The 144,179-nt window shown below is 38.0% G+C and overlaps 6 protein-coding genes across 17 annotated transcripts in view; 3 read left to right on the forward strand and 3 right to left on the reverse strand.

Annotated features, from left to right (window-relative positions):
- Nucleotides 1–518: 518 nt before the first annotated feature.
- LOC139984077 (regulating synaptic membrane exocytosis protein 2-like) lies at nt 519–86,111 on the reverse strand. 5 transcript variants are annotated; one of them, XM_071997760.1, is made up of 19 exons: nt 85,434–86,111; nt 76,678–76,882; nt 61,190–62,786; nt 56,971–57,194; nt 41,461–41,680; nt 38,179–38,302; nt 33,208–33,296; nt 29,852–30,009; nt 29,296–29,426; nt 28,220–28,385; nt 25,915–26,128; nt 22,951–23,097; nt 18,656–19,225; nt 17,983–18,274; nt 15,684–15,913; nt 14,157–14,301; nt 13,538–13,752; nt 11,606–11,745; nt 519–11,326 (listed from the first exon to the last, which is right to left on the reverse strand). In XM_071997760.1, the coding sequence occupies exons 1-19, from the start codon at nt 85,616–85,618 to the stop codon at nt 11,123–11,125; spliced, it is 5,256 nt and encodes a 1,751-aa protein (XP_071853861.1). In that variant the 5' UTR covers nt 85,619–86,111; the 3' UTR covers nt 519–11,122. The 5 variants fall into 5 exon arrangements, with proteins under 5 accessions (XP_071853861.1, XP_071853863.1, XP_071853862.1 ...); XM_071997762.1 differs by lacking the exon at nt 22,951–23,097 and adding an exon at nt 23,574–23,588; XM_071997761.1 differs by having other exon boundaries at nt 15,684–15,910; nt 85,434–86,102.
- A 7,689-nt stretch (nt 86,112–93,800) lies between these two features.
- Nucleotides 93,801–107,577, reverse strand: LOC139954764 (uncharacterized). 3 transcript variants are annotated; one of them, XM_071954686.1, is made up of 4 exons: nt 107,429–107,577; nt 100,378–100,515; nt 97,421–97,534; nt 93,801–96,596 (listed from the first exon to the last, which is right to left on the reverse strand). In XM_071954686.1, the coding sequence occupies exons 1-4, from the start codon at nt 107,538–107,540 to the stop codon at nt 95,578–95,580; spliced, it is 1,383 nt and encodes a 460-aa protein (XP_071810787.1). In that variant the 5' UTR covers nt 107,541–107,577; the 3' UTR covers nt 93,801–95,577. The 3 variants fall into 3 exon arrangements, with proteins under 3 accessions (XP_071810787.1, XP_071810788.1, XP_071810789.1); XM_071954687.1 differs by lacking the exon at nt 107,429–107,577 and adding an exon at nt 104,804–104,959; XM_071954688.1 differs by lacking the exon at nt 107,429–107,577 and adding an exon at nt 104,816–104,965 and having other exon boundaries at nt 93,803–96,596.
- Nucleotides 107,578–107,972: 395 nt separating this feature from the next.
- Nucleotides 107,973–111,833, forward strand: LOC139984104 (uncharacterized). 2 transcript variants are annotated; one of them, XM_071997813.1, is made up of 3 exons: nt 107,973–108,088; nt 108,367–108,531; nt 108,785–111,833. In XM_071997813.1, the coding sequence occupies exons 1-3, from the start codon at nt 108,064–108,066 to the stop codon at nt 109,594–109,596; spliced, it is 1,002 nt and encodes a 333-aa protein (XP_071853914.1). In that variant the 5' UTR covers nt 107,973–108,063; the 3' UTR covers nt 109,597–111,833. The 2 variants fall into 2 exon arrangements, with proteins under 2 accessions (XP_071853914.1, XP_071853913.1); XM_071997812.1 differs by lacking the exon at nt 107,973–108,088 and having other exon boundaries at nt 108,099–108,531.
- A 164-nt stretch (nt 111,834–111,997) lies between these two features.
- LOC139984102 (serine/threonine-protein kinase RIO3-like) lies at nt 111,998–125,427 on the forward strand. Of its 3 annotated transcripts, none has more exons than XM_071997809.1 (12): nt 111,998–112,152; nt 113,792–113,993; nt 114,453–114,613; nt 115,396–115,485; nt 116,571–116,701; nt 117,034–117,177; nt 118,838–118,965; nt 120,746–120,928; nt 121,664–121,823; nt 122,506–122,676; nt 123,587–123,694; nt 124,083–125,427. In XM_071997809.1, exons 2-12 carry the CDS (start codon nt 113,815–113,817, stop codon nt 124,254–124,256), a joined length of 1,629 nt encoding a protein of 542 aa, XP_071853910.1. In that variant the 5' UTR covers nt 111,998–112,152; nt 113,792–113,814; the 3' UTR covers nt 124,257–125,427. The 3 variants fall into 3 exon arrangements, with proteins under 3 accessions (XP_071853910.1, XP_071853911.1, XP_071853912.1); XM_071997810.1 differs by having other exon boundaries at nt 116,574–116,701; XM_071997811.1 differs by lacking the exon at nt 115,396–115,485 and having other exon boundaries at nt 116,574–116,701.
- LOC139984105 (U5 small nuclear ribonucleoprotein 40 kDa protein-like) lies at nt 125,428–138,192 on the reverse strand. The gene is made up of 9 exons (XM_071997814.1): nt 137,978–138,192; nt 136,458–136,587; nt 135,671–135,764; nt 134,603–134,768; nt 133,129–133,251; nt 132,161–132,281; nt 131,262–131,344; nt 129,233–129,398; nt 125,428–127,216 (listed from the first exon to the last, which is right to left on the reverse strand). Exons 1-9 carry the CDS (start codon nt 138,086–138,088, stop codon nt 127,167–127,169), a joined length of 1,044 nt encoding a protein of 347 aa, XP_071853915.1. The 5' UTR covers nt 138,089–138,192; the 3' UTR covers nt 125,428–127,166.
- A 5,011-nt stretch (nt 138,193–143,203) lies between these two features.
- LOC139984101 (uncharacterized) overlaps nt 143,204–144,179 on the forward strand; it is a 10,572-nt gene continuing 9,596 nt past the window's right edge. The window contains exon 1 of one of the 3 annotated variants that reach the window (XM_071997808.1): nt 143,204–143,348. The gene's annotated coding sequence lies outside the window, so the exon portion shown is untranslated. Of the gene's footprint in view, nt 143,535–144,179 lie in introns of all 3 variants that reach the window. The other 2 variants (XM_071997806.1, XM_071997807.1) reach the window with 2 other exon arrangements.

Here is a 144,179-nt window from a genome sequence, read left to right on the forward strand (position 1 = left end):
TAATCCATTTGGGAGATATCATGACAGTAACTTTAAAAGAACTCTCTCCATCGCTGTTATCTCAACGACTGATTAAGGTTTTAGAAGGTGACGAGCAAATATATCACCATAGGGACCCTAGGGTGGGGGGAGGGGGTAATTGGGATGGGGAGGTTGATGAATATCAGTACAATCAGGTGTATTAATACGGCTAACCGATGTCAAGTAATATTTGAATGATGCAGCCTATAGGCCAACTTGATTACTCAAGTTAACATGGTGGCCTATAGGCTGCATCCTATTAGTATACTTACATAACATATGATCAATGCGCATGTGACACATTAATGAACATCATTATGTTACATTTCTATTTCACTGGGTTATAGGTACATACTTGAATGTTGTGGCCCAGGGATTGGGTCCCACTATGAATTGACCCACAAGATCAAATTCGGGCCCATCCCTACCACAGAGTGTATGGCCCACAAAATTTTAACTCAATATTAAAACAACAAAAGATGTAAACTCAAAGAATATAACATACTTGCTTCATTTTTTGTTTCTGAATAACTTGGTCTTGTATACATAACATAGTGGATTAAACTTTAAATATACATGCAAAAAAAAAACATGTCACAACAGGTTAAATAATGGCAAGCCTTATCCAGTTTTACAAGAGGAGACATTGTTTTTCTACATTGAAATAAGGAGAAATAAACTTTGACCTTAATTATACAAAGGTCAAAAGTTCCGATGCAAATAAAGGAAGAAAGAAATGGATACATTTTAAGAACACAACTAGTTAAAACCTTCATGATCATGAATAATGCACATTATTGGGTAAGCTTACACAGTGAAGGTATCATAAACAGATACACCATGTTAAACTGAAATACCTTATTCACTCACATTATTGGGTAAGCTTACACAGTGAAGGTATCATAAACAGATACACCATGTTAAACTGAAATACCTTATTCACTCACATTATTGGGTAAGCTTACACAGTGAAGGTATCATAAACAGATACACCATGTTAAACTGAAATACCTTATTCACTCACATTATTGGGTAAGCTTACACAGTGAAGGTATCATAAACAGATACACCATGTTATACTGAAATACCTTATTCATTGCTTTCACTTTTATCTTTAAGCTTGAATGACAGAATCTGACTTATATCCAAATATGCTATCAGTCTTGCCAAGAAATGGTCACCCTCTGCCCCATCTCCTTCTATCTCCCACATGAAGTGTGTTATTGATTTATCACAAGTTTCAAAACACCATTTTCTATGTTACCAAAGGGAGTGAGAGAAGAGAGTCAATTAAGGGGGAGTGGGGGGAGGGGGTGGGAGAGGAGGGGGATTTAAATCTAAGCCTGCTATGCCATTTAATGCTCCTTACACCGAAAGAAGAATATGATATTAAATAAGACAATTGCATGGTTGTTTTTCAACACTTTAAAGGGATAAAACTGTTGCTTAAATACACACACACATATATATAGGCCTATATATATATTAAATTAACAAGACCTGGAAATTATAAACATTTGGGAAATGAAAGAATTGGTAAAACACTTTTTCTTTTCCATAAAAGACAGCAAATGCATAATGCAAGGATCTGCCCCAAATAATCACTATATGAAAGTATTAAAGTTCTGAACTGTAGCCAGGGGTGCAACCACTGTTTTCTATCTTGGGGATAGGTGGAGGGAGAGGGCTGAGATGCAAATTGATGCTATAAATATATCCATCTTTTGAAACAATGTTGAAGAATTGTCACTACTTCAGGTGGTACAGCACAAACATGTTGTATATTTTTTTTTATTGTATTCAACTAGGAATTGGTTTGGTAATATTCTGTTTGCTTACAGGGGGTAGGGGTGAGTTGATTTTATTCAAGGGATGGAACCCCCATGAAATATATGTGGTAATGCCCTTGACTATGACAAAAACTTCATTCAAACAGAGTAACAATGTTGGATGGCCAGTTAAATGCCTAATGTTGCAAGGCTGCCAGTTTAATGCCTGCTGATGTTTGAGCATTAGTGAACATTATTAATGTTGCAAGGCTGCCAGTTTAATGCCTGCTGATGTTTCAGCATTAGTGAACATTATTAATGTTGCAAGGCTGCCAGTATAATGCCTGCTGATGTTTGAGCATTAGTGAACATTATTAATGTTGCAAGGCTGCCAGTTTAATGCCTGCTGATGTTTCAGCATTAGTGAACATTATTAATGTTGCAAGGCTGCCAGTATAATGCCTGCTGATGTTTCAGCATTAGTGAATATTATTTATGTTGCAAGGCTGCCAGTATAATGCCTGCTGATGTTTCAGCATTAGTGAACATTATTGATGTTGCAAGGCTGCCAGTATAATGCCTGCTGATGTTTCAGCATTAGTGAACATTATTAATGTTGCAAGGCTGCCAGTTTAATGCCTGCTGATGTTTGAGCATTAGTGAACATTATTAATGTTGCAAGGCTGCCAGTATAATGCCTGCTGATGTTTCAGCATTAGTGAACATTATTAATGTTGCAAGGCTGCCAGTATAATGCCTGCTGATGTTTCAGCATTAGTGAACATTATTAATGTTGCAAGGCTGCCAGTTTAATGCCTGCTGATGTTTCAGCATTAGTGAACATTATTAATGTTGCAAGGCTGCCAGTATAATGCCTGCTGATGTTTCAGCATTAGTGAACATTATTAATGTTGCAAGGCTGCCAGTATAATGCCTGCTGATGTTTGAGCATTAGTGAACATTATTAATGTTGCAAGGCTGCCAGTTTAATGCCTGCTGATGTTTGAGCATTAGTGAACATTATTAATGCGGCAAGGCTGCCAGTTTAATGCCTGCTGATGTTTCAGCATTAGTGAACATTATTGATGTTGCAAGGCTGCCAGTATAATGCCTGCTGATGTTTCAGCATTAGTGAACATTATTAATGTTGCAAGGCTGCCAGTATAATGCCTGCTGATGTTTCAGCATTAGTGAACATTATTAATGTTGCAAGGCTGCCAGTATACTGCCTGCTGATGTTTCAGCATTAGTGAACATTATTCATGTTGCAAGGCTGCCAGTATAATGCCTGCTGATGTTTCAGCATTAGTGAACATTATTAATGTTGCAAGGCTGCCAGTATAATGCCTGCTGATGTTTCAGCATTAGTGAACATTATTTGAGTTTCTGGCATATTCTATTGACCTTTAAAGGAGTTGATGATGAAACAACAATTTTAAAAAGTACTGCTTAACCAGAGCAGTTTAGTTCTTGGGTGAATAACTTGCAAATTTACTTTTTTTCCTAGGGGTAGGGAGGGGTGTGGGAAGTAGGGACAGGGGCAACACATAACTTTTGATACAAGAGTTTCATCTGTTAATGGTATAAGATACATTGAGAAACCTGGTTTCATTATAACAGCCATGTCTACAAACAGTTAACACTGGAAAATTATTCAAGACATTTAAAACTTTCTGAATGTTGTTCAAAAGTAAAGTAAACAGACTGAAAAGAGAAAAAAATAACATGCAACAAAGACATTGCTTCACACAAACAACTATCTTTCAGCAGTCACCATATTGATTGAGATGGCTTAATACCATACAAAGGGGATAAATACCTACGACACTACTGTATCTACAACAACTTCTATGCCATTAAGAGATAAAATAATGAATGTAAATATAAGCCAATTAATATTCATAACCAATTCTCTGTTTATAATTATAATAATAATAATAATGTTCATAATAAACTGCTGATTAAATATACAAATAACTTTTTATATCAAATTCTGAATTCTGACCACTGATTAACTAGATAAATCTTACAATTAAAAGACATGATAATCACTTTTTCACAAGGTAGGCCTCTGATTGGCTATAATTATAATGATAATATGAATATTAATGAACTTTTTTTGTTCTGTACATACAACAACATCCAGACATAGATAAACCACCTGCTTGCATAGGATCACTATATAATAATATTGTTGTACTTGGTAAGAAACATCGGTATGAAAATACACGGAAAGTCACTCAGAGACTTACACAAAAGACAGACAAAGAACAAAAGAATTGAATGAAAGGATTATGCCAGGACAAGTAAAAAACAAGAACAAGTCCAAGTTTAGAATCCAACCACCGGTGCAAGTACAAACTGGCACCGAACTGAAGACATTCCTTTTTGGATTTAGAAAGAAAAAAGTTACAAATTTTGAAAAAGAATGGCAGTTTCATCTATCATAATCAACACCACTAGACTAAATAGTATTACTTTTATCATTACTGAGACAGATGTTATTAGTTTCCATCCTTTTGTGTTAGTTTCCTTCCTTTTGCATAAAGTTCTTTGAAATGGTGTAAAATAAATGTGATACACACCCCAATGGTTTATCATGATTTGTGTATAATGTACAATAGCTCAGACAGGATCCATACTAAAAACTATGATAAACCTGATCCCTTATGTAAGGAAACACAATAGCTCAGGATCCACACTAAAAACCATGAAAAAATCTGATCCCTTATTATAGGGAACACAATAGTTCAGGATCCTGAATACACAAACCATGATGAACCTGATCCCTTAAGTAAAGGAACACAATAGCTCAGGATCCACACTAAAAACCAGGAAAAAATCTGATCCCTTATTATAGGGAACACAATAGTTCAGGATCCTGACTACACAAACCATGATGAACCTGATCCCTTAAGTAAAGGAACACAATAGCTCAGGATCCACATAACACAAACCATAATAAACCTGATCCCTTATGTAAGGAAACACAATAGCTCAGGATCCACACTACAAACAAGGAAAATATCTTATCCTTTATTAAAGGGAACACAATAGCTCAGGATCCACACCAAACAAACCATGATATGCCTGATCCCTTATGTAAGGAAACACAATAGTTCAGGATCCACGCTACACAAACCAGGATAAACCTGATCTCTACCATAGCATGGCATGGGATCATCTGATTGACCTAATGTTATAATTCCTTCTGTTATGTCAGGCAGTTTTCAGTAGGTTACAAGGTTCAGTGATCCTGCATATACAAGCTACATATATATATTCCCTACAACAGCATGGTATGTATTACCCTAATATAACAATGTCCTCTGCTATGTGGGCAACAGCATGGTATGTGGTCATCTGACTACCCTAATGTAACAATGTTCTCTGCTATGTGGATAACAGCATGGTATGTATTACCCTAATATAACAATGTCCTCTGCTATGTGGGCAACAGCATGGTATGTATTACCCTAATATAACAATGTTCTCTGCTATGTGGACAACAGCATGGTATGTGGTCATCTGATTACCCTAATGTCACAATGTTCTCTGCTATGTGGACAACAGCATGGTATGTATTACCCTAATATAACAATGTCCTCTGCTATGTGGACAACAGCATGGTATGTGGTCATCTGATTACCCTAATGTAACAATGTTCTCTGCTATGTGGACAACAGCATGGTATGTATTACCCTAATATAACAATGTCCTCTGCTATGTGGACAACAGCATGGTATGTATTACCCTAATATAACAATGTCCTCTGCTATGTGGGCAACAGCATGGTATGTATTACCCTAATATAACAATGTCCTCTGCTATGTGGGCAACAGCATGGTATGTATTACCCTAATATAACAATGTCCTCTGCTATGTGGGCAACAGCATGGTATGTATTACCCTAATATAACAATGTCCTCTGCTATGTGGGCAACAGCATGGTATGTATTACCCTAATATAACAATGTCCTCTGCTATGTGGACAACAGCATGGTATGTATTACCCTAATATAACAATGTTCTCTGCTATGTGGACAACAGCATGGTATGTATTACCCTAATATAACAATGTCCTCTGCTATGTGGGCAACAGCATGGTATGTATTACCCTAATATAACAATGTCCTCTGCTATGTGGGCAACAGCATGGTATGTATTACCCTAATATAACAATGTCCTCTGCTATGTGGGCAACAGCATGGTATGTATTACCCTAATATAACAATGTCCTCTGCTATGTGGGCAACAGCATGGTATGTATTACCCTAATATAACAATGTCCTCTGCTATGTGGGCAACAGCATGGTATGTATTACCCTAATATAACAATGTTCTCTGCTATGTGGACAACAGCATGGTATGTGGTCATCTGATTACCCTAATATAACAATGTTCTCTGCTATGTGGACAACAGCATGGTATGTGGTCATCTGATTACCCTAATGTAACAATGTTCTCTGCTATGTGGATAACAGCATGGTATGTATTACCCTAATATAACAATGTCCTCTGCTATGTGGGCAACAGCATGGTATGTATTACCCTAATATAACAATGTCCTCTGCTATGTGGACAACAGCATGGTATGTATTACCCTAATATAACAATGTTCTCTGCTATGTGGACAACAGCATGGTATGTGGTCATCTGATTACCCTAATGTAACAATGTTCTCTGCTATGTGGATAACAGCATGGTATGTATTACCCTAATATAACAATGTCCTCTGCTATGTGGACAACAGCATGGTATGTGGTCATCTGATTACCCTAATGTAACAATGTTCTCTGCTATGTGGATAACAGCATGGTATGTATTACCCTAATATAACAATGTCCTCTGCTATGTGGGCAACAGCATGGTATGTATTACCCTAATATAACAATGTCCTCTGCTATGTGGACAACAGCATGGTATGTATTACCCTAATATAACAATGTTCTCTGCTATGTGGACAACAGCATGGTATGTGGTCATCTGATTACCCTAATGTAACAATGTTCTCTGCTATGTGGATAACAGCATGGTATGTGGTCATCTGATTACCCTAATGTAACAATGTTCTCTGCTATGTGGACAACAGCATGGTATGTGGTCATCTGATTACCCTAATGTAACAATGTTCTCTGCTATGTGGACAGCAGCATGGTATGTGGTCATCTGATTACCCTAATGTAACAATGTTCTCTGCTATGTGGATAACAGCATGGTATGTGGTCATCTGATTACCCTAATGTAACAATGTTCTTTGCTATGTGGACAACAGCATGGTATGTATTACCCTAATATAACAATGTTCTCTGCTATGTGGACAACAGCATGGTATGTGGTCATCTGATTACCCTAATGTAACAATGTTCTCTGCTATGTGGATAACAGCATGGTATGTGGTCATCTGATTACCCTAATGTAACAATGTTCTCTGCTATGTGGACAACAGCATGGTATGTGGTCATCTGATTACCCTAATGTAACAATGTTCTTTGCTATGTGGACAACAGCATGGTATGTATTACCCTAATATAACAATGTTCTCTGCTATGTGGACAACAGCATGGTATGTGGTCATCTGATTACCCTAATGTAACAATGTTCTCTGCTATGTGGACAACAGCATGGTATGTGGTCATCTGATTACCCTAATGTAACAATGTTCTCTGCTATGTGGATAACAGCATGGTATGTGGTCATCTGATTACCCTAATGTAACAATGTTCTCTGCTATGTGGACAACAGCATGGTATGTATTACCCTAATATAACAATGTCCTCTGCTATGTGGACAACAGCATGGTATGTATTACCCTAATATAACAATGTCCTCTGCTATGTGGGCAACAGCATGGTATGTGGTCATCTGATTACCCTAATGTAACAATGTTCTCTGCTATGTGGATAACAGCATGGTATGTGGTCATCTGATTACCCTAATGTAACAATGTTCTCTGCTATGTGGACAACAGCATGGTATGTGGTCATCTGACTATCCTAATGTAACAATGTTCTCTGCTATGTGGAACAGTTTTCAACCAGTCAAACACTTCACTGATGAACTCAACATGTATGTGTTCAAACCACAAGTAGCTTCCATACTAGTGCTAATGTTATAATGTTCTCTGCAATGTGATGTATTCCTAACATGGTAGGACAAAATGGTGTAAACCCAGACTTCCATTATCTTAGCACTCATGTAAAAAGATTTACTGACTTAAAACAGTTCTTATGTTTACAGTTTTCTGTTATACAAATGAAACAAATATACATAGGAGATGTTCTTAATAAAAACAGTTACTAATAAAAAACAGTTACAACAGTTACTATATCATAATCTGATCTACATACATCACTAAAACCAAATACACATTACTACAACATCAAGTTAACCATAAAACACACCACCAGTGTATGAACACACGGTGCCCTAAAATGACATAATTATGAATTTGGTCCCAGTCATCGCATTATTACTTGTGTTCTCATCGTTCAAAATGTAGCTATAATAAACGACACATCCAACCATGGTCACTTTCTACCAACATTTTCTACGATTGGCCTAAACAAACGACAGCATTTTGTGTTCTAATCATTCGCCTTTACACAGCTTAGGTTTAAACTTACGGCCGACTAACAACACGCTTTCGGTGTATGAAAACCTCCTTAAAATGTTGACTATAAAAATCATTCACATAAATTCTCCTAGAGGAATGGAGCAAATCAACTGTTTCTATGGGAACAGGAAAATCATCAACATTTTTGTACTTTATTTACCAAGGCAGTCCTTCTTTATCACAATTACATCAAAGTTTCTAATAGCTTGGATTTTATCAAATGTCAAAGACTAATACTTCACTGGTTAAAATTTATTGTTTGTTCTTCATGAATATTCATTTCAATGGAAATGAAAATTGTACTAAGTAACAGAAACCTAAATAGCAGATATCACTGTACTATACTAGCAATGGATTCATTAGGTCATGTGTGAAATATCTCTTTATTAGTAATATCTATGTTAACATCACCTGGTAATTTACTATACCAGCAATGAATTCATCAGCTTATGTGTGACATTCCTCAAATATAATCAAAATAATGTTTAGAATTATGATCTAGGAGAAACCTGTAACCATTATTAATGTACAACCAGGAATGCATTCCAATGAGATGGTTTCAACATCTAATATTGAAAGATTAACCTGTATTTGACATACTGCGACCCCAACCCACCACCCCTCCCCCCAAACAAATAATATTAATAAAATCCTTCCCTAGCATACTACTTCTCTGTTTCAAAATAACAAACTTTACAATTGCTAATATCCTATGCCATAAAGCAAATTTATTTCTAGAGCGGACCCAGGCACTTATTAATGTACAGTGTGACATCACACGTCACAAAATGAATAAAAACATGCTCTCCCATAATCGAAACACTTTAGATGTTGAATTACTTCTTATTAAGTATGATTATAGTGAATGGAAGTAATTTCTTTTAATTAGTCATAAATTATTTGATAAGGTAATTAATTAACAGATCTGAATAACAAACATTTAGCAAAGAAACAAGTTCGATGCCTTGGAAAGATACATCTTGATTGCACAATAGTGAATTCATTGCAAACTCGCAAGGGTAGGAAAAATCACCACGAGAGTGAAAATAACGAGCATGGCAGAATGAAGAACGTGTTAAAACAATGAGAAAGCACATGAATGCACATCAATCAAGAAACTAATTAAAATGAAGGAATGCTTGGATACTGAATCAAATTGCTTACAAATGCCTTAAACCAAGCTTAAAGTCATTAAACTGTTTGGTCAAAGTCAATTTTCCATATGACAGTGGCCTTGCACACTAGGGATAGGGAACACAACTGCATAGCAAAACACAGTACAAAACCAACAAACACTCAAAGTAAATTGCACAATCAATGAATTATCTAAAGGAATGTTTCAGGAACAAAACAAAACTTCCAATATTTAAAGGCTTAAAAAGTAAATTTTATAAAAGCCATTATTTTTTTAATATACCAATGGTCTACACCATTTCTCTTAGCACAAACCCCTACCATAGTTTCTAGTGGTGGGGGATTCAACTGAGTGATCAACGTGTTCTAGTGTGTTATCCAAAATTATGAAGTTTGAACATTAGAAAGAAAAGAAAAAACGTAAACAATTGAAGATATTTACTTGAACTGGTATTTTTCTGTTCTTTTTATGTTTCAGCTAAGAAAAGAGGAATCTCTGAGCTTTCCCACATTATTGCCAGAGTATTAAACAGCAATTACAGGTCACAAATTGAAGTATGGTAGATCAATATATAACATGTATATGTGCTAATTCATGTCATTTTATATGACAGAGAATTCTATCCAACGGTCTTGCTTTTCTTACAATTTGTTCTCACCTTATCAGAGCACACTCATAATGCTGTGTAACCTGAAGATTTATGCTACAGTATTGGTTATATGGGTTGGTTTATATCTAGGTTCTTGGGATAATACTGCAGGCATTGATATCTCATCTGTGCAGCTATGTCACAGGGTAACCTTTCAGACTGCTTTACAACCAAAAACCGTGAAGTTACTGGGATGAAGCAAGAACAAACCTTCTATCTTGCTTTCTTTGAAAGATCTATCTTATAATAGTTGATGGCCTACAGAACCTCCTCCCCCTCCCCCCTCCCCCTCCACTACTCAACAGGCCAGATATGACTTATCAGTCAACCACAAGATTGCTCTTGGACTCACTTTCTTTAAACAATATCTGGATCCTTGGAAAGCATTCAAATCTCTTTGCCAAACACTGTGGTTCACATATGATAGGCTGTGTTAGTAAAAACATATTGAGTACCATAAGATTATTTTGCAGGAGGCTCTTGTTCTATAGAAATATAGCTCATTAACATATCTCTGCCCACCTCTGCAACCATTCAGCTTATAAACAATCTCTCCTCACCGCTGTAACCATTCAGCTCATAAACAATATCTCCCCACTTCTGCAACCATCCACTTCATTAAATATTATCTATTTATAAATCTTTATATAGATCTATATATATATAAACTTTACTTAGACACTACAAGGACTAAAATCAAATCATTCAACACAGACATCAGGGGTACGGATAAAGAAATGCAACCTTTACCGGAAATGACTTTCTGCCTATGAGCATTAATGCTTGGGCTATTGTATCCAATATGAAGAATACAATGAAGAATACAGGCAAGGGCTCTGATTGGTTGACTTCGATCCTACTCACATCTGGAATACCAACTTTGGAATGGAAACGATTAAATGTTGAATGAAAAAGATGATGGTAATGTTTTGTTATTTGGAATTAGAAAGAGATGTCATAGATCCTTCTAGAGATGAGGTGGAGGTCCTGTGATGCATATCAACCAATGAGGAAGCATTGAAGAGTTTGTACCAGCCAATCACAGGGTGTGATAGATCAAGTTCACCCAAAAGAATCTGAGCAACGCCCATAAACACTTTTCTGTCCATCCTTCCATAATCGCCCCAAACTGTGACCTGCCATAGAGCATTAAAAATAAGTCATAATTTAGCAAGGCAAGTGATGAAATAACATGCACATATGACTGATTTCTTCAAAGGTCAAAAAGAGGTTAAATATCCATTGTTATTGTTTCATAACCAACATACATTTGGCAGACCCTCAACTGGTTACATGTATCTTCTTCAGTGCAACTCTTCTATACCTTCATTGCATGTGGGCCATTAAACCACACCTACAGTGCATGTGGGACACCTCTCTCAACCCACTCCAGGAACCAGTAAGTTTAAAAGTACCTGTAAAATTTTGCCTCGATGGTCCTCTTCAAAGACCAGCACCTGTTGGTAAAGGGGATCCAACGTCCGCCTGGCCACCTTTGTCTTCTTCTTGCCGATGCAATTCTTCCCTTCCATTAGGTATACTTTTACATAAGGCGCTACAAAAAATAATAATTGAACAAATAAATGAAGAAAAAGAAATAACATAAATGAATCAATTAAATAAAATGGCATGTGAGGGAGAGAAACCAGAATGCATTGTGGTTTCCATGATGTAACATGAGCAGTTTTCTTCATGAATCTGACGAAATGTATAGTGAGGGTGTACAACATGCGAATAAATTCAAAATGACACAGGCTGTCCTGAAATGACAATTGACCTCAACAACAGGCTTCTTGCATTAAATGAGATACATCAACACACTAAATATGACATAGCCCTTGTTGAAATATTGTGTTAAACATGGTTTTCACAATTTGACATCTGGTGAACTCAAACGACCATTAACCTCCGCCCACATTAGGCTTCTTGTACTCAATGTGGTGCAAGTACATACCAAATATCAATATGCGATATGTCCAAGCTTCCCTTGAGATATTATGTTTAGGAATGGTGCGTGCGTAAGTGTAGAGAGACAGGTAAGAGGGGAGTGAAGTTATTGTTTGGTGTTTGTTGACTACAAATGACCTTTGACCTCCAACAAATGCAATAATAGGCTCCTTAAATTTGATATGGCACATCTACAAACCAAATATGAGATCTGCCCAAGCTTCCCTTTTTGAGATATCGTGTTTACAAAGATTTCACAATTTGACCCCTGGTGACTCCAAATGACCTTTGACCTCACCAAAACTATAGGCTTCTTGTACTCAATCTGGTTTATATACATATTTAATATGAGATCTGCCCAAGCTTACCTTCTTGAGATATTGTGTTTACAAGGTTTTCACCATTTGACACATGGTGACTTCAAATGACCTTTGCCCTCCACAAAAAACATTAGGCTTCTTGTACTCATTGTGGCTGGTCTACACACCAAATGTGAATTTGGTCCAACCTTCCCTTCTCCAGATATCCTGTTTACAAGCTGGGCGTTACAAACGCACACATACGCGTATGCCATTAATGCAAAGGTTATGATTATCATCGAAACCAAAAGATGGTAAAAGTCCAAAACAAAACTACTGAAGACGTTATAGCTTCAAGCTATTCCATCACTATCTGACCTTCTAAGAAATCTATAAAGATGTTCGTTAGGAAGATGCTTGCAGTATTTCACATTAATGAGGTAAGACCATCAACTGGACATTAAAGCTATCCTTGTTCCATTGACTGTCAAGAGTTTGCAATGTGTATTATTTTTCCAGCCAAATGTCACCCAGCTGGGGTAGCTATACTGTACTGTGATATCCCACTTCCAAGCACTTGTAGTGTGTCAGTACGAGCAGTATGAATATCATGTTTCAATCAGATCAAGGTTAGGAACTGTTTGCACTGTCAATACCAGTGCTTTGAAGCATCATATGATAGAGGACAGTATAGAGTGGTACTAGCATTAGAATCAGATCAAGCTTAGGAACTGTTTGTACTGTCAATACCAGTGCTTTGAAGCATGATAAGGGAAGACATTTTAGAGAGGGAGGTATAAGCATTAGGAAATTGTCCAAACTAGCTGAAAATGTCTCATGTTAATGACAAATTCAAAATTCCTTTGTACCCTCTCAGCCACAAGTACCTTCGTGACATCTTGGCGGTTATGTTTACATCCTAATTAATATTTATTTTTTCATTAATATTCAAGATTAAAAATTTGATGTTTCATTTACCTTTTTCCTGACTTTTTCCCAATTTCCTTGAAGTATTGGAACGGAAGTAACCGGAACTACGATTATAAATACATCTTCAACGCTCAATCTTATGAAAAAAGTATTTTAAGATGAGATGCTCACCTGGTAAAAGCTTAGACCCACTTTTGGCTAACAGCCCACGGGCTCTGATTATCTCCACTTCTAGCCGGCCTTGTTTCTCTTCCAAACCGATTTGCATGTCTCCTAAGATGGGGGATCCTAGCACCTGCCGACCCACAAGCTGTGATGGGCCCAGACCCTCTAAGAATTCACCAAACTGACCGTCGGGTCCCATAAAGGCAGAAGAGAACATAACCCTGTGGAATCAAGAAATGTACTACTGTTACTCCAAGCCTGTTGTGTTAATTAATAAGTAAACCAAAATAACCGATACAAAGATGTCACAGAAATACACAATGTGTGCGCCTTTCTTTACTTTCAATGTTTGATTTTTATGTGACAAAAATGCAGAAATAAACATCAATTTTTTATTTTTTGCATTAATATGTGGAGAGGTGTTCCAGCATGATACTGAAGATGCACCAAACCAAGATGCCTCCTTTTACATTTCTTTATGAAAATACTACAATGAAGCAGAACATTCTTACTGACCTCTTTACCAACAAACTCTTAAAGAACCATATAGGTTATTGAACATGGTGGGTGGTTAACAACAGGGACATGGGGGAGGGTGCATTTACTTCCAATGCATGTTTCTTACCCACTCGATCCATCGCTGTTAAAGCTACACACACTGCCATCATTGCTGTCTCTGCTGGCTTGTTTCTGGAGCCGGTCCCTCGCATCTCTCGCCATCTCAATCCCTACCTCCTCGGTCCTCTGGAAACCCCGTCGTAGATTCTTACCTGGTGAGCGAATAAAAAAGGAACTTCAAATTACCTGGAAAACTTTTAACAATTAGTTCACAATTTGTTTCTTTTGGGTTATAAATGTCCAGTTTTGGAGCAGCAGACAACACCAGTATCGAAAACAACCAACAACCGCTGACCAAGGTAACAATAACTTGACAATTGTTATTGTAATGTTGCCACTCTCTGGGGAATCATTATTGCTCCATACTGTCATAAAACCACTCTTAGCAGCAACTTGACCTCTGTTAATCTAATTTGTAACTATTTATAAGAGATATTCCTGCGCACTGCTATATATGCATTCTTGTCGCTATTTATAAAGGTTATCTCCCGAAACCTGCTGAATAAATTCTTACCTGATCATCACCCTTATTAATTGTCTACTTTCTGTTGTAACAAGAGGCATCTACCAAACCATTTTGCATAACAGGCATCTCTGAATATAGTTATCCACTGCCCGGATCACAATGCCAACACTCCTATTTATAACAGGCATCTCTGAATAAAGTTATCCACTGCCCGGACCACAACGCCAACAGGACTATTTATAAATGGCATCTCTCTATATAGTTATCCACTGCCCGGATCACAATGCCAACAGGACTATTTATAAAGGGCATCTCTGAATAAAGTTATCCACTGCCCGGACCACAACGCCAACAGGACTATTTATAAATGGCATCTCTCTATATAGTTATCCACTGCCCGGATCACAATGCCAACAGGACTATTTATAAAGGGCATCTCTGAATATCCCATGCCCGGCCACAATGCCAACACTCTTATTTATAACGGTCATCTCTCTATATAGTTATCCACTGCCCGGCCACAATGCCAACACTCCTATTTATAACAGGCATCTCTGAATAAAGTTATCCACTGCCCGGACCACAACGCCAACAGGACTATTTATAAATGGCATCTCTCTATATAGTTATCCACTGCCCGGATCACAATGCCAACAGGACTATTTATAAAGGGCATCTCTGAATATCCCATGCCCGGCCACAATGCCAACACTCTTATTTATAACGGTCATCTCTCTATATAGTTATCCACTGCCCGGCCACAATGCCAACACTCCTATTTATAACGGGCATCTCTCTATAAAGTTATCTCTGAAACCTGACGGTTTTACTTCGTTTGTCCCCACGCTTATACAATACAGTGTTTATACTTAAAACTTTAATCTGAGCCAGGTATCTCTCCTGAGGGACATCTTTTCTATAAATCTAGTCTCACATCCATCTGCTGGAAGTTTAATCAGCCTGTCTCCATCTGTATAATTATTGTCTGTTGTATATAAATCTTATCCTGCATTACTTCAGTTGATTTATGGTGGTATATTACCCTCAACAGTTTGATTTTTGTCTTACCTCCAGAGAGATTTGAAGTGCTGTTACTTTTCTTGGACAATCCTACTAATGAAGCCACTTTGGCTATACTCCCTCTGCGTTTTTTCCCGTCGAATCCTTGATCGGCTGCAGAGTCTGAAATGCTGCCCTCGTTCTTCTCGTACAGGTACATGTCGTTACTGCTTGTACTCCTGTTCAGCTGCCGTCTTTGATTTGGAGCATTTTCCTGCATCTTGGCTGTGAAGGCACTGCTTGGAATTGCAGAAAACAGCAGGGTGGAGGTAATACAAATGCAAATAGATCGGCAAAGAACCCAAGAAATAAACAGCACGAGAGCAAAGGTGAAAGAGACTTTGTTGGAACATTTGAATGCAAAGAAAAACAACATGGTTTAATTTCAAAATTTCACAGGGTATAGGTAAATTAGTTTGGAAAGAGAGACAGCTTTGGTGATAAAAGTTACCATCACAATTTGTAAGCAAAACTATGCATATATAATTGCATAAGTTTCCAACTGGGATACTCTGGTTTGAAGACTAAACGTGTAGGTTTATTTACAAATAATTCAAGGTGGGGGGGGGGGGGAAATCTAACAAGGGATAATGTGGACACGAGGATGCCCAAATGGGAGAAATGTTACCGGACAACCAAGGACTATAACTAGTATGTTGTTACCTGCTGTATAATGGACTGCATGCTATGTAATATAATCAGTGGGCACTATGGAATAATTCATTAGTAATGGAAGATATTACACAGGCTTAGTAAGGGGGGGGGGGCTTAGAGAAATAGAAAGGGGGCAGATTGGAACATGAAGTAGAAGGTAGACCAGGTAAGACACCATGTCATATCAACATCCACTTGGTTGAAAAAAAGGGTGTAGTTTGTACATTTGCAATCGTCCTTTGAGAAATACTTGGTAAAATAGCTGCTGACAATCTGAATAACTCTTTTGAATAAGAAACAGGATCAAAGGAGTGTGAAGGAGCCAAAAGGGAAGAAGTGGGTGCAAGAAGAAACAAGAATGGCAAAACAGATCCCTCTCCAGCGGCAATATAAATTCACTTCCATCACCCGTAAGAAATGGTAGGGATGGGGGGCCTGGGGGGTTTGAGGGCATCATTACCAGAGCAAGGCTCTAGTTAAAATGCTTTTAATTTGCAGTATGCTTAGTAACAGGTTAAATAGTAAGGATTTATCTCAAGGCTAAAAGTTATTAACATTTCTTTGACAGGCAATATCTCCTGCACCAAACGATTGGGTTTACTAACAGAAACTTTCATTTGTAATTTGACAAGGCAGAGAGTATAGTTGAATTTTACTTGATTTTACTTGCTACCATAAGGACTAAGCATAAGCATTAAAGACAACACAGCACTGTGTGGAATATAACCCTCATGTCCTCAATACCAGTTTTAGTACTTGAAATCCTATCAATGTTCTAATGTTAGCAATGTCCACCCCATATTGACCTTTATGTACTGTATGTACTTAATATTATTGATTCTGTACAGCGCCACTGAATGCACTTTATCTTTGTAGATATTGTGCGCTTTATAAGTTAATAAACATAATCATAATATCATTGAGACAATATCAATGAAGTCTAATTGACGTCCACAATGGGATCAAGACATATTTGGTTGTGGTTTATTAATTATCGAAAAAATTATCAAAAGAAATATAAAACACTAGTTACTGCTGTCAGCTGGGAGCAAAAAGAGGAATTTATTTTGAAAGACAAAATGTATGGAGGGGCTGCAGCTGCTTACTGAACGGGTCAGGGATTAAAAAGGGTCAAATATGGTTGGAAAAAGAAGAAAAAACAAAACAGTTTATCAATGGGCAACGAATAGACACTGAACAGAAACACAGCAGTAACAAGAGATGAACCAGAGATATGAACAATGGATGTAATATGCATAACAACTATGTGCAGCTTCTAACACAATCCCATTAGATAGTAACACAGATAAATGTCTGCAACAATCAGAGCAATGTCATTGACAAGCATATCAAGCTACTAAACATGTCACCATCAGGCAACTACTGCATAAGAACTTAATCATTCACTTATCAACTACAAGTCTAATGTTATGCATAATTGTATCCCTAGTGAACATCCTTTAGGAAAAATGAAGCCCCCCTCCCCCCCTCCCTTCTTTAAAAGAGATTATATGGAATAGAAGTTTAAGACACTTGTCTCTATGCACAAATGAGATTCCATTATGCAAAATCTTTTGTTTTATAAAAGTACTGTAGTAACCCTCAGTTACTCACATACACACATTTTTTTTGTTTTCTGTGCATTACAACTCACCTTAATTTTCGGGTATGTCTCGGTCTTTCTGATTGGGTGGAAAAAGCACTGGACATGCTGGCCTGAGTGACCGCCGAAATGTCGCTGGTGCTGGAGACATTGCTGTCCGAGGACTTGAGAGATATATTGTCAGGGCTCTGTTTACGAGAATGCGATCTGATAGGGGAGGTGTCAGATGGAATGGGACGCTCCACTCCACCGTGGGGGGACAGGGTGTTTGCGACCTGTTTGTATTGATTCACTTTCATCTTGAGTTTTATCTGCCTTGTTCTCTCTTCAAGATCGGCGGTAACTACCGACACAAAAGACAATCAAAATGTACATGATGAAAGATACAAATGTACATCAAAAATTTAAACACATTTTTATAGAATGTTAAACTTTCTTTTATTAAATTGACAACGTAGAAACAAACCATGTAGATTTTTGTTTCTTTGCCGTAATACGCTGTGGACCTCATTAGGAGGGTATTGAAGACTAAAGGGGTGGTGCATGGTGACACCGGACTGGTGCAAATTGACACCTGGTGGTGCATGGTGACACCTGGGTGGTGCATGGTTACACAGGGGTGGTGCATGGTGACACCGAACTGGTGCAAATTGACACCGGACTGGTGCATGGTGACACCTGGGTGGTGCATGGCGACACTAGGTGGTGCATTGTGACCACTTACCTTTGTCACCTCTGGATAATGATGATGGTACCACAGGTAACTGACGATGTTTCCTTGGGGTAGAAGGCGTAGATGAGGGACTGTCTCTTTCTCCCCGGTATGGAGTGTTTGGTAGACTACCGGTGTTGTTTGGTCCACGCAAGCCTGCACCAACTCTATCAGCTTTGGATCGATACTGCCTGTCATATGCCATCTCTCCCCTGACCTCTGACCTGCTTCTACGATGTGATTCCGAGAGCTGAGGATCTGACCGCCTGCTTGGAGATCGTGACCGACGTGAGTCTTTGTAGTGAGGGGGTGAGAAGGTCCGTCCCCCGTGATCTCTGATGGGGGGCGATTCAGCTCGGTTGATCCTGGATCCGTCTGGTGGAGAGTAAGGTGGCTCATAAGAGTCCCTTCTTTCTTTTCTAAAGCCTTCCACATTGGGTTCGGAGTTACGGTGACGATCTCTCCGTAGGGGTGAAGGTGAACGGGGCCTCCTGGAAACCCTATCTGGGACAGCTAATGTACTTTGGGAATTACGCCTCTGACGATCATTATTCCCAAGTTCCTCTGGTGGGGGTGGTGTTACTGATGACAGAAGAGATAAAATATTGAGTTTTTATCAAATAGAAGAAATTGCTCCCAATAAATGACTACATATACTGTAAAAATAGGAACTTACAGTCTCACTGAAACATTTTGTTATTTTTAAACACAAATATATGCACTTATTGAGAGCAGTCTAAAGTCAATGTAAACAACACTGTCAACATTTGACCTTGAGAGCATGAAAATGGAAACAAAGAGAAATTAGAAGGTTTTAAATCTTAGTGGCATTATGTCATCACTATGACATCACAGATTTATTAAATCAAAGCCCAAGACACGACTTTTAAATTAAAGTACCTCCAAAATGGAGCAACATTTTCTTAGCTGTTTATTCATGGCAAAGATTTCTATTATCAAAGTGATCATCATTTGGTTTGTGTCCTTTGAATAACTTTAAGATGGAATGAAGTTATTCAAAGGACAAATTTAATAAAACTCTTGTTACTAATAACTCATCCTTCATGGACATCTGATACCTTTGACATTAGCAACTCAAAACATGGATTCAAATGTCAACAGCTGATGTCATCATTGTACCATGTTCCCAGTTGCGAATAAAACATTTATGAAAATCAAACATGCAAAACAAGGAAATGAGATTTAAAGGTTGCTACAAGAAATAAAATAAAAGAGAAAAACAGAATGAAAAAATTAAATAAAACAAGTGTTGTCTGATTGGCTGGCTGGTGCATACAGATAATATATATGATTCATAGACAGAGAAAAAGTAACAAAACCATGACATTTGTGAGCAATAGTGGGAAGCTCTTCCAAGTCAGGCCATGTACAGTACAGGTTTATCCACTGTCAGCAGTAATGCAATGTACATATAACCGACATGAGATGTATCCATATAACCGGCATGAGATGTATCCATATAGACCATTGCAGACCATGACATTTGTGAACAATAGTGGGAAGCTCTTCCAAGTCAGGCCATGTACAGTACAGATTTACCCACTGTCAGCAGTAATGCAATGTACATATAACCGACATGAGATGTATCCATATAACCGGCATGAGATGTATCCATATAGACCACTGCAGACCATGACATTTGTGAGCAATAGTGGGAAGCTCTTCCAAGTCAGGCCATGTACAGTACAGGTTTATCCACTGTCAGCAGTAGTGCAATGTACATATAACCGGCATGAGATGTATCCATATAACCGGCATGAGATGTATCCATATAGACCATTGCAGACCATGACATTTGTGAGCAATAGTGGGAAGCTCTTCCAAGTCAGGCCATGTACAGTACAGGTTTATCCACTGTCAGCAGTAATGCAATGTACATATAACCGGCATGAGATGTATCCATATAACCGGCATGAGATGTATCCATATAGACCATTGCAGACCATGACATTTGTGAGCAATAGTGGGAAGCTCTTCCAAGTCAGGCCATGTACAGTACAGGTTTATCCACTGTCAGCAGTAATGCAATGTACATATAACCGGCATGAGATGTATCCATATAACCGGCATGAGATGTATCCATATAGACCATTGCAGACCATGACATTTGTGAGCAATAGTGGGAAGCTCTTCCAAGTCAGGCCATGTACAGTACAGATTTATCCACTGTCAGCAGTAATGCAATGTACATATAACCGACATGAGATGTATCCATATAACCGGCATGAGATGTATCCATATAGACCATTGCAGACCATGACATTTGTGAGCAATAGTGGGAAGCTCTTCCAAGTCAGGCCATGTACAGTACAGGTTTATCCACTGTCAGCAGTAATGCAATGTACATATAACCGGCATGAGATGTATCCATATAACCGGCATGAGATGTATCCATATAGACCATTGCAGACCATGACATTTGTGAGCAATAGTGGGAAGCTCTTCCAAGTCAGGCCATGTACAGTACAGGTTTATCCACTGTCAGCAGTAATGCAATGTGCATATAACCGGCATGAGATGTATCCATATAACCGGCATGAGATGTATCCATATAGACCATTGCAGACCATGACATTTGTGAACAATAGTGGGAAGCTCTTCCAAGTCAGGCCATGAAATGTATCAATATAACCAGCATGAAATGTATCAATAGAACCAGCATGAAATGTATCAATAGAACCGCCATGTGATGTATCAATATAACCGGCATGAGATGTATCAATAACCGGCATGAGATGTATCAATATAACCGGCATGAGATGTATCAGTAAAACTGGCATGAGATGTATCAATATAACCGGCATGAGATGTATCAGTATAACCAGCATGAGATGTATCAATATAACCAGCATGAGATGTATCAGTATAACCAGCATGAGATGTATCAATATAACCGGCATGAGATGTATCAATATAACTGGCATGAGATGTATCAATATAACCAGCATGAGGTGTATCTTAACCAGCATGAGATGTATCAATATAACCAGCATGAGATGTATCAATAAAACCAGCATGAAATGTATCAATATAACCAGCATGAAATGTATCAATGTAACCAGCATGAGATGTATCCATATAAGCGGCATGAGATGTATCAATATAACCAGCATGAAATGTATCCATATAACCAGAATGAGATGTATCAATATAACCAGCAATAGATGTATGATCAATATAACCAGCATAAATTAGCATATACCCTAAATGGTCCCACCTTTGCACTTCACTGTAGTATTAATTAATTAAATGATAAGCATAAAAACCATGCAAAAATCCAAGTCTGTGTCTGGACTGACTGGACAAATCAAGCAGAAGACAACCATGCATATCTGTGGAGAGGTGTAGCAGGTGTGCTTAACATGCAGTGCTAAGAGTATCATGACTGCATGCTACTAACATAGATGGAATGAAGAAGACACAATCAACTATGAATACCTCTAAGAATGATTTAAGTAGGTTGTGGGGAATGGGGACAGGGGGGGGGGGCATTGGCTAGCATAATTACTGGTATACACTATCAGCCCTATAATTAACAGCTGTAATACATTCCTTTAAGAGTTACATCCCGTTCATAGTCTGGATACCAAACATGCTGTTGGTGAAAACATCTTTACAAATCATAAACATCAACTCTGACAGCAAAGTAGAAAATGGTTGTAAATGGTTACAACACCTTTGGTGACTAACAATACAAATTTATGAAATCCTTCAAGTAGCAAATACTTGTTCTCACTGACTAGTTTTAAGATTGTTTTCTTTACAAGACTGCCTTCTATCATTGGTTCATGAATATGTCATTTTGTGAATATTCTAATTATTCCTAAATGCTCCCCCATGATTTAAGACATGCGACCACTCCGCCAAGGAAAACATCATGCTCCTTGGTTTCAGACTATATCAAGAGCAGAATTGAAGAGGGGGAGGAGGGAGGGGGTGGGGAGGGGGGCAGTGGAGATTATATGTAGATTAAGAAGCACTGATTCATATCCTGATTGTGGGCTGGATGGGTTTTCCGTTCTACTTCATCATGACAATATTTGTTGGTATAATTTTGCCAAGTAATTCTTTTACCCTAGAACCAGATCGATTCTTCCATATAACTATCTATAAATACGGCATACTGTATCTAATATAAGAAATAAGACCAATAAGCAGATGAAAAATGCATTGTGTTAATCAATTCATGATGCAGAACAAACGTGGGGAAGTCGAGCATGCTCAGAATGACGTGCAAGTACAAAGGCAAGCTTTTGAATCCGGATAGATGGACGTTCCCCACTCACCGATTCCCGTTTTGCGTTGCGGCATGCTAATAAACTCCGGATCAGGGATGGGTGGATCATCTTCACTTGCTGGGGGAGGGCTACAACTGCTACCGAAAGAAGACAGGCTAGCCCCATCACCAGCACCACCTAGATTATTAACTGAGCCTGAAAAAGTAAGGGGTACATTCCAGGATGCTGCTGCTACCACCACAATATGTATGGGGTTTTCAATAGGCAGTCAGCAGGACAAAATATGGCTACCAATCAAACTTAAATTTTGCTCACAATTGGCATTAATCAGGTCATGAGGGTCCCTTTAAGGCCTACCCGGTACATTGTTCCGCAGAGGTATAGTGAAAATGGATCTCTCTGGATCCTTCCTCTCACCACTGATCTTTGTACTTGAATTGAGAACCCCTGACATACATAATACCCCAAGCATAGACGAGAGAGAGACACGATTAATAATAGTTATCATGGACACTGCTGATACCACAGACATATTGTACAAGGCCGCACCTTGTGCGTGCTTTCAATGCAAGGTTATATTTAGGATGTTAACAGCATCGTGCTATCATTAATTTGTGCATCAGTTTAGTTTTAATATATATGGAAGATAACCGGCAGGTGGATTTTCTTACCACTTATTCCAGGTACTGAAATAATAAACACAACGTTGAATTATTTTTTATGTCTATACGTCTACAAGTATGAATGAAAAAACTAAACATTACTGCTTTATCTGCAGCAATATCCTGATGTTGTAACTTTGCATTGCAAATTGATACCAAAACTTTTTGTTCACTTTTTTTCACATATGACTGAACAATTGCAGCTTTCCATGCTATGGGGTTTGTAACACTTTTTTGGATATATATTTACATATCACTGTTTTATTTTGGCAGAGCAAAAATGACAGAACATCTTCTGTCATGGAAACTCTTCCAATTAGTCCTACAGGTAAATCAATATTCAAAGCTCAAACGCTGAGGGAAAGATCACAAAAGCTTAGACTAATCATTAGCTTTTCTTTGAGAAACATTTGTATTTGGAAGTTTTAAAATTGTAATTATGCATGATACTATATACATGCATGAACTATGTCATCTTGTTTAGTACCGGTGGGTAGCCTATAATGAAATTATTATTGCAAGATTAATCCTTCCCTCAAATCAAAATATGAGCCACTTTACATATTTAATGGGGTAACAAAGTCTGAGAATTAATAAGGAATAGCAACCCAAAAAACAACTTAATAGAGCTCTTGTTTTACTGTTGAGATCAAATATTACAGTTGCAATCATTTTATTTGGATGAGGGCATTGCATAATAATCTATGTTGTCATTAATGTCCTGTACCAACGTCTAGTTTTGTTTCTCTTTCAAATGGTTGTACATAACCTTGGAAACTAATTCAATTGTGTGAGGCGATGTAATGATCAAGTGAACATCATCATAACTAAACAATGATTTCAATTTTTTAGGGATTATCCTTGCAGTAGTGAAAAATAATGATTTCAATTATTTAGGGATCATCCTTGCATTAGTGAAAAATAATGATTTCAATTATTTAGGGATTATCCTTGCAGTAGTGAAAAATAATGAGTTCAATTATTTAGGGATCAACCTTGCAGAAGTGAAAAATAATGATTTCAATTATTTAGGGATCATCCTTGCAGTAGTGAAAAATAATGATTTCAATTTTTTAGGGATCATCCTTGCATTAGTGAAAAATAATGATTTCAATTATTTAGGGATTATCCTTGCAGTAGTGAAAAATAATGATTTCAATTATTTAGGGATCATCCTTGCAGTAGTGAAAAATAATGATTTCAATTATTTAGGGATTACCCTTGCAGTAGTGAAAAATAATGATTTCAATTATTTAGGGATCAACCTTGCAGAAGTGAAAAATAATGATTTCATTTAGGGATCATCCTTGCATTAGTGAAAAATAATGATTTCAATTATTTAGGGATCAACCTTGCAGTAGTGAAAAATAATGATTTCATTTAGGGATCATCCTTGTTTTAGTATAAAATAATGATTTCATTTAGGGATCATCCTTGCAGTAGTGAAAAATAATGATTTCAATTATTTAGGGATCAACCTTGCAGTAGTGAAAAATAATGATTTCATTTAGGGATCATCCTTGTTTTAGTATAAAATAATGATTTCATTTAGGGATCATCCTTGCAGTAGTGAAAAATAATGATTTCAATTATTTGGTGAAAGCTAATGAAAGAGGAAGACAGTTTGATTTGTTCTATGTGTGTGACATCACAAATTATAATGCAAAATACTTATCTGAGCAATATGAATAAACTTAAGTTCTCAGTAACAGAACAAGCCATAGAGATAGTAGTTTGGACCAATGTTTTTCTTTTAACTTGTTCTGTGTTATAATTTTGTGATTAAAGTATCTGACAGTGTATGGCAAGTAATAAAGGTGTTATACTGAACCTTTTAAGAGCAAAAGTGACAATGGTTAAAACACACACTCAGTGCCTGTCCTCTAGAAAAGTCTAAGATAATATCACCAAAACAGTAAAAACTCTCTTTTCATGCTGTTTATGCAAACAATTATAACTAATTTTGCCAGTGAGGAAGACCTGCTCTTCAACAGACTCATCATTAGTATTATTATTTTCTAGATTATTTGACTCAGTGCACTAAAGACAACCATCAAATTTAATATCATGATCTAGAACTCTCAGTCCACAGTAAAAAAACAGACCAACCATGGAGGGTCATGTGACATGCTCCACATGCTACTAACATGTTATTTAAACCTTTGTCAGTTCGAAGAGATAAGCGTTCCGTAGACAACAGACAACATATTAGAGTTGAGTGCTACAAGGGAGCAGGTCACATGACCCTCCATGGTTGGTATGGGTGTTTATCTCCTAATTGACATAGTGGGTCCAGGTTTATAATATATGTCGATGGTGACAATGCCAGGGAAAGGACAAACAGTGTTACCTGTTATGCCATTGATTCCTTCATCAAAGTCAGAGATGTCACTATCCGTGATTCTCCCGCCAGATCCAGGAGACAACTCTTCTCTTGGAGTTTCCTTGGCAACGACGGCTGCCGGCTGCCGGCGGATGCTGTCCTGTTTAAAGGGAGGATGTCTGTACATGATGTACCAGTGAGGTTCGTCATCAAATGGTGCAGCATCCAATGGTATCAGAACCTGGTGAAAGTCAAAGTTAAAGACAAATTGAGAACCAGAGGCAGCGGATGAGGGTTTAAACTAAGGCAGGAATTGAGAACCAGACGCAGCGGATGAGGGTTCAAACTAAGGCGGGAATTGAGAACCAGAGGCAGCGGATGAGGGTTCAAACTAGGGCGGGGATTGAGCACCAGAGGCAGCAGATGAGGGTTCAAACTAAGGCGAGGATTGAGAACCAGAGGCAGCGGATGAGGGTTCAAACTAAGGCGGGGATTGAGAACCAGACGCAGAGGATTAGGTTCAAACTAAGCTGAGGATTGAGAACCAGAGGCAGCGGATGAGGGTTTAAACTAAGGCGGGGATTGAGAACCAGAGGCAGCGGATGAGGGTTCAAACTAAGGCGAGGATTGAGAACCAGAGGCAGCGGATAAGGGTTCAAATTAAGGTGAGGATTGGAAACCAGAGGCAGCGGATGAGGGTTCAAACTAAGGCTGGGATTGAGAACCAGACGCAGCGGCTTAGGGTTCAAATTAAGGCAGGAATTGAGAACCAGAGGCAGAGGATGAGGGTTCAAACTAAGGCAGGGATTGAGAACCAGAGGCAGTGGATGAGGGTTCAAACTAAGGCGAGGATTGAGAACCAGAGGCAGCGGATGAGGGTTCAAACTAAGGCAGGGATTGAGAACCAGACGCAGAGGATTAGGGTTCAAACTAAGCTGAGGATTGAGAACCAGAGGCAGCGGATGAGGGTTTAAACTAAGGCGGGGATTGAGAACCAGAGGCAGCGGATGAGGGTTCAAACTAAGCTGAGGATTAAAAACCAGAGGCAGAGGATGAGGGTTCAAACTAAGGCAGGGATTGAAAACCAGAGGCAGCGGATGAGGGTTCAAACTAAGGCGAGGATTGAGAACCAGAGGCAGAGGATGAGGGTTCAAACTAAGGCGGGAATTGAGAACCAGAGGCAGCGGATGAGGGTTCAAACTAAGGCGAGGATTGAGAACCAGAGGCAGCGGATGAGGGTTCAAACTAAGGCGAGGATTGAGAACCAGAGGCAGTGGATGAGGGTTCAAACTAAGGTGGGGAAAGGAGGAAGGGCAAATTTTAAGGGGCATGGAAGGCATGACTTTAATTTTGGGGTATAAACCTAAAACCTTCTGTCAAAATGCATCCAAATTCCATTCCATACCACAAATTCCATTATTTGAAAGATTTCCAACCAAAAGGACACTTTCTATAATCAGATTGTTTTCTTAAAATTTTTTGACAAAAAGGCACTGTTTGTATACCAGAAGGGCTTTTTATAAACCGAGGCCAAGTGCTGCATATGTCTAGTTGGGTGCCTCATATTGCCTCCTTTCTTATACTTCTCAAGAAGCCTCATATTGCCTCCTCACTTATACTTCTCAAGATCATCGGAATCCATCCATGCCTCTTGATATAAGGACACCATCTGACATCAATCATTTGGAGAAGAGAGAAGCCCAACCTCTTTTTAATTGCATATTCATAAGATTCATTTACCTGACACTTTGCATCTTGATGCTTCATTAAGTAGGATGCAGCCAATTAGGACAATTACCCTAATGCTAATATCACTCTATACCGTCCTCCGTCATCATGCTTCAAAGCACTAGTACTGACAGTACAAACAGTTCCTAACCTTAATCTGATTCTAATGCTAATACCACTTGTTACTGTCCTCCCATATCATGCTTCAATGCACTAGTACTGACAGTACAAACAGTTCCTAACCTTTATCTGATTCTGATAACCACTCATTACTGTCCTCTACCATCATGCTTTTAAAGCACTCGTACTGAAAGGACAGACAGTTCCTAACTTTTATCTGAGAGAAACAGGATAGTTAGGATGGTTATACTGTCAGTACAAGTGCTTTGAAAACGGATATGAAAGTACAGAACTTATAGAAACGTTTGGTGGGAAGAACTTTTAATCGCATCAGTTGACACTATAAGGGTGTATCCCATTAAAGGTGTATTCCCATGAACAAAAGATTGTATCGACTTCAAGAAACATTTCCCATGAATATTTATGAGAAAGTATTTAGATAAATAGGTGTTGGGAATTATCAGGAAAGAAGAGTTTCACTTACCTCTCCTAAAAATTCCTTAGCACCATAATGTTCAAAATCCCAGATGGTGACTTCCAGTTCCCGACCCCTAAACTCTGACCTCTTTAAGGGTCCATAGGTAAAGGTCTGGTTCCACTTTGGTGTGAGGGTGTTCACCACAGGTTTGGTCCTTCGCTTAGTCTCTTCACTGCAGGAGTAAATAACACCATGTAGGGAAATTATTGTGTGGTAGAGGTTAAAGGTCATTTGAGGACAGCAGAAATGTGTAAACTGTCACTGAATAACTGCCCAATCTTGAAAAGTTGTAAATTTGTAACAATTTTAGCAATACATGTGTCCTCAATATGTAGGCCCTTTACCGCTTTCCTTCACTCCCCACCCTGCTGGGTGTCAGCTGCAGATCTAGCAATATATGTCTCCTCAATATGTAGGCCCTTTAACCCCTTTCTCCTTCACTCCCAGCCCTGCTGGGTGTCAGCTGCAGATCTAGCAATATATGTCTCCTCAATATGTAGGCCCTTTAACCCCTTTCTCCTTCACTCCCAGCCCTGCTGGGTGTCAGCTGCAGATCTAGCAATATATGTGTCCTCAATATGTAGGCCCTTTAACCCCTTTCCTTCAGTCCCAGCCCTGCTGGGTGTCAGCTGCAGATCTAGCAATATATGTGTCCTCAATATGTAGGCCCTTTAACCCCTTTCCTTCCCTCCCCACCTTGCTGGGTGTCAGCTGCAGATCTAGCAATATATGTGTCCTCAATATGTAGGCCCTTTAACCCCTTTCCTTCAGTCCCAGCCCTGCTGGGTGTCAGCTGCAGATCTAGCAATATATGTCTCCTCAATATGTAGGCCCTTTAACCCCTTTCCTTCCCTCCCCACCTTGCTGGGTGTCAGCTGCAGATCTAGCAATATATGTCTCCTCAATATGTAGGCCCTTTAACCCCCTTCCTTCACTCCCAGCCCTGCTGGGTGTCAGCTGCAGATCTAGCAATATATGTCTCCTCAATATGTAGGCCCTTTAACACCTTTCCTTCAGTCCCTGCCCTGCAATTATAGTAGACTACCAATGTTTGATAATGTAGAAGAGGCTAGAGAACATACCTTCTGTCTGGAAGGAGAAACATTTTCATGTATGGATTGCGGTACTCGCCACTGTCCCTGGGTTGAAGGCCCTGGACACCGTGAAGGGTAACGTTGACACCATAGTTATTACTATCATACCACAGTTTAATCTGAGGTGGGGGAAATGGAAAAAATTCTAATTTCTAATTCTTGAAAGTTACATAAAATATTCAAGAACCCTGTGGACTTTCTAAAAAGGTAGGATAAAGTACAACTACATACATTAACTGCTGATGTTGACTGTATGCAATGCTAGTGTTGTGGGCCAAGTAGAATTCAACAATTTTAACATTAAAACCAGAGCACTTGTAACGCATACCAAATGCAAAATATTTGTATGCTCAAACAAGAAATATCATTGACCAATTAAAAGTGAGGTCTTTCTTATTATAACAAAGAGAAAAGTCAACTCAAGTGTATAAGAAGAAGTTGGATAAATTATTACTCTATTTATCTATAAATTGATGTAGTCCTTTTGCAAATTTCTAAAACAAGGTTACAAACGAGGAGAAATTTTCAATGGATTGTCTCCTACCTGGATTTCACCTGCAACAATCGGAGAGCGCCCTCTTCTTGGTAACCCAGGACTACCTGGGCTGGTGACTGTCACTGAGGGTCGTTTCACTCTGACATGTTGAGCTGCTGGGTCATCGTCATCACGTGGTTTACTTGGAGACTCATAACCACTGGAACCTGCGAATGACAACAAACAGACAGAGATAATCATCAACAGTGGAAAACCACAACAAACAGACAGAGATAATCATCAACAGTAATCTCAAATTTAAATGCTAGAACTTTCTTTAAAGCATTGTGTCAAAAGAATGACAAACAAGGGGCTGCAGCATCCCGCAGCAAGGCTTCACTGGATGTTGTAAGACACTGTGTCAAACGTTGAGGCATCCTGCAGCCAGGCTGCGTAAGAAATAATCTTCTATGCTCTGCAGTTCCACACCAAAGGTCTGCTGATATTATTTCATATCGATTCAGCCTTGCTGCAGGCGATTTTACAGCTGCTGCAGCTTTTATTACGTAAATAGTTTTGTTGTATCTGTCATTATTTTCTGCACAAAGTACAGAAAAGCCAGACTGGTTGGAGTCTGACTGCCTAGACAATTTCAGAATGGTTGAGTTTTTGTCTTCTTCCAATTATTGCCATGCATATATAGCTACTGCATGCATATATGCATGTTTACTGCATGTATATAGCTACTGCATGCATATATAGCTACTGCATGCATGTATGCATGTTTACTGCATGTATATAGCTACTGCATGCATATATAGCTACTGCATGCATGTATGCATGTTTACTGCATATATAGCTACTGCATGCATTTATAGCTACTGCATGCATATATGCATGTTTACTGCATATATAGCAACTGCATGCATTTATAGCTACTGCATGCATATATGCATGTTTACTGCATGAATATATAGCTACTGCATGCATATATAGCTAATGCATGCATATATGCATGTTTACTGCATGAATATATAGCTACTGCATGCATATATAGCTACTGCATACATATACGCATGTATACTGCATATATAGCTACTGCATGCATATATAGCTACTGCATGCATGTATGCATGTTTACTGCATGTATATAGCTACTGCATGCATATATGAAGGTTTACTGCATATATAGCTACTGCATGCATATATAGCTACTGCATACATATACGCATGTATAATGCATATATAGCTACTGCATGCATATATAGCTACTGCATGCATGTATGCATGTTTACTGCATGTATATAGCTACTGCATGCATATATAGCTACTGCATGCATATATGCATGTTTACTGCATATATAGCTACTGCATGCATATATAGCTACTGCATGCATGTATGCATTTTTACTGCATGTATATAGCTACTGCATGCATATATAGCTACTGCATGCATATATGCATGTTTACTGCATATATAGCTACTGCATGCATTTATAGCTACTGCATGCATATATGCATGTTTACTGCATGCATATATAGCAACTGCATGCATATATGCATGTATACTGCATGCATCTATAGCTACATGCAAATATAGCATATATAGCTACTGCACCTTGATATTAACTGCAGAATCTCAAAGCCATCCTACCCAATATTTACATATTTATATTTACATAAGACTAAGTACACTTTCATGTTGACATTCTCTGTTTTCTCAAATATGTACTGATACTAAACCAATTGCTTCATTGCAAACATGTAATATGAATGCTACCAATATTCAGAGAAAAATCAATAATGAATGTCCATGAGGATGACTTTGCACTCTTAATTTGAAACATAGATATTATGCTGCACACAGAAGTTAGGTCTAAGCTATAATTTACAGGGAATCATTGAAAATACCCCAAACTTAACTGGTTACTGTAGAGATTATTGAAAATACCCAGACTTAACTGGTTATTGTAGAGATTATTGAAAATACCCAGACTTAACTGGTTACTGTAGCAATCATGGATAATACCCCAAACTTAACTGGTTACAGTAGCAATCATTGATAATACCCCAAACTTAACTGATTACTGTAGCAATCATTGATAATACCCCAATCTTAACTGATTACTGTAGCAATCATTGATAATACCCCAAACTTAACTGGTTACAGTAGCAATCATTGATAATACCCAGACTTAACTGGTTACTGTAGCAATCATGGATAATACTCCAAACTTAACTGGTTACAGTAGCAATCATTGATAATACCCCAATCTTAACTGGTTACTGTAGCAATCATTGATAATACCCAGACTTAACTGGTTACTGTAGCAATCATGGATAATACCCCAAACTTAACTGGTTACAGTAGCAATCATTGATAATACCACAAACTTAACTGGTTACAGTAGCAATCATTGATAATACCCAGACTTAACTGGTTACAGTAGCAATCATGGATAATACCCAGACTTAACTGGTTACAGTAGCAATCATGGATAATACCCAGACTTAACTGGTTACAGTAGCAATCATGGATAATACCCCAAACTTAACTGGTTACTGTACCAATCATTGATGATACCCCAAACTTAACTGATTACTGTAGCAATCATTTATAATACCCCAAACTTAACTGGTTAGTGTAGCAATCATTAATAATACCCCAAACTTAACTGGTTACTACAGAGCAATCATTGATAATACCCCAATCTTAACTGATTACTGTAGCAATCATTGATAATACCCCAAACTTAACTGGTTACAGTAGCAATCATTAATAATACCCCAAACTTAACTGGTTATTACATAGCAATCATTGATAATACCCCAATCTTAACTGATTACTGTAGCAATCATTGATAATACCCCAAACTTAACTGGTTACTACATAGCAATCATTGATAATACCCCAATCTTAACTGATTACTGTAGCAATCATGGATAATACCCCAAACTTAACTGGTTGGAAGGAAGAAGTGGTGGCGCAGTGTTAAAACATTCCATTCGTGTAGTTTAAGTAGATATGATGGAAATTATACATAATATATTCCATAGAAATAATATGTACACACAGAATGAAGATGTATGCATGTATAAGTCGGCTCTATTTTGAGTTTTATGTTTGATTGTATTTGCCTCAATCTTGTATAACCATAGCCAACAATTAGATGAAAGATACACTAACCTCAGTGAAAGCATCTGTCCAGTGTCCACCAATATCCTCAATAACATACCATCAAAATAAATCACAGAGAAAGATGGTAATGTGATCCCATTTTGAGAATCCTCAATCTTATGTCACCAAACCTCACTCTTTGATGAAAGGTACAGTATGTTTACAGTCCCCCTTGCAGGGATTGGGGGGAGGGGGAGGGGAGGGGGAGGGGATAGGAAGTGAAGGGGATAAACAATGTTGTTCTTACTTTGACTAGATCTCTTGTTCATAGAATCTGGTCTCGCTGAACGGAACTGATCTGCAGCTTTCCCACGAGATGACTGACTTGTCTCCGAACTAAGAAAGAGAATGGAAGAGAGACAGAGAGATGCTCCTGTTAGATCCATGTCTTCACTAGCTTATTTAAGGTAATAGGTACCAGGGTTTTGTCTGTTTCTGAGTTTGAATTACTTTCCATTCAGTAATAATACACAATACACAGGGACAAGGGAAAGAATGCTAGAAAAAGTCAAAGGTTAACGTAAAAGTCAGCAAAATGGTATGTATGCAGTATATATGTAACCATGAAATAGTGAATAAATATTTAACATACAGTATCTGGTATACATCATGCAATCAACAGCTCAAACAGAATATTCCATGGATGGAGGTAAGAATTTGTCAGTATGAAAAGCTGGAAGCCTCCAAAGAGTAAATGTGCCAAAACACATAGCTCGTATGGGAGACTGTCTACAAAAAAATCACTTTGACTTACCCATCCTGCAATTCCCACCCATCCTACCATTCCCTTCACTCCATCATTTCCCCATTCGAGCCCCCCCCCCCTCCAAAAAAAACACCTTATAGCACACACAACCAACAATAACATGTAAACGTCCTCAAATGCAAAAACAATTTCTACTACAAATTATGACATATACTGATCAAGGCACCGAAGAAGGCTGCTCATCTCTACAAATGCGCCCCTTCCATCCCCTTCCCCCTAACCCTGATGCACCCCTTCCCCCTCACCCTGATGATATTCTTGCATTTGTAACACTCCTTTACATAAACATGCAAGATTAACAACTATGTGCAGTTCTATCTATATGATGGTGTTATCATTTCACTTAGCAAAATCAGCTATTATTTACCTCCAGCCTATCAAACACTATTTAAAAACCCACACCAGAATCCATATATCATTATTGTCCGTTCTACACGAAATCAAACCATATAGACTTCTTGACGTGTGATCCATGCACCAGCCGCTGATAATGAAAACCCATTTGACCCTATTTTTTGAAATGGAAAACCAGTCTAATTGTCTCGGATTATTTAAATGGCAAATGCTGCCCTCAATTTTATCTCTTTCCTGACTGGACTCAGCTCACATAGAATGTAAGGTTATATACATCATGCATACATTCATGACATACTCCATTATCAGATGGGGGGGGAGATCTGTAATTTGTGTGATCTCACCCGTGACTCAGACTTTATGACATCACGTGAGGCAAATGATTGAGAAAATGGATCGGACTCTCTGTTCTTCAGTAGATGAATGATTTTGGGTTTGACATTTAACAAGCATCAAACAAAAGCATTAAAACAGTTATTTTAAGAACAAATCAATAAATAAACTTCAAAAGGATATTTTTAATGACACTAGGGCTTATAACAAAATAAGAGGCCAGGAAGCATTAATGCTTGTTAAAGTTGTTAGTACAGTACTTGGTTTTCTATTTTACCACACCTACTGTAGAGTGTAAATTAATCAAAAGTAAGTTTGCAATTTACAAAGCTAACAAAACACATTCCTAGATACATTAACCAAGCATATTTTACTTCCACCAAACATTAAAATACCAAATTGGAATCAGAATATTTTCTCATTACAGAAACTTGTTACATGAAAGTATCTACTGCATATTAGACATGTCCAATTATTGGGCAAATATTTGATATACAACTACAGTAAATGGCTATCTTAAGTTATTTATAGTCAATTGTCGGTTTCATAAAAAAGAACTGAGAGGAGTCACTTATCTTTCAGAACAGAAAAATGGAGACCGCAACTAATATAACAATCGTCAGAAGTACGCTACAGTTGAAAACAACTTGAGATCTAATTTAAATTACTTTCCCCATTATGTCTTGGAAATAAGGTGTTATAATTCTGAGAAATATGGTCCAGAGAAGAAAATTGCAAAATCTCTCTTTGCTTTTCTGCAATTGATCCTCATCTATTAACCAGCAGGATGGGTCAGAGAAAGTCTCACTCTCGTAGCTTGCCGCCTGCTGGATGTGTGAAACCAGCTGAGTCATGCACATATGAGTGACATGTTGCTCCTTTAGTCTCTGATGTCACCGCTTAGCAAGAGGAAGAGGTGAAAAGCTCTCCCCATCAAATGTGACAGTGAGATAGAAAGAGATGGTTACTATCCGGTGATGACTGGTTAGCCAATCTCGACAGACTCAGATCCTGTGGTTTAGGTCGAGATCCATGCATATCAGGGGCAGCTAAGGGTCTAAAATTGAGCAATTTTCTTCCTTGATTAGTTAAGCAGTTATGTCAAATTTTTGAAAATAATTTTCACTTTACTCAAGGGAGTAAACATGAGTATTTTAGAAGGTTTACATCACATGTTTTTATTCAGCCCTAAATGATCAGGCAGCCTTCAAATAGTATATCAATATGGTCGTATAATCATCTTTGTAAAATTTTTTGGATATTTTACTTGAATTTGTGGGGATCTATTTTGTTTAATTGTTATGATTTTAGAGATTTACTCTTGAATTCAATAAGGGAGTTATTGGCTGAGGATACAGGAAGTCAGAATACTACCAGAGATACTCAGATGTCTCATTTAGGAGTTATTGGCTGAGGATACAGGAAGTCAGAATACTACCAGAGATACTCAGATGTCTCATTTAGGAGTTATTGGCTGAGGATACAGGAAGTCAGAATACTACCAGAGATACTCAGTTGTCTCATTTAGGAGTTATTGGCTGAGGAGACAGGAAGTCAGAATACTACCAGAGATACTCAGATGTCTCATTTAGGAGTTATTGGCTGAGGATACAGGAAGTCAGAATACTACCAGAGATACTCAGTTGTCTCATTTAGGAGTTATTGGCTGAGGAGACAGGAAGTCAGAATACTACCAGAGATACTCAGATGTCTCATTGAGGAGTTATTGGCTGAGGAGACAGGAAGTCAGAATACTACCAGAGATACTCAGATGTCTCATTTAGGAGTTATTGGCTGAGGAGACAGAAAGTCAGAATACTACCAGAGATACTCAGATGTCTCATTTAGGAGTTATTGGCTGAGGATACAGGAAGTCAGAATACTACCAGAGATTCTCAGATGTCTCATTGAGGAGTTATTGGCTGAGGAGACAGGAAGTCAGAATACTACCAGAGATACTCAGATGTCTCAATTAGGAGTTATTGGCTGAGGATACAGGAAGTCAGAATACTACCAGAGATACTCAGATGTCTCATTGAGGAGTTATTGGCTGAGGATACAGGAAGTCAGAATACTACCAGAGATACTCAGATGTCTCATTTAGGAGTTATTGGCTGAGGAGACAGGAAGTCAGAATACTAGCAGAGATACTCAGATGTCTCATTTAGGAGTTATTGGCTGAGGATACAGGAAGTCAGAATACTACCAGAGATACTCAGATGTCTCAATTATGAGTTATTGGCTGAGGAGACAGGAAGTCAGAATACTACCAGAGATACTCAGATGTCTCATTTAGGAGTTATTGGCTGAGGATACAGGAAGTCAGGATACTACCAGAGATACTCAGATGTCTCATTGAGGAGTTATTGGCTGAGGAGACAGGAAGTCAGAATACTACCAGAGATAACTCAGATGTCTCATTGAGGAGTTATTGGCTGAGGATACAGGAAGTCAGAATACTACCAGAGATACTCGGATGTGTCAGACATGTCATGAGGTTGATCGCAAAATCCGAATCGTAGTAATTGTAATTTTCCAGATAAAATACAGAAAATCCCGACTGGTGGCATGTCTGGTAAAGGTTTCTTACATTCATTTTAAGTATTATGCTAAAAGACAGCACTCTGCAATCTCTTTCATTGACGACCCAAACAGTTGACTTTGAAGCATGACTCACCTTACCGGACCAAACAAAATCAATCATTACTCTAATTTACTGAATAATTATTACCAATAGTTAGTTTACTAGTGTTTCCCTTTTCTTTAAATTCTTTTCTGTTGTTGTTTTGTTTATTGTTCTTTTTTTTTTTTAAACGGTCACTGCTCAAAAAATTAATGCTCACTCAGTTCTCCACCTTCTTGTTTTATGTAATGGATGTATATATATAATTGAAATCGTAATGAGTTGGAAAATCCAGAACGGTGAAAAAACTTCCAGCCTCCACCGGGATTTGAACCCAGGCCTCCCGCTTTATATGCGGACACCCTAACCACTAGGCTATGGATGCTGATTGAATGTCCAGAGGTTCTAAACCGGTAAGGAAGGTCGTAATTTCACTGTAGGTGTTTGTCACCTGTATCGAACAATACTAGTTTTGTGTTTGGTGACATATTTTGCCTTACTCAAGAGATCAAACATGGTGCTAACCAACTCGAGATCATTTGTGATTCCTAAAGCCGGATCTCGAAAGAGATACTTTGAACAGATTCTGTTAAATGTAATGGAAGTAACGACAGGCAAATGAATATATATTGTTCCAGTTATATTGTGAGGATAGTAACTGAAACCACAAACAATAAAACACTACTTTAATATCTTTAGTATCTGTGATTTCATCACAGCAGATGTTCTGCAAAACCTTTACTTTTACAATCTCTTTGTTGCTATTTTCCTGAGAAGTGATACATTTGGAATGTTTGCTTAGCTGTCAATGTCCTCTTTATTCATCAAGACGCAACTTTTTTTTTTGGTAGAAATTAAAATATTAATATCCTCTGTAAGTTATCCACTTACATATTATAAAGTAACACAAAAACATTTTCGGCTTATATTCGTGATCATGACATCATTCATTCTACCTGTACTGTTGCCAGGTGCAATCACAAAATATATCCCTACATTTGAAAAATCTTCAGCATACAAAATGCAATGAAAGATGTGGTGTTTACGCACAGATGCTGAAAAGTTACATCATTCTTGCTAAGAAATCTACCTAAAGGCATTGGAATATCGCTTTAAGGTTCCCTGCATGGAAATGGACTCACCCCATAGGACGAGCAACAACTAATTCAACTTGTGCTTCGGCTTTTGATTCGTAGATGATGTTGTAGACTTCGTTGAAGTCCTTCCCCTGAAGATCATGACCATTCCAAGAAAGAACTTCATCTCCTGAAAGTTAAAGTAAATTATAAACTCTAATTAATGGAATGAAGCTCTGTGGTTTGCAAGAAGTGACTAAAATATTTACAAACAATATTCCGCTTTCCACTAAATTCACTCAGAATATTGTTCCAAGCTTGAGGAGTGACGGTAGCACTTCTCGATGCTAGAAATATGTGCTAATCAGCAGTCTGGCACCACAACAACGAGACTCATTGAAGGACATCATTGATATGGAATTTCAAGCGTATTTTGTAATCAATGGGGGGCTTACTGTGCATTGTGGTGAGGTCTTGGGAGCCAGTTTTCAATGCTATCATATTCAGTCAAACAATAAGTCGATAACTTAAAAAATCAACATTAGAGAGTTTTGAGGTTACTGAATAATAAAAGTTGTCTTTTAATCCCTGCCTTCGTTTGTTATTCCCTAAATATCCTAAATACTGAAATTACACAAAGTATTGCTCCAAAGCTTAGAAGCATGCTGTGAAAATTGCCAACATTTACCAACAAAAATTTCCACCAGGAATTTTAATGAATACAGTATTAGATGATTATTTTATCAAAACAGATTTTCAAAAATAAAATAATTTGTTGAAGTTTGAGAATTTCTTTTATGCATAAATATTTTAGTACAAATACTGTCCTTGAATTTAATTTAAAAGTATAGTTCTGAAATTTTAATTAAACATATCACCGATTGGCAAATACGTTTATTTTATATGTCCCTATAATGGGTGTGTTTTCCCATCCTTGTTGGAAATATACGAATGTAGAGAGGCTAATCTGTGACTTAACAACCAAGTAAGAATGGTTACAATGTTTAGAACTTGCGGTGTTAGCTTCAATATCATTTTCAGATACCTATATATTAGTGTTTACACGGGTCCAAAAATCGGGAACCGGGTACCCGAGGGCCGTTACCCGTCGGGTATCCGGGTACCCGGAAAAAATTGTTTACCCTCGTGTATCACGATTTTGAAGAAACTACATATTGGATGCTGTAATAAATGCATTATATTCTCTACTGACAATGTTTTCATGTTCAAATACGTAGGTGTAAGATAAGGTATAAAACCCTCCTCAATAATATTTATTTGCTTTTGTTTCTTTCATTCACTTGTTAATAAATTAATTATTTAATTATAATTAGCATTACTACTAACATCGCATTGCCGCCGCTGCTTATGCTTGCTCTTGCAGGTCTATTGGATCAAACCATATCAATATAGTTGTTACTACTATTATGCAGGCCCAGGGTTCGCATTTGCTGTGATATTGCGCGATTCGCGCAAAGTGATCGCATTTGGAATAAACGATTAGTAAAAAGCCACTTGCGATTTCTATTTCTTAGTTATCTCGTCTATAATCCATAAAAATCTCGTAAAATCCTTGTCAGCCTTTCCTTCTATGAAATAAACGAATGAGTAAATAATTATTTCTTCCACATGGTAGCCTAACACCACACTAAGTCAATGAGAAATCTAGCTTAGCCTACCATCTGTTTATTTGCTGTAGTTGTGACGCAGTTATAAGACATCCATGGAATACTTTTGTTATTGCTGTTATCTTCGACCACATGGTTGCTTAACACCACACTAAGTCAATGGGAAATCTGCCTAACCATCGGTTTGCATTTTTTTTTTTTTAAATCACACTTTGTGTAGGATTCGGGTAATAAATTAGGAACCGGGTAGTATCACGTCGGGCGGGTATTTTCGTTATTGCTGTTATCTTCGAACACATTGTAGCCTAACACCACACTAAGTCAATGGGAAATCTGCCTAACCGTCGGTTTGTCAATTTTTTTTTTTTTCAAATCACACTTTGCGTAGGATTCGGGTAATAAATTAGGAACCGGGTAGTAACACGTCGGGCGGGTACCCGGATAACCCGTGCAAACACTACTATATATATGCTTAGATTGTGTTGTTTTGTACTTTTAGCTTATCTATCACTAAAAGGACAAATCTCAGGATTATTCTTTTAAAGTAATGTTGAAGAGAAAAATATTCCACACTGTTAGTTGATAATCCTATTTCAATAACATATCACCAACTCGAGATATATGATTGATTGAATGCAACCTATTTTGATTGGATTATTCTGATTTGCACGGAATTTCTGCTCTGCTGGCAAGGTCCCGTATATTTAAATTTTTGTTTTTTCAATAAATGCAATCTTTGACAGAAATATTATTATCTTGAATGGATATCCTACAGAAATATTATAAAGGACAAACACAGACATTTTCAGCTAACTGCCCTAAAAATATCAATCTGAATTGAATTATTGATATAATTGAATAGTTTGCTTAAATAATAAAATGGCTAATTTTCATTTGATCTCTCCTTTCTTTAATACAAGTTTTAAACCCCCACTCCCCTCCCCAAAACAAAGGTAAGTTTTAAAATTAACACTTCATTAACACGATTTTGTGTTGCACAAAAGGCTGAGACTGTAAACTTGAAAGGATGACAAAATGTTAGTTCTGATGTCATAGTCCAAGAATTCAAAACAATCTGAATGCTGGTAATGTTCCTATGGCTATACTCAGCTTAAGAATATGCAAAATATCTGGAACATCCCTTTAAAACTAACTGGTTGTTTAAAGGGTCATTCCTCAAATTTAAATGCAGTACTGAAATACAACCTGGACAGATAGTAGTGCTTTCTATCTGTTTACATTAAATCAAAAATTAATCGTGCACGTGTAAAATCAAAAATTCATTGTGTGTGTAAAATCAAAATTCATTTGTGCGTAAAGTCAACCTCTTAAAAAGAAAGTACCACTAGACATTACTGTGACCTAACCTAACACAATTGTATGTACAACACATTATGCTACTGTCTGTGGCAATAACACTAGTTAGGATAACATAGAGATATGCACTGGGGGGGGGGTCAATAATTGTCTTGTATAATAGCTTACCTATATCTCTACAACCATTGTACACATATCATTGTGCTTACATAACGGTATGTAATAACACAATGTTACCTGTACCACTAATATGGTACTATTGATAGTAATGATAATTAACACTAGGCTAACTTGAATACATAATCTGGGTCAATAAAATTCTGCTATAATAACATTTACTGTAAATTTGTGTAAATACAAAATTTAAATGATCTACCCCTGATAACCAAGGGATTTAACTTGCCTTGGCGTAAATGTCCCACTGTGTCTGCTATACTGCCCCTCTTCACACGAGATATAAATGCACCAAGGTTGCCTGCCTCTTTCCTCTTGCCTCCCACGACCTTCAGACCTAGGATGGCGCTAGAGTCCTGAGGCGTCCCCGCATCGACTGGATTCTTTCTTAGTACCATGCGCCCAACCAAACAGCCGTTCTGAATATCTTGTTGCCAGGTTACAGGATTCTGTTTAGGGAATGAGGAGTCCTTACAGTTATTTAGTTAAATAGCACTAGATACAGTTCATTAGAGGAATAGTAATTACCAAGTACTAGCAAAAATAAAAAACAATTTCAAACCAGCCTTGAAAGGTTAAAATGAGGTGGCCACATTACACAATCAAATTTATAATTGAATTTATTATATACATTATTCATCTAGCAAATGCAAGCTTTCTGTTATTTTGTTTTCTGAAGTTTTATTTTTCAAATGTTACAGGTTTTGTGTACATGCACTACTACAGTCATCTTTCCTTTTGTGTAGCAATGTGGCCATTTCTATACCACATATTTTGCTATATACAGTACTTAAGCATTGTATGCATATATATGCTGCTGAAATGAATAATTTTCTGAACAAATATTCAAAATAGCATGATAAACCACAGGAGGTTGCAATTCATGAAAAGTTAGCTGGGGACATTGGTCACTAATTAATGTATTTATCTCAAAGTAACGATGACCAGTTCCAGTCATAATGCCACTAATACTAGCATGTTTAATTGCTGCAGTGGAAAAGCAATGTTTTTTTTTTTTTACAATTTAATGGCATGAAATCAACCAACATGTTGTTTTCTTATCTCTCACAAAGCAATTCAATATTTGTAGGGATGAATAAAAGACAAATGGAGAAAAATGTGGTAAAACGATCAAACCAAAATTAAAATGAAATTGCAAGGAAGTCTTTTTTCTTTGGACATGGATATAAGATGACAAACACATTTATACAAACACATTTATAGAAAATTGAAATATTACAGATAACAATAAAAAGACATAAAATGCCACCAAAATCTGCCAAGTTCATGCAACATTTAGTCAGATCTGAACAGGCTTTTTATATTCAGCCTCATTTGTTAAAATGGTACTGATACATGAAACAAAAACATTGAAATACAAAACAATTAGCCAACAATTACTGACTGTCACAACTTGATTAAAATTGATGGGAAACTTGTAAAAATACAACTAAGCGGTTATTCTATACAGTGATGAGGCCAGGAAGATTATTTTCAACATAATTGTTGTCATTTCTGTGAAAAAGCATAAAATTTGTATTGTTTCTTGGATGTAGTGTTTGGTTTACAGTTGTTATGTATGTATATCTACATAGTCAGTCTTGCTGTTAAAATAAATCAAAACTTCCATCAAATGTGTTAGGTCTATGAAATAATGCCTCATTCATGTTCAGGCTACAAAGGATCCTTATGCATGGGATGGCCAATTAAAAGTTTGCTTATGTAATGCAATGATTAGGGGAAGGAAGGGGAGAGATACGGATGGGAAGGGTAACTGACAGGAGGCGAAGCAAGATTGGAAGAGGGAGGGAGGGAGGGAGAGGCTTATCATGAAGTCTGCTGATAAGTTTTATACTTGATGCATAGTGGCATACATTAGTTATAATTTCTGCTAATGATTTTTCCTCCCCCAAATTTTATTAAAATTATAGTCAGGAGATAGCTGGACAATAAGATTAGAAGTACAGGGCAACGTCATATTGGGAAATAATAAAAAAGGGGGGGGGATCATGGTGAGGTGGTATTGGATTTCAAAACCTGCCCAGTTCTTGAATGTGTACAAAGTTGCTACACTTAATGTTTTGACTCAAAAAGTGTAAATCTATAAGGGGGTGGGGGGGGGGGGTTGGGGAGAGAAAGTATATGATATCCTCATTGCCTTACCGTTACCTTACTAAAACAGCCATCCATTATTACAGTGTCTTCCTCATAACTGTTCTATAACATGCAAAATTGAATCCACTCAATATTTTCCTTTACTTTTTCCTTTGTCTTCCTGCTTTTGAAATATTAAACAAATGGACTGCAATATTTCCAGTTAACGTATTAACCATTCCATATGCTTTTTTTTTGCCTTTTATTTTGCGGCCGTTCTGCTGTCCTGTGACATTTCCAAAGCTCACTGATTGGCAGAGAAAGTGAGATATCGTCTCTCTCTCTCTCTCACTCGGCCTATACATGTTTGCTCTGCTGACGATTCTTCCCGTTTAAAACTCAGTGAATCCCTCTGACATTAATCTGTGTACCACTTGACATTTCAAAGAACCTATTACGAGAAGCAGACGTGAATGGAAACATGACGTTTGCATCGGGACTTAATTACCGCAGCAAAATTGTGCTCTTGTTTTCTCGGAGACTAATGAACACCAGTCAGAATTTTTTTAAAAAGCAACGAAAGCAGAAAGGAGGCAAAAATAGAGTGAATCAAGTGGATCTACATGTATATTATTACCAATTGTTATAGCATTATCTGGCTCTTTTAATTGAGTCACAGGAAGATAACGAGAAATCAAATTATTCCAAAATAAATTTTGGGGGCAAGCAAACCTCACAAGTGACCTTCAGTTCTGTCCCTTAAATATTATTCATAGAGAGAGAGAGAGGTGGAGAGAGAGGGAGTGGGCGAATTGTGTTATCTATGGGTCTTCCTGGTGTTCATTTTATTTCTTTAAAATAGTAGGGAGAGCTAAAAAAGGTTGCAAAAGAGAAAGATGATGTATTTGCGGTTTGATATTCTTTTGTTTTTACTATTTGTAATTTGTTTTTTAGTATCTAGACCTAGAGACTTATTAATATCTCGGGTAAAATCAGAACACATACAGTATGTTAAAGGACCAAGACTAGATTCTTTGTGTATTTAATTGCTCCCTGCTATATTATAGCACAACGATGGCCCTGGGACAAACTACAAGTAATTTACATTTCCAATTTTTATACCAAATATAGGGTCATAAAATTGCCGCTTAAAATATGATTATATTTTGCTTAGTAAATACTGGTTGGGTTTCTGTGTGTTATCTATTGTGATTTTAATTTGTTCATTGTATGGTCCTACGACATGACCTTATACACTTAAAGGCCAACTATGGTGACTTTTTGATGAACATTAAATCCCACCATTGTGCATGTATGTAATCCTTAACTCACTCCAATTACATTGCTGTAATTAACTTTACCAATTACGGACGTTAATCCGTGAAAAATGGGAAGAAAGTCAGCTTTATAGGAAACCTATTTCAGACATTCCTGAAACATTCCGAAGACATCAGGTGACCATGTGACTTCATCTTTGGTATACCGCACTCACAACAATACTTTTAGTGTGTAAAGTTGTATACTTGAGCTGCCAAAAACGTCAATGATATTACTCCTTTTTCCCCGAAATGCCACAATTCTGTGTTGTTGGAGGTTGCAGTTATACCTCAGCCAACAAAAGCATCAGCTTTTTTAGCTTTCCGAGTAGAAGAACCGACGTAAAACGCCGTAGACTTTGGATCAATTTTGTGAGATCCACACAGATAGATTTTTCAGCACCCGGAGTATCTCATGCCCATGAGTCCACATGCATGACCTTGCCTCTGTGTATGCTGCAAATGTCTCATTCTACGAAACTTACTTTCGATAGCTGTGGCGGACATAGCTAATGTGAAATTGACCGTTTCAAGTCTCCTCGTAAACTTGCCCTGGATGTTCTTACAAGTAACTTTATATCACGCAATGGACACTACTATTTACTGTTTGAGATGATCGTATGTAGACTGTGTATTGACCGTGCCTAAAGGGTAGCATTGTTTGTAGTGAGTTACAACTCCCGCCGGGTTGGCTCACAGCATGTATAAATAGTTATGTTAGGATTTCATCGCATTTATCCATTACATTTGTTGTATTCCAGTATCGTGAGTTTGTGATACATTATATTGTCCGTTATGTTTGTTCCCACATCTGCATGGTCCAAGGAGTGGAATAAAACAGTACTATATAGCAATCGGACGTTTTATTTCGTTCGTGACTGTCTTGAGATTGTGGGATGTTACTGGTCAAGGCCTGTTTCAACTAGACCTAACTATATGGAATTACACAGAGTCACGGTAGTATTTCGCCCAGGATTGAACAAGAAACGTGGATTTGGATATCAACTGCTAAATTTGGTTTATTGACAGGATACTTTTTCTGTGTTTGTACTTTTGGATATTAAAATGAGTAAGTTCTATGTTCAGCTGAAGCTTAGTCATGTATATGCTACCCTGGTAGATTCGGGCCAGCGTCTCCTCGTAGTTGTTCGATTATGTTTAGTGATATTTGGTAATTCGTTGATAGTAACGTAAACCATTTTCCTGTGACATATCAGGCATGAGGCATCTTTTAGGTCTATTCTTCTGTTCAGTTTGCGGAATCTTGCGATCAAATTGTATTATGGAATCGGCATGCTGCTTGCATGTTCTACAGTACCGTACGTACCTATTGACGCTCCGCTATGTAAACAATGCCTCAATTTGAGTGGAAATTTTGCAACAGAAACAACCCATTTTACTAAATTTTCTGCTTAAAATTGTCTTAAAACTAATTGTTTACCTTCATGTGTTCTTGTTTTAAGCTAACAGCTTTCAAACGCTCCAAATTGGAAGTCAAATACAGTACAATTGTTGGCTATCTGTTTATAAACAGTACCTATTTCAGGGTTTGATTTTCGCGGTATACCAAAGATGACGTCACACGGTGACCAGAGGCTCCTTTGGGTCAATCTCTGTGTTCAGACATTTCTGCTATGCAGGCCTAGTCCATTGGCCTGAGGCTGAAGTTTTACTCTCAGTGACTAGTCTTACAGAAATCGACAAATCTTCGATACAACTAAAGTGTAGGGTTTTAGACATTTTATGTGATGTGTGACACTGTTCATGATTAATCATGTTGAGTTGCTGGAATCACTGTTAGTGGAAAATGATTTCTGTAATTGTTTCAGATCATTCCAGAGACAGAGGGTAAGCCCAGGGTATACAGTACTTATATTGCAGGAACATAAATGAGCATGGCGGTATGCCCACATGCACAGTATAGTACTGCATACACGTTGTACTCCAGCTAGCGTGTCATACGTGCGTGCGGCGGTAAGGTAGGAAGCAAGCGTGGTTGCGGCCACCAGGGTCTGTACCACTGAGATTAGTGGTCTGTACGCTGTAGTGTACAAAGCATATATGGTACAGAGCATGTGTACAATATGCGCATACAGCTAAACACTAAGGTCAGTGGTCTGTACTCTGAAGTGTACAAAGCATATATGGTACAGAGCATGTGTACAATATGCGCATACAGCTAAACACTAAGGTCAGTGGTCTGTACTCTGAAGTGTACAAAGCATATATGGTACAGTACATGTGTACAATATGCGCATACAGCTAAACACTAAGGTCAGTGGTCTGTACGCTGTAGTGTACAAAGCATATATATGGTACAGTACATGTGTACAATATGCGCATACAGCTAGGATTGTCCCCTTATTACGGATCGTACCAAAATGTGATTTATTCTTACTTTGTTTCTTATATGAAGGGAGGGCGATACCAACAGGCTACTATTAGTTTTTTTGGGGTGGATTTTATTTTAAAGAATAGGGATTTCCCAAATTTTATTAGAAGTGTTGAACACTTACGGCAAATAAGCTAGTTGTCCGTCAAACCACATAAGCAGCGTTTTAGGTTGTATGACAAGATTTTAGGTCGTCTGGGATGATCATAAATTTGAGCCCTGCTTTAAACTTAATCACCTTCCTCAAAGCATTTTGTTGGGCAGGGGCCGCAGGGGCATTTAATTCTTCAACTGAACACTCATCAGTACACATAAAAGAAAGGTTGTTTTTGAGTATTGTCTACCAACTTTAACATGCTATAATATGGTCCTAACAAAACTGATTACTCTTCAGCTATGCTTTGCTGTGTAATACCTTTATAGGATAGTCTGCAGAAAAAAATTCTGAAAAATAATGTAAGAAGAATATATTCTAAGCATCCTGGTGAAATTTGCGTGCAAATTCAAATTTAGTGTTTTTGAAATATTGATTGTTGAAACTTGTTCCCAGTTTGTATCATTAGGTGAACTTGAAGCAAGCAGACATGATGTCATGTGATATCTGGAATATTCTTTTCAAGCAAGATTTTTGAATGTGTTAGCTTTGAAACCTTCCTTCATTCTGGCCATGAAATACTCAAAGTTACATTCAGAGATCAATAGAAGAATTCAAATGAGGCAGGACAATTAAAATTCTTTTGAGGGCGAGTTAGAAATTAACTTGGATTTCATTGAAATGGAGAGACACCATAGTATATAATTCAGCTTTAACATGGAAACCATGGAAACCTCAAGATTTCAAAGGATACCAACACAAGTCTTCCAATGTGTGAGAAAATACTTATAGAATTGACAGAACATAATTGTAGCTTATCACTTCAGCATTCTCTTAGTTGTCTGATTAATGAGTTGATTAATTTTAAAATAATGAGATAATTATGAGGGAAGCCAGCTTCTGCAACTTGACAAGAGGGGTGGGCAGGCACAGCAGTTGTTGTTCGTTTAGTACCAGGTGATACTGAAGGGAAGTACAGCAAGTGGAAGGGGCAGAGACCACAAGTAATTCTTACCCATTTAGCATATACATTAGTATACAGTAGTATACAGCAGTATACAGTAGCATACATTAGCATACAATAGTATACAGTAGGATACACTACTTAGGATACAGTAGCATACAGTAGGATACAGTAGCATACAATAGAATACAGCAGTATACACTAGCATACAGTAGTATACAGTAGCATGTATACAGTAGCATGTATACAGTAGCATACAGTAGTATACAGTAGCATGTATACAGTAGCATGTATACAGTAGCATACAGTAGTATACAGTAGCATGTATACAGTGGCATACAGTAGTATACAGTAGCATGTATACAGTAGCATGTATACAGTAGCATACAGTAGAATACAATAGAATACAGTAGTATACAGTAGTATACAGTAGCATACAGTAGTATACAGTAGCATACAGTAGTATACAGTAGCATACAGTAGAATACAATAGAATACAGTAGTATACAGTAGCATACAGTAGTATACAATAGTATACAGTAGGATACACTACTTAGTATACAGTAGCATACAGTAGTATACAGTAGCATGCAGTGGCATACAATAGAATACAGTAGTATACAGTAGCATACATTAGCATACAATAGTATACAGTAGGATAAACTTCTTAGTATACAGTGGCATACAGTAGTATACAGTAGCATGTATACAGTAGCATACAATAGAATACAGTAGTATACAGTAGCATACAGTAGGATACACTACTTAGTATACAGTAGTATACAGTACTTTATAGTAAACAGTTGTTGTATACAGTAACATTTTTTGTCCCAGTCAATTGAATTCATGTTTTCTTTTCCTTTTCTTTCTCCTTTGCAGTATATTTGAAGTTTTCATATCTGTTGAACAACTTCATTTTTAGACCATACCAGATACGGGGAGATTCCCATTAAATACAACTATGCCACAAGATATTTCATCACACAGACTAACACGCACAGTACATGCATACATTCCAGCTAGAAGATCAATGTTGCATTAACTGAATAATGTTGTAATGTACTCTCTAACTTGTTCTTTATAGGGTATTATGGAAAATAACAAGAAAGGCAACAGTCTTATGGTGATTCCTTGCTAAATACTACATTTTTTTAAATTAGTTTAGGATTATGGCTTCAAATGACCTTTGATCTCAGCACAAACAAAAACACAATAGGTTGCTTGTACTCAATAAGGTGGATGCACAAACCAGGGAGCTGCTAGGTTAGAGTAGTAGCTGCCTGCACAAACTAAGTATGAAGTAAATCCAAGCATCACTTTCTGAGTTAGAGCAGGGAGCTGCTACTGTAGCAGCTCCCTGGTTAGAGAGTTTACAAGGTTTTCAGAAGTCCTTTGACATCTGTTGACCTCAAATGACTTTTGACCTCTGTAAGAAAAAATCCTTAGTGATCAAGGGCTCAATAAAGTGGATCCACATATCAAGCATCAAGTTAATCCCAAGCTGAGAGTTAGAGAGCTTACAAAGTGTTTAGACTTTGACCTCTGTTAACCTTGAATAACCTTTGACCTCTGCAACCAAAAATGGTTCTTGTGCTCTATGAGGTGGATCCACAGACCATGTATGAAGTCAATCCAAGCTTTACTTTTTGAGTGAAGAGGATTTACAAGCCAAGTCATTACATACACACAAACATCATCACCATGGCAAGCATTCCTTTTGCCTCCGGTAAAGTATAAAACAGCATGAAAGTAAGCCTGGGTAAGGGGCATGAAAGGCAGCCTGGGTAATGGGGCATGAAAGGCAGACTGGGTAAGGGGGCATGAAAGGCAGCCTGGGTAAGGGGCATGAAAGGCAGCCTGGGTAAGGGGGCATGAAAGGCAGCCTGGGTAAGGGGACATGAAAGTGAACCTGGGTAAGGGGGCATGAAAGCGAGCCTGGGTAAGGGGGCATGAAAGCGAGCCTGGGTAAGGGGCATGAAAGGCAGCCTGGCTAAGGGGGCATGAAAGGCAGCCTGTGTAAGGGGCATGAAAGGTAGCCTGGGTAAGGGGCATGAAGGGAGCCTGGGTAAGGGGGCATGAAAGGGAGCCTGGGTAAGGGGCATGAAAGGGAACCTGGGTAAGGGGGCATGAAAGGGAACCTGTGTAAGGGGACATGAAAGGTAGCCTGGGTAAGGGGCATGAAGGGAGCCTGGGTAGGCGGGCATGAAAGGGAGCCTGGGTAAGGGGCATGAAAGGGAGCCTGGGTAAGGGGCATGAAAGGGAACCTGTGTAAGGGGGCATGAAAACCTGTGTAAGGGGGCATGAAGGTCACCTGGGTAAGGGGCATGAAAGGGAGCCAGGAGGAGGTGTAGAAACCTTAGACACGGATCACATGGAGACGAAGGAGATCATTTATTATAAATCATTTGTAAATCCTAAATTTACCTTGTCATTATTCTTTTAATTAATTATTCTTGTCCTTACAACATACAGTATTCAGTCGAACATTGATAGTCAGAAGAGTGCAGCAGTTTCCAAAACCTGTCTCTAATTTAACTCGCTGGATAATGGAGGTGTCTAGGCTAATTAAGTGTGCTGCAAGCCGAAAGATGCAGAACAAACTGAAACTGCCAGATATGAAGAAAGTATATTTTTTTGCAAGGTCAGCATTGCCCCATTGTTCGAGGAACACGCCGATCGCAAGACTGCTCAATTATTTACACAGTACGCGAACAAACAAACAGAAGACTTGCTTGGCCATGATTTTCGTGATAATATTAATGTTCAAACATTCGTATCTCAAGGGTGTGAGTGATGACTGCATGTGAAGAACTCGCAATGTAATTGTCGTATGACCAAAAAAAAAAAAAGAAGAATGCCAATAAAGTGAGACATGTGTTTCTCTGGCGAAGAGCTATTGCTTCTTCCCAGTTTGTAGTATACTGTAATTATGTGCAATAGGGTGGTTTGAGTACATTGCAGTAACAACTGCTGTTCACTGCAGTGATGCACAATAGCTTGGAGACCTAACCAAGTGTTGTGTAATTAGCTGGATGATTTCTCACTGATCATACCAGCTATTTTTACCATGACATGAATTGATATATATATCCCTAGGGGCTGCAAAGGTGTACCAATCTTTGACATGATATATATGCCTCTCAACACAGACAAATGGTATCTGTTAAAATAACCTTAAAAGCAAAATGCACACTTTCCACTTTACCTTTCCAATGATGTTGCAGATATGTGCAGTACTTCTGCTAAACATATTAAAAACAAAATGGTCAGTGGTATCTTTTCTCTTTGACTTCAGACACACAAACAAACTGAATAAATAATCAACAAGTTTGTGTGTGCAACAATATCACTTAAAAAACATAATGACACAAACTGGACAGAACTTTCTCACATTCATTCAATTGTCAAGTATAAAGTAGGAAAAATTGTAGAATGAAAATGACAAGAAAGTAGGACAAAAGTAGGAGAAAAGGATGAAAAATAGTAGGCAGAATTAGGCTTTAACAGAAAAGAAATAAAATATAGTTCTGAAACATTAACATGTGAAATAAAGGAAATGGGAATACTTTGAAAATCCTTTATGAGTTGCTCACTTGGTCCCAAGATACCAATAAAGCAACATTATTAACTTTCATTATCACATATATGTGAACAGCATACTTTTATAATCATTCTAGGGTCAGCACAATATCACACAGGTGACCAGCACACTTTTATAATCACACAGATGATCAGCACATTTCATAATCACAATGAGCAGCACACTTTCATAATCACACAGTTGACCAGCACACTTTCATAATCACACAGTTGACCAGCACTTTCATAATCACACAGTTGACCAGCACACTTTCATAATCACACAGTTGATCAGCACACTTTCATAATCACACAGATGATCAGCACATTTCCATAATCACAATGACCAGCACACTTTCATAATCACACAGTTGACCAGCACACTTTCATAATCACACAGTTGACCAGCACACTTTCATAATCACAGTTGACCAGCACACTTTCATAATCATACAGATGATCAGCACACTTTCATAATCACAGTTGGCCAGCACACTTTCATAATCACACAGTTGGCCAGCACACTTTCATAATCACACAGTTGACCAGCACACTTTCATAATCACACAGATGATCAGCACACTTTCATAATCACACAGTTGACCAGCACACTTTCATGATCACACAGTTGAACAGCACACTTTTATAATCACACAGATGATCAGCACATTTTCATAATCACAATGACCAGCACACTTTCATAATCACACAGTTGACCAGCACACTTTCATAATCACACAGTTGACCAGCACACTTTCATAATCACACAGTTGACCAGCACACTTTCATAATCACACAGTTGATCAGCACACTTTCATAATCACACAGATGATCAGCACACTTTCATAATCACACAGTTGACCAGCACACTTTCATGATCACACAGTTGAACAGCACACTTTTATAATCACACAGATGATCAGCACATTTTCATAATCACAATGACCAGCACACTTTCATAATCACAGTTGACCAGCACACTTTCATAATCACACAGTTGACCAGCACACTTTCATAATCACACAGTTGACCAGCACACTTTCATAATCACACAGTTGATCAGCACACTTTCATAATCACACAGATGATCAGCACATTTTCATAATCACAATGACCAGCACACTTTCATAATCACACAGTTGACCAGCACACTTTCATAATCACACAGTTGACCAGCACACTTTCATAATCACAGTTGACCAGCACACTTTCATAATCATACAGATGATCAGCACACTTTCATAATCACAGTTGGCCAGCACACTTTCATAATCACACAGTTGGCCAGCACACTTTCATAATCACACAGTTGACCAGCACACTTTCATAATCACACAGATGATCAGCACACTTTCATAATCACACAGTTGACCAGCACACTTTCATGATCACACAGTTGAACAGCACACTTTCATAATCACACAGATGATCAGCACACTTTCATAATCACACAGTTGACCAGCACACTTTCATAATCACAGTTGGCCAGCACACTTTCATAATCATACAGATGATCAGCACACTTTCATAATCACACAGATGATCAGCACACTTTCATAATCACAGTTGACCAGCACACTTTCATAATCACAGTTGATCAGCACACTTTCATAATCATACAGATGATCAGCACACTTTCATAATCACACATATGATCAGCACACTTTCATAATCACACAGTTGACCAGCACACTTTCATAATCACACAGATGATCAGCCTACTTTCATAATCACACAGGTGATCAGCACACTTTCATAATCACACAGTTGACCAGCACACTTTCATAATCACAGTTGGCCAGCACACTTTCATAATCACACAGTTGGCCAGCACACTTTCATAATCACACAGTTGACCAGCACACTTTCATAATCACACAGATGATCAGCACACTTTCATAATCACACAGTTGACCAGCACACTTTCATGATCACACAGTTGAACAGCACACTTTCATAATCACACAGATGATCAGCACACTTTCATAATCACACAGTTGACCAGCACACTTTCATAATCACAGTTGGCCAGCACACTTTCATAATCATACAGATGATCAGCACACTTTCATAATCACAGTTGACCAGCACACTTTCATAATCACACAGTTGATCAGCACACTTTCATAATCTTACAGATGATCAGCACACTTTCATAATCACACAGATGATCAGCACACTTTCATAATCGCACAGTTGACCAGCACACTTTCATAATCACACAGATGATCAGCCTACTTTCATAATCACACAGGTGATCAGCACACTTTCATAATCACACAGGTGACCAGCACACTTTCATAATCACATAGTTGACCAGCACACTTTCATAATCACAGATGACCAGTACACTTTCATAATCAACCAGGAAAAAGTAGGTTTGCTGGTCAGCCTAGAGAATGCATTGCTTTTTGATACACTGCCAATGGGATGTACTGTATGTGACTTAAAATGATTCTGAAAGTGATGTCATTTTACTCTGATTTGCTTTAAACCTACTGAGAATGGAACATAATAATCATGATCATAATAATAAATGAGACTTATATAGCACCAAATCAGTAGACAAAAGTCACTGCTCAAGGCGCTTTACAAAGAAAGCAGATTAATTTACAAAAGAACAAGTGAAAAGAATCATCTTCAGTAAACTTTTGAATGTAGAAAGTTTACAGCATGTTTGAATGTAGTCTGGTAACTTGTTCCATAGATAAGAGCCAGAGTATTTGAAGCTTCTGTAACCATTCACTTCAAGCGTGGTTTAGGAACAGTTAAATTTTGTTGGCGGAACGAAGTGTGCGAATTGGAATATATGGCAAGAGAAGTTGCGACAGGTACACAGGCTGTTCCAGATGATGAGCACAAAAGGTGAGAAGAAGTAGTTTAAACTGAATTCTGCAGCTGATAGGGAGTATTCATCTAGTCAAAATACACCAACAGATGAGCAGAAATCAAAGAGAACCTTCCTTGGATGTTTAAATTTATGGCCTGTAACTGTAGCATCAGCTGACATAGTTTATGTTTACAGTACTGTGGTGTAACATACAAGTTGACCATTGAAATGTCTCAAGTGGAGTGATCAATATATTTACATGAATTTTAATCATTAATTATGTTAATTACCTGCTTTTGTGAATTGTTTGAATCAGTAAAGTAAGTGCGGTATCCAATTAAAACACTTTGGGCCATGTTTGGTCATCTCCGTTTTCAATGTCTGTTTCAAAGTAAAAGTTGACCTCTGGGACCAGAAATATTAAACTTGACGTGTTTACTTTTGATTAAATGTGTTCGTTCTATTGTTTGATCCATCTCAGTTGTGCTTTGTTGTTTAATTTGATGTGTTTTAATTTTGATTAAATGTGTTCTTTCAATAGCTTGATCCATCTCAGTGGTTCTTTGTTATTTAATTTTGACGTGTTTTAATTTTGATTAAATGTGTTCTTTCAATAGCTTGATCCATCTCAGTTGTGCTTTGTTTAATTTTGATGTGTTTTAATTTTGATTAAATGTGTTTGTTCTATTGTTTGATCCATCTCAGTTGTGCTTTGTTATTTAATTTTGATGTGTTTTAATTTTGATTAAATGTGTTCTTTCAATAGCTTGATCCATCTCAGTGGTTCTTTGTTGTTTAATTTGATGTGTTTTAATTTTGATTAAATGTGTTCTTTCAATAGCTTGATCCATCTCAGTTGTGCTTTATTGTTTAATTTTGATGTTTTAATTTTGATTAAATGTGTTCTTTCAATAGCTTGATCCATCTCAGTTGTGCTTTGTTGTTTAATTTTGATGTGTTTTAATTTTGATTAAATGTGTTCGTTCTATTGTTTGATCCATCTCAGTTGTGCTTTGTTATTTAATTTTGATGTGTTTTAATTTTGATTAAATGTGTTCTTTCAATAGCTTGATCCATCTCAGTGGTTCTTTGTTGTTTAATTTGATGTGTTTTAATTTTGATTAAATGTGTTCTTTCAATAGCTTGATCCATCTCAGTTGTGCTTTATTGTTTAATTTTGATGTTTTAATTTTGATTAAATGTGTTCTTTCAATAGCTTGATCCATCTCAGTTGTGCTTTGTTGTTTAATTTGATGTTTTAATTTTGATTAAATGTGTTCATTCTATTGTTTGATCCATCTCAGTTGTGCTTTGTTGTTTAATTTGATGTGTTTTAATTTTGATTAAATGTGTTCTTTCAATAGCTTGATTCATCTCAGCAGTGATTTGATGGATGCTGTAATCTTCCTATGTGTGAGGCCTACTCTTTTGCAAAATGAGCTACTCGTTTGCTATTTACTTGTTTGCTACTCGTTGCTATAACGTACTAGCAAAAACAATGATATGTGCAATGTGAGTTTGATGCAGCTTTGCCTTTGTGTAGCAACTTATTTTCTACAGTGCAGTTGTCTATGCAATCCAAATAAGTTGTTCCCTGAAGAGGTATAAACAGTACTGGCTGTGAAATCTTCCCAATATATATATGGGAGAGTTTCACTGCAGCTAGATAAGGATAACAGCTCTAAAAGACAGTTTCTGTTGACTTGTCAAATAAAAGTGTTCACACTTCTGTCACAATTTATTTATTTATTTTATTTTGTTTAGTCTTCCTACCTTTAAAGAAGAAATAATAAACTTGGCAGTTTTAGTAAAATATGGTTGTTCAGAGTATTAGGACAACAACATCTATCTTTGAAGAATAACACTGCACAGCAACAGAGAACATCAAATGTAGATCACTTTACAACAATTACTGCATGAACACAGCTGGGGTGCAAAGTCTGTTATTTTTATCAAGAAAACTTAAGTGTGCAAAGAAATCATGCTACTGTCTTGCCTTCCTTTGTTTTTGTTTTCAAGTTGAAACAAGTAAAGACATACAGAAACAAGGCATTTGTTGAGATATAATAGAGTATTGCAAGAAAAACTACCAAAACTATATAAAATATAAACTTTCACTTCATTGTCAGATGGTTGAAAGAAGGAAAAAACAGGAAAAGTTTGCGAAATCTAGATGTCACAAAACAAAAGGATCACAGGTATCACTTTCTTTGTGAATAAATGATGAAGGAATGAAGAAGTACCGTAGGCACTGAGCATGCACAATTGGGGGGGGGAGGGGGGACAACATTCATACCCCCAATGTGACGATGCAAGAACAACATCAACAAAAACAGAAGTATTTCCCACAAAGCTCACAAAGATAGCAAACAGAGATGGAGTGCTGACACAGATTTTCCCCCAAAAAACAAGGGTGAGGTGCAGAGCATGACGACTTGGAAAACATTTATCTCAGATTTAGATCCCTGACCTGTGTGGGTTGCATTTGATCCTCGTATAGCGTTGTGCTACTCCCTGTTTCAACGCCCGAGTCTTTCACCTGACGCTCCTCATCATCGAGTGACCGACACTGTTTTTGCCGGAGCGTAGAGCTGGGTATACTAATAATCGCAGCACTATCGCTTTCTTCCCCCTTACGTTGGGTAGGGGCAAGGTTCTGGGGGTGGGGAGAAGTGATTTCGTACTCCCCAGATCCTAGGAAGAAATACGGGAGAGAGAAAAACATCGGGAAGTAACAGATAAATGTGTTCCAAGGCAGCATGTCTTTAGACAGTAGTATAAACCTGGCAATTGTTATTTTTTTACGAAGACAGTGTGTGCAAGCTGGTTTTGGAGTTTGGATTGATTTCATTTTTCTTGGTATGGAATTGCATGGAATTGTGATCAGACAGAATTCAGCCCAGTCAGTGATATGAAAACAAAAATTGCCAGAATTTTTACTCTTGTTGTAAAAATGATCAGGAAAAAAAGGAGAAGAATTGGACAGAGGAAAATAGAGGGCAACAGACAGGCTCACCAATGAGAGAGAAGCGTGGTGGATTCTATTAGGACCACGCTCATCCCAGTTCTCTGGTTCACCTAAACGAATTAAAATGTATGCAAATGTTTATTATGAATAACCATTCTGCCTGCACCTTGAGTATTTACCTACAGTACACTCCCTACAGATACAAAGAGGATAAAAAAAAAATTAAGAAAATTAAGTGTAGAGGAAACCTTTCATTTATAACCTCCTTCGATTAGCATAGAGGATACTTCTCTGAAACAAACTGACCAATCATAAACCTGCATGTTTAAAAGCATAACTTATGTCTTGTGCAATCACACAAACACTGTACAATAATAATAACAATATCTAGTCTTACAATTCACACAAATATATATTGTAAACAGAATTGCGTCAGGCACTGTGTCAATAGTAGGAACTGGGGCAAGCTGCAGCCTGCCCCATAGGACGTTTCATCTATTGTGCTCTGCAGTTACACACTGTATTAGGCATTGCTGGTGTGCTGAGATCTCTCTTTTCTTCAATGTTGCTTCAGCCTTGCTGCAGGAAATTGTGCAGTTGCTGCAGCTTTCACTTTTGACCTGATTGCATTAGTGTAAGTTCACTTTTCAAGGTCTGTATCAGTTGTTTCAAGCAGTCAGGTTGTCTGTATCAGTTGTTTCAAGCAGTCAGGTTGTCTGCATCAGTTGTTTCAAGCAGTCAGGTTGTCTGTATCAGTTGTTTCAAGCAGTCAGTTTGTCTGCATCAGTTGTTTGAAGCAGTCAGGTTGTCTGTATCAGATATTTCAAGCAGTCAGGTTGTCTGTATCAGTTGTTTCAAGCAGTCAGGTTGTCTGTATCAGTTGTTTCAAGCAGTCAGGTTGTCTGTATCAGTTGTTTCAAGCAGTCAGGTTGTCTGTATCAGTTGTTTCAAGCAGTCAGGTTGTCTGTATCAGTTATTTCAAGCAGTCAGGTTGTCTGCATCAGTTGTTTCAAGCAGTCAGGTTGTCTGTATCAGTTGTTTCAAGCAGTCAGGTTGTCTGTATCAGTTGTTTCAAGCAGTCAGGTTGTCTGTATCAGTTGTTTCAAGCAGTCAGGTTGTCTGTATCAGTTGTTTCAAGCAGTCAGGTTGTCTGCATCAGATATTTCAAACAGTCAGGTTATCTGCATCAGTTGTTTCAAGCAGTCAGGTTGTCTGCATCAGTTGTTTCAAACAGTCAGGTTGTCTGTATCAGTTGTTTCAAGCAGTCAGGTTGTCTGTATCAGTTGTTTCAAGCAGTCAGGTTGTCTGTATCAGTTGTTTCAAGCAGTCAGGTTGTCTGCATCAGTTGTTTCAAGCAGTCAGGTTGTCTGTATCAGATATTTCAAGCAGTCAGGTTGTCTGCATCAGTTGTTTCAAGCAGTCAGGTTGTCTGCATCAGTTGTTTCAAGCAGTCAGGTTGTCTGTATCAGTTGTTTCAAGCAGTCAGGTTGTCTGTATCAGTTGTTTCAAGCAGTCAGGTTGTCTGTATCAGTTGTTTCAAGCTGTCAGGTTGTCTGTATCAGTTGTTTCAAGCTGTCAGGTTGTCTGTATCAGTTGTTTCAAGCAGTCAGGTTGTCTGTATCAGTTGTTTCAAGCAGTCAGGTTGTCTGTATCAGTTGTTTCAAGCAGTCAGGTTGTCTGTATCAGTTGTTTCAAGCACTCAGGTTGTCTGTATCAGTTGTTTCAAGCAGTCAGGTTGTCTCTATCAGTTGTTTCAAGCAGTCAGGTTGTCTCTATCAGATATTTCAAGCAGTCAGGTTGTCTGTATCAGTTGTTTCAAGCAGTCAGGTTGTCTGTATCAGTTGTTTCAAGCTGTCAGGTTGTCTGTATCAGTTGTTTCAAGCAGTCAGGTTTGTAAAATCGACATTAAAGGTAAAGACTCTAATTAAACATTTCAGTGGACAAGTTTTAGCTTTTAATTTGTCTTTATGCGAAATTGGTTTTGAGTAGGACTCTTAAAGACAACACAACCTGGTTCTAGATTATTATTTTCATGAATTCCATTCTTTTCAATTGTAGAGACAATTACAGCAGTGAATACACTGAGAAATTGGCAAGAATTCCCTGTAGCTGGTTGTCATAGTTTGTTCAATTGCGTTTAAATATTTTTTGTTTTTTTTGGCAGTCGGTTTGGTAAACTTCGGGCCTCAATGGAATATTATCTAAGCTACTGTACTCACCCTTTGGCAAGAATGACGTATGTAGTGAAATGTTACTTGGAAAAACTTATACTTCACTCCCCATTAATAATGCTCCACTTATGGTAGTTTCCCATACTCGTAGTACAAAATCAAACATAAAACAACTAACAGGCTTGGAATATATAAACCAGTGCAAACCTTGGGAAATGTTCTCTCTGTGAAATTATTAATTTAAGAGTTCTTAGAGCCAAACTTGATTCATCAATAACAGGTATATTGTTCGGGCCTGGTCAACTTACTTAAAATTGGTGAAATAAAATGCAAACCCCCTTTTCAAGTTATTCAACATCTTCACAAACTTCCTCCTAGAAATTGTAAAAATTCCAATGTTTGAATAAAAACATACTTTTCTGAATATAAGGAATTACATGGTCCACAAAACCAGAGGTCTTGGTGAGATGACCAGTGTATATTGCTACAGAGTCTAAAGCTAATTTTACTGTGTTAGCACAAGGTGTCCAATGTCCATGCTTAATTCAGCTGGGCTGACTCTCCGATTAACCTTTGCATCACAAATTAATCTTGTTGACCAACCCCAAAAATGTATTATTTTTAAATCCTCAACAGATTATTAAATGTCTGCATCTTTCAAAATTCCATGACAATAATTTTAAATCATACATGCAGGCTTTAACAATGGGTTAGTATTATGTCATATCATGATAGTAAATAAATCCTTCCCAAGTTCCCAAACTATCATCACATGAAGCAATACACCATCTGACACCAATTCTTCATTGCATCCATTTAAAATGGTTAATTCACTTACCTCATCTCATAGAGTGTGTATAGAGTGTATGCATGTACTGTACATTCAGTATCTAAAGAAACATGTACCCGAAAAAGATTAAACTGCGGACAGACATACTACATTATACTCAAGCTGGTCCACAATGTTATTTTACATTGTACAAACTCCATTTTATACTACCACTCATCATAGTTAGCAACATGCATTACATGTACTGTACGTAGGCCTCATAATAATAACGCAGATGTGTTACAACTGGCTATGATAGTACTACAGAGGTACAGTAGGGCAGAAGTACAAGATCACACGAGAATGTTCACAAGGCCTCGAACAACAGGCTGGGCTGGTGCTACCACAGACACGGCTCAGCTAATACTCAAGGATAAAATTTGCCATAGAAATTATAACCTTTTTTTCTTATCATAAAATTCAAAAGAATAAAACAAACACATTTGTAGGCTCTTGCTCGTTATCCATGAGACCTTCCTGTAATACTGGACTATGGTGTTTAGCTGAATAAAAAAAAGGTACTGTATATACAGATCATGTTAAGAATTTACCATCATGTGTTGATGTGTCGAGCTAGATTATAATGGAAAATAAACGGGCAAAGATCCACAACATGGAACCATTACTATGATACCTTTTTTTAACATCCATCCATCCAAAAAGAAGAACTCTTTAAGAATAGCTTCCAAAAATGATGGTTTTGTTTTTCTTTTTTCCTTACCTCTTTCGCTGATGCTACCGCTCTCAACTTCACCTTCATCAGCGCTGGTGTAGTCCGGAGTGGATCGTATCTCCTCCTCCGAGCTACTGAGAGAGTAGTCCCTGCGTTTCCTCATTCCCTTGGCCTTGTGTGGCTTGGGAGGAGGGGGGCGTATACACTCACTCTGGTCCGAGCTCAGCGAGTCGTTCCTGATCATGGATTCATTTTTCCTGGACTCCTGTTTATTGTTACTGTTTGAAGTGACTTTTGCAGCTGCTGTACTTGGGTCTAGGTGACGATTCAGGGTCTCGCCAGAAGGAGGAGGGGCATAGGGGTCGTGGGGTTCGCATGGGTCCTGCAAGGCATCCCCAGTGTGCCTGGTATTGACGGCCCTGTGGTTGTTACCTTGCTGTAAGGGCTGTTTATTATATTGCACTGGTTGAGTCCCGTTCTCTGCTGCGGAATGTATGTCTTTTTCGCGAGACGGGGAGATCCCACGATCCACAATTGCACGATCATATTCTCGGTGGTTTCGCCTCTCTCTGCCTTCATACTCTCGCAGGTCAGAGGGAGTCCTGGCGCCCTCTCTCCGACTGAGAGAGTCCCGACTGTTTCTTAGATTAGCATCTGGATATTGGGTACCTGCACTGTACTCAGATTGGTCGTCGAATCGCCTTTGTCGGTCCAGAGACCTCCCGCTAGATGTTCGTGAAACAGGTTGTTTTTCATATTGCCTATCTGGATCGTCCAGGTAAAATTGCTCGTCAAATTCTCTCTCCTGGTATCGCTGGCAGAACCGCTCCTCCTCGTACCTGTCCAACGGAGTAGACTCCTGCTCTGTGTATCTACGTTCCCTTTCAGGGTAACGTTCGAGCTCGACTCTGGAATGCCTACCCCGACCTGCATAGTTGCTAGATCTTTCCTGCACGGCGTATCTATCACCACTACCTGACCGATCCCTATCTGGAGGTCTGTCTCTATAGCGACCTCTTTCGCGTGACCTCTCATATTCTCTGACCGACGAGTGATATTGAGGGTCACGTTCTCCCCTCTCCCTACTATCTCTCCCTTCTCTTCCCTCGCTCCTGGGCTCACGAGAGTCCCTTCCTTCTCTTCCATCCCTACCCTCCCTACCTTCCCTACCCTCCCTTCCTTCCCTACGCTCTCGGCCCTCCCTACCATCCCGTCCCTCCCTACCCTCTCTCACTTCACCTCTTGGCTCTCTAGCCTCCCTCTGTTCTCTCGAGAGGTCATGACGGCTGCCTCTCGTGGGACTGTGATGAAGACCCTCTCGGCTCTGCGGCCGGTTTAGATTCCGATCATCTTCTGATTTTGACAGCTGCCTAGTGAGTGCCACATGAGAAGAGTTGCTTCTTGGAGGGCCCCGCCCCTGAGATTCAAATCTTTCACGATCCCGTTCCCTATCACTACCCCTCCTGCCGAGTGGTGTGCGGTCTCCTGTCCCCCCTTGCCCAGGGGTACTTGGTTGAGATCGGGACACTGCTGGTATCTGGTCCAGAGGTATCTTCTCAGGGGTTGCTTTTCCACCATGGTACCATTTACCAGTCTTGGTTAGCAATTCTTGCTTCTTTCGACAAATCTTGCAGACCCAGAGGACCTGAGAAGGAAACAGAAAATCCATGATCACCATTGTACTTCTGCTATTGTGTTGAAAGATGATCAGCATTGTACTTCTGCTATTGTGTTTGCAAGATGATCAGCATTGTACTTCTGCTTTGTGTTTGCAAGATGATCAGCATTATACTTCTGCTATTGTGTTTGGAAGATGATCAGCAATCAAAAGATGATCTGCAATTGTGTTTGGAAGATTAACAGCATTGTACTTCTGCTATTGTGTTTGGAAGATGATTAGCATTGTACTTCTGCTATTGTGTTTGCAAGATGATCAGCATTGTACTTCTGCTATTGTGTTTGCAAGATGATCAGCAATCAAAAGATGATCCGCAATTGTGTTTGGAAGATTAACAGCATTGTACTTCTGCTATTGTGTTTGCAAGATATGCAGTCAAAGGGGGGATTGATTAAACTTTGTCTTAGTTTGATGATAACAAGTAACCATTGCACTAAGGTTACAAGGAGGGCAAACTTGTAGTAAGTCTGAAGTACTCCTTCGTATACTCTAAATCGCCACTCATGGATTTCTACTGTACTCATAGATGGGGTAGTTTGGAAATCTAATACAGAATCTAGTACAAAATTAAGTATGTACTCAGTCTTGTACTCATACTGAGGGGAGGGGGTGTGTGATGGGGAGAATGGTTTGATCCATATGTACTTAGCAGGAGAATTATACTTGTACTTGTCTGCTGAGCACTGTACTCATACTGAGGGGGGGGGAGGGGGATGACAGGGGAATAGTTTTAATAATTATGCTCCTCTACTGAGCGCTGTACTTATACCGAGGGGAGGGGGAGGGTGTACTCATTTTGCAACCTACTGTAGAAATGCACAATTTTGGCCACTTGCTAAAAATTGCTTGAAAAATAATCTTCTGACTAAAATCAAGTTCTCACTGGCATTTTCCTGACTAGGAACACATATCAGTTACTGTACAAGTGTTTGAGAGCAGCCAAATAATGTTTGCTGCATTAATACGGCACTAATCTGTTTGGTAGCCTGGACATTATGCTGAGTCTTTGACTGACGAATGTTAACTGACTTACTTTTATCATGTGCTTAAGTTCTTCATGACTACAAGCAGAAAATTTATTTAAGATTGCCAACTGGTGACTTTTTCCTACTTTAGTAAATAGCCTGAATTTCGAGGCCTGTACAACTCAATAGGGAGTTGCCGAAAACTAGCTATGTCCAGATATATATAACTGAGGTACGGTACAAAATGGCAGGACATCACTGGACTCTTTATCTCTGTCACATATTAAGTTCTCCACCTTCTTGGTCCTAGCAATCAAATTACCACTCTTCGAGGACCGTCCTTCTTCTAACACTTTCATTCACAGAACTAGTTCACACTGCCATCCTGCCAGAAAGAACCAGTTTATTGTCTGCAGAGTTTGTTAACCACTCCTACGACGAACACTGCTTGCATGTGAGCAATTGCTAACGCAGCAACTCATTAAGTTAACTCCTCACTGGCATATTCCAACGACACAGACCAACTTGGTTTGAATGTACTTAACATAATCCCAGTGATTAACTAATATGTATGTGTTCAACTCACATGTATGTGTTCAACTCACATGTATATGTTCAACTCACATGTATGTATGTGTTCAACTCACATGTATGTATGTGTTCAACTCACATGTATGTATGTGTTCAACTCACATGTATGTATGTGTTCAACTCACATGTATGTATGTGTTCAACTCACATGTATGTGTTCAACTCACATGTATGTGTTCAACTCACATGTATGTGTTCAACTCACATGTATGTGTTCAACTCACATGTATGTGTTCATGGTGGTAAGGTACAGAACTGAAATGTGCTCTATATATCAGATCTCTTTATTGTTCTATTTATTTAAATGTTACTGACATTACTGTATACATGTGAATGTGGTTCAATATTTAACAAATATTGCAGAGCACCCTGAAAATACAAACCATACATACCCTGGATATGAAGACTGACATTATTATTATTATTATTCCAATTAGTGCTCTATGTACTATTAAACATTGAATATCAAAACAACACAAATTAGCCTGTAAAGGAGTACAAATCATGTACAAAAGATAGTGAGCATGACTTTGGATCTTACCAGTGTATTTATCGACACATTTTTCTTTCCAAAGAAGGACCGACAGGGGAACTGGTAAAAGTGAACAAATTTCTGCACAGTCATACAAGGGAATACAAATTATCTGCATTGATTTCTGTACATGCTCATGTACACAACATTAACATAAAACTGCTGCCTGAACTGGACAATTTAATATACTGTATGCATATCGTCTATAGGGCTTGCTTACATACATGTAACAACAGGAAGAAGAACAGTGACCTGTAACTAAGGAGGGTCATTTGGAGACAGTGCAAGAATGTTACCAGTTAAACATAGGGGGCATTGTGGTCAAGTGGTTAAGGCAGTGGACTTGTGATCTAAGTATTGCAGGTTCGAGTCTTGGCCAGATCATTGCGTTGTGTCCTTCGGCAAGACACTTTATCTCCATTGCCTCTCTTCACCCAGAGATTATAAAAGGGGTCTTGCGAGGTAACTTTTATATATTTGTGTGGGCGGGTTTGTGGCTGCACCCTATGGGAAGTCCCCCGGGGGACATGTAGAGTTGGTGCACTGTGTTGCCCCAGGAGAGATTGTTTGAATTGTGCACACTTTGGTGTGTTGGTGTGACAAGTTACCAATGACCAGGGATTAAGTTATAAAGTCATGTGAGGGGTTTTGGCCTTGAACAAGACTGCAAACCTTCAACTTCAAATATCGATCAGATTATGTATAATATGGCCTGTATGTATGAAAGGTATTAAAGAGAATAATGAGGTATATCAGTTCTGTTTTCTGGCTTTATGCACTTAAATTTATATGCAAATACTTGAAAAGTATATTTAGGTCACAGACTTTAAAATCAAACTCAAAACTGTAACCTATTATTGAAGTTTAGAACTATTACCTATAAATTGTTTTATTCACTGCTTTTCACACTATATGTAAAGTACTGCAAATTATTAACATCAACTCTAGTTTTTCAACATACTACTCTGAAATTGAAGTGCAAGTGGGCCCCTTCACTTCAATCTACATAAGAATCAGAAAAATGAATGGAACCGTAGCAAAGTCCTGTTGTCTGCAGATTCACACTAATCAAATGGCAAACAAAGCATGCTTGAGTTCTTCAGTTCCCAACGCCCTGATCAATTGTGTAAATTGAAAACTATTTTTTGACCTGACATGTCTGATATGTAAACCTTCAGCTAAACTAGATCAATTTTATCATACATCATCTCCTTAACTACAGTGTGTGAGATCTGATAATTCATAAATTTACTCTTTCCCATCATTACTGAATGTACAGTACAGTAAGTATTAATCATTAAAATGGCAAAGAGAAACTTGATATATACTGGTCAGCTGTACTCAGGTGTACTTATCTACAGTGTAGATAAATAAACTGTAGACAAGTCCAGTATTACAGTGTATAGTTACAGTACTACTCTACATACAGTAATGTAGTATGCATGCTTGACCATCAAGATTCATTTGAAAACATTTTGGGGGATTGCGAATGGTACCCAAGTATTATACAATGGAACCTTGATCACCCAATGTAACAGAGAGAATAAAAAAATGTAGTATAATCAAGGGCTTCCACCAGCCTTAGTGCTTGACTATCAATTGTAATGGAATATAGAGCGAGTTATCAGTACTGTAGTATATTACACTTTGTCATGTAATGGAATATAGAGTGAGTAATAAGTATTGTGCAGTGTAAATATTTTGTTATGTAATGGATTATAGGGCGAGTTATCAGTATTGTACAGTGTATTATACTTTGTCATGTAATGGAATATAGAGTAATAAGTATTGTACAATGTATTATACTTTGTTATGTAATGGAATATAGAGTGAGTAATAAGTATTGTGCAGTGTAAATATTTTGTTATGTAATGGATTATAGGGCGAGTTATCAGTATTGTACAGTGTATTATACTTTGTCATGTAATGGAATATAGAGTAATAAGTATTGTACAATGTATTATACTTTGTTATGTAATGGAATATAGAGTGAGTAATAAGTATTGTGCAGTGTAAATATTTTGTTATGTAATGGAATATAGAGTAAGTTATCAGTATTGTACAGTGTATTATACTTTGTTATGTAATGGAATATAGAGTGAGTAATAAGTATTGTACAGTGTAAATACTTTGTCATGTCATGTAATGGATTATAGAGTGAGTAATAAGTATTTTACAGTGAAATATACTTTGTTATGTAATGGAATATAGAGTAAGTTATCAGTATTGTACAGTGTAATATACTTTGTCATGTCATGTAATGGACTATAGAGCGAGTTATCAGTACTGTACAGTGTGTTATACATTGTCATGTAATGGAATATACTGAGTGAGTTATAAGTATTGTACAGTGTATATTTCTGCTTCTGTATTTTCATTCGTCTTTTTCAAATGTAGAGACGGCAGGAAATTCACTAATTTAGTTCATCTCAAACCTAAAGTTACAGTAACTTAACACTGGTCACATAACAGCAGCATTAAATTTTGCATAGTATAATTTTTTTTGTTCTCCTTTAGTAAATTGATGCAACAAGATCAAACCTAGTTCATATGAGTATTGATCCCATTACCTTTACATTAATACTATGATAAACCACCACCAGGAACAAAATGAACAGAGGGCACACTGTCATATCTGTTAAAGTTAGCTTCACAAAACTTGTTGGGCACTATGAGTTTTGGTAGCATGACAGCACCATGAGTTGAAAGCTAGTAGTATACAAGTTTGTATATTATTAGGTTAGTAGCTACATGTATTATGACTGGTATTTTTCAGAGGACTCTCCCCCAAACGTCCAGTCATGCAGCTTAGGTAGATAGAGAAGTGCAGGTAAAGAGGCGAGACAGGCAAGTATTGTTGCTCGTAAATCCTCCTGTCCCTTCCTCTATGCTCCAGCTCTGTAACCATTGAAATACACCACCCCCTCCTGTCCCTTCCTCTATGCTCCAGCTCTGTAACCATTGAAATACACCACCCCCTCCTGTCCCTTCCTCTATGCTCCAGCTCTGTAACCATTGAAATACACCACCCCCTCCTGTCCCTTCCTCTATGCTCCAGCTCTGTAACCATTGAAATACACCACCCCCTCCTGTCCCTTCCTCTATGCTCCAGCTCTGTAACCATTGAAATACACCACCCCCTCCTGTCCCTTCCTCTATGCTCCAGCTCTGTAACCATTGAAATACACCACCCCCTCGTTCCTTAAAGGCCTGAACATTTAAGTTTCTGGAGTTCGGTATGGTTGATTACTGTATACTGTATTCAAGAGACATTTCTCTTTACCACTAATTCTGCACATACAGTAAAACTAAATTGCACATCTATAATATATACTGTATTGACAACTGCAGTGCACACAATATTTTAATGAAATTACAAAAGTTTTCCCTGCCACAGTATCTTAAAGGAAGGTGGCATTTGGCAATCATGTTTCTAGTTGATTGAGCATATTCAGCTTGCTCCTCTGCCGGTGATATTGAAAACTATTACACAAACACCGTAACTTGTGAACTGTGGCGAGCAACACCGTCCAAGTCTCTCACAAAATGAAGCTCACTCCACCAAACGTTGACGCAAGCCGGCTCGGTGCATCGTCAACCTCATCAACTTGCCAAATACTGGCATTTTGTTGCTCCGGCAACCGATCTCTGTCTACCAGCCTCTAAGCAGGCAGTTGCATGGGAAAGCAGTCAGCGATGACGTCAGAGGACGTCCAATTCATCGTCGTCGATGATGATGATGATGACTAGAGGTTCCGAGGCGTTGTGGAGGAATGTTATGTTTGATCTGTATATATAGTTTAGTCAATGAACAAGTAACTGAGTGCATGCCTGTGTGTGTGTGTGTGCGTGCGTGTGTGTGTGTGTGTAACAATTGTACCATGAAGGCACAAGTGCAGAGCAGTACACTAGCGTGTCAGCTGGTTTACAGAACACTGCAGGGATGAATGTGCAGTGCATGAGGGTTATTTGTGGTAGCATGTAATATCAGGAATGCGGCGGCATAAGATGAAAGTCGTACAATGGGGAAGGTTCACAACCCTCCCCCCCCCAAAAAAGAAAAAAGGCCAATGTTTCAAGTCAAATATTATGTAAAATAATATTATCCTAGCCAAAGGAGAGCAAAAATTTCAGCAGTCTTTGCCAGATCTGTTGTATACAGTAAAGATGCTTTTCTGTAATGTGCTGTACTACACTGCACTATGCTGTACTATACTACTGTATACTAAACTGTGCTGTACTATACTATACTAAACTGTACTATACTATACTAAACTGTACTATTCTAAACTTTACTATACTATACTAAACTTTTCTATCCTATACTAAACTGTACTGTACTATACTAAACTGTACTGTACTATACTAAACTGTACTGTACTAAACTGTACTGTACTAAACTGTACTGTACTAAACTGTACTAGTGTTCGACCGATAATCGGTTAGATTATCAGACAATCGGTAAATAATCGGCAGTGACAAAATCCATTGCGCTACCTATTATTTGGAACCAATTATTACGTTCCACTTAAAGGATTGTATTTTTCTGCGCTTTTGAATCACCACAACCACAACGGGAGGAGAATGTAGATCATTCGATTCAACGCTATTCATAGCCGGGGAAGGTGCGCTAATCTACCATGTTACAGTATCGAAAGTCCCTCACGCAAGTTTGTACTCATGCTGTTCGATATACGATCCAGTTTTGGCAGTTAACATCATACAGTATACCGGCGATACGCTTAGGGGGACGACGTAATTATTTTTTTTCACTTCGCTTCTTGCATCTAACAAAACCTCCAGTTAACAGTTTTAAAGATTGATAAGAAAGATTCATTTTTTGGAGTAAATAAAAACCAAATCAATATACTTTTGAACCACTTTGGCCATTTCACAGTAGGTGAAAACTGGAAAGTGAAAACGATACAATTAGGCTTTGTTCATTGTGACTTCTACGTACATTAGGCTAGTCTGGCTAGAGAATGGTTCAGCTTCAAAACTGTTCAGTTTGAAAATGTGCCCAAGATTTTACAAATGCCATAAAATGAAGAAATCAAGGCGCCAAATTTTCCTTAAAATGTTTGGCAACAGTCCTCAGTTCTACTGCATTACAGTATTTTGTGATTAGGCAAACACTCTTACGCATATTTTTGCGAAAAACCTGAAGCAACTTTTTTTCCCTGACCGCATGTACCATACTTGCTAAAATAACCCCTTTGCAGTAACTAAACTCCTTAACCGCCACCAAATAAAGCTAGTCTGATTTCCATCGACACGCGCGACAAAGTCAATGGGACTTTAGTGTGTGATTTCTCCCACATGTAGTTAAGTCAATGGAGAAGCACCATTGACTTACTGTGTATGATCGTTTGAAACAAAAGTTCGATCAGAAGTTTTCCCTCGCAGATGGTAATCATTGAAAACTTCGTGATTGTTTTATTTTTCATAATAAAATAAAACTGTTTGCAAAATGCTTATCCACTAAAGAGCCTGTTTAAGAATATGAGTAAAATTAAGTTGGCCTGACGTTTCGATCCAGCTAGGACCGAAATATCAGGCCAACTTACTTTTACACATTATTTTCATATCAGATTATATATTTCGATATCAGCTAACGAAATAACAAATATTTTATTTCTGTGCGATATTCTTTTCATTTTATTTACGTTGGAGTTGCAACTCTGATAATGGTTATATTACCAGTTTTAAAAGCTGTCCCTAACTTCTTTTTTTTTCATTTCATAGCCAATGGCTACTATTTTTCCCCTTCTGTAGTCTGTACAGCACTGTCATTAACTGTGTTGTGGCGGGATTGCAATATCGCGACTCCTCGTTATAAATGTACAGCGCCCCATGTATGTATCAAGTGTTCTTTATTTGCTCCATTTATCTTTACCGTTTTAAGTCGTTCATTAACATCTTTGATTGTATTCGCCTAGAAGTTAGAAATCATGCATAACACAATATCATATATAGTCCAGTTCCACGAAAATGATGAAATAATCGGTAATTGGCTCGATTGTCACAGGAACTAATCGGTACTTGGTAAAGCCGATTATCATATAATCGGTCCAACACTTAACTGTACTATACTAAACTGTACTGTACTATACTGAACTGTACTATACTAAACTATACTGTACTATACTGAACTGTACTATACTAAACTGACTATACTAAACTGTACTACACTATACTAAAATGTACTGTACTATACTAAACTGTACTGTACTATACTAAACTGTACTACTGTACACTATACTAAACTCTATTGTACTATACTAAACTGTACTACTGTACACTATACTAAACTCTACTGTACACTATACTAAACTGTACTACACTATACTAAAATGTACTGTACTGTACTATACTAAACTGTACTGTACTATACTAAACTGTACTACACTATACTAAACTCTACTGTACTATACTATACTAAACTGTACTACACTATACTAAAATGTACAGTACTGTACTGTACTATACTGAACTGTACTACACTATTAGAGACTCTACTGTACTATACTAAACTGTAATAGACACTATACTAAAATGTACTGTACTATACTAAACTGTACTACAATATACTAAAATGTACTGTACTATACTAAACTGTACTACAATATACTAAAATGTACTGTACTATACTAAACTGTATTGTACTATACTAAACTGTACTGTCGATAATAAAGTATACTTCATTCTGTAATTTAAAGGAAAACCAAACCCAGCTGATGAGTGCTCTAGTGATGTTGATATCTAGATGTATTGTAGTATACAGTATTTGTCATGAACAAATTCCCAAAGCAGTTAAGAAATGTTTTCGGGCAATAATTAAGATTACATCACAAATGCATTAAATCCACAAAATGTCACAGATTCCACCAGACTTTGCTCTTGGTGACCTGTTATGACCTTTGATTAAGTAAAAACAATAGGGCTCTTGTAATCACTAAGATGAATACATACAGTACAAAACATGATTCATCCAAGCTATACTATTAAAGAATACACTTCCTGTTTTCAAAGTTTTCACATGTTGGCCTCAAGTGATTATTGATCTCCAGTTCTCCACCTCTACAATAGGATGGTGGTACCCAGCAAGTTGGATCTACAACCCAAATATGAATGAAATCTTGTGATAGCTACTTAAGGAGCTGATATGCACACACACACTCGAGTATACAACAACATCATGAACGCATGTATACATATCGGGCAGTTACTTTACGATGCTTGAGCGACTACAAATGTTTATGGATTTATGGATTACAACTTACACGTCGGGTGGCTTCCAATTTAACATTTTAACTCAAATTTGGAATCTTCTCAATTTAGAAAGTCATTCCAGAATGGAAAACCATAGTTTGCTCTTGAATGAAAAACCCACCTTACTGTGACCTGGCCGGGTATCGTACCCAGAACCTCCCAATTGCTAAGCCTCAATGCTTCCAATGCCACCGCCTTTATCCACTCTGCCAAAGCAAGGGTTAACATACACTATATTGTTCCTATAAATGCCAGTACTACAAATAAAATAGAAACTTTATGGAATCACTGGTTGATTTGTTCATAAATTATGGAACATTTGCTTTGTGACAATGGTCCTCTTGTTCTCTCCCTTCTTTGTGAGCTAGCTGGCATTAGACATGATCTGTAAATTTGCAAACAAAAGCAAGGTTTCCTCATTAACTTTGAACTGGCAGCAACAGTGTTGAAAGCTGGCAGTTGTATGTCACCCCTAGCAACATAACTGCCAACGCATAGATACATGCATCCAGTATCTTTTACAGACTTTGTAAATTACATAACTTTGAATGGCTTGAAATGCAGCATACATACATCCTTTGTCTACTCAACATTTTGTAAAAATTTAACTATTTAAACTGTATTAATACAAAGCCATTGCAAAATCATTCAGCAACAATCCCTATATAGCAATTTCTTTGCACAGGGAGAGTGGGGGAGGGGGAGGGGTACCTTGTCAGAAGCCACATTGCCTTGTTTCACCAGGGATCAGATCTTATTCAATTCCCTCTGGAAAAGAGCAAAACATTCTCTGGCTAGAATGTGATTAAAACCAGTGACCTCGCTGACACAAGCCCAAAGTATAGGCTTTTTGATACCTCCAATGTACTGTAACCAATGAACAACAGCATACTTAAAATCAGTCTTATCAAATGAGTCTAGTACCAACCAATGGGTTGCCATATATACATCTGCATAGAGAACTTACTGTACAAGTTCAAAGTGTATAAATGAGAGACTGCTTATTGTTTTCAGCATGATTTTGCATTCTGTTTTTCAATTAATCTCTTCCTTCCAACTACCAATTTCATTAAAATGTCATGTCTCTTTGCTTTACTGCCTTATCAAATTCTCCGTAATGAGATGTTTCCTATGAGATTCCGTGTAATTAATTCTTAAAAGCCACAATGACTTCCGATCCCTCGGTCTCGTGCAGCCTTCTTAAAGGTTCCTGTATGCCTCCAGATCAAACAGAAAATTGCGTTGTTGCAACTTTATGGACGCAAAGCCGCTTAATTTCGTTTTGAGGTAATGATTTCACAGGCCTACCAAAAATCAATAAAGGAAAGAGACTCCCAAGGCTTGGGACATGCATTCCACCTCATTTTGAAGCTTTAAAGGACATCTAGCAAAACTGCGCGAGCTCTGTGAGATGTAAGAGCAGGCTACGAGGCTTGCAATGACGTTGAGAGTCGGTTCTTCCATGCCCAGCTTTGATCTAGTGTACTGATTGTACTGTATTACAGCAGAGACAGTACAATGAGTACTGTACTTGGCATACATGTATACAGTACAGCTGAATATACATGGATAGGGCTGGATTTAACTTAATGTGCCAATAAACACTTTAAACTGGCTTATATTACTCATAAGAAGATTTCAATTCATAACAAGTTACATCCTTTTAAAGTTGTACTAAATGAGAGGGTCTGATGGGCAAGGAATTAATTATTCCATTTGTTTCTCATTAATTTGTTACTGCTCAGACAGTTTCTAATTTTAAGTAAAAATTTATACTCATACATACATGTACCAATGGGATTTTAACTAAAAATCCAACTCTATAACTTATTTACATCTGAAACAAAGATCAGTTCTGAAGTCAGCCAACAGAGAGAGGGTATGAGATCCAATATTTAGGCTTGGGAACTCTGATTTCTTGATAGAATTCATATGAGAATACTTTATGAATAACTGTGGACAAGATATCAAGTATGAGTAAAATTAAGTTGGCCTGACGTTTCGATCCTAGCAGGATCTTCTTCAAAGGCTAAATGACAAGTAACAGTAACAGAAGGGACAAAAAAACGCACAGAAATACAGACAGGTTAATGAGCATTGTAAACACAAAGAGAGAGATGTAAGGGGATTAGTAGATAAGGGATGGAGAGAAGAAAGAAAGAAACCAACAGGAAGAATGAGGTAGGAGATAAACAGTGGAGGGACAAAGAGAGGATTAAGGGAAGGGGGTAGGGAATAAACGAACTTGCAAAATTGTGAGTGGGACCACGGATTGAAAGTCGGCAATAACACGGATCGCAAAGTCAGTAATTACAAAGTCCTGTATTGTGGTTCGATTCATCCAACATGGCAGCATACAGAAACATGTTACTACAAGCCGAAGCTAAAGTGAATTAACCAGATCACACTGTATCCAAAGTCTATGCATGCAAAGTTCTTCAATACCACCCTCATTATCTTTTGGAAACATTTCATACTGTAGTGTTGATTCTATACTGTACTATGCTTCAATACACTAGTACTCAGTGTTAGCAGTATGGATATATCCTGTATCAGGTTGAAGGAACTGTTCATACTGTAGTGTTGATTCTATACTGTACAATGTATTCATGTCAAGCTTCAATACACTAGTACTCAGTGTTAGCAGTATGGATATATCCTGTATCAGGTTGAAGGAACACTTCATACTGTAGTGTTGATTCTATACTGTACAATGTATTCATGTCAAGCTCAATACACTAGTACTCAGTGTTAGCAGTATGGATATATCCTGTATCAGGTTGAAGGAACACTTCATACTGTAGTGTTGATTCTATACTGTACTATGCTTCAATACACTAGTACTCAGTGTTAGCAGTATGGATATATCCTGTATCAGGTTGAAGGAACTGTTCATACTGTCAGAACAAGTGCTTTGAAGCATGATATATAGGAAGATGGTATAGAGTAGTATTAGCATTAGAAACTCGTTGAATGGCTGATATCTGCACGGCAGTCATGCACACTAACTGTATTGCTGCTGCTAACAAGTGTTGTAAAGTAGTCTGTGTTAACAGCAACCGGTTGAAACCATTCCACTTCCAACCACAATAGCACAGGCCTAGTAAACTACCAAACCTTACCGTCAGTAGAGCAAACAGGTTGAAACCATTCCACTTCCAACCGCAATAGCACAGGCCTAGTAAACTACCAAACCTTACCGTCAGTAGAGCAAACAGGTTGAAACCATTCCACTTCCAACCACAATAGCACAGGCCTAGTAAACTACCAAACCTTACCGTCAGTTGTCTGGATAAATACTTACCTGTGTCCTTGCAACAAATGCGATCCATTCTACCATGTCTAGAAACACAGAGTAACCTTTAAGCACATTGTATACTCTTCTAGTGACCAGCCAGCCTACTGGCTTGTACACAAAATACTTTGGAAGGGCTTGGTTTCATGAGGAGGGAGAGAGACCAGTCACTAGAAATATATACTACTGTGCTAGGTTACCCAGATTCAAGTAGTGTGAGTGTGCATTTGTAAGTGAGGAGTGAAGTAAATACAGATATACTCATACAAAGATTATGGGACTGGAACAAGCTGAAGGTCTACTTACTTTTATCTATCCCAAATCAAAAGAACTCCCTCTCAAAGCACCATTCGCCCAAACTATGCTCTCCCGTACCCTACTTTGCATTATAATATGCTACACTAGACCGTGCTAAATTTGGAATCTTGCACAGTACACAGTCTTAATATGATGTGAGTAACACTCAATGTAACAACATTAAATTTGAGAAACAGCTTCTAACTTTGCTTGCTTGTCAAGACAATACATGTTTCTAACTCCAACAAAATTTCATTTATTGCAGTACTGTACTGCAGGTGTGTTTTATCTGATCAATGGAAGATATTACCACCACCCACCAGACCTTCTGCCTTGCATGGTTACTCATGGAAGATACCAAACAGATGGCTTTGTGCTCTCTAGTGCTATGACTACCAGATGTATTATTTAAAGTCAAAGCCATCATCTCTATCATCATGCCTGGACTATAATGTGTGTAGGCTGACAAAAATTTAATTAATGCATGACAGTACTGGTAAGATCCTGAAACCAAGTCAGGTCTGTAGAATATCTCAATTCCATAGTTTGGAATATGAGGTCTGGCTTCACTACATTGTCCGCATTTGAAGAGAGAGGAGAATAAGAGAGGAAGGAAGAGTGGGAGGTGAAGGGGGTGAAGGGGGTGGGGGAAGGGGAAATATTCCATGCATGCAGAATTATCATCTTTTGTCTTTTCTCCTCTTCTAACAGGTTCTGGAACATCCTAACGGTGCAGAGAACTTAAATGATAACATACTACGTACGGTGGAGAAGAAATTTGCTGTAAAGATACTAATGCCAATGATGCTGTTTTCCTCCATATTGTATAGTAGAGATATATACAGACACAATGATGTACTTACAGTAATGCACACCCAATATCAAATCTCATAGTAAGTGAATTACCTTGCTAGATCGTAGCGTCACCCTTCCTCCACATCGGGCACAGGATTTCTTGCCACAGTAGCTACACGAGTGACCAACGCCATCAGCAAACTTTGTTTTGTGGCATATTTCACAAATAGCACCATTCTGTGAGGTCACCTGCCGAGTTTCATCGTGCTTTGCCTTGACTGTCTGCTCGTCTTTTGTAATTTCCTCCTTGAGAGCTCTGGTGGAAAAGAAAATCATGAAGACATGAAGACAACTGCACGGTTTATATCTAAGAAATCAACCGTAGAAATGAAGACAACTGCACGGTTTATATCTAAGAAATCAACCACACATGAAGACAACTGCACGGTTTATATCTAAGAAATCAACCATAGAAATGAAGACAACTGCACGGTTTATATCTAAGAAATCAACCATAGAAATGAAGACAACTGCACGGTTTATATCTAAGAAATCAACCATAGAAATGAAGACAACTGCACGGTTTATATCTAAGAAATCAACCATAGAAATGAAGACAACTGCACGGTTTATATCTAAGAAATCAACCATAGAAATGAAGACAACTGCAGGGTTTATATCTAAGAAATCAACAACACATGAAGACAACTGCACGGTTTATATCTAAGAAATCAACAACACATGAAGACAACTGCAAGGTTTATATCTAAGAAATCAACCATAGAAATGAAGACAACTGCACGGTTTATATCTAAGAAATCAACCATAGAAATGAAGACAACTGCAGGGTTTATATCTAAGAAATCAACCATAGAAATGAAGACAACTGCAGGGTTTATATCTAAGAAATCAACAACACATGAAGACAACTGCACGGTTTATATCTAAGAAATCAACAACACATGAAGACAACTGCACGGTTTATATCTAAGAAATCAACAACACATGAAGACAACTGCACGGTTTATATCTAAGAAATCAACCATAGAAATGAAGACAACTGCAGGGTTTATATCTAAGAAATCAACAACACATGAAGACAACTGCACGGTTTATATCTAAGAAATCAACCATAGAAATGAAGACAACTGCACGGTTTATATCTAAGAAATCAACCATAGAAATGAAGACAACTGCACGGTTTATATCTAAGAAATCAACAACACATGACGACAACTGCACGGTTTATATCTAAGAAATCAACAACACATGAAGACAACTGCACGGTTTATATCTAAGAAATCAACCATAGAAATGAAGACAACTGCACGGTTTATATCTAAGAAATCAACCACACATGAAGACAACTGCACGGTTTATATCTAAGAAATCAACAACACATGAAGACAACTGCACGGTTTATATCTAAGAAATCAACCATAGAAATGAAGACAACTGCACGGTTTATATCTAAGAAATCAACAACACATGAAGACAACTGCACGGTTTATATGATCTAAGAAATCAACAACACATGAAGACAACTGCACGGTTTATATCTAAGAAATCAACCATAGAAATGAAGACAACTGCACGGTTTATATCTAAGAAATCAACCATAGAAATTCAAAAACTTGCTGGTTTCACTCCTGTCTTTAGATATATACGCTCACATGAAAACTCAGCCTACTATAACTATAATTTCAGGGTAATTTGCAATCCAACTATGATCTAATTGGCTAAGAAAATAGACCACAATTAAACAAGTTGCCCGTTCATGAAGTTGACTAGTCAGTAGAATAATATATGTCATGAACAGGAAGAAACAAAACAAACATCTGGACACCATGTTCAAGTTCAATTCAGTTTAAGTTAAATGTGTAAATAACAAGGATGGAACAAGTATCAATACAATAGAATGTGGTGGAGAACTGATGAAACTACAGTAGATCCTTAGACAAGCATGAAGCAGCTTCCTTTTACATATGTACATGCCTAGTAGATTGCTGTACAAAGCAAGGTGATACATGTACAAACTTAGGTCTGTAGACAAGCAGCTTCCTTTTACATATGTACATGCCTAGTAGATTGCTGCACATACTGTAGCAAGGTGATACATGTACAAACTTACACCTGTAGACAAGCAGCTTCCCTTAACATATGTACATGCCTAGTAGATTGCTGTACAAAGCAAGGTGATGTAAACCCTTACATAGGCCTTGACTATGTCACAGATTCCTTTATCCTGAGGTAAGGCAGCAATTACAACTTCAAAAGTAAGGAAATACACAATTTACAATAAGGCATTCCTTAAAGGACACAATTAGGGATCTAGAATAGATAACTGTCACAAACAACTCCCCCCTCCCCTCCCTGCCCCCAAGCTTCCCACCTCATCCCAGCCAGGGGACACAAACCCAATCATCTTTTGGTCTATGTGATAGAAATAATTGTCACAAACAAGCCCTCTCACCCACCACTTCCCACCTCATACCAGCCAGACACAAACCCAATCAACGTAATTGGTCAATGTGATAGAGAGTTCTGTCAAAAATGACTCCTCTCCAAGCCCCCTCCCCCCCCCACTTCGCACCTCATACCAGCCAGAGAAACAAACCCAATCATCATTATTAGTCTGTGATAGAGATAACTGTCACAAACTCCTCACCCTCCACCCCCCCAACCCCCACACTTCCTATCTCATACCAGCCAGAGAAACAAACCCAATCATCATAATTGGTCTGTGATAGAGATAACTGTCACAAACTCCTCACCCCCCAACCCCCCCCCCAACCCCCACACTTCCTATCTCATACCAGCCAGAGAAACAAACCCAATCATCATTATTAGTCTGTGATAGAGATAACTGTCACAAACTCCTCACCCTCCAACCCCCCCCAACCCCCACACTTCCTATCTCATACCAGCCAGAGAAACAAACCCAATCATCATTATTAGTCTGTGATAGAGATAACTGTCACAAACTCCTCACCCTCCAACCCCCCCCCAACCCCCACACTTCCTATCTCATACCAGCCAGAGAAACAAACCCAATCATCATAATTGGTCTGTGATAGAGATAACTGTCACAAACTCCTCACCCTCCAACCCCCCCCAACCCCCACACTTCCTATCTCATACCAGCCAGAGACACAAACCCAATCATCATAATTGGTCTGTGATAGAGATAACTGTCACAAACTCCTCACCCTCCAACCCCCCCCCCCAACCCCCATACTTCCTTTCTCATACCAGCCAGAGAAACAAATCCAATCATCATAATTGGTCTGTGATAGAGATAAGTGTCACAAACTCCTCACCCTCCAACCCCCCCCCCCAACCCCCACACTTCCTTTCTCATACCAGCCAGAGAAACAAACCCAATCATCATTATTAGTCTGTGATAGAGATAAGTGTCACAAACTCCTCACCCTCCAACCCCCCCAACCCCCATACTTCCTTTTTCATACCAGCCAGAGAAACAAACCCAATCATCATAATTGGTCTGTGATAGAGATAAGTGTCACAAACTCCTCACCCTCCAACCCCCCCAACCCCCACACTTCCTTTCTCATACCAGCCAGAGAAACAAACCCAATCATCATTATTAGTCTGTGATAGAGATAAGTGTCACAAACTCCTGCCCCCCCCCCCTAAATCCATTTGGGAGATATCACACAGGTTTAGTATAACCTCTAAACACACAAGCTAGGTTGAACACTTGATCAAGTCTAAATATGACATCATCAAGCCACATGTGCTTTGATCCCCCCCTTCCTCCCCGCCCCCCTCATTTACTACTTGGCAATGTTTATTTTCTGTGATGTAGATCTCTGCTTTGTACTGAACACTCCTCGAATACAGACCACTATAGAATATATTCAAGTAATCCTAAAGTAAAATTATTCTCAACTCAACAGTCCAGATAATCCAATTCTACAAAACCCTTCAATTATCAGATCCAGGCCTCGAAAGTTAAACCACTGTCTGTACGTTAAATAGCTAACTAATATGCCAGTCAATTTTGCGGTTTGCCAGTAGACAGTTAAAACTGGCAATTTTCTGCCAGTAGATATTAAGAACTGAAACTTGCTGAGGATCAAGGAATCGGCATGATTTCGGTACCTATAGTAAAATACAGAAGAGCTTTGTATTATTGCTCATTTTCAGCAAATATTATTTGAGCTGTTATCAAATGGCGGTACAGTAACTTATGTGTTCTGTCATTTAAGAAAATGCCAGTGAGAACTTGATTTTAGCCAGCACGAGTAAGAGAACCTTCATAACTTTGTACCAATTGGTATCTAAAGTATGAGAGTTCGCACCAAGTAACAGTGGTAAGTGTGCAAATTTCCACAACGGAAGTACAAGTATCTGGTAAGTATGCTACAGTAGTCTGCCAGATCTAAACTGCACTACTGACATCAACAGACACAATACAGCAGCACAAATTATAGGCCTATATAACCAGGAGGCCGGGAGATTCGGGTAAAAACTGGGAGTCTCCTGGTAAAACCAGGAGAGTTGACGGGTCTGCAATACAGCAGTGCTAGAGAGTAAGTTCTTATGGTAGGCCTATAATTTGTGCTACATCAACAGACACACTACAGCAGTGCTAGAGAGTAAGTTCTTATGGTAGGCCTATAATTTGTGCTACATCAACAGACACACTACAGCAGTGCTAGAGAGTAAGTTCTTCTGGTAGGCCTATAATTTGTGCTACAAGATCACACTGACCGCTGTCTCACCTAACACCATATATAGGCCGTCTCTGCCGGTGTGCATGATAATACTTATAACTTTAGTGCTTAATGGAATATCATCCAACAGTATCTAATAACTACCAGACATCATCATTAGCTATTACTCATGGCCAGTGACCATGGCAACGGAGCTATTAAATCACACATTTAAGGGGAAAAAATGTATCCCTGGAAATTGCCTTTTTGTCATACTGGAAGTGAGCAACAGTGGAACATTATTCTGCAAACATTTTATCATGTTGGGAAAAAATATATAAAATAAATAAAAGACATCTAATTCAGAGCAAGTTTTCATCCATGGGGGGGGGGAAACGCTGATGAAATCATTTAATATGCCTGCCCTCCTTAATGAGTTTATAGATTCAAAGAGGAAGTCACCATCATGTGAAGAGGCAGCAAGTGTCCCACTTTACATTTGGAGGAAAGAAGAAAAAAGGAACTCACAACAGAGTTCAGTTAATTGACAACTGATGTTTAACTAATTACATATTGTAACGTAGCTGCATCTGTACTTGTTTGTCATTGTGCAATTTTACCCGTGCAGCAAATGCACTCAGTCAAACACAGGACGTTGATGGCTACAGTGTCCTGCAGCTAGGCTGTGTGGGATGTAATCTTTTGAACTGCTTTCATTTTGAGGCAATACTCAATTTACTGTGCCAGGGCAGAACCATCAATTAGTGATGGAAGCCTAAGGACCTAGCACAACGGCTAACGATCAGGGAGAGGAAACGCCCACCACTGAGGTGTCGCGCAACCGGTACCTGTACATACAAATACGTACAACGAGGAAGCGGACAAAACACACGGAGGGAGAGAAACATACAATCGAAAATTGAATGTAAATAAAAGGATACTTATGAGTGCTTCTTGGTACAGCAAGGAAGGAAGGTCTCAGTAGTCGAATTATCCAAAGAAGAATTCCAAAAACGCAAAACAGTTGTACTGTATAAATCACAAGCGAGAATTTTACGGAAAAAACATGTGTAGTAACTTCCAGGTGGTAGATACTTAAGGAGGAATTAGTGGGCGTTGCCCAGGGAGTGAGGGCGTAGTGCTAAAACATTTCCAAATGTGTAGTTAAGTAGATAGGAAAGTGCAATTGTGGAGTGGGAGACAGGTACAAGAGGAACAAAGTAAATCAAATGCACTCAGTCAAACACAGGACGGTGAGGGCTGCAGTGTCCTGCAGCCAGGCTGTGTGGGATGTAATCTTTGGCACTGCTTTGATTTTGCGGCAGTACTAAATTTACTTGTAACATATTCAGTGGACTGATGTTGAAACATTTTATGATGCTATTCCACAAGAATATCCATAACAATGCAGCTCATTAGCATGGCAAAAGTGATTAATTTTAATTTCAAATACAGAATATAACATACAAAATATTCCCAAGTTCTATTTTACATGTGACATAATATTATACTGAAATGTTGAGAATTGCATCAAATGTGTGAATTCCTTTCTCCTAAACTATTTTATTGGGTGATCATCTGTAGTACTTTTGATAAACTGCAATTCATATCATACAGAAATACTCAGTTGCTACGGTAACACTAACAATCAAATACAAGACACTAATACTGACAATGACTCAGTATCATAGATTTAACATTGCTTGGTTCCGAAGCATTGGGGTGTCACTTCTTTTTTTTAACAGGAAGGAGTAAGGACAAAGCTTAGTTAAGCTTAGCTTATGTTACAATATGTCATAAGAAATGTGGTAAATGGAAGGTGCTCAGATCATGCAAATGGTGCTATGACTTTGGAAACAATGTTAAAAAGCATGATATGTATTTATGTACTGTTCAGTTGGTCGCTAGGATTTTCTTTACATGCTGCCTACCATGTGGGAGGGGGGGATTGAGGCCTTGATTAAGTTATGGTGGGTAGAGTTCCCCCTCCCTCCCCTGTTCTGAACAAAAATATAAAACCTTTATCGTATGGCAGTGCCACTAGTGAGGTGAAACCTTTTTCTTCCATTCCATCTCATCAAGGTGAACATAACATTGTTTGTAGAAGAATAAATGCCAATCATTGGCTTTGTACTGTAATACAGTATAATGTCTTACTAAAATAAGAACAAAAATATGTAGAAAACATACTTTATATGAAGCATATATACCATAGACCTCTATAATACAGTATGTGTGGGAAAGACTAGCCTTGGTTGCACCTGTTACCATTAACAAGCACTAAAGTTGTCACAAATCCAGTAAGGTTCAAACAGATGTAAAATAATTCACACGATTCTACCAGATGTGAACAAGTTTACTTGTACGTTGCACCTTAGAAGCATTGACTTTTTATTAAGACTGTATTGGCTGTTATTGTTAACTTAACTTACAACTCAAGTGAATAAAATTTTGACTTGATTCAAAATGTAAACCTGGACTACTGAGTGACTACATTTAGTATACTTTCAGCCATAATAGAGCTGTGTACAGTACTGTATATAAAGCTCAAAGGACCCCCCCTCCCCCCAAACACACACACACACTGGACAACTGCTGAGCATACACTGGATGAACCATGCCCGTCGTTTGTTGAAAAGTCTGCAGTTTTTCTTGTGAACTGATGACGAATTGCAAACTATTAGTCAGGACAATGTGACATGTATTTTCCCAAATGGAGCCTGCACGACATCAAACTGGTTACATTCTTGATCAGTAATAGTCGCACACTCTCCAACTACTCAAGACTTTCCATGTTATAATGAGTTGGATTGCATTTAGTCAAGGCATACATGTTCAATCACCTTAAAAGGGAATAATGTGCCATACATTATGTTACAAAATGTTGAGTAACACACAGTAAGTCTTACTAATCGGTAGCTCTTGAACAAAAACATCAACCTTGAGGAAACAAATCAAGGTGTGTATAGATCCGTACAGTATTGCAACATACAGGTATGTAGTACAGTACTGTAGCAATACAGTAGCAAACCAAATGTTGAATTATAACAAGCATTTTCCACAAAAGGACCAGCATGTATAGTACGTACTGTATACATACAGTTATAGGTTAGTGTGGGGATATGTGGGCAGACAACAACAACTAACTCCAATAACCCCACCTGCAGTTTGTATCTCCCTCCCCCTCCCACCCCACCACTCGCCCTTCCTGTCAGCTACTTTATGCAATAGCTGGATACTTAATACACTGTACTAGGTCCCGTATCAGATTGTTTCAGTAAACATTGGTATTCTCCTCCCTGACTACACTTATGAATTTACAACTCAAGCCTACTCCAGTTCCTTGCAGTGCCAGTTTCATAGTAAACATATATACCTTTAAATTGACCAGTAAAACACAGTGAGAAAACAATGTTGTAAAAAATGCTGTGATACTGTATATTGCAATTAAGAGCAGGTTATAGTGTACATATTATCAAATACTCAACTTCATCTTAGACAATGTAGTTAATCTTTTAATCGGAGAATACAGATTATTGCAGGTACAAAATATATAGGACAACATTGGTACCATACTGTAATGTCTATAGTGCTCTCTTTATTTTCAAAGCATCCTGGTTTTCTTGTGGTATTTTGAATCAACTTTGTGCTGGTCTATGCTTTCAAGTTTACAATTTGCACAAAATAACAGACCTGTGCTAAATAATGGGAGGGGGAGGGGTTGCATTAAAGCAAACTCCTAACAGTTACTAGGTTGTGTGCATTTTATGGGTGGGGCAACTTTCTAAGCTAGATTTGGGATTTAACAATAAGAAACCTTGTAGGTGACAGGGTAAATTGTCCTTCAGAAAACAGTGTGGGTGGGATTAATATCAGCCAATAATCATCACCCCCTCCCCCTCCATCAACCACTCCACTCTGCACCAAATTTAAGTTTGCAATTGGCCTACCCTAGGGCTTTCTCCTATTCTCCAACTGGAATTATCATTCCAAGCTCTCCGTGACAGAAGCAGTTTCGTGGGGGAACTGGAGAGACTAAATTGACGACATTTTCTTTTTTACTGGGTTCAATTCGGGTTAAGAGAAGGCTAGGCTCAATACTACCAACAGCATACTTAGCTTAGGCCTTTGGAATACATATTACAGAGGCAGAAATCTCAAGAAGAGTGAAATAAAAATAATTCTCACTCGAAGATTCTAGCTTCTTTCACTTCTTCCTGCTGTTGGCGCTGCAGAACGGCTTGGATATGTTCTCTTTCTTCTTCTGTAAGATGACTAAGATCGAGATCAGGTGGTGGAGGCATGTCAACGGCAGTCGGAGACGAAGTATGGCTCTGTGGCTTCACCGGTTTTGTTGGTCTTGGAGCCGCCATCTTAGAGGCAGCATAACAACTTCATCACTTTCACGACAGATGAATCCTCTTCTGCGATGGAGTATCATTCATATTTCCAATTATCTAACCAGCTCCATTTTTTTAATCCGTCGTAAAATTCCGATTTTCGTTTGGGAGAGGTTACGTGTTAAAATTACAAGCAGATGTTCCGTGCGATGATGACTTTACACGTAACAGACATATTCACATAATAGATCATCTCGTTAAGTCAAATTACGGTTTACATACATGTAATATATGTACGTCGTACAGAAATACTATTGGCATCAAGTATTCAGCGAGAGCATGTGTATATAGTATGAACGGTGATGAGGGCTAGGCTAGGCTGTGGAAACTGGAAGAAGGCGATGATCGAACTTATGAATTATGCATGAAGCGATGATCGATTATGAATTATGCATCATTCGTGATCGACGGGTATGAATTATGCACCATAAACTAAATCATTAATTTGTTGTGACTGTACCATTTTCACAGAAGGGAGAAGAAAGTGTTCCTTTTTCTACGCCAATCGACTAGTACACTAGAACTGCAATACATATCGAAGATTGAACGTCATATGGAGAAAGAACGTTTGGCTCTAGCGTTAGTGATGACAATGTAATAATTTAATGAAAACAAGAGGAGATCAACATATATCGTAGTTAGAATTTTGTTATAGAGCCTCTGAGAATTTCAATCAAATTTGATAAACACTTCACCGTAGAAGTGCACGGTTAGAACACAGCAACGAGGACATTAATTTTGCTAGCCCCTTACAGAGCCACAACCAGATATTTGGAAGTGAGGAGGTGGGGAGGGGGCGGGGGTAAGCAATACTCAGGGAGCATAGAATGCGGGTAATACAAGCTGACCTTAGATGCGAGAAGCCCCGTCGGCATAGAGGTATCAGGGGCATGCACGCCCAGGGACGTAGCTAAGGCCTGATGATTGGGGGGTGTAGTGGCTGAAATTTCAACTGGATGGGTTTTGAAGCCAAAAAATTCCGACTGCTGCCTTCTACCCCCCCCCCCCCCTTCTCGTGCTACTCGGAAACCCCAACTTTCGCGACTGCACTTTTGTTCCGAACTTTTTTCGATACATTTGTACCCACTGGCATGCTCACTTCACAAACTTATTAACCACTCTGGTTAAAATCAAGTAAGCAACTGAGTATAAGGTATCTGCTTGAAGGCTACATAGACTACTAACTACCAAAGCTATGTTAATGTAACAAAGGGGAAACTTCTTTTCTTCAACAAATTATATTCGACGACATATAGTGACTTCCCAAAAAGTACAGTGCTTTTTCCTAGCGCGCTTAATATTTTTTTGGGGGGGGGGGGGCGGGGCGAGGCTCTATTTATCACTCACATGAACCTGCCTATCATCTTCGTCAAGCACCAATAGAGTTCTTAGAAATAAGTATAAAAACTTATTGTATATAGAAAATAAACAGTTTTCAGTGGTTGCGGTTCTCACGTAGGCCTAGATATTAATTCGATATGGACAAATTCGGTGGCGATATACGCATTAACTAATAACCTGAAAGTTAACTCTGCTCTAAGATGAATAGACAAATTTCGCAGATAAAACAACTAAAACCGTGACTAAAACTAGTAGAGCTTTTCGTGGCAGCCATACGCATATAAAATAGCTTTAAAGGGCGCTAATATTCAATTTTAGTCAGTCTGCCGATGCGAAACCGTAACCGGAAAATATCCATAGGGCGGGGTGGATGCAGTTAAGGAAGATACTAAGTGTCGCCCACATGTTATATATACCAAATTATTTACCCAATAATTTTTTAAGAAAGTGCAACTTTCGATGGTGGTAAAATCGAGAGGTTCCTCAGCATCATGGATTTCTCGGCCACTGTACAATTGAGATAATCAGTTGTAACTAGTTAAACCTAGCCTAGGGCCCGATTGAATTTGGAAAAGCCGATACTTTGAATAATATAATTCGTACAACAAAAAATGGAGGAAATCATCAAGAAGTTATTTTAGGTCATTCACAATCGCATGAATATAAGAATAGACCTATAGGAAAACTAAAGTGCGACAGTCGGAAATTGTCGCACTCCAATTTTCCAACTATCGTCAATTTTACCAAGATTGGGGGTGATACTTCCCCCACACCCCTCTAGAAACGTCCCCGGGCACGCCACCGCGGGAGCGGGCCCCCTGATCGGGGTGAAGGAACGAATCCCCGGGGATCGAGATTTGTGGTTTTCATCTGTAAAACTGTATACTTTTGGGGAGATATAGCCCATTGGTTGGAATTCCTTTTATTTGTTATTTCTTTAGAAAGACGGGATATCTAGTACTGTTACTATCCCATTCATACATTTAGTAACCTTCATTCCATGCTCACCTCATTTGAGTAACGATTCACCTTCTTCTGTCCACTACTGCCCCATTGTTTACTCCTTGGTGGTCAGGACTGAATTAGAAGCTGTTATAGTCAGAGCTGACCTGGCTGCCTTGGCGTGAGGAAATGCCTTAATAAGTTAATTTCGTCCGTATGGTAATTTTGCTTGCTCGAAGCGTGTGAGCTACAATTTACTTTACAATTAGTGCTTTCTACTCTATCTAGATTGGGTTTTTGCCTTTGGAACTTTAGAGGGCTGGGCCTTGTAACAGTACCACTACAGGAACCGGAATTAGCTATGCTAGATGGCAGTACTGGCTAACTAATACAAGGGCAGTATATCTCTATATACCGTAAAAAGGGGTAACTTTGGCAGGTTTTAGGCTTATTTGTCGAATAAATAAAGAGTATAATAATAAAAAAAACACGTTTCTTGTGTTTAAAATGAACATTGGCATTCTTGGATATTTATATAGATCAAATTTGATGTAAATATGTGGTGTTCTTAAAACTTATGTGAGAAGTAAACCAAAAAAATTGATTTTTACATTTGGGGCAACTTTGGCAGGTATATACTTAAACATTAGTATAAAAAAATTTAAAAAAAATATTCAATCAATTTTTTGCAAAAGTTTATTTCTTGGACATTGAGGGGGCTGGGATTCGAAGAAAAACTCTCAAAACCAAAAATAATACTTAGAGCGGCAATGGGAGCTTGCACAATATTTATGCAAATTAGCACATTATTTCCTAATTTCAATTGTTTACAAATTATTTCAAATAGTATCTATCATAATAATCATGTTGGAAAAATGTTCTACCCTTTATACCCCCAAACATCACACGAAATCACAATATTGAAACACTGTCGAAATAGAGGGCAGTCGGTCGATTTAATAAAACCCCCTTAACTGCCAATATTACCGCGGGTGCCAAAGTTACCCCGTGTTACACGGTATCGTTCGGTAGTTTGGTTTTCGTGCCCAGGTTCTTTCCTTGGTGACTTTTCTTAAAAAGTATATATCGATGGCTCTGATTAATACATTTAGTTGTTTGACTTTCACTAAAGAGGTAAGCAGAATTGCAATCTGGCGGGAGTTGTTCACGACAGTTCTTTGTGTATCACACAGGACGATGATGATTGTTTACGGATATTCAGTTAATGTGACTAAATGGCAAATCCGTAGTTTGGAATGACTGATTAGTTGTCAAGTTGTCAAGCATAAATTCAACATTTTTGCTTCATGCCCACCCCCTTCCTTTATGCACCCATGTAGATGTTACAGGTCGTTCACTAACCTTATATCAGTGTGGCAGCCACAAGAAATCATCAGAGGAACTGAGATTTGGGCCGTGCCCACAAAACATCGCTTCGTCTTCACATGGATTATTTTAAATACACCTACGTTGTTTCAAATGATTTAGTAAAGCATATTACTGCTTACAAGGCCCATTATTCTACCCCATCTGAACCTCCTCTTTCGTAAAGAGAAAGTTTACCTTTTTCTTCTTTTCCATGAAAAGTGCCCTTTTTACAAAATGTTGTCTTGCTGAAATAAAAGAGAAATGTTTACTAATGAGAAAGTGACCTTTTCTTGGGAATTACAAGAAAATAAAGTAATTATTAAGTGCCAGTTTGTTGAAAATATTCAAATATATATGATTTTGTGGGACAGAATGTACACAGGTTCAGTTTTGGTGTGCTCCCTCATATCAACAGGACATATATCCCAATGTCGCAATTCACTCGCAAATTGAACCCTATTCTGGACGCCTCTGGTAATCAAGTGTGTTGGTTGGATACAATGGTACTTGGAAGGTACCGTATAGTAATATGTAACATATACCTCTCCCCTTCTCTAACCACCTCTCCCCTTTAACTTTGTACATTACCCCCTCGGGTTCTCTCTGCGCCTGCGTGGAAACTGGTGAGGGGTAGCTCTGGATTACCCCATGGGAGGGTTTCACCACTGTCACGTCGTAGACAGTCGTTCGCCAAGTAGAGGACGCTATTGCACAAAATAAATTTATAAAGATTAACATATTAGTTGAGTTCCAATAATTGAGTAGGCTATATTTCGTTTGAATCAGCATTCGAGCTGTTTAAAGCACTTAGAAATGTCGATAGTACCAAAATCGAAACAATAATGACAATCTTAACATAAAAAATCTAACAAGGATATATACAGAATTAATCAAACTGACAAATCAACATTAAAAGTTGATTTACAGAGATTAAATCAGTGTCTCTTTTGTCACATGGTAAACAGACCAAAAACATGACATTTACCATAAATAATAACAATACAAAAAATAATTGATATTTTAGCCTTTCTAAAACAAGGAAAAATTATCATTTCAAAAGACCTCTCTTGATAGTTGGTTAAGGAACGATGTGGCGTGAATTGTGTTTTTATATTTGAAATGGTAAACCAACAAAAACTTTAAGTAGCATGCATGGTCAGATACAGTTCTGTACTGAACCTGTAAATTTACATAATAACCAACTCCCAAATTAACCAAGAACAAAGTAAAATGGATAGGAGGGAGGGAGAGGAGGGGTGGACAACCCCCACACCTCCATAAATCTGCATCTGATACTACACTCTTATCTTCAGCATCAAGCAACCAAAAAGCCAGTAACCTGTAAATTACACAATCAACGTAATTATCCAAGTCTAAACTTTCACTGACTTTTAAAAGTACCTAAAAATCATAATATAGAGCAAATCTTGTTGCTTTTTCTCTCAACATGATTCTTTATAGCTGAGACCCTGAAAGCCAACTTAACTAAACCATTGCAAACTAAACATGAGTTATTTCTGGTCAGTGGTATTTTTGCCATGACTTCGAAAATTGTAACCACATTATTAACAAAAATTATTGGAAACATCCTCAACCCCCCCCCCCCCCGCCCCCAATGGAAATAAAAGTTTGATCTCGTTTGTTTTACAAAAAAAAATGATGTAAATTATACACCTTAATGAAACAATGTAAAATAATGTATGTTACACATGATGTTAAAAAAAAGATCAAAATTAATGTATTAAATATTGCAAAAGCACTGCTTTCACTCAATATAACTAGTGTTTACACTATCTTTTATGCAGGCCCAGGGTTCGCATTTGCCGCGAGATTGCGCGATTCGCGCAATTTGATAGCATTTGGAATAAACGTTTAGCAAAAAGCCATTTGCGATTATTATTTTTTAGTTATCCTATCTATAATCCATTAGTAACATCTCGTAAAATTTCTTGTCAGTCCTTCCTTCTATGAAATAATCAAATGAATAAATAATAATTGTGAGAATTCTTTCAATTTCTTCCACATTGTAGCCTAACACCACACTAAGTCAATGGGGAAAATCTAGCCTAACCATCTGTTTATTCGCTGAAATTGTGACGCAGTTATAAGATATCCATGGAATACTTTCGTTATTGCTGTTATCTTCGACCACATAGTAGACTAACACCACACTAAGTCAATGGGAATAATCTTGCTTAACCATCGGTTTGCAAAAAAAAATAACATAAACAAAACACACTTTGCGTAGGATTCGGGTAATAAATTAGGAACCGGGTAGTATCGCGTCGGGCGTTTACCAAGTGCAAACACTAATATTTATTTTCTGTATTAATTGTAACATACTATAGCAGATGCTAAGTTTTATGAGTGTGCACCCAGAGAGGGACTAAGCAAGCAATATACTTATAATAAACAACCCAGCTCACAGTCGATATTCTCACCTCTTCATTTATAATATACCATGCAGACCGCTAGCCATTACATTAATGACCTAATGATGGTATTAATGTCAACACTGTTATCATTCTACTTTGAAATAAAGACAGAGAAACAAAAGTGAAAGGTTTCAGATCCTAGTGGCAGTATGACATCAGATTTACAAAATGGCAGCGACTCAGACATGAGTATCTCCCAAACAGAATCAAACTTTTCTTAGCTGCTTGGGGAAAGTTATCAAAGTTACAAATGTATCTGTCCTATAAGGCAAAGATAATTGTTGGTGTTGTGTTTCTTTAACATCAACGTCAAATCAGTTTCCTGTTTTAAAGAATGTTTAGTTTTCTTGATGAATTCTTGGTCAGTTGTTGGCATACATTGTGTTTCTTTTGCCATCAACCGTCCTGTATGTGTTTATCTTTGTTTGTTTGTTTTGTCTTGCTTTAGACAGTATCTTCTCTTTCTTTGTGACTATTACTGCATGTAGATCTGTATCAATGTCTTCAAATCAAACAATGAGATAACATTGTCCTCATTTACATATGAACTTTTGTAGCTGTATACATGAACCCATCGTTTAAATCGTCAAATTTTATAATCTCTGAAAAACATTCACATTACTCCGCAGAAAAAGGCTCCGTCAGTGGCTCCGACAGCAGGGTTAGGGTAAGGGTAAGGGTTGGGGATAGACTAGCCCATCTTGTAGGGCTAAGTTATACCAACAAAATGAAAGCAGAAATGATGGAAATCTAGGTCAACGTAGAGATTTATCTCATGAGCTGAGGAAACTGTAATTTCCTGTATGTGTCGCGAATCATTACGTCATCAAACGTGATTATCATATCTTGTTTGTTGTTTTGACTAAGAACATCTTTCCAACTTTGCCGGCAACCATGAGGACTTTATTACCCGTTGGCCACTTAAGTCACTTTTTACTTTATTTGACCTCTGACCTTTAACCGTTCCTTCTGGATTTCTGCGAGACACAGGATTCTATATCATGTGTCGTTGAAATCGGTTTAGGAGTTTTTAACACAAAATTGCGGTATTAACAGACACACGCACAGACGCACACACACGCACACACTTACTTTTTCCCACGCTTCCAGACATGGACTTACGTCGGTCACCTTCGGGCATATGTCAAGCCGTTTTAACATTTACCTCGTTATTCTAATTAAGCTTAAGTGAAATTAATTGCACTTAAGTAGAATACAATTAAGCTTAAGTGAAATTAACTGCCCTGAAGTAAAATTGCATTTTACTTGAGTTTATGTGTATTCCACTTAAGTAAAATTACCACTTTCTTTTAAGCTTAAGTTAAATTCAATTTCACTTAAGCTTAGTCGTATTCTACTTAAATAAAATGCCATTCTACTTAAGTAAAATTTAATTTAGCTTAAGTAAAAGTGTCATTCTTTTTCACTTAAGCTAAAGGAATATTACTTTACGTAAAATTGAATTTTACTTAGAATACAATTTTACTTAAGTGAAATTGAATTTAACTGAAGCTAAATTGTATTCTACTTGAGTAGAATAAAAATGCACTTAAGCTAAATACACTTGCATTTTACTTAAGTAAAATTCAATTCTACTGAAGTAAAATACAATTTAGCTTAAGTGGAATCGAAGGATCGGTCGTATGGTAAGCCGTTTTAACATTTACCTCGTGCGGGGAAGTGGTTGGTCTGGGGGCAATATTTACATAGTACCATGTCTTGTGGTACTACTACTACTAGTACCACTGCTTGGTGGTATGTCGTGTTGTAGTCGTTCCCTTGCCCTCAAAAGTGTCCTTCCAACTGCATCAGCAACAGTTTGCAACGATTGATTGGCTGGCTGCATTTACCGAATGTCTAACGTTCAGACTCAGTGATAAACATAGCTTTGCTTCACTAGCTTAGGAAAAGTATGGTGTTATGTTCGGACATACACAAGGAAAGCTGGGTAAGTATGGCAGTATGGGGGAATGGCCGCAAATAGTTACGTAACTAGTACGTCTTGAACTTGACTCTTTAGGTCTCGCACCACAATTAATTGTTCCATTGACGTACACACTAAACTCATCACTTTCAAGACCTGCCAAAGCATAGATAGAAGTTTTCAACTGGTTTATCCTACCCACCACATGATAGCTGAGATCTTGGCCTATCATGGCACTTGCAAACTTTCATATCATGACTGTTTAGATTTTGAGCTAGAAGAGGAGCAAGTTTAGCATACTGAACCTCCACCCTTCCATTTGCTCGTTCGGAGTAATATCAACATTTAACCAAGGATTTTCTAAAATGGTTTATACCACATTCGGTCCTCCCTATTTTCACACCATCTGTACTTTAATTTATATATATAGGCAGAACAAACGATGACAGTTACTGATAACATGCTTAAACAAGCTTTACGTTAGGTACTTTTACCTCTTTTCTGACAATGGTTAACCTTTTGAGCGGATGAACACTACTCTAATTGTGGTGCGGTACCTATAATAGTATACAAAGTCGGACTTCGCGGCAAGTACAGTGACGCAATGAGTAGCATACTGATTGACCAATCACATTTCACTTAAGTGTAATTCTGTTTCACTTAAGTGAAATGCAATTTAGCTTAAGTGAAATTGAAAAGCCATTTTGCTTAAGTAGAATAGCTTTGTATTTTACTTAAGTAGAATTGTATTTTACTTGAGCTTAATTCAATTAATCTTAAGCTAAATTGAATTTCATTTAAGTAAAGCACGATGTAGACAAAAACCTTTTGAACTGCATGACAACCGTTGCTATGTGAACTGAGAAGCCATAACAGGTTTAAATGGTCAATTGACCACAATGTGTCATCTACTCCCTATAGTAGCAATATGGAAAGAAAGAAAGAAAGAAGAATAACAATCTTTGGGTTTTGTAAAGTTTCATTGTGTTTACATATTGTCCCTGGCAGTCTTTGCTAAATTTATTGTCACCATCATTTCTCACTTCCTTAGGTTCTCTTCCCAGTGCCTTAAAGTGTAAGAGGGCCTAACGTTTCGATCCTAGCAGGATCTTCTTCGAGGTTAAATGACGAATAACAGTAACAGAAAGACAAACACACACACAGAATACAGACAGGTTAATGAGCCCGGTGAACACAAAAGAGAAAGATGTAAAAGGATTAGTAGACAAGGGATGGAGAGAAAGTTGTTTAAGCAATAAGCAATTGATTTTTGATCATATTAGATTGGGGAGATACTTTTTGGAAGTACAAAATTCCATCTGTTTCAGAAAGTGCAGAATACGAGTAAATGCAGGGGTCATATTTGGACACTTCGTCTATACCCCTCAAATTTCATTGGTTAACCAAACGTTAGTTTACATTAAATATAATTTTTGCGTCGAAGCCCTTAATTGTGATACTCTAAATGGCTTATAACTTTGAAAACGCAGCAGATCGCATCGTCTGAGTTTGGTATTTACCAACATCAAAACATATTCTGTGAGCTACCTCTAAGATTCCCGTTATCAGATTTCCTTAGTCCTCCATTCCCTCCAATAAAGTCCTACATGCTCCTTTCTTCGCAATAAAAAAGTGGGTCCTATATGAAGTGACGTGTTTTAATTCGGGGACCAGCATCATCATTAGGGAAATGCACTTCACGCCCTCCACCATGGTATCACCCCTGGGTACACATGGCAGTTCCCCGCCTCTCTCCACCCCAGTAACCGTTTGCTAATGTTTCAGATAGAATACCTGGTTTCGCCACTACTAATTAAAAAAAATCCTTGCAATGTCTTTCTTCAAGGTCGGCGACCGTGATTACTTTCTGCCATTACTTTTCTGCGTTCTCCCTCAATTGCGCCCTCTACAGGGTTTTTAACCTATCCAGTTTTCTTCCCATTTGATTCAGTCTTTGATCCACCGTTACCAGGCTTCGTTTTGTCATCACCAGCCGCCTGTTCTCTATCAGATACGTTTTCCCGATTTCGAGTAGCACCTCTACCAGCCGCCTGTTGTTTACGTTCATCATTCTTTCCTTGAGTACTTCTATCAGTGTCTCTCTTTTCCGTTGTCTTAACCTTCTCACGGTCGTTTAACTGCTGGGTATCACCGTTAGAAGGCGCTTGAGCGTTGCTTCCTCTCCTAGGGTTTACCTTTTCCTTTGCATCATGGGTTTTCTTTCCGATATCAGAAGTGGTTTGTCGCTTTTGCTCAGCTGCACCTTCATTAGTCTTCTGTGGGTTACGTCCCTCATTCTTTTCCACGGTACTACCACCAGTACCACCCTTCCTCGCTTCCTTACCTAATGTCACCTTTTCCCCACCGTTTGTAGACTGAGCAGTTTTAGCTGGCACTTTCTTGTCAAGTGAAGCCTTTGGTGGTTTTGTGTATTTGTTCGGATCAACTTTACCGGGAGGTGGTTGTGTTTCTTCTTTCTTGTTGCTTCTGTTCTTCGATTCACCTTCTTGATTCGACGGACCCTTCTCGTTTTTTATTGGTTCTTGGTTTACCTGGTCCCGTTTCACGATCGGGGGAGTCTGTTTGGATGCAGAATCTCTCCCAGGATCACCTGCCGTTTTAATGCCTGCTTCGTTCCTAGAAGCATTTCTTTTCGCAGCCACAGTGTCCCCCGATGGCTTTATTCTTTCGGCATCAGTTGCAGATTTTTGTGGCTTTTTACCTTCCTCCTTTCCTCCCGTGCTAGGTTTATCAGGATTCGAGGTAGTTCCCTTTCTGATCTGAGCCCTCTCCGTCTGTTTACCTTCCTTGGCACCTGTGTTTGCAGTTTGGTTTTCCTTATCAGTAGGATGTGAGCCTTGGCCTTTAGATGTTCTACCTGGCTTCCCTCCTTGCTTCCCGTCAAGTTTGTTGGTTGTAACTGGTTTCGAAGGTTTTGTAGCTTTGAGGAGTGAAGAAAGTTGACATGGATAGTCTCGATAAATAATTAATTGTACTTCGATATGTTTAATGCACCCAAGTATTGCTCTTGAACAGTGCGGTTTATTAATGCTTAGTGGTCATCAATATTGGCTGCAAAGTTATCAGTCTGGCATGTTTAAACTTTCCAGAAATACTTTCCAGACGGATAGATTCTGATTTCAGGTCTAGAAGCTCATTTGGCACGGTAATCTAGCATTGTGTAATACAGAGTTTCCCTAACGTTACCCCCGCCCCCCCCCCCCACGAACTCCCTGTGGATGTCAGAGTTGTCCACGAACCCTGAACTTTTCGAGACACGATCTGAGTCATTATTATACTATAATACGCATTACAGTGCTTCGTAAAAGATCAAGTCCATATAGTGTAATATTGTAATGAAACAAAAACAAGAGATGAACAAATATTTATTTGGAAACTTCAAGATTAGATCACGAATTGTATCAGGCATCGATCACCCATCACACACGATGAGACGGATGCCCCTGTTCTTTTTTATCACATGAACGGTACTACTATGGCAACATATGTGTATGGAACGCGAAAAGAGTTTGTCGATAGGTACGACTTTTGTACATTACTAAAATATATGATATATCAGATTTTAGTTCAACAAAAAGTACTCTAAATTTGACTTTCAGAAATGTCTCACGCACCCCCTGGGATGGACTCACGCACCCTTGGGGGTTCATGCACCTCAGTTAGGGATCCCCTGGTGCAATAGCTTGATTGGAATGTAACTTCTATTTCTTTAAGTGAAATGACTTATATTGTGCTCGTACGAACCTTGTTGTGTTGTTCTGTCTTGTTTGATGTCGATTCCTTCAATGACATCTTTATATTGGTCGTATTCACGAGGAACTTGAATCTTGTTATTTACAAGTACATGTTGACCTCGACCTGTTTGGGGATCAGAAAGCAATATACTTAATAACAGAAAGAAAGAAGAATTACATCTCATCCGGGAGAAAGAAATTGTTGGATGTGAATATGGTGAGATAAACTATAACTCTAAAGAGGCTATAGTACAGTGGCGGCGGAACCGGGGGGGGGGGGCTTGGGGGGCTCAGCCCCCCCCCCCCCCAATGAAAAAGTTGAGGGGGCAAATGCATGATATAAGCCCCCCAATATTTACCAAGGTTCCGAAAAGTGCATCTGCCCATTTTTCAATGCATACTTGTCGATCTGTCCGATGCACACGTATACTATATAGGTGTAATAATTTTAGTAATTGCTGGGGGACCCTCGGCCCGTCCCCTGGCTATAGACCACATTGTCACCCCAACCGCGTCTTCACGCCCCGTGAAAAGTGGAAGAAGTTAGTGTGAGTACCGGTAAGCGTAACACAACTTTGTCTTAGGCCAATGACTTGCCTCATTTTCAGCCAGTTCTCCAACATCCCCTTACTTGGTGGCGGAGCGTCCATATATACAGTCAGGGGCGGATGCCCCCCCCCTGACGGACTCAAATGGACTGCTGGCGCCCTTTTCAGCTTTTCACTACTTTTTTACTTATTCGCGATTATTGACTATTTTATTGCGCTCTAGTATACCTATTGACATTTGTCATATTCTGTTGGTGTAATTTTCCGACAAAATGGCGACGACACATATTTATTCTCCGTTTATCTGCAAATTAGTAAGGCCCGAAATAATTTTTCCGTTCCGCCGCGCCTGCTATAGTATAAGGTACATATAGTGGCGTGCGCAGTGTTCAAAGGTGGTGGGACAAAACTAAAAATTACTCCTATGGGTATACGCATGTACACCTCTAGGGAAGGACCAGAGGAGGATACAGTCTTTTGTTGAGGAAGGGGTAAGACTCTTAGGTCGTCATAGTTGACTCCCATGAGAGGGATCTGTGTTCCACCCCACCCCCAGCCCCATCCCCATCCTCATTCCTTAGAAACAAATTGAAAGTATGGACGTCAAATATTTCATTCTGAGGCATCTGTAGACTATAAATTAAACGCAAGATTGTGCTAAAATATCTACTGCTGATTTTTGGGTTTGATTATTTTGTTTAATATTTCGTTAGGATTTTTCTGCTGGGTTGATAACTGCACTGATATAATGTTGTATTTGCCACGCTATTGAACAATACCATCCTCGTCCATTAATTCTAGCGCATGTGTATTCTATATTTAGACCTTCTTGGTTTTTATATCTTTATTCATTATATTATAATATTTCGTTTCTAAAGGCAAAAATCGAAAAACTGCATAAATCATGCACGTGTATTCTACATTCAGACCTATACCAAGGTTTTAAATCCATTTTATTACAATAAAATATTTCGTTTATATAACCTAAAATCATTATCATATTTAATTAGTATCTACCATATGACGCTAAGGTATTTTCATTCCTACTCTAATAGAACCGTGGTGGGATAATGCCTGTCCTTGACTATTGTTACAAGTCAATATTACCATAGACGATACAAGAATTGCCAATCTTTTTGTTAGGATTTTACAGTAGTTAAGTGTTCTTTTATAAACAACACTTTAACGGTGCATCTGTTGGTTTTTAAGGTGTGGAAACTTTCATCAGGCGTGATACCTTGTAGCTTACATACTGTGTTAGATGAAACACGTTTCACAAAATACACGTGTCATAGATATGCGCATTGTTTGTTACGGTACTTATGGTTTTATTATAATCTGATCTGATCTAGTGTTCTGATCAGCATTGTTTGTTACGGTACTTATGGTTTTATTATAATCTGATCTGATCTAGTGTTCGGGTACTTATGGTTTTATTATAATCTGATCTGATCTAGTGTTCTGATCAGCATTGTTTGTTACGGTACTTATGGTTTTATTATAATCTGATCTGATCTAGTGTTCTGATCAGCATTGTTTGTTACGGTACTTATGGTTTTATTATAATCTGATCTGATCTAGTGTTCTGATCAGCATTGTTTGTTACGGTACTTATGGTTTTATAATAATCTGATCTGATCTAATCTGATCTGATCTAATCTGATCTGATCTAGTGTTCTGATCAAGTCAACCTATCTCATGCGATGTCAGTTATCTGTTAGTAAATTAACAAAGAAACCTGACAGTGAAAAATAGACATAAAGAATACAGAAAGAATATTCCTACAAAGAATTTTGGGGAAAAGACCGGGATTAAAACCGTGATCGAATTATTAACGGTACCGTGCTCTTCAGCCCTAAGTTGTTGGCGATCCATAAACTTATCCATTTTTTGTCTTAGTGTGCAGCCAATCAGAAGCAATGGTAGCGTTGCACATCGTGTATGTCAACAACTCTCATCATGCTCTTTTCACATTTATAAAGTTATCTAACCTATATCTGATTTTGGTATCTGATCTATCTAGTGATCTGATAAAAGTCATGCGAACTATTGTTATCTCATTTATAGTGATTTGATCCAGTGATTCAATCAAATCATCCGATCTAAAGTAATCTGAACTATTTATTTAATGTAGTGATCTAATCTGTCAATCTGATCTAGGCAATCAAGTAACCACACCGCAAAACATTCATTTCAACCACATTCAAGTAGTATGTATAGTGTTAATCACGTAGTGTAAATTTGGTTCAAACGCAGATATCCAATTCTTCAAGGAGCTATGCGTGCAATGACGTGTACAAAATATCCTATCGCTATTAGAAGTGAATCAGAAGATACACGTGTTAATCATTGTATATTATACAACAATAACGTCAAAGATATGATTAAGTTAAATTAATTATTTGTTAGTGAAACTTACCGCCAAATATTGAGCCGAATTTGTCGGAAGTTGCAGAGAGTACGAGGACCAGCACAACACTAACAATCCCTACGATGAGTAGTATAAGAAGTCTGGGATAGGATTGGTTTGTAGTGGTCTTCTTAGAGAGAGCGACATCTAAGGAATCATAATATATAGGCATACTATATCAGTATATTCATCTAATGAATCATAATATATAGGCATACTATATCAGTATATTCATCTAATGAATCATAATATATAGGCATACTATATCAGTATATTCATCTAATGAATCATAATATATAGGCATACTATATCAGTATATTCATCTAATGAATCATAATATATAGGCATACTATATCAGTATATTCATCTAATGAATCATAATATATAGGCATACTATATCAGTATATTCATCTAATGAATCATAATATATAGGCATACTATATCAGTATATTCATCTAATGAATCATAATATATAGGCATACTATATCAGTATATTCATCTAATGAATCATAATATATAGGCATACTATATCAGTATATTCATCTAATGAATCATAATATATAGGCATACTATATCAGTATATTCATCTAATGAATCATAATATATAGGCATACTATATAGGTATATTCATCTAATGAATCATAATATATAGGCATACTATATCAGTATATTCAAGAATACAATGAAATAATATACCGTCTTAGGGATGGGGTTAATCGCGATACATTTACACTGATGCAGATAAAAGTGTATTTATGCTTGTGTACCTAAATTTACCTACATATATCAATGATTAGGTAAAAGATATTAAACCAAACAGCCGTCTGACCACGGGCTGTTTTTCGTTATGACAAAGGCAATAAGTTTTAGCTAAAGGCGTCGAGAGCCAAGCCGGGTCTCAAGGACACTTAGGCTTACATCACTCGGCCCCTCCCTATCCCCTCTCCTGCCTACTCCCCTACTCCCATACTCAGATCTGTTTAGTGTAGAGGCTGTAACTACCAGCTATTTGTGTGTATGTCCGAAGAAAAGAAAAGGTTTCACTTGCATGATCCGTTGATATATGGAATATAACTATGTACGGGGATAAATTGCTACGTTACCGACTGATAACATAAATATTAACTGCGATATTATAAAAAGTTCACTGGTATATGTTTAAAGTATGCGAATCATGCTAACTGATTCCCATAGCGTAACATGGAAATAAACGCTGTCACAATAATTTTCACAAGAAACTTATTAGAATCTGTCACATTGTTCTATGCTCGTGTATGCATGGGTTAAAGAGAAGCTTTCTGGTCACTTCGCCCAACAACCATTTCGCCTAACTGTCATTTCGTCCAACCAGCCTGGTCATTTCGCCCAACCAGCCTAGTCATTTCGCCCAACCAGCATGGTCATTTCGCATTCGTCATTTTGGTTGGGCGAAATGGTTAGGTTGAGCGAAGTGACCAGCTTCCAAAGAGAAATAATATACCGAAGCAAACAGTGGACATGAAAATGATTGAAAAGCATCCCACGATTGTATTAAAAGTTCAAACTCTCAACTTTAATAAGATTTCTTTTCTGTTTAGTTGTTTATAGTCATTCTATACTTACTATGTTTAGTTGTTTATAGTCCATCTATACTGACCATGTACAGTACCTTCTGTTTAGTTTTTTATAGTCATTCTATATACTTACTATGTACAGTACCTTCTGTTTAGTTGTTTATAGTCCATTTATACTGACCATGTACAGTACCTTCTGTTTAGTTGTTTATAGTCATTCTATATACTTACTATGTACAGTAACTTCTGTTTAGTTGTTTATAGACCATCTATACTGACCATGTACAGTACCTTCTGCTTAGTTGTTTATAGTCATTATATATACTTACTATGTACAGTACCTTCTGTTTAGTTGTTTATAGTCCATCTACACTGACCATGTACAGTACCCTCTGTTTAGTTGTTTATAGTCATTCTATACTTGCTATGTACAGTACCTTCTGTTTAGTTGTTATAGTCCATCTATACTTACTGTGTACAGTACCTTCTGGTTAGTTGATTAAAGTCATTCTATACTTACTATGTACAGTACCTTCTGTTTAGTTGTTTATAGTCATTCTATACTTACTATGTACAGTACCTTCTGGTTAGTTGATTAAAGTCATTCTATACTTACTATGTACAGTACCTTCTGTTTAGTTGTTTATAGTCATTCTATACTTGCTATGTAAAGTACCTTCTGTTTAGTTGATTAAAGTCATTCTATACTTACTACGTACAGTACCTTCTGTTTAGTTGTTTATAGTCATTCTATATACTTACTATGTACAGTACCTTCTGTTTAGTTGTTTATAGACCATCTATACTGACCATGTACAGTACCTTCTGTTTAGTTGTTTATAGTCCATCTACACTGACCATGTACAGTACCTTCTGCTTAGTTGTTTTTAGTCATTCTATACTTACTATGTACAGTACCTTCTGTTTAGTTGTTTATAGTCATTCTGTACTGACCATGTACAGTACCTTCTGTTTAGTTGTTAATAGTCCATCTATACTTACTATGTAGAGTACCTTCTGTTTAGTTGTTTATAGTCATTCTATACTGACCATGTACAGTACTCTAGTTGTTTATACTCATTCTATACTTACTATGTACAGTACCTTCTGTTCAGTTGTTTATAGCCCATCTATACTTACTATGTACAGTGCCTTCTGTTTAGTTGTTTATAGTCCATCTATACTTACTATGTACAGTACCTTCTGTTTAGTTGTTTATAGTCATTCTATACTTACTATGTACAGTACCTTCTGTTTAGTTTTTATAGTCCATCTATACTTACTATGTACAGTACCTTCTGTTTAGTTGTTTATAGTCATTCTATACTAACTATGTACAGTACCTTCTGTTTAGTTGTTATAGTCCATCTATACTTACTATGTACAGTACCTTCTGTTCAGTTGTTTATAGTCCATCTATACTTACTATGTACAGTACCTTCTGTTTAGTTGTTTATAGTCATTCTATACTGACCATGTACAGTACCTTCTGTTTAGTTGTTTATAGTCATTCTATACTTACTATGTACAGTACCTTCTGTTTAGTTGATTAAAGTCATTCTATACTGACCATGTACAGTACTCTAGTTGTTTATAGTCATTCTATACTTACTATGTACAGTACCTTCTGTTTAGTTGTTTATAGTCCATCTATACTTACTATGTACAGTACCTTCTGTTTAGTTGTTTATAGTCATTCTATACTTACTATGTACAGTACCTTCTGTTTAGTTGTTTATAGTCATTCTATACTGACCATGTACAGTACCTTCTGTTTAGTTGTTTATAGTCATTGTATACTTACTATGTACAGTACCTTCTGTTTAGTTGATTAAAGTCATTCTATACTGACCATGTACAGTACTCTAGTTGTTTATAGTCATTCTATACTTACTATGTACAGTACCTTCTGTTTAGTTGTTTATAGTCCATCTATACTTACTATGTACAGTACCTTCTGTTTAGTTGTTTATAGTCATTCTATACTTACTATGTACAGTACCTTCTGTTTAGTTGTTTATAGTCATTCTATACTTACTATGTACAGTACTCTAGTTGTTTATACTCATTCTATACTTACTATGTACAGTACCTTCTGTTCAGTTGTTTATAGCCCATCTATACTTACTATGTACAGTGCCTTCTGTTTAGTTGTTTATAGTCCATCTATACTTACTATGTACAGTACCTTCTGTTTAGTTGTTTATAGTCATTCTATACTTACTATGTACAGTACCTTCTGTTTAGTTTTTATAGTCCATCTATACTTACTATGTACAGTACCTTCTGTTTAGTTGTTTATAGTCATTCTATACTAACTATGTACAGTACCTTCTGTTTAGTTGTTATAGTCCATCTATACTTACTATGTACAGTACCTTCTGTTTAGTTGTTTATAGTCCATCTATACTTACTATGTACAGTACCTTCTGTTTAGTTGTTTATAGTCATTCTATACTGACCATGTACAGTACCTTCTGTTTAGTTGTTTATAGTCATTCTATACTTACTATGTACAGTACCTTCTGTTTAGTTGATTAAAGTCATTCTATACTGACCATGTACAGTACTCTAGTTGTTTATAGTCATTCTATGCTTACTATGTACAGTACCTTCTGTTTAGTTGTTTATAGTCCATCTATACTTACTATTTACAGTACCTTCTGTTTAGTTGTTTATAGTCATTCTATACTTACTATGTACAGTACCTTCTGTTTAGTTGTTTATAGTCATTCTATACTTACTATGTACAGTACTCTAGTTGTTTGTAGTCATTCTATACTTACTATGTACAGTACCTTCTGTTTAGTCGTTTATAGTCATTCTATACTTGCTATGTACAGTACCTTCTGTTTAGTTGATTAAAGCCATTCTATACTTACTATGTACAGTACCTTCAACTAATGTCGTTGACGCGTGGACATTTCTCTTTCTTGCTTCCCCTACTCTTCCTCCCTCGATATTATTCATATTTACAGTTGATGTCTGCCCGGTCTAGCGTTTGGCGCGAAACTGACCCAGCAACCCATGGCAACATATTGATATGTACACTCAGTGATGATTGGATATCAAGGTAACCCAGCATTGTGAGTCATCCTTTGTCGAAAGAGCCAGTTTAACTTTATTTCATGTATAGTCGATAATCAATATATATGTGTGACTTTGGTAAAACGTTGTGATAAAAGTGGAGTTATATTGTAACTAAATTTAATTTTAGGTTTTCTTCTACAGATATAACCTTGAAATATTATAAATTCACTGCATGCATATTACTGTGAAGTGCGTACAGATCAATAAACATAGACTTAACAGCACAAGCCTCGATTTTAATTCACCATTTTGAAACGAAATCCGTGTGTTGTTGTACGATCGAAATTGTCATTTTATGTAAAGTATACTCTGTTACTCTACTCAACAAAAGGAACGACAGTTTAAAACAAATTTATTTTAGACATCGTCATTTAGGTATCGCACCACAATTAATTGCTCCCATTGACTTACACACTAAACACGTCACTTTCCGAGGCCGATAGAGCATAGCTGAAAGTTTTCAACTGACATGTCCTACCCATCATAAGATAGCTAAAGGCTTGGGCTATCATAAAACATTCAACTTTTGTCACCATAACCGTTTAGATTTTGAGCCAGAAGAGCTAAAAGTTTATCATAGTGCTTCCCTTCCAATCTGCCAGCTGTCGCTGCGGAATTTTCTTGATTCACCCAAGATTTCCTAAATACCTCAAATCACATTTCGATTCTCCAGACCATCAGTAGTTTATTTATTCTCTTCAAAATCCAAGCATAAAAAGATGACTCAAAAAATGCCAAAACAAAATCAATACAATTGGGCACTTTATGGCTATTTTCCGACAATGGTTAACCTCTCAGGCGGACCTGCACTATAGCCTAGTTGTGATGCGATATCTTTAGACCAGGGTTGTCCAACCTACGGCCCGCGGGCCACAGTCCGGCCCGCCGCAGGGTTGCGTCCGTCCCGCCAGAGATGCTCTACGGTGCGAAATTTTAGTTACCAAATTTATTGATAACAATTTGAAGCTATATAATCAATCATTCGAACCTTCTGGGTCCAAAAAACTGCATACAGGTCAGTTTGTGTGACAATCTCTCAGCGGAGGGGGGGGGGGGGCGGCTGAACTTTATTCATCTGTTTTTTTTTCAGGAAGGAAAATAAATCAGTGCGCTCCGCGCGCAGTGCTCACATTGGCCTTCGGGCAAAAAAAAATCGAAAAATCGAGCGTAGGGTTCATGCGGCCCCCTCCTTCATCATAATCATTCCATGTGGCCCTCCTCTGCAAAAGGTTGGACAACCCTGCTTTAGACTGAAGAGATTGTTCAATGGTAACCTGTTTACCATTCATGAACAGCGCCCTATATTTTATGTCGCACTGGACAACACCACGATTACAGATCCTTGAGTAGCCTGACAATCGTTACATAGACAATACTAAAACACCGGTATCAGTTCACGTACTGAAACACCGGTATCGGTTCACGTACTGAAACACCGGTATCGGTTCACGTACTGAAACACCGGTATCGGTTCACGTACTGAAACACCGGTATCGGTTCACGTACTGAAACACCGGTATCGGTTCACGAACTGAAACACCGGTATCGGTTCCATTTTGAAACACCGGTATCGGTTCACGTCGTATTGAAACACCGATATCGGTTCACGTACTGAAACACCGGTATCGGTTCACGTCGTACTGAAACACCGGTATCGGTTCACGTACTGAAACACCGGTATCGGTTCACGTACTGAAACACCGGTATCGGTTCACGTCAGTGGCGGAGCGTCTATATAGTCAGGAAGAGATTGTTCAATGGTAACCTGTTTACCATTCATGAACAGCGCCCTATATTTTATGTCGCACTGGACAACACCACGATTACAGATCCTTGAGTAGCCTGACAATCGTTACATAGACAATACTAAAACACCGGTATCAGTTCACGTACTGAAACACCGGTATCGGTTCACGTACTGAAACACCGGTATCGGTTCACGTACTGAAACACCGGTATCGGTTCACGTACTGAAACACCGGTATCAGTTCCATTTTGAAACACCGGTATCGGTTCACGTCGTATTGAAACACCGGTATCGGTTCACGTACTGAAACACCGGTATCGGTTCACGTCGTACTGAAACACCGGTATCGGTTCACGTCGTACTGAAACACCGGTATCGGTTCACGTCGTACTGAAACACCGGTATCGGTTCACGTACTGAAACACCGGTATCGGTTCACGTCGTACTGAAACACCGGTATCGGTTCACGTCGTATTGAAACACCGGTATCGGTTCACGTACTGAAACACCGGTATCGGTTCACGTCAGTGGCGGAGCGTCTATATAGTCAGGGGGGGGGGGCGAATGCCCACCACCCCCGCTCCGCATGTGGACACCCCAATATATCAATTAACTAGCCACAATTATTCATTTTGACCATTGTAATAATCACATGACAATGTCAACTTACTTTTCGTTGCTTTATCATCAGATATTTTCGTCAAGTTGTGGAGGTTGAGGTGACATTTGGAAAGGTTGTCCACTGCAGCCACAATGCTGCATGCCTTCATGCCCACAACCATGATGAATTGTTGAAAATGGTGATCACCCTCAATACGGAGCATGTAAGGTTGCCTCCTGACAACATCTTGCACGGGCTTACCAACAAAATCCTCTGCATAATCGTCATAAATAACCTTCAATTGCTGTTAAAAGTCAGCAGCCTACTGCAAACCTTAATCATTCTGCTTTGCATTTCTCATCCATACATTAAGGGACATTACAGGGGCAATGTATCATTTCTTTATTGTCATGTGATAATTTCCAAAATCTCCGTGTTAAAGCAACTGAGCAATCCAACATTTTTCTGATTTTTGATAAGATATTATCTTGTTATCTAAACAAATTACTGAAAAATGTTGACTTATTGGGGCAAACTTTTCTAATGTTGATGGCACTTTTAAGCTTCCGTATAATACTCCGCGGGCTTTCGATGTTGTCACTAAAGTACTATACTATTAACAAAGAACTGCATACTGAATATCTGACAAACTATAGACCTATCTGATATTGATTTACTTGTATTCTTTGGGTAGAATAGAAACGATGTATACGTCTTCGACATCAAAAGGTATTCTTTAGACATTGTGCATGAAACAGTATAGTCTTATGTGCAATTGAGTTCGTTTGATGTAGTTTCTATAGGTTCTGTGTGACCTATATATATTTAAGAACCCTGAGTAAGGCGCACTCAAGTGCAATACATAGAGGCACGGCCAGTGAAGTTTTTGTTTGTTTCTCTCCTTTTTATTATTTTTTGCGAACTTTTGGACTTCATCATGAAATTGATGGGACTATCAAGAAGCAAAGCAATAATTTTAATCACCGTTTCATGTTTTATTGCTTTAGTATTTGTAAACGGTTACTTCAAGGGTATCGACTCATCGCAAGAAGACTCAGAAATAATAAGACGTCCAGATTATAAGATACAATTTGGTGTACAACAAAATAAAGAAGTACACATAAGCCGCTCAGAAGTAGCTTTTGGGATACCTTCACCGCAAACAAAGAATGGTAATATATATGCTTACGTTTTCAAAATATAAATAGCCTTTTTGAGAAATTGGTATAAAACTTAACGTTATTAGTATCATTATGTATCATTTATAAAGTGCCGGATTTAAGGACCCATGGGAAGGGGGAGGGGGCAGGTGAGGACTGTGGTCCGGGCCCCACATCTTTCAACACTAAAAGTCGCCGTCCCGAAAAAGATGGCCGACATGTATGCATGATATATACTTCTCTTTTATTCTAATTTATTTAACAGAACTGAACAATAGCAGATTGGTTGTGGATCACAATATACCAGTTGCAACGATGCCTAACTACCATCCAAAGACTGCACAAATTAATAATAGCAGGAAACTTCTATTTATCCATATTCCGAAGACGGGAGGAACCTCCATTGAATCGTCATTTCTCTTCAAAGAGCAACGAAGGAAACATGCAATAGGTGGACATCACAAAATTTCAGAATTTAATCAAAAACATTTTGAAAATTATCATAAGTTTTGTATGGTCCGTCATCCTTGCTCTCGGTTAATCTCGGCTTGGAGTTATCTTGGTCAGAATAGAGGAAACGCCAAAGACAAAAGATGGGTCAAACAAAATTTAACAGCCGAGACGAGGAAATCATTCGACTCCTTTGTCAGAATGACACTAGCTCCAGAGGGACACGTCAAGATCCAAGATGAAAACCATCTCCAAACCCAAGTCGGTATGATTTTCCGCGAAAATGGAAATTTTGGACTCGACCAAATGTTAGTTTTTGAAAAATGGGAGGAGAGTATAGATGTACTTGGTCTCCGTATTAAAACAGACGTTAGTGCTGTGAAAGTCCGACATCTCACACGAAGTCTACATAAAACTTGTGAAGATTCGTACACGTCGGATACCTGGGCCAAGATGGTTAAGTTGTATGAAATGGACTTTTGTGTTCTCGGTTACTCCAGCGACATAAACCGTACAGATATCACACCGCAACTCAACTTTACCCAGGAAATCCTTAACGACCGCTATCAATCTTGTGTAAAACAGTCGGGAAATGGTCTTGATGCCCGGCAGGCCGCATCGAACTAGATGTTTCCTTAGAGGCAGCTGCATGGCCGAGTGGGAGGGGGGGGGGTATTAGAAAATGACTGTGTTTGTGTGGGTGGGGGCTGAGAAGGTAGCGGAAATGGGACAAATGAATAATCTGGTTAATTTGATAAATTTCGACCTTACAGTGTCAGTGTGGTGTGGTTTCAATAGCCTGGCAGAACTTACACTTTGCACACGGACCATCCCCCCTCCTCCCACCGCTTGAACTAAGGATGACGTCACAATTTTTTTATGTAGGATACATGCTTGCCTGATGGTATTGTTTTGTACGACAAGAATGGACGGTTCTACTCCGAAAACCAGTCAATATTATTATTATAGTATAGGCTATGATGTAATGTTAATAACAGGACCTATATTGATCATTCAGTAATATACGATAGTTATACAACGGAGTTGTATCATACAGTAACAAGTATTAAATTGAATGTCCTTAAAACTATAGTCTTTTAGATATGGACCAAAGTTCTTCTGGACAAACAATGTCTGGACAATGTCTGGACAAACAAAGTGTTTTCATTATGGAAAAAAAAAGAAGACGATGACATAGAGCTTTTGGTGTCCCATTTTTTAAAATTAATCTAGGAGGTTCGAAAAAGTTAGTCAATGTTTCATATGTACGTCTAACACAATTTGCCATCTAGAAAAGATAGCATTATGTGTCGTATTACTTTGATGTTGGGGTTAAATGTAATTCTCTTCCTGCTAGTTTGTTTGTTGTGTTATAACAAAGATTCAGTTATTCACTTCTTGTTGCAAAAGTGCTCAATACATAGAAGTAAATCAAGTTCGCAATACAGTATACGTATATAACCTGTTGTTATTCGAGTTTCCAGCCTTTGCGGTGATCATCAGACAGTTGACTGACAATCATTACATATATGTGTGTCTGTGTGTGAATGTGTATTATTCGCTTTCTATAGCTTGAAAACCTTGTAAACACGATATCTCAAGAAGGTAAGCTTGGGCAGATCTCATATGTAATGTGTAGAAGTACCACATAGAGCACCAATAGCCTTTTTTTTGATGGAGGTCGAAAGTCATTTGGGGTCACCAGTGGTCAAATTGTGAAAACCTTGTAAACATGATATCTCAATATTGGAAGCTTGGGCAGATCTCATACTTGGTAAGAAGGTGTATATCATTATGTAAAAGAAGCCTATTAATTTTGGTGGAGGTTAAAGGTCAGTTGAAGACAACAAATACCAAACGTTTGTTTCACTCCCCTCTTACCTGTCCCTCTACACTAAAGTTCCTTCCTTAACATAATATCGCAAAGGAAGCCAGTTGGACAGATCGTATATTTGGTATGTATTTGTACTACATTAAGTACAAGAAGCCCAATGTTGTGGGGGGAGGTCAATGGTTGTTTGAGTTCACCAGGGGTCAAACTGTGTAAATCATATTTTAGACAATATTTCAACAAGAACAGATTTCGTATTTAGTATGTTGATGTATCACATTTAGTACAAGAAGCCTGTTGTTGAGGTCAACGGTCATTTCAGGACAGCCTGTGTCACACTGCTTGTGACCGTTACATTATATGATTGATAATATTAACATCCCGAATCCCAGATTTATGGAACGCCAATAGGACCACAATGATGATGGTTTTATATGGCTATGTAGTCATTTTATACTATAATATACTGATTATGCATGAACATGTAGGATACACGACGATAATAAGAATCTACACAATCATAAAACAGTTCATGATAATAATAAGGAATTGTATGTCTATAATAAGAAAATGAGTCATCACTCACTTTAATCTTGGAGTGACTCGAACTCGGGACCTTTTGATTGAAGGGCACCGGCGTTTTAACGCCGGTTATAACCACTGAGCAAAAACTCCCTTATCATAAGTTCATAAGTAGTAAGTTGTGCTTGGTTATACGAGTAAACGCGTCACACACACGAACAACATTCTACGTCAGTGAAACAACAACAATAAGCTAACCTGTATGTGAGTCGTTAGGTCCACTTTATGATTAATATGAATACGCGTCTTCAACGGATATGGATATCCGTGTTTTATATCGTGAGCAGCTTTAATAGTATCGTATATTTCGATTATTATCATCGTGTATTTTCTTATTAATATCGTGGACTTATTATTGTCATCGTGTAAAATGTTATTATAACCGTGTTAACTTAATATATTATGTTGTATTTTCTGTGTATTATCATATAAATTTATATTATTATCATATATTATCACATTATCATCAGTTGGGGTCCTTTTGGCGTTCCATACAGATTTGGAAACACTGGTTTACACAATGTGTCGAAATCTTTTGACGTCATGTCCATTGCGTAATCAAGAATGGCCTAATAATTTACATTTTACTTTCCCAGCTGCGTATACGTACATACAGTACTATGGTACATACACATTGTATAAACGTTTATGTGTACAATATTTTATAGCATTGGCCTAGTTAGACCTGTAGCTTCTTCGTTACACTACCGCATTATCCTCGCGGCCACGGCTGTCATCACCTGCTTTTCAAACCTGAAATACCTTACTCGGTAAGTAGACTAAGTTGTGATTAATGCGGAACAATGGCATAACGACGTAGGAAAGACGCGTTCATAATTAATATACCTGCAAAATAAGATTCATAAGACTAGAACTTAAATCACGGAGACTGACTTCGGTCAGCTTGTGGCTTTGATAAGCCAATGATAGCTTCTTCGCGAGTTCCTGCTTGCAGGAGGATCTAAAATATATACTTTAGGCAAGACCTGCAGTGGCCTAACTTAGGCCTACCGCCTACTGTAGGCTAGCGTATATCGACATCACTATTCAAAAGGATTGTCTGGTAGCCATAAGAAGTTACCTTAAAAAACGATCAATAATTTTCCAAACATGTTGTCAAAGTATGAGAACGCTAATGTTGCGTTTGACAGAGAAACGATTTGTTAATCGTTATAGGATGGAAATTCAAATATGATTTGAACAGTAACGAACGTGACGTCACCTTCGCAAATGCAGATTGCGACATAACCCACGCTCCGTAAAGTACCTACAGTAATCACGACAAAAACCGCGTTTGTATACAGATTAAATTCTTCCTTAATTTTCGGGGGAAATTTCTTATAAATAAGATGTTTTAAAAACTCCTTAAGCCGCCATATATGTAGTAGATAGGTGGTTTTGTGGTCTTAACACAAGATAAGTTTGAACAGCAGACTCTTCGTTGTTTACATTGCGATGTCCAGCTCCAAAACGCAGACAGTTATGAATACCTTGTTATCTTTAGCTGGACCTGAGATGTCTATCGCTGTATCGTTTGTAAACTGTGCTGTGGGTATTGACCGCAGCTGTATGTACTGACTGTACACTAGTGTCTAATTACCGACGATAGCAAGCTGTGTGTGTGTATTTTCTGGGATCGATAGTGGTGTCTAATACTTCTGTTATACCTCATTCGAAACTAGGTCAGATTACCAGCATTAGACGTTTCTTTTTGCGCGAGTCTTCACACCCTTTAATCCCGGCCGAGCGGTAGCGTGGGTTATCAGACAGCTGGAGGCCACCGGATGTCAGGGAGGGGAAAGGGGGAGGCGAAGACTAATGCCAGCAGGGCTTGAACCAATACACAAAAATAGAGAAGAATATAGTCTAGAGAACTAGATCTCATTCACCAATTAAATTAATTAACTTAAAAAAACACTTGACCAGAATAAGGCAGTGTCTTTCTGCCTTACACAAATAAGAGCAATCTACGAGCAGAGATTCAAGTTAACTAAATAACAAATAAACTACGGCTCGTAAATACCCGACACGGGGTGCCAAAGGTAGACTGTACAAATACTGTGCAATGTGGTCCCGCCCCGATTAGCTTGTACAACACCTCGGGGAGGGCCCTTATTTGACCCTAACTCCGGTGTCTATAACATGCAACGAGGCCAACCAGGACGGGAAGTTGTCAATTACAAAATACAATATAAGAAATGGCGCCCCGTACTTCAATTTCAACCTGTGATGATCTATTGCATCCCTCACCCCAGCCCTGCCTCCTCCCTACCTCAAACAAAGAGGAAGGTTATAATTTGTAGGTTAATTAAATTCTTCAACATTCCAAAGTGCATGTTATTAGTTTTCATTCAGGTACTTAACACTACTAGGATTTTAATTATGATTGCAATCATCACTTCTCTGCAGATTGTACAGAATATTTACAAAATATGGAAGCTAAAGGAGAAGTGAGAGTAGCACACCCATCACCCAACCCAGTTGGGCAGAGGAGCCCATGGGGTACCCCAGTGACGGCACCAGAACCATGCTCCTTAGCTGCTGTAATGGATGAAGAATTTGCCAAAACACTTCAAATAGAAGAGGAGGCTGCACTTAAGGACCAGTTTGGGTAGGTTGAAGGAGATTAAACCCAACCAACATGACTGGTCTACAGTATGTAATAGAGATAACCAGCATTAACAGCTTCCCAAACAGCTAAGGAAAATCTTATTCCATTTGAAGATACCATAGATTTAATGTTTCCTCACACACACTGCCGTGCCTAAATATGACACTTGATCAAATCTTGATCAAGCATAATATTAACATCTGATGGGTTTTCCAAATGCAGAAAATAAAATATTGAATCTCTGAATTGAAGTTGGTTTGAGTATCAAACTGTTTATATTCTACCAGAAACCTAAACTGACAAGCAGTACAAGTGTGTAAAAGTAAGTTGACCTGACGTTTCGATAGTAGCAGGATCTTCTTAAGAGGCTAAATGACAAGTAATGTAGTAACAGGTATTACCCTACTTCTATCGCGTTATAGAAAATCCTCACCTGTATTCACTTGTATCCCATGGCAGCAATCAGGAAGATTACTCTTCTGCACTGGAGCTTGGCAGTAGCACAGAGACAGATACATCCAATGATATGTTACTAGCACAGATGTTACAGCTACAATTTGACAGGGAGCACGACAACATGCTAGCAAAGGAAGAAGCCAAATATAATGGAGAGAGCAAAGGTACGACACTCTGTGAATTTGCTCTAGACTAGCAATCTGTGGTAGGAGTAATAAGGGTGGTGGAGGGGAAGGGTGTGGTATTGGTTACAGGACAGGTTGGCAATAGCTGAGGTGATACATGTACAAATTGCTTGCCTGAGTACAGTATGATTTATCCTATATCTATTCTGGTTTCTATATATTCACCTTTAAAATATCCAGAATGCTCCTAAATAAATGATGATGTCAGCTCCTCAGTACAGGTGTAAATGTTAAATTGTTAATCCTCTGTTTAAGTCATTTTAATAACTCAAACAAGACATGGTCCTTTGAACTAACAAAGCACTGTTAGGTGACATTCAATGCCATTCTTCTTTGACAAAGCTGTAATGTATAGTAGAGATATCATTTGCAGCCTGGGTTAAAAACTAGAAAGTCTCTTGGTTTGGTGTTGATATTTCTGTTGCTGGTCTGAGGAAATGACCTAATGATTTTGTGCTTTACACTAAAGTATCTCAGCCACTCGATGAGCCTTGCATGTTTGAAAGGTCATTATGTCACTGTTCTCACAAAGTGGCTTAGGATACAACCTGGACTGATAACAGTGTTTAATACCATGTAGTGTTATGTAACCATCTACAGCTGCATATTCAAGTTACTTGAGGTCCTTATGTGCAGTCATCCTTTAATTTGGATAAGCTAGTAACCAATGGCCAGTAATGAGAATATTCCATGAGATCCATATTTAACACAAGCATGTGCTTTGTGTCCTTCATGGTATGGTTTGCTATCTCTTCTCCCAGTTTCAATCTCATGGTCAAAGTACAAGACAGCCTCATCTTCTCTTAAAGACCCTGATTATGAAGAGGATGATGTTAGCTCAGAGGATGATGGTAGGTTTTTGGTTTGGATGATAATCGAAACATATGCATTTATGATGACATGTGTGGGTGTGTGTGTGTGATTCCCAGCTTGTAAACACGATATCTCAAGAAGGGAAGGTCAGACCAATTTCATGTTTGATGTGTCGAAGTACCACATTGAGTACAAGAAGCCTATTGTTTTCGGTGGAGTTCAAAGGTCATTTGGGGTTACCAGGGGTCAAATTGTGTAAACCTTGTAAACACGATATCTCAAGAAGGGAAGATCGGACCAACTTCATACTTCGTGTGTAGAACAACCACATTGAGTACAAGAAGCCTATTTTTTAATGGAGGTCAAAGGTCATTTGGGGTTACCACGGGTGAAATTGTGAAAACCTTGTAAACACGATATCTCAAGAAGGAAAGCTTGGGAGGACCTCATATTAGTGTGTTGAAGTACCACATTGAGTGCTAGAAGCCTTTTGTTTTTGGTGGAGGTCAAAGGTCATTTGGGGTCACCAGTGGTCAAATTGTGTAAACCTTGTAACAGGATATCTCAATGCTGGAAGCTTGGGTGACCTTTAATTTAGTATGTAGAAGTACCAAATTGAGTTAAAGAAGTCTATTGTTTTTGGTGGAGGTCAAAAGTAATTTGGGGTCATCAGAAGTCAAATCATGAAACCCTTGTAAACATGTACACCCTCACTATACATTACGTCAGATTCATGAAGAAAATTGCTCATGTTACATCATCGAAACCACAATGCATATTTGCATTCTGTTTGTTTATAAAGTCTTCTTATTTTTTCAGTAATTTCTCCATCCCTGTATGTAGAGTGGGGGGGGGGGAGATGGGTTGGGAGGGTAGAGAGGATAAGTAGGGGATGCTGATGAGGGTATTGAAAGGATCTCGACTGGAGAGATCTATATAAGTGCACATGTTGCATTTCAATGTCTCATGAATATGTGATTAATTCATTATTCTAGTTGGTTTAATGAATCATTAGGAAAGATTGATTAATGATACAAAACATGAAATTCAGCATTATAAGTTGATTTTCGTGACCACCTATCATTGTCAATCATCGTTATTCTGATTTCCACTAATTGTTCAGCAGATTTTCCAGTCATGAATTCATCTTCTTCAATGAAGAAAGGAATGTCTCCCTCCAAGAGCAAATCCATCCTCACCAAACATGATGCTGGTGTTTGTGGCAAGAGAAATGCATCTCGCGTGATGGAAGAGGTAGTGTATAAACCTGTCAATGCATGTACATGGCATTTTCTTAAGTGTATGCATATATATGTAATATATATGCTAATTTCCATATACCATTATGTGTGATAAATAACTCACATATATGTGCATTTTGCCATTTCTAGGTTGTGACTCTTGCTAAGCCCCTCCCCCTCTAAACCCCATTCCCCCTCTCTCCTCCCTCAAGTACCATTTGGTTACAAGAAAACTTCAGAAGAGTTCCTCTGACCAACTGCAATCCTAGTTTTAGTCAAAAGTTTTGGAAACCAAATGAAACAGCTTTTTATGCCAAAAATATTTGTTTTCTCTATTTTGGATAGTTTCCACCAGAATTTGCATCTGGGAAAGATCTGGATAAAGATATCAAGCTATCCAACTCTGTGTACAACTCTTTGAAGCTGCATTCATTAGAAGAGGAGAAGAAATCACATCGTGTTCATGAGAAGAAGGAACATTCAACTGTGGTATGTGGCTAGGTATGGTTAGCTGGGGGGGGGGGGGTGGGGGGGGGGGGGGTTTGGTTAGTGGGCGTGGTAACTGGTAAGGTGTGTTGTAAGTGGGCGTGGTAAGGTGTGTTGTAAGTGGGCATGGTAAGGGGTGTGGTGAGTGGGTAATTATGGCAGAATACTAATAAGAGTACAGGTAACTATGGCAGAATACAAATATGAGTACAGGTAACTATGGCAGAATACAAATATGAGTACAGGTAACTATGGCAGAATACTAATATGAGTACAGGTAACTATGGCAGAATACTAATATGAGTACAGGTAACTATGGCAGAATACTAATATGAGTACAGGTAATTATGGCAGAATACTAATATGAGTACAGGTAACTATGGCAGAATACTAATATGAGTACAGGTAACTATGGCAGAATACTAATATGAGTACAGGTAACTATGGCAGAATACTAATATGAGTACAGGTAACTATGGCAGAATACTAATATGAGTACAGGTAACTATGGCAGAATACTAATATAAGTACAGGTAACTATGGCAGAATACTAATATGAATACAGGTAACTATGGCAGAATACTAATATGAGTACAGGTAACTATGGCAGAATACTAATATGAGTACAGGTAACTATGGTAGAATACTAATATGAGTACAGGTAACTATGGCAGAATACAAATATGAGTACAGGTAACTATGGCAGAATACAAATACAAGTATCATCTCACTTTCAAGTCTGGTAAGATGGTGTGGTAAGTGGACATAGGTGTGGTGAGGGGTTATGATAGGTGGGCATGGTAAGTGGACATTGAGTTTGCATCTTTTGTTTTCTTAGCCTGGTTTTTCTGTTTTTGACTTTCTTTTTACTGTACAGCACTTCAAGATTTTTGGGAGGCGCTTTATAAGTAGTATTTATTATTATTATTATTATTACATATGTGTGGTGAGCGGTTATGGTAGGTGGGCATGGTAAGTGGCCATAGTGGGTGCGGTTAACGGTTATGGTAGGTGGGTATGGTAAGCGGACAAAGTGGGTGTGGTAAGCAGTTATAGTAGGTGGGCCTGGTAATTGGATATGGTGGGTCTGGTGAGCGGTTATGGTAGGTGGGCATGGTAAGCGGCCATAGTGGGTGTGGTAAGCGGTTATGGTAGGTGGGCATGGTAAGTGGACATAGGTGTGGTTAACGGTTATCGTAGGTGGGCATGGTAAGTGGACATAGGTGTGGTGAGCGGTTATGGTAGGTGGGTATGGTAAGCGGACATAGTGGGTGTGGTTAACGGTTATGGAAGGTGGGCATGGTAAGTGGACATAGGTGTGGTGAGCGGTTATGGTAGGTGGGTATGGTAAGCGGACATAGTGGGTGTGGTAAGCAGTTATGGTAGGTTGGCATGGTAAGTGGATATGGTTGGTGTGATGAGCGGTTATGGTTGGTGGGTATGGTAAGCGGACATAGTGGGTGTGGTTAACGGTTATGGTAGGTGGGTATGGCAAGTGAACATCATGGGTGTGGTTAGCGGTTATGGTAGGTGGGAACGGCAAGTGGACTTGGTAAGTGGGCATAGTCAGTGGGAGTTAGGACATTGCAAAATTGTTAAGTTTACTTTTTCAACATTTAATTTCATTTTAATTGTAAACCTGCTCATTTTATAATTTGGACAGGAAATGGCAGTGGATCCCAGGACTCGAATTCTTCTTTTCAAACTGGTCAATGGTGGTATCTTGGAATCAATAAACGGTACCATCAGCACAGGCAAAGAAGCTGTTGTCATACATGCCAGTGGAGGGAGGTCAGTAGTTGAATAAAAATAAAATCAATTTAAATTAAATGCTTACATTGCAACATCCGTTCATGTTGAGAGATATCAGTGGTTGAAATAAAAAATTGAAGAATTCATTCCTAACATTGCGACATGCGTTCATGCTTGAAGATCTGAAATTTGTTATTAATCAGTATATCTTTATATAGTTACTTTTTGTTGTTGTGTCCCTTTCATTATTTTTATTATTCATATCTGTAACTGATTAAATGATAACATTCATGGACATCAACTGATTGACCAGTTGTACCAGATCTCCATTCCAACATTATTGACCTGAGCCATATCCTGTCTTTGTACAGGAGGATTTCCCAAGTTGTGGTTTTTTAGCTCATACCAGCATGCTGGTGTGAGCTATTGTTACAGTGCGGTGTCTATCACTCTATCATTCTATCACTCTATCACTCTATCCGTCAACAATTGGTAAAACCGCTCCCACTCGCACAATGTTTGATGGAATTTCATGAAACTTGGACACAAGGACCATTGGGTCAGAGATGGTCCGAAATATGGGGTCAAAGGTCACCTGTGGGCCGTAATGGGCCATTTTGTGGAAATACGCAAAATGCTTCTTCTCCTACAGATTCCATGGTACAATGTTGAGGGTTTGTCACGATAGTTCTATGGAAGTTTTACCTTCAGGGTGTTCATGAATTTCAGATCAAAGATCAACTAGGGGTCTTTTGTGGCCCGGGCCGGGGCCCAATATTTTCAAATTGCTCCTGTTCGTACAGTGTATGGCCAGTGATAATGAAACTTGGTCACAACGTTCCTCGGGATAGGAGTTACGAGGGTTGTTCGGAAAATTGAGGTCAAATGTCATTTAGGGGGTCATCGGGGATCATTCTTTTAATATTTTCAAATATCTCAATCTCCTCAAGATTTTGATGGATCATATTCAAAGTTGAACTGATGATTGTTGGATTGTGTATGAATAAGGTGATGCCTAATAATTTTTGGTCAAAAGTTAATTAATTACAATTAATCCCCATTGTTTATAAAAATCTGAGCCTTCACCTTTTGCTAAAGCTCCTTTAATTTGTCTCCCAGTTTCTGCAGTGTTTGTTTACATTTGTGGTTAAGCTCTGCAGAGGCTGTTAGTGGAATTAAAGCAGGACTGGGAGTTGTTATTAACTGTTGAACTGTAAGCGTGAGAGCCTTACAGCCAATCAGCACTTGCCGATTCTTAGAAGTCTTTGAGCCTGAGGTATGTAGGCAGCCAGCCAAAATTTTGGCAAGGAGTGCTTCAGGTCTGCTCAGGTAGAGGGGAGAAAGTTTAATAGGGGAGGTCAGTGGTATTGTTTGAGAGAGTGGGTAAAATAGGAATTAAAGGGGGAAAATAGGAATTATAGCCAGTGGTGTGGCCAGGATTCTGCTAACGGAGGGAGGGGGGGGGGGGTTATCCCTCATGGGCCCAAAATTGGTGGAATCTGAAAAATGGCCTGAAATTTGGTGGGCTATAAATTTTTGTGGGCCCTACATATTTAAGCTCGAAAAGGTATGAGCTTCTGCACCATTGGTGCTCTAGTCTTAAAGTAATGATACATCTCTTCTCCTTCCCCACATTCTCCCTTTTTCTTCTCTCTCCCTATTTCTCCCCTTCTCCATCTCCCCTCCCCCATCCCTTTCTTACTTTGGTCGGTTCAGATTTTCGGGGTTTACACAATCCTAACGTGTACACATCTTCAGTTTATTGTAGCAATGAACTGTTAACTGTCAATGAGAATTATGTTACTTAATTGCACCACAGACTAGATCAACAAATTGTGCCAGTTGAGTGTGCCCTGAAGGTCTTCAAGACCACCCTGAATGAATTCAAGAACAGACAGAAGTACATCAAGGATGACTACCGATTCAAGGACAGGTTCTCCAAGCAAAACCCAAGACGGACAATCAGAATGTGGGCTGAAAAGGAAATGCATAATTTGAACAGGTGAGAAACCTGCATCTCATTGATAATATGATTACTATGACTACAGTCTATGATAGTATGAAATGGAAATATGCATAATCTGAACAGGTGAGAAACCTGCATCTTATTGGTAATAATGGTTACTATTACTACAGTCTATGATACTGTAGTATGAAGTGGAAAAAAGCAAGGTTAACGTGCTGTTACACTAAGAATGAAATGTATTTTATTGTGCTATTAGGTAATTGTTTCATTCCCATTACTGTCTACCTGAAAATGTTGTTATTAATCTTTCACCAAAACTTTCTTTCGCCCGATTTATCCCAACGGTCTCACAATCTATCAGTAATATGGTTAGTATTGTGTAACTGTTGACACTAATTATTAAGTACATGATCCAGTTTGATGAAACTAAGAAAACCCTCATGTTCCTCCATGACAGGAATTCGTAAAATAAAGCATATTTTAGGACCATTTCTTCTAAGAAAAACACATGGTCAATATGAAAAGGTTAGCCAAGGTAAATGTTCATAGAAAGGTTTCTTGGAGTGAGTTTGGTTAAACTTCAGAAGATTTTACTCAAAGTGATTTGAATTGTTGTGACTGTTTCACTCCTCCTTCAAATGTTTTCTTCATCAAATGTTTATGAAACTCTGCTTTTCCTTGCAAAGTTGAAAGAGAATTGTCAGATTAAGGGCTGAGAATGAAATGTGTATTAAAATTGACCTCACAATGAGAATTGAATTAATCTTTCAGAATGAGGGAAGCTGGTATTCGCACACCAGATGTAATTCTTCTGAAGAAACACATTCTGGTGATGACTTTCATCGGTGAAAACCAAAAGGCTGCACCTAAGTTGAAGGATGTACCATTGTCCACTGCTGACAAACAAATTGCTTATGAGCAATGTCTGGAGGTAATTATGGAGAAATGCTTTTCACCAAGTTTTTTTTTTTTTTTTGAGTTTAAGAAAAATAAAGAGAAGGTATTATTTGTATGTGAAATTAGATAAAAATTACATAACATCTATAGATTCACTTTGCTTTTCACTCACGAAACTATTGTGCTGTTTGGTACAAGTATTTATTCTCTCATAAAGTTATGCAGCAAATGGCTGGTACTTAGCCTTAATCCCTTGGTGACAACTGTGGTGTGGAGTGTTAGCTCAGTGGTTAACGCCGGTGGCTTCCAATCATAAGGTCCCAGTTCGAGTCACTCCAAGATTAATGTATGTTGTCCAGTTACAGGGTTGTTGACAATTCATAATCATGGACGTTAAATATGAATCTAAGAGACTGACTTCGGTCAGCTTGCGGTTTGATAAGCCACTGAGGCTTCTTCGGGAGTTCCTGCTTGCAGTAGGTTCTAAAATACATACATACAACTTTAGCCCCTTTTCTTATATGCAAAGGTGGCTTGTCCCTTGTACATATGCTTTGAAGGTGTTGACAATTAGCCAACATTTTGTAAGAGAATGTTTCAGAGAATCAAGCTTTTGTTCCGACACCAGGGCACAAAACTAATGTGGCATTTTGAGCTTTAACTAACTTGTCAATTGGGTTGAATTAATGATGAATATTAATGACCTCCTTCCACAGATGATGGAACGTTTATATCAAGTCTGTAACCTTGTTCATGCTGACCTGAGCGAGTACAATATGCTCTGGCACCAGGGTCAGGTATGGTTTATTGACGTCAGCCAATCAGTGGAGCCAAACCATCCACATGGACTGGAATTCCTGTTGAGAGATTGTACCAATGTCAGCACTGTGAGTGTAACTAATGTAAATCTATTAGCTATCTATTATGTCAGTCGAAGTATAGTGATACAAAGATTATATGGCCAATAAACTGCAAGATGGCAACTATATGTATGGTAGCATATGGTAACTTTGTGTGTCCCTCAAATTTCCATATATCTATCTATATATATTTGTTGCATGTTCTATGACAAATGAATAATAAAATATTATAGATCAACACACCAGAAAATTCCACATCTCTACCAGTTTTGTAGTATTAGGATTGATCAGGGGAAAGTATGAATCAAACCTTGGACCTTTGAGTCTGTAGTAAAATTTTATATATATATATTCATATTCATATATATTTGGCTGAAGAAAGCTGAACAGTAAACGGACAGCTTCTGATATGTGCATTGTGTCATCCGTCGTTATGTTGTTGAGTTTCACTTTCCATTTTACACAAGATTCTGCATTTGCTGAGTTTGAAATCAAATTGTAAGCATTATTTTGTACAATATTTAAATATAATTGCTTTTCATGTTAGTTAACATTTGCAGAATATCCTGGTAGGATCCCAACTCCAGACCCCCTCAACCTTTACTTATATACCTACAAAGGCTATTGCAGTAGATTATAGCAGTCTGTTAGCAGTTGTTTCTCTCTTAGTCACAATGTCAACAATTTAAAGCACTTGCTAATACAACATTAACTGTTTATGCTGCTAACTGTAAAATCTTGAGGTTTGTTGGAACTGCTTCGGAGATTTTCAATAACCTGATACTTGTCATTTTGTTATTTTAGCTGTATTATTTATTTTATATTAAATCACATTGAATTATCAGTTTCCCAGCAAACTCTGATAAATTGACAAAATTTGATTGGATTTTCCATTGATGATGTTTCCACTCTGTCACGTTTTCCTTTCCTTTTGCAGTTCTTCTCAAACATTGGAGTTCATGGAGTTTTAAAGCCTCATGAATTATTCAACAGAGTAACAAAATTGGATTTGAAACCTGGAGACCACCAAGAATTTTTGGCACAGGTCAGCATCGTCTTTGATTATTTCCCTTTAAAGAAACTGTTGAATTTATTTGCCAATGTCTGGCAAATTTTCACTCATTCATTAATCTGAGACCCCACAAAGAGTTCATCATCAAACTGTTGTTCTTTGAAGTGTGAAGTTTTTCTATTGTTTCCATACCTTAATTTCTATGTTATAGACAATGCTATCAGGTGAGGTATTTGCATTTTTCTAAGCATTCTGCTCGAATCATCCATTCACGACCGTATATTTGGACAATGCTATGAGGATGTGGTATTTAAATTTTTCGAAGCATTGTGCTTGAACCACCCATTCATGACCTTATGAACCATTCATGACCTTATGACCTCATGAACCATTCATGACCTCACATTTTCTTTTCACGCAGATCGAATCTCTTCAGAAGTTTGCTGATGATGAGAAGCAAGGAAAGGATGTAGACAATTTTGCTTTTGACTATTTCTTTGAACAGACAAGAGCAGAACAAGAAGTGAACGAAAGGTCTGCAAGAAAGAAGCAATCAGCAGACCAAACAGAGCGGGAACATTTAGAAGGGGATTGATTATGTATCCCATCATGCATCACTGTATTTAGAAGGGGATTGATTATGTATCCCATCATGCATCAAATGAATCAAGTGCTGGTTCCTTTCTGGTTACAGGTACTCAGGCCTGTCTCTTGAAGAAGAAGGCACAGACAATGCCCCTCTGAAATGTTAGGAATTAAGTGGTTACTAACCAGCTTTCAGACGACTACATGATCAGCATCTGTAAATTACGTAGTAAACCCCATTCATAAATTCTGGTAATAAAATTAAAATGTTGTAATGTCAAAGGTCATTTGCATGTCATTAATAGCTTAATGAATACTTCACAAAGTGGTGGAAAGAACAACTTATGGCAAACCTAGGACTATTATGTTTACCCAAAGTTGTTGGACATAACAAATTACCATACTGTGTTCTAAAATCTTTTATCCTCATTATGAAATAAGATTAGTATGTATATCATAGTTTTATTCTGTTGACAAACCATTATGGTGTCATTGTAGTAAATAGGGACACAAACTCAGCAAGAAAATATTTGTAGGCATTTGAAATGGTATATTCCAATACTATTGTTGTTTGCACTAAATATGTCATATTACATCACTTGTGATAGTGTAACAAATTAACCAGAACATGATGTCCGAATGTTCACTCAACAGTCTCAATCACAATTGGGTATAAGTTATCTTGGGTTATCTGTTCTGTAAATGTCCAGCTGGAACGATGGCTTGTGGCTTGTTTTAACGATATCCTCATAAAGTGTCAGTGCTGTTATATAGTGCACTGTGTTTTATTGGCTCTTTAAACTCGATGGATTGACTTAGTTGTGCCATCTTCTTGACAAAGGGAAATCATTTCTCATGCCAAATCTCTTTTCTTTTTACAGTTTTAAATGTTTGAAACTAGCCTACAATTTAGTATAATATCGTTGTTCTACAAATAATACTTTACCTGTGATACTGTTTCCAGGCTCGTTCATAGAAAGAAGAGACATTTAGGATATATTAGGAAAAGTATTCGGTCTCTTAAAATAGATGACCATATAAATGAAGTAAGTATTACTGGATTGAATTGTATTTGAAATTAGAATTTAGTACTTTGTAAGGCTTGAAATGAGAGAATAAAAGATTAGTACATTTTAAGGCTTGAAAAGAAAGAATGAAAGATTAAACATAAGTGACATAAATTGTACTTCTTGTTTGTTTTATTTACACAATTTTTGTACATCTTTACTTTAACTAATTGCAAAATGGAACTAGTTGCTGAGTGTAACTAATGCTTACCCAGTCCCTATCAGTGTTCAGCCCAAACCACTTTTCAGAAGTTTATAATACCGAATCATATCAGTAAACATTGGTTGCTATGGAGACACCTAATGAGTTAAAGATGATTATTAGTAATTGCAAAATAGAACTACCTGCTGAATGTAACTAATGCTTACCCAGTCACTATCACTGATCAGCCCAAAACACTTTTAAGGAGTTTATAATACCCAATCATGTCAGTAAATATTGGTTGCTATGGAGACACCTAATGAGTTTAAGATGATTATTACTCCTATAGGGAAAGCATTTCTTATCTGTATATATCTTTAACTTTGTCCATTCCCTATTCTTCCTTGACCCCCCCAACTCCCCCCCCCCTTAGAAAAATATCCTAAGTAAAAACCCTCCATCACTTGGCAATGACCACCACTTCTCTCCCCTTGGTAAAATCCTACCCTCTTCTTTCATAAAAAAAACCACATTCCCTCCCCTTTGTGAACAAAAATCCCCATCTCCTTCCCTCAATTCCTTTACCCCTTTCCAAAATCAGGTAAATAGTATTTTAGCCACAGGTATTGATTTGTGACTAATGCATGTCATGAGCGTCACTGTAATCACTATCAAAATGGCTGTATGTGATGGCGCCATTGTACCTTCACACTCTATAACAGCAGCTGGTTTTTTGCCATCACTTCAACTTCAGCTGACCACACAAGGCCAGCAGTAGGAGACACTTGAGCTGACCACACAAGGCCAACAGTAGGGGATGCTTCAGCTGACCATAATGCCAGCAGTAGGAGACACTTGAGCTGTCCACGCAAGGCCAACAGTAGGAGACCTGGCACTGCTCATCATACTCCACCTTCAGTACATGGAAAATCATGGAGGAAAGTACCACAGTTTGCCTGTGCTTGAAGACTACTGATCAAGATCAAGAACTGATCAAGATATTGCCACCTTTAAGTCATGTTGCCCCCATAGCCACAAATGGACAGCATTTAACATCCCAGGCCACAGCATTGGGCCCCAATAGCCACAAATGGACAGCACTTAACATCCCAGGCCACAGCATTAGGCCCCAATAGCCACAAATGGACAGCATTTAACATCCCAGGACATTGGGTGTACTAAAAGCAATGTCTCAGAGACCAATGCTACAGCCCTTCCTAGATGGTGCAGTCCAAAGCAGGCTCAGTTTGTAACTTGAAAGTCAAGTATGGGATTTCTATCACGATTGAGGTTTAGCAACCAAAAGAATGCTTGCACAATCATTGATGCTTGACAGGTAGCTACTGAACTGATGCTTGACAGCCATTGACCGGTAGCTACTGAACTGATGCTTGACAGCCCTTGACAGGTAGCTACTGAACTGATGCTTGAATCCCTTGACAGGTAGCTACTGAACTGATGCTTGAATCCCTTGACAGGTAGCTACTGAACAGATGCTTGAATCCCTTGACAGGTAGCTACTGAACAGATGCTTGAATCCCTTGACAGGTAGCTACTGAACTGATGCTTGACAGGTAGCTATTGAACTGATGCTTGAATCCCTTGACAGGTAGCTACTGAACAGATGCTTGAATCCCTTGACAGGTAGCTACTGAACTGATGCTTGACAGGTAGCTACTGAAATCAATGGCATCTCACCTATATCTTCTTTCTATGCGATCTCGCCGAGATAAATCTGCTTATCACTGGACCCTGATACAACTGCAGGTGAAACAATGGAACAGAATTAATTACATCACAGGTACTTCAAGAAACGAAAAGAACAAGAAAAGTATCCATGGACTGTTCTTACACATGTTTAGAAACAATTCCGGCTCAGTACTGTAAACAGACTAAATATGTAAAAATATTTGTGATTATTTTCATGCTGGTTATTCATTTCTTTACAGAGAAATAGTTTGACTGTACTTACTAATGGGAGTAATGGATTCCGTTGGGTGTAAACTGTGTTACAATTATTGTACTGGGAGCGTCCTGGTTTGACTGTACTTACTAATGGGTTCCGTTGTGTGTATACTGTGTTACATTTATTGTACTGGGAGCGTCCTGGTTGGACTGTACTTACTAATGGGTTCTGTTGGGTGTAAACTGTGTTTCATTTATTGTACTGGGAGAGTCCTGGTTTGACTGTACTTACAAATGGGTTCCGTTGGGTGTAAACTGTGTTACATTTATTGTACTGGGAGAGTCCTGGTTTGACTATATTTACTAATGGGTTCCGTTGGGTGTAAACTGTGTTACATTTATTGTGTTGGGAGCGTCCTGGTTTGACTGTACTTACTAATGGGTTCCGTTGGGTGTAAACTGTGTAACATTTATTGTACTGGGAGCGTCCTGGTTGGACTACTTACTAATTGGTTCCGTTGGGTGTAAACTGTGTTACATTATTGTACTGGGAGCGTCCTGGTTGGACTGTACTTACTAATGGGTTCCGTTGGGTGTAAACTGTGTTACATTTATTGTACTGGGAGCGTCCTGGTTTGACTGTACTTACTAATGGGTTCCGTAGGGTGTAAACTGTGTTAAATGATTGTACTTGGAGCGTCCTGGTTGGACTGTACTTACTAATGGGTTCCGTTGGGTGTAAACTGTGTTACATTTATTGTACTGGGAGAGTCCTGGTTTGACTGTACTTACAAATGGGTTCCGTTGGGTGTAAACTGTGTTACATTTATTGTGTTGGGAGCGTCCTGGTTTGACTGTACTTACTAATGGGTTCCGTTGGGTGTAAACTGTGTTACATTTGTTGTACTGGGAGAGTCCTGGTTTGACTATATTTTTTAATGGGTTCCGTTGGGTGTAAACTGTGTTACATTTATTGTACTGGCAGCATCCTGATTTGACTGTATTTACTAATGGGTTCCGTTGGGTGTAAACTGTGTTACAATTATTGTACTGGGAGCGTCCTGGTTGGACTGTACTTACTAATGGGTTCCGTTGGGTGTAAACTGTGTTACATTTATTGTACTGGGAGAGTCCTGGTTTGACTGTACTTACTAATGGGTTCCGTTGGGTGTAAACTGTGTTACATTTATCGTACAGGGAGAGTCCTGGTTTGACTGTATTTACTAATGGGTTCCGTTGTGTGTAAACTGTGTTACATTTATTGTACTGGGAGCATCCTGGTTGGACTGTACTTACTAATGGGTTCCGTTGGGTGTAAACTGTGTTACATTTATCGTACAGGGAGAGTCCTGGTTTGACTGTATTTACTAATGGGTTCCGTTGTGTGTAAACTGTGTTACATTTATTGTACTGGGAGCATCCTGGTTGGACTGTACTTACTAATGGGTTCCGTTGGGTGTAAACTGTGTTACATTTATCGTACAGGGAGAGTCCTGGTTTGACTGTATTTACTAATGGGTTCCGTTGTGTGTAAACTGTGTTACATTTATTGTACTGGGAGCATCCTGGTTGGACTGTACTTACTAATGGGTTCCGTTGGGTGTAAACTGTGTTACATTTATTGTGTTGGGAGTGTCCTGGTTTGACTGTACTTACTAATGGGTTCCGTTGGGTGTAAACTGTGTTACATTTGTTGTACTGGGAGAGTCCTGGTTTGACTATATTTTTTAATGGGTTCCGTTGGGTGTAAACTGTGTTACATTTATTGTACTGGCAGCATCCTGATTTGACTGTATTTACTAATGGGTTCCGTTGGGTGTAAACTGTGTTACATTTATTGTGTTGGGAGCATCTTGGTTTGACTGTACTTACTTATGGGTTCCGTTGGGTGGAAATCAACGTCATTGACTGACCCAGAGTGGCCAGGTAGTTTGTACAAGAGTCTTCTTGAAGTGGTATCCCAAACATACACAAACCTATCTGCGGATCCAGCAGACACTTTACTGCCGTCTGGAGACCAGGCACATCTTAATAAATTCTGAAAGATAAATAAATGACTTAATTAATAAATCATAAACTAAATGAGTGACACACCAAATGACACAGAAAGACCAATGGTAAAATCCTTCAGCAACTGTCCAAGATACACTAACATTGCTATTATACTTGTAATCAAACAAGGACTAACATTGCTATTGTACTTGTAATCAAACAAGGACTAACATTGCTATTATATTTGTAATCAAACAAGGACTAACATTGCTATTATACTTGTAATCAAACAAGGACTAACATTGCTATTATACTTGTAATCAAACAAGGACTAACATTGCTATTATACTTGTAATCAAACAAGGACTAACATTGCTATTATACTTGTAATCAAACAAGGACTAACATTGCTATTATACTTGTAATCAAACAAGGACTAACATTGCTATTATACTTGTAATCAAACAAGGACTAACATTGCTATTATACTTGGAATGAAACAAGGACTAACATTGCTATAATACTTGTAATCAAACAAGGACTAACATTGCTATTATACTTGTAATCAAACAAGGACTAACATTGCTATTATACTTGTAATCAAACAAGGACTAACATTGCTATTATACTTGTAATCAAACAAGGACTAACATTGCTATTATACTTGTAATCAAACAAGGACTAACATTGCTATTATACTTGTAATCAAACAAGGACTAACATTGCTATTATACTTGGAATGAAACAAGGACTAACATTGCTATAATACTTGTAATCAAACAAGGACTAACATTGCTATTATACTTGTAATCAAACAAGGACTAACATTGCTATTATACTTGTAATCAAACAAGGACTAACATTGCTATTATACTTGTAATCAAACAAGGACTAACATTGCTATTATACTTGTAATCAAACAAGGACTAACATTGCTATAATACTTGTAATCAAACAAGGACTAACATTGCTATTATACTTGTAATCAAACAAGGACTAACATTGCTATTATACTTGGAATGAAACAAGGACTAACATTGCTATTATACTTGTTATGAAACAAGGACTAACGTTGCTATTATATTTGTAATTAAACAAGGACTAACATTGCTATTATACTTGTAATCAAACAAGGACTAACATTGCTATTATACTTGTAATGACACAAGGACTAACATTGTTATTATACTTGTAATCAAACAAGGACTAACATTGTTATTACACTTGTAACAAACAAGGACTAACATTGCTATTATACTTGTAATCAAACAAGGACTAACATTGCTATTATACTTGTAATCAAACAAGGACTAACATTGCTATTATACTTGTAATCAAACAAGGACTAACATTGCTATTATACTTGTAATCAAACAAGGACTAACATTGCTATGATACTTGTAATCAAACAAGGACTAACATTGCTATTATACTTGTAATCAAACAAGGACTAACATTGCTATGATACTTGTAATCAAACAAGGACTAACATTGCTATTATACTTGTAATCAAACAAGGACTAACATTGCTATTATGCTTGTAATCAAACAAGGACTAACATTGCTATTATACTTGTAATCAAACAAGGACTAACATTGCTATTATACTTGTAATCAAACAAGGACTAACATTGCTATTATACTTGTAATGAAACAAGGACTAACATTGCTATAATACTCAGCGACGTAGCCAGGAATTTGAAAGGGGGGAGCACTTTTTGCATTTGATATGGGGGAGGGGTCTAAGGGGAGGGGATAATCAAACAAGGACTAAGTCTACGGGGCACCAAAAGGACACACAGTTATTGTTGTTCCTTTGAAATGACAGTTTGACAGAAATAAGGCAGTTTGGTAAGATTGTACACAATGTACAGTATTTATCATATTATTATGCGATCTGGATATTTACCTTCTCAAAGTTATGTGTATGACCTTGAATCAACTTTACACATCTCTCAGCCGGAGCAAATGGTCTGATGTCCCATATACGCACTGTATAAGAACAAATGTTTCTTTTGATGAAAGAGTGAACAAACTTATGGGAAACATTTTGTTAATTTTGCTGAAATTCCAACGAAAGAATGAAAGAGATTATGGGATTTACGTGTGATTACAGTGATTACTAAGAGCATGAGAGGCTTGCCTGAAAAGAAAATGAGAAGGAATGTGTTTTCTCTCCATGAATTTCAAGATTTCTTTATCTGTTGTCAGAGAATATTTGCAAGCTACAAGATTCAAGGCGTCATAACCAGAACAAGCTACCACCTAAACGAGCACTGGCTGATAACAGCAAATAAATATATGAACTGGGCAAACTGGTTGTCCCTGGACAATCAGGTCTAATGCAACTGGGCAAACTGGTTGTCCCTGGACAATCAGGTCTAATGCAACTGGGCAAACTGGTTGTCCCTGGACAATCAGATCTAATGCAACTGGGCAAACTGGTTGTCCCTGGACAATCAGGTCTAATGCAACTGAGCAAACTGGTTGTCCCTGGACAATCAGGTCTAATGCAACTGGGCAAACTGGTTGTCCCTGGACAATCAGGTCTAATGCAACTGGGCAAACTGGTTGTCCCTGGACAATCAGGTCTAATGCAACTGGGCAAACTGGTTGTCCCTGGACAATCAGGTCTAATGCAACTGGGCAAACTGGTTGTCCCTGGACAATCAGGTCTAATGCAACTGGGCAAACTGGTTGTCCCTGGACAATCAGGTCTAATGCAACTGGGCAAACTGGTTGTCCCTGGACAATTAGGTCTTACTTTCTGGTTATAATCTAAACAGCAAATTCCATATAGAATCTCACCTGTGTTATCCATAGAATTTGACATAACGTATGAGCCATCAGGACTAAGAGTGAGACCTGTTATGGAATCCATGTGACCTGTCATCTTATACAGAACATCATTCTTTCTCATGTCCCATATCTACATAGACAAATAAACAGACAGACAGATAGATGAAAACGATTATGATAGACCTATATGCAGCGATGGTATGCTACAAGAAAACAATGGTACTTTCAAACTTGCTAAAAACCCACTAAAATATATCAATTTACATTCTTTTACATTTATCCAATATTCTTCCCAACTTTCATAAACTTTATTAACTGAATCAATATGCAAATATTTATGAATATATTAGAATACCAATCTATGACATCCAACATCATATCACCTTGGCAAACTTTTCATACATTGTAAAAATCTCATTTAAGAATGTGAACATCCTGATTAGCAATGAGACCTTGATTCATGACCCTCTTATTTTCAAAAGCAAAGTGGTACAAGCCACCTCGACTGATAGCTGCAGCTCTTAATATCCTGTCACACATAGACTATACAGCTGAGAGAGTGATCAAAAGCACCTTGATTTATGAACCTCTAATGTTCACAGGGTCATTATCAACAACAAAAAAAGAAAGGAAAATGGTGCAGAAAAGCCATCTGGACTGATAGCTGCAGCTCTTAACAGCCTGCAAAACATAGACTTTATGTTTACAGCTGATATATTTAATTTGGACTGATAGCTGCAGCTCTTACCAGCCTCAAACATAGACTTTATGTTTACAGCTGATATATTTAATCTGGACTGATAGCTGCAGCTCTTACCTGCCTGTCAAGCATAGACTTTATGTTTATGTCCAAATATGGACCATATTATTAGAGTCGTTATTTATTCTGTTGAGAAGGGGAATCTGGTTATATTCCTTTGGTCATGAGAAATGAACGAACGTGGCAGAGACAAAATATGAATAAAATAGCCACTCACTTTAATGGTGTTATCAATGCCTCCTGATATAATTTGGTCACTGGTATCATTAAATGACACAGCTAGAACTTGGTAGGTATTCTGGAATGATTGGATGTCTCCTTTTCTTCTACTGTCCCAGACCTGGAATGAGGAAGTCATTTTTGAGGGAATAATAGGTTAACAGTTTCTTTTTCTTGCACATTACGTACATAATATTACAGCATGGCATTACATGGATGGAATAATAGCATTACATGGAATTGCAGTATGACAATACATGTATGGAATAACAATACATGAATTTACACATTGAAGTACTCTGCAGGTTAAATACATGAAATATTAGCATGTATATTACACAAGTGAAATTACAGAATAACATTACATACATGGAATTATCTTATCTATGACTCACAAACATGGAATTATCTTATATATGACATCACATACATGGAATTATCTTATAAATATATGACATCACATACATGGAATTGTCTTATATATGACATCACATACATAGAATCATCTTATATGACATCACATACATGGAAATATCTTATGTGACATCACATACATGGAATGATGGAATTATCCTATATATGACATCACATACATGGATGCATCTAATATATGACATTACATACATTGAGTATGATAACTCACATACTTGCACATATGACATCACATACGTGGAATTATCTTATAAATATATGACATCACATACATGGAATTATCTTATAATATGACATCACATACATAGAATCATCTTATATGACATCTCATACATGGATACATCTATGACATTACATACATTGAGTTTGATAACTCACATACTTGCACACAGACGTTTTAAGTTTTCTTTCAAGACTTCATAATGGAGTTGTTCATCACAATCCAAAAACAGGGAGATGATGTTTGGATTTCTAATTTCTATAAGACAATATCATGACAACCTATTTTAATACATCATGTGGGCATAACTTTAATCACTGAAATAGTGCAAGCTACTTCTTTTCACACCCATGGACTAATGTCTATTTATAAGTAATTAATTATAAACAATACCAAAACAAAGATTGCCAATTGGTTGTAGTTCAATTGAACACTAATATGCAAACCCCTTAAGGTATTTATCTCTAGAGGTCTAAATACTTTCCATCAGCTTTATCACAGACTCTAAGCTACTAATTGTCGGTAACAAAATTAGCATCAACATTCATGGGTCCAAACACCAACAAACCTTCTTTGTACAGTCATACCGACTAGACTTGGCCAAAAATTGTGCAAATTGTTTGACAAACTCTTTAAGCAGCTGGAAACTGTGAACATGTTTCATTCTTCCAAATGAACTCATTGATGGGATGCAACCTGCACTGTGTAACCAGTATCACTATATAATAAACCGAGGATGTCAATTTACATGTCTGATTTACAATCTGAGAGGACAATCAAAGACTTTCCTGCAGACTTTTCTTGGATATTTCCAACTTACTTTAATAGTACTGTCATCACTTCCACTGACTACCAGAGGAGGACCTCTCCTTGCAGCCTTACAAGAGTTGACAAAAGAGGTATGACCCTTCATCTGTTTGATTCTGCTACCTGACTCCAAATCCCATAAACAGACCAGCTTATCTGTACCGCATGTCACAATGTTGCTGCCAAAGGTAAAACATATTTGGCAGAAGTCAATAAATTACTGGAAATTAAATAGGTGGATTTGAACTGTATCAAAGGATAATCAACGTTTTGATTGCAACTATCAACTGACAAAGGGAAACTGCAGGAAGAAAGTTAGTTTCAATGTTTTCTTAAAAGCGTCAAAGTTGCTAACATCAGTACATGTTGCATTTCTACACTATTCTATACCACTGTTACACTTCCAGAAACGACAGTTTATCGTCCATTTAAGTGTATGGGCTTCTACAGTAACTTTACCTCACAGACCATTCAGATAGAAGTTAAGTCAAATCAAATGGCAAATTAGCCATCTTTCGTTTTCTGAATACAGTAAGTATCAAGAAAACAAAAAGGCTCTGGAATAAAACTATTTTAATCCTTGTTATATATTTTCATTGATAGCGTTGAGTTGAATGAACATAGTCACACAACTGTTTAAGGATGCTTCTCAGTTTAACATTGAGTATATTAAAGACATCAAGCAGTTAATTGCTTTTCTTAGCAAATAATGGTTAGATGTTTGTAACATAAACCATGTATAAAGATTCAGGGAGATTATTTTGAATATTGTCCTCACAGTATAAGAGCTATTAAAAGTCCTATAATTAGTAGATTCAATGTTTTCCTTCATTTTTTACTTCAGGTCTGTTATGTAGAAGGGGGACTGCTGAGATCCAAATGTTTATTGCTCAATGTTTGTGACATTACATAATGCAATACTGGTATTTTTAAACAAAATGAAATTATCTGTTGCACACTTGTATAGGTACAGTAGTCTCTAGGCCATAACTGAAGCTGTACAAGATGGGGGAGATCTGTTCTAGACTTTAACATACTACATGATTGGATGAATTCCTCTCCTTCATACATGCTATCTTACCTTCCATCTGTGTTAAACTGTAATTCCATGATGGCTCCTTTATGTCCTCTAAGCACTGCATAGTTCTCACAGTCCCCATAAACATTCCACAAAACTAGAGGTACAGTAACAAAGACAACAAATATGAAATGACCAGTATCACTGGCAGAGGAGGTAAAACCTCAATAAAGACAATTATAACAATAACAAGAAAATATACAATATTTAGTAAATATGCAGCAGTTAAACCAAATGGGAAATGATGAACTTTCATAATCTATTTATCTCTTTGTCCCTCCACTGTTTATCTCCTACCTCTCCTCTTCCCCTGTTGGTTTCTTTCTCTCTTCTCTCCATCCCTTGTCTACTAATCCCCTTACATCTATCTCTTTGTGTTCACCATGCTCATTAACATGTCTGTATTCTGTGCATGTTTTTGTCCCTTCTGTTGCTGTTACTTGTCATTTAGCCTTTGAAGAAGATCCTGCTAGGATCGAAACGTCAGGCCAACTTACTTTTACACAATCTATTGATATCAAAAGGTTTTTTTCTTTGCAGCCCAAATCTGACAAGTACTCTACTTATGTCCTGTGTAATTTCTCTGGATCAAAAGCCTAACTCTAAATCAAAACTGTAAGCAAATGATTTCACTGTAACATAATTGCTTTTAATTTGTATGCATTTTGGAATGAACATGTTTCCTGCTTAATCATGCCCCTCTCATTGACTGTTTTCTTAAACTGTAAAGTTTGATGAAGAATCAATAGTACAACCAACCAATTGTAACATGTTTTGCAGTATAACTTACATATAGTTCTATCAAAAGAAGCCGAAGCCAGGAGTTGTCCATCAGGATGAAATTTGCAACAGAATACTTCTCCTTCATGTCCATTGAGTACAATTATGGGTGAATGTAGACCAGACGTTCTTGGTGGACCCTGGGCAAATAAACATAACCACATGTAAACTTCATATGTTGTAGAGCTGGAGTATGGGAGTTCACGATAAACTTACAGGTCATCTAACATGAGACATAAACAAGCATACAGTTTAATGTACCACTCTCAGTTTTACCACAGAGGTTGGGAGCACCTCAGTCTGAGGAGTCTGTTTTGGCAGGTTTGTAGGTCCTATGGCTAGTCTGTGCCAAGTGAGAACTATTACTATTAGTACTAGTAGAAGCACATCTGCAAGGTAGTATAGCCATAGGCCTATGAAGTATCATTAGCAGGGTTTTCGTTAGTAGCCGGGACCCGGGTCAAATGACCCGCTTACTGCACGTACATGACCCGGCTACTTTGCGACGCTCAGTAAAAAAAAAATAAACTTTTAGCTACGGCTAACGTTTTTGGCCCATTCACGAAGTACAGGCAGTGACACGCTCACATCTTTACAACTACACTTGAAAAAGTAGTTCATCATACAATAGGCCTAAACGCAATTGGTGTTCGATCGGGACGCAAGCTTTTTTTTAACAAAGTGGCTATTGTTACGACTAGTCGTAAGAATAATTCCCGACTACGCATGCGCAGTTGCTATTTTCATTACCAGGAGTACTATTTTTACGACGAGGAGAAACAATAATTTCCGGTTAGGGTTAGGTTAAGGGTTAGGATTGAGGTTTAGGGTTATGTTTAGGGTTAGGGTTACCCCTACTACGTGCGCAGTTGCTTTATTTACTTTACTGCGCTTGAATTTGCCTTTGTCGTAAGAATAGTTTATAAATAAGGCCGTGGCTATTCTTACGACTAGTCGTAACAATTATTTATAAACTATTCTTACGACAAAGGCGAATTCAAGCGCAGTAAAGTAAATAAAGCAACTGCGCATGTAGTAGGGGTAACCCTAACCCTAACTTTAACCCTAAACCCCAATCCTAACCCTAACACTAACCCTTACCGGAAATTATTGTTACTCCTGGTCGTTAAAAATAGTGCTCCTGTCATAAAAATAGTAACTGCGCATGCGTAGTCGGAAATTATTCTTACGAACAGTCGTAAGAATAGCCACTTTGTATAAATAATTGTTACGACTCGTCGTAAGAATAGCCACGGCCTTTTTTTAATGGAACGCAAACTTCTTGGGGGGCTTGCATCCCTTGGATGCAAATTTTTTTCTCTAGTACATTACTGAGACTACTGAAACCCGGCTTTTCCGTTCAAACTCAAAGCCTAAATCAGGCTAGGATCCTACTCCTAGTCCAAGCATAGTCCTAACATTAGGCTATAGGCCAAGCGTATTGCTTAGTCTAGCCTACGTCTTACAGTTATACTACAGTACTGCAGACAAGCGTAGTGCGATTGGCAACGTTGAGAGAAATGTATTCACCGAATTTGCAAGTGCCTGAGAACCTTTATCGACAGCGACCAAATCGTGTCTAGGCTTCTTCAATGGAACGAGTGCCCCTGATTCCATAGATCGCTTGTTTTCAACTGGCATGGTGAAGTTTGAATTATAGAAAAGCGTGAACACAATGTCAGGTTTCGTTACAAAGTTCAATGTGATACTAGCCTAGCTAACGTTATTATAATACCTAACTTACGGCTAGGCCTACGCTTCGGAAACGCGATTGTTGGTTGTAAACTATGGGACGCCAAAAGACCGTCCTTTGTAAATGTACACGTTTGAAATTTCGATATGAAACATCCCCAAATCGCGGAATACAAAGTCGAAGTTACGTTCTAATACAAAGAAATAGTTAAAAATTAGGGGAGACAAAATGTCAACCTCGATAAAAAGCTGACATTTTTAGATTTAAGAGTCTTCATTTGGAATAAGAAGTCGAAAGTTTGATTCAAGTCGGAAATCGAAGTTCTGAGATCAATAGTAGCAGATTTTCGATATAAACATCGAAATTTTGACATTCTATAAGGAAAAACCGTGTAAAGGTAAAATATAATTTGGAGTAATTAGTCAAAGTTTGATAAGAAAATAATTCGAACTTTGCAGAAAAATAAATGCAATGAATAGGTTGAAATTTTAACATAAAATCACAAGAAAAAGCCGAGAGTTTGAGGATATGGTAGAAATATCAGAAAGAAGTAGAAATTTCGAGATTTTAGTCCATGTTCCATCCGGCATATTCGCAAAATATATTAAAATTGAAGGATTTGTGACACAAGTTTGCTGCTAGTTATTTACTGCTAGGATTTTTTGGGAAGATAGATGCCCTTTAAACCATAGATTTTCATCATGCGTGAAAGATCGATCGCCTTCGCTTTGATTTAGGCAGTGTAATGGATAATAGCGATAATATTCGCACACCAATCTGCAGCTAAAAAACGAGATAAATAATTGGGAAATCGTACGAATCGCACTTATCAAGTAGCGTTTCAAAGTAGCAGTGAGCTATACTGTATAGGCTTATATCTCGCACACCCATAGCACACTGTAGTATATGCCTATACTAGTTGAGCCATGGTGTAACGTTACTGTACAGAAGCCAATTAGCTATCTTCGTGAATATTTTGGCAGATGTTTTATCTTTATTTGTTTGAGACACTACAGTAGACCTAGCTGCGTATTACAATTCGGCGACATGTTTTACTTTGTTCATAACTTACTTTTTGTGGAAAAAAGTTTATAATCCAGACGGCACAGAAACATACTTTTCCAATGTGCAATTACTTATCACCATGTCACTGTCCAGGTGCCTAGCATTTTGCTCATATAGAAAGTATTGATGTTGCAGATATGTACTATGCATGGAGATTTGAACAGCAGTCTAGCGGCGAGTGAATTTTGCGTTTTGCCGAGTAGATTTTTAGTCACGGTCGCCAAATAGCGCCTACATTTAAGAACATTTGTCAGACCTGAAAATCTTTAAAACATGATTTATCATGGCTAGTCTTGGATACTTTTCATAGGCTACATATGTTCAATGGATTTGCCATATAGTATAAGAATCCTGTTGATTGTGAGGTCAAATCTCATTTGAGGTCAAACTGAAATCTAAAAAGCCTTTTCCAAATATATCTAACGATTGGAATCGTTGATACTTCTCATACTTGGTGTATGGATGCATCACATTGAGTACAAGACTGTTGTTTTTGATAGAGGTGTGTATTGCCACGTGTGTTTACAATGTCATAGTGTAATTGTTCATCAACATATTGGTTCGGGCCATTCATATTGTAACATTTATTTCAGTGGTTAACAAGCAGGAGTCTAGTGCAATGAAGTCATCGAAACCTCAATGCATTTTGCGCTGACAATACCAGTGCTTTGAGAAGGGAGTTGTTATGGAACTCTCTGCTTTGAGAGCATGATATTAGAGTACAGTTTAGAGAGGTACCAGCATTAGGAAATTGTCCCAACTGGCTGAATTGTTTGTCACCGTATCTGAATATTCAATGTGACATCACCATGGTTTGTTGGTTACCGTGTCCAAAGAATGCAATAGCTTCATGACATATAGTTGTCACATCGATTAACATGTGATAGCATCACGGGCAATTGGGGTCATCTACTAAATTTTACAATATTTTATGCTCATAGAGCACCATAACGACAAGTTTACGGTCTCTTCACTTATAATGAACATGTCAAGAAAGGGGATTTCCATCCATCTGTGAAAAATAGTTAATTTTTTCTTCTTTATTCCAGTATGAAAAATTTATACAAAATTTATAAAAAGGACACGTAATAATGATACATAAAAGACGTAAAAATGTACAATCATGAAAACATGAGCAAATAAGAAATAAGATGGAGGATTAGAAGTTTGAAAGATTAAAAGGATTATAACAGAGATTCTAAAAAAAAACATTTTGAATATAAATGGCTGCTCTGTAGATAAATGAGTTCTTAAAAAGCATAATTCTTAAAGTTGGCAAGATAGTAGGATTTCGTAAATTGTACTTGTTGGTTCTATTGCACAGAGAGATCAACTCGGAGTGAAGTGGGTGATCTTTAGAACTATGTATATTCTTAGCTAGTCTTATGAATTCATTTTTCCAGCAGTGTTTACAATTACCAACCAGGCTTTCATAGTCAAGTAGAAGGTGATACCAGACAGGAACTGCATACACAATGACTGGCAGAATTGATGAGTTGAAAACCTTATCTCTTACATTAGAAAGAAAATAAGGAGTAATGTATGCCAACGTTGATACAATATAATACAACTTGGCGTCAATGTCAACTCCTAAGTACATAGTATGAGATACCCGCTCAACAATGGAGCATTGAACATAAGTTTTTTGATCCCTGGTCTGAATGAGACCTTGATGTTTAATGTTAATGTTCTCAAAAATGATTTCTTTAGATTTCTTAGGATTAAGTAAGAGGTTCTTCTGCTCATATACAAATTGGCCATATTATCAATACATGATTTATAGTCATTTTGATTTTCAAGGTGTGTCTGCTTTGAAATGGTACGGGATATAGCTGTATCATCAGCGTACTTAATTACATTACACCCCAGAGAAGAACGTATATCCTTTGTGCATATTGTAAAGAGTAGCGCAGATAGAGGACCTCCCTGGGGGACTCCCACTGTAATCTTTGATTCCCCTGAATAACCTTTCTGTAGCTGCCTTGACTTGTCGGGACCATCCTTGTACAAAATTAGCCTATAATAAGCCATGGCTCATCGATAAAACTACACAAACCTTGGATTAAACGATTTGGTAAACCCGTATTAAAAGCACTTGAAAAATCTAAAAATTAAAACTTTAGTGACTGTTGTGTCACTCTGATTTAAACCAGAAACAACAAAATGTACGAGCTTGAGTATAGCATCTGTGCAGGACACGTCTTAATGAAATAAACAATCAAATATCATTAATAATTGCGACACGAGTTTATTGAAAGCACAAGGCACTGTCCTCTTGCTGCAATGTTACCAGATTCAAATATTGCAATTAGTCACCATCACTCATAGGCTGTGATATCACTAGAATAAAAAAACAAATCGCTGTTTTTCCCAGCAACTAGATCGCAGTAGAAATAAGCAGGCAGCAAGCACACATACTTATTCACATATGAAAATGAGAACTTACATGCAAAAAGTTTGTCAAACTAAAACTCAACCAGCTATGGTATTTCCTAAATACATTTGGCATGGCAAAGTTTTGTCGAAAGCTACAAACTGCCTTACACGAAATGCACATAAATTTAGGTTTGCTGTTGTGTTTTGATCCAGGAACAATGCAACATGACATTTCTTGTTAATTAAACAAACATGTCTTTGCATGGTGACTTGACTGTCAAGATTGACTGAAACAACATGATATGTTTGACAAACAATGGTTGAGTTCATTTTCTGCAACGTTCAGAAGATAGCATAATATGAACCCTGCTGAAGGATAACTAGTTCATGCCACAACAAATTCCTTTTCACAGTGAAGGAAACCATTTTAGACTAAATTGATCTGTCAATAAATGAACATAACATATGACACCTGTGATTTGCAAAGGGCATATTTCTAGAGCAATTTATTTTAATATTTAATGACTTATTTTAACATTGTTTACTAATAATTAGGCTAGTAGCAAACTTCTTCTTGATTAACTATATGATTAGTTGGCAAAAATATGATAATTATGACGGTAACATGAGCCTACCTACATACCTACAAATATCTACAAACCTTTTCTGCCACCCCCTTTTCTAATCATCATTGAACAACCATTGCAATTGTTATTCTGCGGCATGCATACAGTGTTTTCTCAATTGACTTGAATTGCAATAAATAATAACATTGAGTTGCTCACAACCAAAGAAATTCCATGAGGACTTAGACAGGACCCACCGGGACGCGAATTTGTTTTTCCCAAACAGGTTTGCAATTACGGAGTTTTCAGCCAATCAGATTGCCCGTGACGTCAGCATCAATAATGACCATCGCTTGGAAGTTCGAAGACATATACTGAGTTACACACTGACACTTGATTCAGTCTAGTTAAGGGGTTTCCCTTCAACGCCCTAACTTTACTTTTAATGATTGGATTGCATGTTGACCTCACTTATATGATACATATACGCTACATTCTATTTGGTTCGTGTTTACGTGATCCAAGTGAATATACGAAAAACAGTATAGTGTATAGTATGATATATTTCCGTCACTGCACTGTGTACATAGTTATAATACATATAGGCCTACAGCGCATGTGTGATGCACCCTGTACGAAACTTTCACTGTGCGATGTTATCGATTAATGCCTTCACAGAAAACTCGCGATCAAAGTAGATCATAAATACTAGTGTGCTAAATATGTCTAAACCAATTTCAAACATATCTAAACATGTGCGAAAAGCTACGGATAATATTGAACGGGTATATCTTCGTTGCAACAAATGGATGCAGAACCTCGAAGTGAAGGTTTCTATGGTGATGACGTAGCTTTTCCGACCAATCATGAACGACTATTTACGCACACTTGCAAACCTGTTTTGGGAAAAAAAATCGCCACCGGGACACTTAACCATCAGAATTAATCAATACTCTGAATGTAAGCTAGGTTAGACTATGAAAGTGATGTTAAAAGAATAAATAATTGATCTCCTTCAGCAAGCTTCGAAAAATGTAGATGTATTTTCAGACGTCTAGAAGAAAGCCTGGGGTCGCGCCTCATGATAATTTGCGTACCGTCGATCTAAATAAACAAAAACGGCTTGCCATAGTTGCTCCCCGGATGAAAACAAACCACCCTGGCTAGCACATGCAGACGACGCAGCAATGTTAGCGTTTAGGTACGAGCGCAACTTCTCTACGTTGTCTCGTGTACATTCAATGTTGCGAGACATAAAATTAAGTCTAGAACCACAGACTGCTAATGAAATTAATGCATTATTCAGGTGATGAGATCACAGCTGGGTATCTTAGTACATAGACACAATGTTAATTGACCTGAATAAGGGTATTGCAGTTTAGGCTAGGTAATAGTAACAAGGCTACTGATATTCATGCAATACTAGCTTAGGCCTAGCCTGTCAGTGTTACTTTTTACTAGGCTTAACTAATAATACTCAAATAGTAATACTAATTTGGCCGTGGCTATTCTTACGACTAGTCGTAACAATTATTTGTAAACTATTCTTACGACAAAGGCGAATTCAAGCGCAGTAAAGTAAATAAAGCAACTGCGCATGTTGTAGGGGTAACCCTAACTTTAACCCTAAACCCCAATCCTAACACTAACCCTAACCGGAAATTATTGTTACTCCTGGTTGTAAAAAAATAGTTCTCCTGTCATAAAAATAGCAACTGCGCATGCGTAGTCGGAAATTATTCTTACGAACAGTCGCAAGAATAGCCACTTTGTACTACTTTTGCCAACCCAGGCTATTTCATGTTTTTTTTGCCTCTTTGAAGGATGGGTTGGGGGGGGGGGCTAGGGAAAGGAGGGTGCTAGGCTATAATCTCTCAACCTCGGTCCTCCCCCAGCTCCTTGGAACAAAAGCATACATGGTTTTAATTTCTGAATAATTTCACAAAGTGTCAAGCATTCTTTTCTTGGAAGTTCTTATGCACTTGTTATTAGGAAATGTGCTTTGAGGATGGTAGTAAAATGCTCGTTTAAG

This window comes from Apostichopus japonicus, chromosome 17 (assembly GCF_037975245.1).
Source record: "Apostichopus japonicus isolate 1M-3 chromosome 17, ASM3797524v1, whole genome shotgun sequence".
In the NCBI taxonomy this organism is placed as follows: Eukaryota; Metazoa; Echinodermata; class Holothuroidea; order Aspidochirotida; family Stichopodidae; genus Apostichopus; species Apostichopus japonicus.

Bases quoted from the DNA above. Each gene is read 5' to 3' on its own strand.
- LOC139984105 (XM_071997814.1), bottom strand. From the start codon at position 138,088: ATGCCAGTTGAAAACAAGCGATCTATGGAATCAGGGGCACTCGTTCCA. The intron at 135,765-136,457 runs GTAAGTTATACT...CTGTACCTCTAG, and splicing joins TTCTTTTGATAGAACTATAT to TTTTGTGGAATGTTTATGGG. The intron at 129,399-131,261 runs GTAAATATCCAG...TTTATCTTTCAG, and splicing joins ATACACATAACTTTGAGAAG to AATTTATTAAGATGTGCCTG.
- LOC139984104 (XM_071997812.1), top strand. From the start codon at position 108,297: ATGAAATTGATGGGACTATCAAGAAGCAAAGCAATAATTTTAATCACC. The intron at 108,532-108,784 runs GTAATATATATG...TTTATTTAACAG, and splicing joins TTCACCGCAAACAAAGAATG to AACTGAACAATAGCAGATTG.
- LOC139954764 (XM_071954686.1), bottom strand. From the start codon at position 107,540: ATGGTTGTGGGCATGAAGGCATGCAGCATTGTGGCTGCAGTGGACAAC. The intron at 100,516-107,428 runs GTAAGTTGACAT...ATGATTCCTTAG, and splicing joins TGATGATAAAGCAACGAAAA to ATGTCGCTCTCTCTAAGAAG. The intron at 97,535-100,377 runs GTAAGTTTCACT...ATCCCCAAACAG, and splicing joins ATTCGGCTCAATATTTGGCG to GTCGAGGTCAACATGTACTT.
- LOC139984077 (XM_071997760.1), bottom strand. From the start codon at position 85,618: ATGGCGGCTCCAAGACCAACAAAACCGGTGAAGCCACAGAGCCATACT. The intron at 23,098-25,914 runs GTAACACTGTTT...TTACTTTTTCAG, and splicing joins AGGAATCAATGGCATAACAG to GCTCAGTTAATAATCTAGGT. The intron at 13,753-14,156 runs GTAAGAAACATG...TTGATTCCACAG, and splicing joins AACAGCGATGGATCGAGTGG to GGTTATGTTCTCTTCTGCCT.
- LOC139984102 (XM_071997809.1), top strand. From the start codon at position 113,815: ATGGAAGCTAAAGGAGAAGTGAGAGTAGCACACCCATCACCCAACCCA. The intron at 117,178-118,837 runs GTATGTGGCTAG...TAATTTGGACAG, and splicing joins AGAAGGAACATTCAACTGTG to GAAATGGCAGTGGATCCCAG. The intron at 120,929-121,663 runs GTGAGAAACCTG...TTAATCTTTCAG, and splicing joins GAAATGCATAATTTGAACAG to AATGAGGGAAGCTGGTATTC.